Genomic DNA, 144,179 nt, shown 5'->3' on the forward strand with positions numbered 1-144,179 from the left:
GTGCTGTCCTGGTTAAATACCAACAGAGTGACATTACTTATGAACTGTTTTGCAGACAATAACATGAGAAGGGGGGAGGGGGGTTTGTTCTTACATATAATAATAAAGAAGGAGGGAATAACTTTGGGAAGAGAAAGGGAGAAATTATTCTTACATTAGATATCAAAAGATGGAATTTAATGATTTATGAGAAAAGGAGAGAGAGAGATTGATTTCAGTATCCTTATGACCATTTGTGGTCAATATGTCAAGATAATTGACAGGCACTTGCAACCCCCCCCGCTTTGAAAAATCCAAGAAAAGACTGGGAATTGATATATATTTGTTTAAAACTTTATTATTATTTACTATACAGTACAAATGCAAAAAATTGTAATTACAGCATGGAAAATATGAACAAAAAATAAAGTAATGTCATGTTTATCTATAAAACTAAAGTATATTAAACTGTTTTCCATATGCATATGCATAATAAACCTCTCCCTTATCTCAGTGAGAAGAGAATAAAAATACTAGTCATACATGAAAGCAAATTGAAGAACAGAGAGAGAGGTAGGTTTACACGACAGCTGTTTTGTGTTTGCTATAAGGATGTCCCTTGGGTACCATAAAGGGGTCCCTCCTGAATGGGATGAGATTTAGGGAAAGCCTGTTTCTTTCTACTCAAGTTTCTCACAGTTATTATTGCTATAGGTATACAGTGGGGGCCCCTGTATTCTTGTTCTTGGATTTGCAGACTCATGCATTCGCAGATTTCTCTGTGGACCATATCTACCCATTATAAATTCACCTATTCACAGTATTTTTCTATGAGAAATATCCACAAATTCCTGTCTTTTTCAATTTCATCATAAAATGCACTTTGTGATAAAATATTAAAAAAAACCAAGTGTAAAAATTTTTAGTTGCTTTTTCTTGAGTTTTAACTAACAAAATAGTGTCTCCAATATTCATGTTCTCCGAATTCGTGGACTCTCTGATTTGCGGACTCACCGATTCGTTGATTTCTCTCCGGACCATATCTACCCATTACTTGCAAGGGATTCGCCTATTTGCGGGGTTTTCCGATGAAAATAATCACTAATTAGTGTATTTTAATGTTATTTTCATGACTAAATACATTTTTATGATACAAAAATTATTTACTAATTTTCAAATATTAATATTGATTAATACCGTGTTAATAAGTTTAATAAGATTATATGATATTACAAAAACAATAATTCTCTCTCTCTCTTACAGAGATGTATTTTTTTGTATGATAGATAAATGATTTACTATTTTCAAATACTAATGTTAATGTAAACAGCAATATCAATTCATTAAAGAAAATACTATAGTCAATTAGTAAGATTTTAGTTTATAAATTTTAAAAAATTATGTAAGAAGGAAGGAAATCCCAGTGTTCTCTCTCTAACTCTAGGTACTAAAACTGTCAAATATATCAAGTAATGTGATGGGGGAGGAACTGTTGTGTTGTTGCCATTAAGTGTTCATATAATTTCTCTCTCTCTCTCTATATATATATATATATCTTTTACTGAGATGCAAGAATTTGTATAGTACATGTACTATAAATTTATTATTTTCAAATATAATAATATTAACCCTTAAACGCCGACTGGACGTATTTTACGTCGACATTTTTTGTCTCTCGGGTGCCGACTGGACGTATTTTACGTCGACATACAAAAGTTTTTTTAAAAATTCGCGGAAAAATACTTTTAGGCCTACCAGCTGAAAACTTGAATCACGCGCCTTGGGGGATGCTGGGAGTTCACGGATCAAGGTGTTGTTTTGTTTACAATCGTTATGCAGGCGCGCAAGCGCGAATTTCTTTCTTGCCGCACTGAAAAGTATCTGTGACACATCTCAGAAATTATTTCATCACTTTGACATAATTTTTTTACCATTTTAAATTAGCCGTTACATAAAGTTTTATATATGAAAATGTGCGCATTTTTATGTAGAACACAACAAAAAAATACTCATGATTGTAGCTTTTATCAGTTTTGAGATATTTTCATATAAATAACAATAAGTGCCAAAATTTCAACCTTAGGTCAACTTTGACTCTACCGAAATGGTCGAAAAACGCAATTGTAAGCTAAAACTTATATTTTAGTAATATTCAATCATTTACCTTAATTTTGCAACTAATTGGAAGTCTCTAGCACAATATTTCGATTTATGGTGAATTTATGAAAAAACTTTTTCCTTACGTCCGCGCGGTAACTTCTGAAAAAAATCATAAATGCGATTGTGGTAATGTTTGCACCATTTTAAATTAGCCATTACATAAAGTTTTATATATGAAAATGTGCACAATTTCATGCACAATACAACTAAAAACAACCCATGGTTGTAGCTTTTATCAATTTTGAAATATTTTCATATAAAAAATGATGTGACAAATTTTCAAACTTCGGTCAACTTTGACTCTACCGAAATGGTTGAAAAACGCAATTGTAAGCTAAAACGCTTATATTCTAGTAATATTCAAGCATTTACCTTCATTTTGCAACAAATTGGAAGTCTCTAGCACAATATTTTGATTTATGGTGAATTTATGAAAAAAATAACATTTTCTTTACGTCCGCGTGGTAACTCTTCCGAAAATATCATACGTGCAATTGTGGTAATGTTTGCACCATTTTAAATTAGTCGTTACATAAAGTTTTATATATGAAAATGTGCGCAATTTCATGTAGAATACAACAACAAATAATTGTAGGTTGTAGCTTTTCTCATTTTTGAAATATTTGCATATAAATCACAATAAATAGAAAAAAAACCACGTTCGGTCAACTTTGACTCTACCGAAATAGTCGAAAAACGCAATTGTAAGCTAAAACTCTTACAGTCTAGTAATATTCAGTCATTTATCTTCATCTTGAAACAAATTGGAAGTCTCTAGCACAATATTTAAATTTATGGTGAATTTAAAAAAAACTTTCCTTCCCTCCGCGCGCGGATTCTCCGCCATTCTCGGAATATTTGCTCCATTTCATATTAAAAAAATATATATAAAAAAAAATTCGACATTCGGTCAACTTTAACTCGTCAGATATGGTCGAAAACTGCATTTGTAAGCTAATATTCTTATAGTATAGTAATATTCAATCATTTGTCTTCATTCTGAAAGAAATTGGAAGCCTCTAGGACAATATTTAGGTTTATGGTGAATTTTTGAAAAAAATATTTGTTTACGTCAGCGCGTTACAAATTCATGCATTATTTTGTGATAATATTTTCTCTGTGTTGCTTTTATCGTTTTACAATGTGTTATATACCAAAATACTCGCAATTTAGTGTACCTTACAACGAAAAAAAAGTAACTTGTTATCTTTAACCGTTTTGCGCACAGCGCGATTTGAATACAATTATATATGAAATTTTGTTTTTGCGCTATCATATATCGCATTATTTATATATGATAATGATAATTTTTTTTCATTTCTGATGGTTGCATACTAAACTTCAGGCAATGACAAAAAAAGGAGCAAAAAATGAACTCTTAATCTTGAAAACTAAGCGCGCTGTGATTTTTTGAAAAAAAAAATTTTTCCGCTTCCGCGCTCACTCTGAAACACCTCCGGCACACGGGAGACATTTTTTTTTTACCGCTTCGGCGTTTAAGGGTTAATATAATTGTAATTACAAATTTCATATTGTGATAGTATTTTAAAAAAATACAATAATCTACCGTATATACTCGCATATTATGCGACTTTTGAAACCTAATTTTGAAGCTAATTTTAAAGGGGTCGCATCATACACGCGGTATAAAATTAGCGTACCGTCTATGCTTTCTCAAATCGGCAGATCGCGATAGTTACTACCGGAGGAAAACAGCAGATCTTTTAAAAAGTTATGTTTTACTTGTACTTCACTATATCCAATAATATTGTATGCATTCTCATATTACTATTGTATTTTAAAATACAGAAGAGCGATCGTGCGCCATTTGCATTATTTTGGTTTATACATGTTTAACTGTTCTAGACTAACCATCTATAATTTCCAAATCAGTTAAGGCACAACACCGAAGGATTTTTTACTTTTTGTTTTACTCAGTAAAAGAAACATTTGTTACTTGAACTATTATTTTCCTTTTAGGATACGCAGGTAAGTGAAAATTTATTAAAGTAAAAAAAAATTGCATAAAATTAAACTAAAATCCTCCAAAGTCGCTCTCCGTGTCCGTATCATCAAATACTGCTCTGAATTCTTTGCCATCAAGGCAGTCATCATATTCGTCATCTTCCAGATCTTTGATCATTTCATCCTCATCTCCTGCATCTTCGTATAGGACATCGTCAATTCATATGGAAGGTATAGTCTTGTCACCGTGGCGAGCTCTCTGGCGTGGCTTTTAAAGATCTGCCCTTATGCTAATTTTACAAAAACAACAACTGCCCGTGTGTGACAGACCTTTGAATGTCCTTGAGACAAACCCCGAGGCTATACTTATAAGATTATAAGGGTTTTTCCTTCCCAGGTACTTTAATCTCCTTCCTATTCGGCCTCTCTCTCTCTCTCTCTCCTAAATCTTACAGCTGTCCGAGCGAGATCTTTTTTTATGGGACAACATAGGCCCGCATTTCGCATTTTCCATACCTATTTATTTCGTATACGATTGCCCTTTCTCGGCTGTGAAGTTGATGTCTATCTATGGCTGTGAGATGACCAGGAATAACTTGTAAGTCGGTGTCAAAGTCACTCCACCCTTCAGTCAGGCCAAAACTGTCATATCGCATTCAAGCAATATTCAGTCATTGTTTCCTATCTATTATTTTCTCAGAGAGAGAGAGAGAGAGAGAGTGTCTGTATACGAGTGTTTATTTTCTCACTCGTCAAACTTACTGTTATGCTTTATTTCATATTTCCTTGCTCACCAATTTATTCTATACCTACGATATTAAGAAATCAAGATATGTGTAGAAGGAAGAAATGCCTCCAGACTGTACAGTCAGTATGGATTTAAACGCACGTGGAACTGGTTGAAATATTCGCAACAGCACCAAAATGAGATGCCCCGTTTATAGAATATCTGACTCCGTTTCTTGTTATTGCATAAAAAAACTTTATCAATCGTGAACCTACGTAATTTATTTAGAATTCTGCGCAACGGAAAAGATAATATTTGATATCTGTAATGGGAGAAATGGTTTTATCTCTGTTGTTGTTATAAATTTGGCAGTGTTGTTGTTATAAATTTGGCAGATATGCGATCAAACACGTGGGTGGACCAAAACAGCCCAGCCAGAGAGCTCCGCTCATTTTGTAAATACTATTGTTTGGCGTGCTAGGCTTACCCCGATTCATTCGGGTGTGCGCTACTCAATCGCATTTTCTTACTAATCCCAAGAGTTGACCATGGAAAATCCCAAGATTAACCAAAAATCCCAAGATAATAAAATAATTGACATATGCCAAGCTTTGGAGTCCTAAATATTTACTCTGTCTATCAGGAAGATACTGATAAATTGAATTGACGGTATCTTTCCTGAGAGAGAGAGAGAGAGAGAGAGAGAGAGAGAGAGAGAGAGAGAGAGATAGAGATGATTAGAAGGATCATGTAATCAGTAAAATACACTAATAAAAACAAAAACTACGTACTGTATGTAAAGCACACACATCATTGTTAGCTTCCGTGTGTTACGTGTAAACGTTCATTCTAAGAAATTCACAGAGTAGTATAACTAACACCTGATTGGTTGGTTGGTAACCATGGAGATCTGTTATCCAATGACTGCCCTCTGCTTCTGTTCTATTTATAGACATATGCCGTGGATGACACTAGGTTTGAACGTTACCATGTTCGTGATTTTCTGACTGCTGACGGCAAAAATTACTCGATAATTTTCTTTTTATAATTATTTCTTCGTGAAAACAATAATATAATATGATCATTTCAACTTTAATGTTATAGTTGGTATGAAAAATACCAGTGTCGTAGCGATGCGTCATTAATATAGTGGTATGAAAATACCGCATGGTGTTGTAGCGATACGTAATCACAAAGTACAAATCCATTTCCCGGACCATCCTCAAAATTTTACGACTCTTCAACTGCAAGATCGATATGGTGAAATATATTATACAGTCATACTTATTGTTGAAATTCACAAGTTGAACTGCAAAACATTATATTTTGATTGTTATGTACATATATTTTTTGTGTTTTACGGAATGTTTGTTTTGAAAATAATAGCTATTAGTGAACATATGATATTAATTGTCCCACTATTTTATTATAGGTGATCTTAATTATCTCACATTCATGTAACAGTATTATATTAATATTTATTTAAATAAACAGTAATTAATAAATAACAATAATGAAAAACATAAAGGGAAATTTTCTTTCTGCAGTAGTGATGTTTGTTTGATTATGCATCTGACCTCACATTTCCGAAATTGAAAAATTCCAAAAACCGAAACATCGGAATGTGTGTGTACTACACTTTTTTAAACACGCACACAATGTCTACACATTTACTGATACCCGTTGGTGAAAGACTCAAATTACAGTATTTATTTCTGAGAGAGAGAGAGAGAGAATGATTTAGGACTCCAAGGCGTGTTATTTTTACAATTATTTTATTATCTTGGTATTCTTTTTTAATCTTGAGATCTTCTATTCAATTCTCGAGATTAGTAAGAAAATTACCGTAACTTCACTAGCAGCAGCACACATCTGAACGACTCGGCCATTAGCACGCTAAACCACCAACCTTATGAACTGACCTCGGAAAAGGAACTCTCATGATACATGAGATACATGACAAAACCACTGTTTATTGGTGAAAATTTTGGGGTCGCATGATATGCGAGATCGCACGTTACTCGAGTATATACGGTATCCATTTCACTCTTTTAAACAAGGATAACTCTCTCTCCCTTTTGCCACACAAGATATGTATGTCATAGTGGTAACTCTCTCCCGCTGTTTTGCTGGAGGCGTTTGAAGTATTTTCTGAGAACAGAGAGATAAACACTTTCTCTCTCTCTCTTATTGAGATGAAAGAATTTTTATGGTACTAGTATGCAATATGTTTATTGATATTTTCAGTTAATAAATAATGATAATAATAATAATAAAACTGTAATTACAAAATTTGTATGTGGTAGTATTTTAAAGAGATAAAAATAACCTTTCCATTTCACTGACGTAAGGATAACTCCTCTCTCTTACTCAGATGAGAGAATTTTTATGGTAGATGTATGTGTTTATTATTACTTTCAAATAATGATGATAATAATAATATAATAATAATAATAATAATATAACTGTAATTTCAAATGAAAATTATTTTTCCCTCCGTCTTTCTCTGCATCAATTTCCCTACCTTCTCTCAACTCCAGAGGCACTTGGAGCTCGGGAAGCTGTCAAATATGTCAAGTATTGTGACAGGGGTGGGGAACAATGCTGTATAATGGTCACTGAATTTAATGGTTTTTATGCAATTTCTCTCCCTCTCTCTCTTACTGAGATGAGATCATTTTTATGGTACATGTATGTAATAAGTTCATTATTCATATTTTCCAATAATAACACTATATATGTATAACAATAATACTATAACTGTAATGATAAAATTCATATGTGAGTATTTTACATACATTAATAATCTTTCCATTTCACTCTTTTAAATACTGTAAGTATAACTCTCTCTCTCTCTCTCTGCTGCAAGTGTTAGAAGCATGTATGTATGTACGTATACAAGTATACCTTTAAGGGTACTAATGTCTAAGATTACTCTGAAATTATGTTAATACAATCTCTAAGATTAATACAGTGATATTATGGTAATTTAAGGTCAATTTGATGTAGGATGTTACATAAGGTATACATTTGGTGTTTCTATTTCTTCCTTCTTTTATCTCTCTCTCTCTCTCTCTCAGCAAAAGAATTGATAAATAGACAAATATATACTTCTTCAGTCCGCTCTTTCTCTCTTCTCTGGAAAAGATATATGTATTTATGGGAGGGGAAGAAGTGTTGCCTATAGAAGTTCATTTCAATCTTTTGATATCGTAAGGAGTTATTCTCTCTCTCTCTCTGCTATTGGCTGTATATATTTCTAATGGCAAAATGTTTCAGGTGACTCTGAAATGATATTAATAATACCAATTCAATGGAATATTTAATGTAGGATGTTACTTTAAGTATACATACATTTGGTATTTGAACTTTCAAGATAGTCAGATGTAAGCATTTTTAGAGGGGAGTTCTAACTATTCGTGGGTTCGAGCTATTTGCATGGGTGTCTGATACCCATCCCCCGCGAAAACGGGGGAAACACTGTAGGTCTTTTTCAGCATTTTCATAGGGGTTCCAACTATTCACGGTGGGCTTGGTACACATCCCAGACAAATACGGGGGAGCCACTGTAGTACGTATTATTATTATCATTATTATTATATTAATCATATTTAATTGAAAATTTGTACTTAATATTACCTTTAATGTTACAGGTACAGTATTATTATATTTTCAAACTTATTAATCTTAATAATAATACTATTTGGAAATTAGTAAAATACTTTATCATTAAAAATATATTATGTATTCATGAAAATAACATCAAAATACACTAATTGGTGAATATTTCTCTACGAAAAATCCACAAATCGGTGAGTCTGTGAATTACGAGAATTTGAATAGTGGGGATTTACTGTATTTCCACCCTTCTCAAGTACCCCTAACTCTGAGGGAATATTATTAGTTAACAAAATTAAAACTACTATGTTGAAAAGGTTTACCAGTAAATCATACTTTAGCAAGAATATTGTATACAAACTAGAAATTTTGTAGTACTTTTTCTTATAAGTTTCTTTAGAAATTCACACTTCTTACATACTTGATAACAAGGTGCAAAAAATATTTAGATTTTGAAGATAAAAATAATTTTTTCTTGTCTAGTATCTGTACTGTATGGATTTTAATCTGTATTTAATTTTATGTACGTATTTGGAATGCCACATTCATGCTGTGATTTAACAAAGTGTACCTGCAACAAAAATGACAAATTTTTAAAGACAATTTGTACTTTTCATAGCTACAAACCTTTGGTCTTAACAACAGGATAATTTTCTAGTGCCTAGCTGGATCCAGTTAAACAACCAAAGATTGAAAAGCAAGGAATCTGTGGGATCTGGCAACGTGTGTGTATATTTTCTAATATTTCCTATTGCAGCTAATTTTTCCTCTATCTGGTTGACCCTTTTCCTTACTTTGAGTATACGTACTCGTGAAAAGTTCAGAAATACCGGTACTTCTTTTACAAACACAAGAAATTTTCTCATAATCCTACACCCCACCCTATTAAAATCTTAAAACTACTGCACCAGCTGTAACCCCATCCATCTGCACACACTGAGGCATCCTTGCCAGGAGAATTTCTGACACAACATGGCTGAAAGGTAATATTCTGTACAAATTACTTTTTACAAATATTGCTAGTCAATTGGGGTGCGACTGAGATTGTAGTGTCTTCAACGCCAGGAAATAAGGGTTTTCTTATAGTAAGTATAAACCAATTTTATTAATTTAATGGTACACTTTTTTTAGACAAACTCAAATTAGTAATGCATCACCTTAATATGTCACATGACACAATTCCCTTTTTCTTGTATCAAAGTTTGATAAAGATGCTTGACCACTTACATCTAATCACTTTTATTTTTGCTGGCAAATCCAAGCAACATCTTAAGTTACTTAGGTATAGTGGCTCCTCAGTATAGAAATTTAATTCGTTCCAAATTCGAATTTGTATATTGAAATGTTTGTGTATTGATCTGAATATTCCCATGAATTTCCCCCATACCCACCCTTTGCACCCACTTTAATACAATTATTTTAAGTGCAAGCACAATGCATATATAGTTGAATGATAACCATAATCAACAAAATAAATAAAAGAATAAAACATTTCACAATAAAAATCAACATAAAAGATAAACAAAATCATGTGCCACCATGGTGATGCACAGCTGACTTCAGATAGAGGGAGGGAGCTTTCATACTATTGAGGAGAGAACAAGAAGAGACGGTAAAAACATTACTGTATGTATGTAAAAGCAGTAATAATTCACATAAAAAAATATAAGGAGGTTAATTTCTCAAACAAATACAGTACAGTAACAATTTAAAATGGAAAGCGTCTTACTTGAGCGGGTGACGAGTGACACTTGCTTCTTACGATTTTTTAGTACTGTGAAAGTAATTCATCCCCACATCATGAAACACACTAGCACTGCAATCAGCTTCTGCATGCCTTGGATTATTTGTTTAAACAACTTCCTTGTGAAAAGTTATTTAATCTCTATCCTTTTCTTACTTGCATTCTTTAATTATTTGTTTGCAAATTCCTCATGTTTATTGGATTATTTTAATTCTAAATTCTGATGTTTGACAACAGTAAGTTGATGTGTTGTGGCATAATCAATCTTCTTGCACTCAAGATCCAAGTGTAAAAGCCATGTCGACAATCATACACGTGAGAGGGATTGTTTTCACATCTGCCTGACACTGATTCTCTCTCTCTCTCTCTAACATACATGCACACATACTATCTATTTCTTTTATCATCCTTGCAAAATGTGAATAAAATTGATTTTGTTATCAACCTTTGCCTATTGCAACCATTTTGGTTTCCTCGAGGGGATCCTGTCTCCCTCCCTCAATCCCAGTCAGCTGTGTGCCATTTTCTAGTTTGTAAACAGAAACAAATTTTTTCTTAAATTTTACTTCATACAATGAAAATACAAATAATGAATCAATCCTATGACAAGGAACAACTGTACCTACTTTAAAGGTGCTTTATGACTGGACTTTCCAGGTTTTCTCAGAAAAGGGTAAATACAACTTTTATACATTTGCTGGACAAATTAAAACTTCCTTACCACTTACAAACATTCAACAGTGTCCTCAGCTCATACTTTTATTTTGCAGAGGTTTGAAGATGGATGCTTTGTGTTGAATACTGTAATAAGGCAGCATTCTTATCAAAAGATTCTCATTTACTTTGTATACATACATGTAGTCTTTAATAACAAATTCTTGCTTAAAATGAGCCAGTAAAATCTTGAGATAAGACTGGAAAGTCTGATCCCATTTCAAATATCCTTATTTACCTGTACATCCTGTACATTCTTGACTAAATTCACCTTGAGAAATATATCCAGTCATGTTAAGAAAGTCATTCAAGAATTTTGAAGAACTTTATCAAAAGGAAATTTTTCCATTCTTCTATTCTAACAGGTGACTATTGTTCCCAACTTGGCCTTCAGCATATCTCTGGTAGCACTGCTTGATCAGTGTTAACATTCAGATCTTCAGTACTATATAATTCACCACTTGGTACCAGACAGGCCTTTTCTTTTAAAGTTTAATACTACATAGTCTTGTATACGTTTTGTTTTAGCTATCCAATTACAGAATGATCTCCTTGGTCATGAAGTTGAATCTTAGAAACTTTAGAAGTTCCCATGGTTCAAATGTATTTTGATTGAGCTGAATCATATCTCATTTTGCAGTGTTCATCGCTTTACTATATACATGTTTTTCTATTTCATACCTCTTAAACCCATTCTCTCTTTACTTCTCCATTTCTTTCACCATACTGACCTGTTTCGTTTTGAAACCCCCAGGCTTATATATAGCATTCTGCTTTTGCAACTAGGGCCACATGTTGGCTAGTATAACAATAATATTATTAATAATAATTAGCACATACTTTCTTGTCCAATGTAAGAAATATAATAAAAATGTGACATGCTAAATACCATATTAGACTGGTATTCTTAAATATAACTTAAGTTCTCTCAGGTACAAGTGAATTACAGCATTTATCTTTCTTATACAAATTTTGTCAACAATTTACATAAAAGCCAATGCAAAGTAACAGTGTTATGTATAGGAATCTATCTAACAATTTCAGTTGAAGATTTTAAGGATAATGAACTCTATTGATCTTTTGCAGTGAATTGCAAAAACTTCTAGCTTCCACAATAAAACTGTGTAGGAGATAGAAAAAAAGAAGCACCTTTGGCCAAATGGTACACCTGAATTTTACAATCTTTTTATTCTCTTACAATTTTCATTTTAACCAGAAACTTGGTATATGGCGCAACCATTCCAGAACTCGACCTCTCACCAATGGCAATAATTTAATTTGAACTGTTATAAACAGCATATAACATTCTTTTCTACAATAGTACTTTGTAAAGAGGATGAGGAGCACACTAAATACTTTTTAGGGGACTTTCCACATTTTCCATCAATAGCATCACTGAAACCTCATAGTTTGAGAATTGGATGATGCAATTTCACATAATCAGAATCTGAAAGAGTTAGTGAGAGAAATATACACATGGCCACATTTTCCCTTTAGGACAAGATGGATTAGGGCACTCTTGGTGGTTATTTCAGTACCTGTAGAGCACAATGGAAAAGAAATCCATATAAAACATGAGCAACCTAAACTTAAAAGCCAACAATGGGAAGTTTAAATGCCATTACAGATAAAGAACAGCATAATGAGAAATTAATTATACATACAAGCCCAATATAAAGCTTGGCTACACTGGAACTAAAAAAAACACTGTAATTAATCCTAATACTGTAAAATATAACCTGCTTTAACTAGGCTACTGAAAGAAGGATAAACAATTATATCATGACTAAATACTGAATGTAGAGTTAAAGCACAACATTAATAACGATGGAGTTTTTAACTACACAACTTAGCACTAAATTAAATTACAATACTATCATAAGTAAAGAAACACCAACTAAAAATATATTATATAAACTATTTGGCTTCTCATTTTGTAATAACAAAAGCAAGACTAAAATAGTAGCATAACATCACCAAAAGTAATACTGTACTGTACTTTGTCAATCACAAAACACAACCTTTTGGAGAAAAAGTAAGACAATATTGCATACACATCTGCAACAACAATGTATATATTTTTGAGATCATGCTCACAGTTTGATAACTTTCACACAATTCAACGTGCCAAGCTAAAAATATTACCTCTCTGTAGTACCTTACTTTGTATAGAAACTTGCAAATTTTACATTTATTCACACTCATTAGCCAGAGCTTCCATCTATTAATCCTAAAATCATAAAGGCAAGATTATAAAATCCTACTGAAGTCTTATGACATTTAAAATATTGATTCAACACAAGCCTAACAATATTGATAACCTACTGTGCATTTTAGAACGGTGTCTAATAGATTTTCGTCAATAAAATTCCACCAAAGCATCAGATATGGATTGTATTTGAAGCCAAGACCTAACTGGCAAAAATATTCAGTAATGTATAATGCACTTAACCCTTACTAGACAGGTAAATATATTGACATGCAGCTCCTCAGGCTGGGTCAACTTTGGGTGGGCCAATTTATGAAAAAACATATCAATGGAAAGAGGAAGATATGCAAATGTACATGGCGAGAGAAAATTTTTTTTAAAAATGTCCCTACCGTCTAGGAGAAGTTGAAAATGACTATTTACAACCCCTTGTGAGGCTTCTTTTACAAGACAATCGTAAATCTTACCAAATTATGTTTTTCTAATAAATCATTTTATTTTGTAAAATTATAATTACTGCTCAAACAATATAAAAACAGATTAGAAATAAAATAAGAAATAGTCTTAGCATATTTGTTGAAAAATAGTATTTAAATAAATTTACCGAGAACAAATATTCATGAACTATTTTACTTTTACATCTTTTTTCTAATATTTCTTTGCACTTTTCTTTGTAAAATTACATTTACAACTGGCATTCTATCGTAAAAGACAAGAAAAACCAACAGCAACCCCTTGGAATATTTATGAGCAAATTTACAAGATGTCATGTGCGACAGAGACGTAATACATTTCCCTTGAAGTTAGAAGCAGAAGTAAAGTCCTGAGATGCCGATTCATGGTTTATAGCCAGTTTAAAAGTTATCATTAATGAATTTATGTACTATAGAAGTATGTATTGGCACTTCTTTCTCGCCTGATTCTTTCCAAATCAATGGCGCTTAATATTGTTTATCTACAGGATCAATCCGTCTACCACCCCAACCCTGTTATTACTATTCCCTAGGATCAATCCTTCCAAGGTTTAATAAACCCTTACTGGATGGGTAAATATATCAATATGCAGCTCCTCACCCCGGGTAAACTTTAAGGTCGGCCAATTTACAAAAAAAAACACATAAATGGAAAGAGGAAGATATGAAAATGTACATGGTGAAAGAAATGACAAATTTTAAACTGATTTGTATTTTTCATACCCAACAAACCCGAGGTATTAACAATAGGATTATTTCCCACGCAAGCTGGTAACCGGTTGGATCAATCTAAGATTGAAAAGCAAGGAATCTGTGACCTCTGGCAACCCTGATCAATGTGTTGTGAGGCTGGAAGCCACGCATGTACGGTGTGACTGGTCAGTCTTTTCCCCAGCCCGGGATACCTGAGAAGGTAGAGGGGCGGCTAGAGGTAGGCCATTAGCTGTTAAGATCTCAGGTTTGTTAGCTATGAAAAATACAAATTGGTTTAAAATTTGTCATTTATTCATACGCGGAACAAAGCCTCGGTCTTAACAATAGGATAGACTTATACTTGGTGGGAGGGAGGTACAAGTATCCTAACTGGCTGGCGGTTAACCCACCTGCTCACTGTTTCAGAAGATCGGTTCTGACCCATGTGATCCAGTGCCCATGAGAGGTCTGATATTTGATATCTAACCCCTCAGCCATCTAGGTTGGCACACAATGATACATGAGCAGATTCATTGCGTCTTGGGAATCTATAAGAGAATTCTGGCTGTTGCAATAACAGATCGAGGTTCTGTCTGTATCCAGTCTCCCCTCTCTCCCTTGCTAGAGAGGGGAGACAAGTTACTACTGGGTAGCTCTTTAATTGGTTATGATGTAAATAAGCTTACTCACCTGTATCATACCAGACCAGCATCATGATGTGTCTATTCCTCTACCCACCCATAGGAAGAAGAAAGGAATAAAGAGAAAGAAAGAGACCACCCAACTTACTCATTTTCTCTTCCACATAATCATCATAGGTAAGATACAATTGTCCCATAAGGGTATCTGGTGAATTACAAGAGTTGTTGGGGAGCCACCACAGGACCCAAAATGTGTCCAAGAACTTGTGTGCAATGTCTCTAAGGTAAAATGAAGTGAACATGGTCTGGCATCACCAGGTACCAGCGTTCAGAACTCTATGAACTGCCAGATTTTTCTTGAATGTCAGAGAGGAACTTATGCTTCTGACGTTGTGTGCTCTAGCCCGCACAGACTCATGGGTGTGGCCCTCCCTAGAACGGTATGCTTGTCTAATTACCTCCCTAATCCAGAGAGAAAGGGTATTCTTGGATATTTCCCTTCTGACTTGTCCTGTGCTTATGAAAAGTCTACAACATCTAGGTTCTTTTCAGATAGCACCACAGGGATCTTGGGGGTCACTGCCTACAAAGTCTTTCAATGATGGGAAGGAGAGAGACTTGAATCTGTCGTCTTGAACCAAGGGGTTCTGGGTCTTAGCCATGAATTCTGGGACAAACTCAAGGACATGGGCCCCCAATCTCTGGTGTGTGAAACATTATAACTCACCCTGTGGAGTTTTCCCACCCTCTTTGAAGAGGCCACAGCTAACATGAAGACTGTTTTCAGTGTCAAATCCTTGTCCGAAGCCTGACGTAGAGGTTCGAACAGTGCTCTAGTGAGGCTCTTCAAGACCAGTGAGGCATCCCACACTGGGGGTTTGAGTTCTCTTGGCGAACAGGTCTGTTGGAAACCCCTGAACAGCAAGGCGATCTCCCAGGACACCGAAATGTCTACGCCTGTCAAGCGGAACACTAGGCTTAGTGCTGCCCTGTAGCCTCTAATAGCCAAGATTGATAGTCCTTTCTCATTCTTGAGGAGGACTAGAAAATCTGCTATGCGTTGAATAGAGGTTTTGAGTGGAGAAAAACCCCGTCGACGACACTAATCACAGTACACTGTCCACTTTCCCTGATATACTGCTGCTGATGAGGTTCTGAAGTAAGTGGACATCTCTCTCGTTGTCTGCTGAGAAAAGCCCTTCTCTCTGAGGAGATGCTTGATAGTCTCCATCTGTGAAGGGAGAGGGACTCTACCACTTGGTGAAATCTTTCTATGTGAGGCTATCACAGAAGTTGCCGCCACGGTGGGATTCTCCGTGGCGCCTCCAACAGTTGAGTCAGAAGGTCCGGGAACCACTCTGCTTGGGGCGATAGGGGGTGCCAATAATGTCATCCTGAGATTCCGAGAGGCCATTACTCTGTCCAGGACCTGGTGGATTAGGCAGAACGAGGGGAATGCATATACTTCGATCTTCCCAGGGATGTGAAAGGCATCCTTTGCCAGAGCCTGAGGGTCCAGCACCATTGAGCAGTACACCTGTAGCTTCCTGTTCAAGCGTATTGCAGAGAGATCCAGTACTGGTCTCCCACATACCTAAACAGCTCTGCCACATCCTGATGTAAGGACCACCCCGTTCTTCCTTCCTGGAAAGTATCTTGCCGATGTATCTCGCCGATAGTTCCACACGTTGTCTACCGCCCACTGGTGTAGGTCAACTGTCAGTGAATGTACTTGACGTGACATTAGGCCTCCCTGCTTGTTCACGTAAGCAACCACTGTGGTATTGTCCGACAACAGAACTACTGAGTGTCCCTCTACTTTCTCCCAAAACTCTCTCAGTCCCAGAAAGGCTGCTTTCAGCTCCAGAACATTGATATGCAGCCGCTTTTCCTCTGCACTCCAAAGTCCTGAGGCTAACAGTTCTCCTAGGTGGGCACCCCAGCCCGAGCTGGAGGCATCAGAGAACTGCAGGAAGTCTGGTTGGGGGTGGAGAACATAGAAGTACCCCCAGTGTAGTGTTCTGGCCATCCAACCACCACTGAAGATCTTATCTCACTTCCTCTGATAGTGGTACTCTCTCTCCAGCAGAATTTTCCACCAGCGACCAGAATTCTTTCAGCCTCCACTGCAGTGACCGAAGATGTAACCAACCATGAGGGACCAGCTTCTCCAGGGAAGACAGAATCCCCAGTAGTACCTGCCACTGATGAGCTGGTTGGTCTGGTTGCAAAAGGAATTCGCACACTACTATAGACGCAATTTCTCTAACCTCTAGTCCGATGGGAAGACTCTCGACTCCGTTGTGTCTATCACCATCCCCAGATAAATTGTCCTCTGGTTGGGAAACAGGTTTGACTTCTCCAGATTTATCATGATACCCAGCTCTTGACAGAACCGAAGGAGTCGGTCCCTGTCCTGGCGTAGCTTGTCGCTGGAGCTTGGTATCACTAGCCAGTCGTCAAGATATCTCAGAAGTCGGATCCCCTAGGTGTGAGCCCACGATGAGACAAGAATGAAAATCTTTGTGAACACCTGGGGAGATGTGGCTAATCCAAAGCATAGGACCTTGAATTGGTAGATTCGTTCCCCGAGAGCAAAGCGCAGAAACTTCCTGGACAAAGGGTGGATAAGAACCTGGAAGTAGGCATCCAATTTTTCATTCATAAAGTATATGGGCAGGGTGTCTAGCAAAGTACGTCATACTACAGTATCAATAAGTGGGAGGACCTTCAGTATGACATTTTACAAGCCTCTATCTACAAGCTTGCTAGATTTAGCCAAGTTTCCATTTAAATTTCTTTGATTTACTCTGATAAGTGCCTTAATTATTAAACATCATTGCATATTTTTGCCAATTAGGCTATGGCTTCAAATAACTATTTCCAAAATACAATCCATATCCAAATTTTTTAATACAATCCATATCCAAATTTTTGTTAAGATTTTGTTGACAAAAATCAATTAGACACGACCCTGAAGACCCTGAAATGCACAGAAATTACTAAAAAGACAGTGGTAGTAATGCAACTCCTACAACAAAGAAAACATATATTTTCCTCTTTAAGCAAGTAAAATAGTTTTAATAAAAGTACTTGGTTTGCTGTATTTACCGAGACCATACGGGAAACAAATAACCCATTTGTTAAGACCAAAAATTTAAATCTGTGATTTCAGCAAATAATCTGGGAGCAAACAAAAGCTTCAGCGTTCATAAAATCACCAATTTGGAGTACATACTGCCATAAAACAAGTATGTATACATAATGTCATAAAATAAACAAAATTAAGCAAATAATTGCCCTAATTTCATAAAAATATATATATAGTATATTGACATTACCATTCTATTCTAAAAACTTACAGGAATAAGACTCAACTTCCAATAAGCTTTAGTAATCTGTAAGTTCATTAAAAAAAACTTAGACCATTTGTTCCAGAGACTAAATACTACCTCTGATAATGCTGGTACAGTTTGTCTTCTAATGAACTAATGAATATAAAAAATTCCCTTGCCATTTGCATTGTAGCTTGCCCTAAGCAAGTACCTGAAACTTAGAGCCAAACAACAGGTACTGATGCTGAAGAAAAGGGAAAATCCAACACAGAAACCACATACTTTATGTTCCATTACAAGCCATTTCGTTTAATTTAGCATATTTGAATAACCTATACACAAAATCCAGAACAGAAGGTTCATTGCTTGAACTCCAAGTAGATTAGCACATGTATGCAGTCATTCCAGTATACTTTGAAGGAAACTGTCTCACTTTTTGCCAGTTAACTGTGCAGTTTTAAATTGCCTATAACCATCATTACAATCTCTATTTTCAGAGTTTTTTAACAATGCTATTTTATTGCATTATTGGTACTTTGATAATTTTCCATTATTACAGTTACTGAAAGAACTAGCTCTGTACTTCTTTCAGGTTTTCACTTGGTTCCTTCACCATCTGGAAAACTGCTTCAAGGTTTCCAAAGCTGTAAGCCACTCTTATTTGATCTGGGCTGGCTAACCTTTTCTTCTTTGATTATGGTACATAAACTTACATTGCACGTTTCTGTGTACATACTTTATTCTTAAGGATGCAGTAAATCAGTGTTATATTTATTGGTGAAGCATGGCTCACAGGTATCACATATTTGTGGATGGTTTACATACTTTCAAGTATTCTAATTAATTAACGTTTTCATATAATCACCTCATTCACAATTTGATAAATGGTATAGCTACATGATCAGTAAGTCTCTTGAGGTTTTGTTTGCTAATGGTATTGCCCTTATGATTAATTTTACTAATTTGAAAGTAAAATTATATGCTAGATCCTTTATTATAATTTGTATCTGATAGCAATGATGCCCACAGGATCATTTACTTTATTTTAGTATCACTGTCAACAGCATTGATTTCTGACCTGAGGGGTTATAAAACTCTAAGCTGTGTTAATGATCTGTCAAAAGCTGGTCCCAAACCCAGAGCAGTGGGGGAAGAGAAAATATTTAGGATAGCACAGTTGCTAAATACAAAAGGGGCAAGTAAAAAAAGAAAATAAAAATTAGAACGATGGAGGCAGTAATTTGAATGACTTAAAGGCGCCGGCTGGCCAAATATAGGGCGAAAAATGCAAAATCATGAAAAAATTCATGGAGCTTTGAATGGCAATGGAGAAGGCATGTCCAAAATATTTCGTCAAAATTCCTCTTACTTTCATAGTTACAGGGTAATTAGCAAAAGTTACTCAATAAGCCAAAAACATTGATCCGTACAAGGAAATACAGTCTTTCTTCTGTAATCGTAAATTTTGAAAATTATTATAAAAAAAAATTGTGAGCAATGGCACCTGTAGAGATTTCATGAGTCATAAGACAGGAAGACTGAGCTTTACATCATTCAGTGGGAGCAGAAACATGAAAGAGACTACACGTTCGAGTTTCACCTCTGACATTTGCTTGCTTTTAAGTCTGTTTTTCTTTTGTTTCAGCCAGGTTTTCATCATGCCAAAGAGCAAAAGACAAGCAAAACATCTCGCTAACATACAGAAGAAGAAAATTCGCTCTAATAAGATTTCAGATCACAATATATTGGCGATATTAGCGAAGTTAGTGAAGGAGAGAGAGAGAGAGTGTGTCCCAGGCTACAATCTTTGAGCAGAGGTATCTTCATTTATAATTAAATTGTGATAAATAATATAGTTTTAGTTTATTAATGCTCAAAAATGAATAAAAAAAAATTCATAATAATCATGATTTATTAACACACTTTGTAAAAATATGAAGAAAAACTTTGAACGCCTGTATCTCAAAACTATACTTATTGACCCTCAAATTCTATCTTCTTCCTTAGTTTTAAAGCTATAGCATTGAAATTTGGTATACAACTTAGAAAGACATTATAGAACAATCAAATCTAGCCCTTTTATCCAATTTATTTTCTTATATTTTTTTCCGATTAATGTTTCTTTTTTTACCATAATGAAAAAATCTATATCTAGCAAAAAAAAAAAAAAAAAAAAAAAAAAAAAAAAAAAAAAAAAACTTTTAGAAAAAAACTACATCTGATTGGAAGTCTACATCAGGTCTATATATAGTAGTAATCCCAGGTCTTAATATTAAGTATCAAGGAAGAAGATAGAATTTGAAAAATAGTTATTTTCGGGATAAATTGCACTGGCGTCACAAAACCGAAGGTCAGAGGTGAAAACCATATGCGGTTTGGAGATGTCCCAAGTCATCTTATTAAGTAGTATGAATGTCACTTTATTAAGTAATATGAATGTCAAAGTCCTGTCCTTAAAAAATGGCATAAGCCGGCCATCGCCCTTAGGTTTAGAATTTCTATGGCTATTTACTTCTAAGCAGTGGGAAGTGTGCATCTCTTTGTTTTTCATCACCATATAATTCATTCCATTTCTTACTCTCCTATTAGATAATGGAACTATAGTCAATTGCTTTCCTTCTCCTTGTGCTCTGACTTGTTCCTTCTAATTGCATTTTGCAGCCTTAAGGAACAGCGGCTCATTTCCCTCTTCCTAATTTCCTTATCAGTCTCAATAAATAAATTTATGAAACTCTTTCTTTGAAAAACTTTTTTATACACAGCCATTACTTGACTCTTTTCAACCCTCCTCCCATGACGCTGTTCTTTTACAGCTGTCCGTACTACACTAGAAGTTGAAACATTCCCCTCAGAATAGTGAGATAACTTGTTGCACAAGCAATAACTGACTGGGAATTTGTGTAGATGCACAAATAAGCCAAAGTATAAGTAATGGACCTGTATAGGAAAATTTAATACACACTAAGAACCATTATCATTATCAAACTGTCAACATACAAACAGCCTAACTTTTAATGGATCTACATTTAAATAGCACTCAATATCTCATGCTGAGATATTGTAAGTTTGAGCAACTGGATACTCAGCCTAAAACAACCATGTCACCAGTATAAATTGTAAAAAAGCAATGTAGGAAAAATGATACAATTTACTTTACAAAATACATAGTATACTGCCTTTAAAAAACTTTACTAATTCTTGTAAAAAATCTTAAAAATATTTCTTAAAATTTTATTTAAAAAGGTATGAAGTTAAATGGTCTGAAAATTTTCATATCCCACTAGTACTGATCATTCTGAAAAACTTTTGCTTTAAGTTTTTGCTTCTAATTACAATCTGGTACTATGGTCTAATAGGTGCTTATCATAAATCTGGAAATGATTCCCTTATCTATTTCACTACTGACAATGATCTTTTATTAAACATGCATGTTTAAACAGCCTTCTATTTTAGTTTTATCAAGTACAGTACTTGATGACAAAAATAATCATGTTTTAAAATTTCATGCCAAATTTATATATAATACTATATTCACTGAACATTCTCAAGAAGTGTGCATTAACTTAACCAAAGGAACATAACCAAAGGAACATGGCACTTCAATACCAGTGAAAATGGTTTCATTCACTTCTTGGCAATAGTATAGCACTTGAAATCCTTGAGGGCCTTCTAAGTGAATACACTTAGAGTAGCAACATATACAACACCAACATGGACTCGGCATTGACACTTTTCAGCATACAATATTATATTATAATAATGTTTATCCAATTAATTCCTTCTAATTGATTCTGTCCTTTCTTAGAAATGTTATACCTCTACAATATTAGCAGGCTCTCTTACAAAAGCACCTCTAACATGCAATCTTTTGGCCTGTTTCCAAGCAAAATCAATTGTGTTTCATGGAACAATCACTGTCATTGCAAACAATGATAGTTTACAATGACAGTTTCTTGGCTAGGGGCACATGAATCAATTGTACCATCCCTTTCAACCACTAATACTCAACTTTTTTCACCAGTTACCTTTAATTATTAGTATGAATGCATGATTATAAATCCTACAAGTCAGCCTACCACTTGCTCCAGTTCAAACTAAAATTTCCACTAGGGCAGCCATCTTTCAGTAAATCTAAGTAGAGTTCTGGGAAAACATCTCAGTCTAATCAGTAAACCTACTATTTTTGAGCTAATTTGGAACTTCTTACATTCCACAGGTAGTATAAAATAAACTGGTCTTACAAGGAACAGGAACATATCAATTACCTATGAATGACTACCTTATCACAAGGATATCCTGTAATGCACAGAAGAAAAAACAGAAAAACTAATTTAACTTGTATCTTGTGCTCATTTATAACCCTTTTCAATTTTCAATCTTGTTTTATCACAAAAGTCACATCAAGTGCAACCTCAATCCTTTATAACCACTTTTCTATAAAAACTAGTCATGTTGGAAAAAATGTTTGACCCAATTTGGATCTCACGGCAAAATAAAATTATTGTAAATTGTATGTGACCTTAATATTAAACTTTTCAATACTACAGTAACAAGCATGCAATTACAGCTGAACCAAGTGCAACTGAGAGGACATAATAACCACTACAACAGGGTGCATCACATACATTCCCCTAGTGCAGTAATTAGTACTATTAAATTAATCTCTTGGTTATGTGCTTGTCAAAACTAATGACTGAATAAACTAATGAAGGCTTACAACCTTTTTAGTTTGGATTTGTCAGGAAACAAAACTTCTTGACAAGCTGAATAGATTTGCTGGAGACATGCTAATCGCGGCCATGTATTCTGCAAGAAAAATGAAAAAATTAATATGTAATGGTACCAACTGCTGCACACTAGAATTATGGCATCTCTTTGCTAACCTGGACAGGTACTGTTTCATTACAGAATCCAAAGTGACAGGGGAACCCAAAAATCTACAGAAAATGAGATGGACTTAATATATAAGGGTGAAAATTAAACATAAAGGAAGAGACGGACCTGCCAATTATCCATTAAATATATTTCTTGGCAACAACTTACCATGAACAGTGGTAGTAATTTCACACTATCCCTGGATTTTTCAGCTCGCACCAACAATGCTAAATAAAACAGTACCTGTTGCTGTAAAGAAAGAAACTTTTGCAGATTACTTAAAATAATACACAACCAATTACAATCTGCAATACTAACAATTATTATAAAGATATGCCAAAACTAGACCATAAACGTCATAGACTTTTATATTGAAATTTTCAACAGAACACATTATTTAAAAAACTAGGAAAAAATATATGACATCTTTAGATATACTATAGTCTTTTATCAACATTTAGTTCAGCAAAGAACTTCAAAATACAGCATTATGTTACCGTAATAAGTTATTTCCCCAAATGCTCAACAAATACAGTAGAGAAGTTTTTATGCACCCTCATTTAACCTGAAACTCTTTAAATTCAGGGTAATGCATCTAAGAACACAAAGCAAAGCATTTTCAGAAAAAATTCCTATGCACTTGCCCAGCCAACTTCCTTATCTATAAAATATCATCTTCTTCATTCTTTAGTAATAATTTTCATCTGAAGCAACAGGAAGAGGGGAAGGAGGACTAAAAATTATGATTACTAGGCTTGTGCAAAAAATATAATAAAAACATAGATATTATAACAAAGCCATTAATCATATACAGCATGATTTGTCATTTAAGAGGGAGGATACAGCAAATGAAGTTAAGAAAATGAGGATGTAGCTGCTAGAAGTCCAATCCCAGGGAAAAAAATGATGGGGAGATGGCTAAAAACTTCTAGATAAGAAGAGCTTACATCAGTAGTAATGAATTTGCAATTAAAATATGGATGATACTCAAGGAAAAATATTAAATGAGCACATAAGCATGACGGCTGGTACCTGGACAATTAATGTGTGAACCATGAAGAGGATGATGTCAAATCCCTTCCTATTTAAAGTAAATGGTCCAAAGCAATGGTAGATCCAATGAATTTAAATCAAGAGTCTTCTGAGTGACATTCAAGAAGGTGAAACTTTGCAAAGGTGTTCTGATATTGCAAGGCATCTTCCACTAAGAATGGCAAAGTGCTCCAAATTGTACTTAAGGCTATGGGAGATGAAAGTGCAAATTGTCAGAGTCCTAATCTTGAGTAAAGTGATGTCATCTCTAGATGCAGCAAAATGTACTTAACAAATTACTTGTCATAGCCAATTAAGTAGTTATAAACTGGTAGATTCTGATCACTGTTTTACAATATAAGGAGAGATGGATGAAAAGAATCCTTACAACAAAGATAGAAATCAGAACTATAACAGGACACAGAATGCAGTGTAAGAATAGCAAAAGGGCCAAAAAGAGAACCATCCAAGCTAGAAGGCAGTGTAACTATGAACACTAGCACAACCAAGGTACAAGGTACAAACCACAGACCAAAGGCTGGACTGTGAAACTCCTCTGAGAGAGCATGGAACATAATCTTGAGAGTAAAATCTAAAAGAGATGCATCAAACTGAGGCTTGTAAGGCCACTTCGTATGACTAGGCAGCACCATGTCAAGTCCCAACTTGGGGTTTCACTGAAATGCAAGGTACTGACTTGACAATTTGATAGAAAGGGTTGGAAATGCTACCATTATTCTCCAAGTTGAAGCCATTATGAATAAGGGCTGAATACCAGGCAAAGTGACAACCTTTGATACCTTGGAGAGAACTTGACCTTTTCATGTATACATTTAAGTCTGCTGGGACTGGAATAGCGGCCTCACGGGGAAAAGAGCTCTATTTGTCACACCACCACAACACAACACAAACGTAGCCCAATCTGCTTGGTAGAGCTATGGCTGAGAACCTATGAGAAGCGCTGATAACATCCACAGTAAAATCCTTAAGCAAATTCATCTCCTGTGGATATCTTAGAGGTGTTGGAACAGAAGCTGGAGAAGCAGGACTGAAGCAAGAGATGTGAGGCTAGCAGGAATTAACATTGCACCAGTGGCAACACCGGCCAAGGAGAGTTAGTTGATTACTACCTGGTCCAAACATATCCTCCTTGGCCCAAGCAAGGAGAGAACACCCAACCACTGTCCCAGCAGAAGTAGCATGGGTCAACAAAGGCACAAAACAGAAAAGAGGAGGTGAGAAAAGTGTGTTGCCCTCAAAAGACATATATATAGGAACTTCTTCAATGTCTTCCTCCTTAATCTGTATTTTTTCCACTGGTGTGGGGTGGGGGTGGGGGGTGGGGGTGGGGGTGGGGTGGGGGGTGGGGGTGGGGGTGGGGGTGGGGGTGGGGTGGGGGGGGTGGGGGGGGGGGGTGGGGGGCATCCAAGAAACACACTTGATGCAGTTCAAAAACAATATTCATTTTAGATCCCTGCTAGCAGTTCATAAACACTGAGGGTTGGTAGTCACAAGCAACATGGACCGAGCATACTTAGCAAACCCAACACCAGTCAAATCCAAAACAAACAAAGAAGCCATAATATTCAACCATTCAAACCAAAAATTACTCTGGTCAAAAGCTTCAATGATAGTCATCATACACAGTCTTCTTAAATATTTGCATAACAAGGCTGTAAAAGGAAAACATGTCTACTGAGGAACCATCCACTCATCTGCCACTAGTTACCTTCCTTGTAACCAAGCTTCAACAACTGAACCAATCATCATCTTTCGGAAAATTGGCTCAATTATAATTTTGAAAAAATATTAGATCTATTTTTGAGGACAATAAAACTATTGGCTGTTGACTTTTAATTTTGTAAGACATGGGATTTGGCTGTGGTGTGCGTGTGATGGGGAGGGGGGGTTATTACTGGCCTGCCTGCTACTTTCATATAAAATAAAACTTGAATTCCATCATTAAACAGTTACCAAAACCAATTGCATAATAATACTGTATATGGATTTTTTTGCATATTGTACGAAACTACCTCTGTTTCCATCTTCCAACAAAATGTATTGCTCTAACTCCACAAACAATTGGTAGAAATTTTTTTTTTTTGAAAGAGGATGGATTCTGGATAAGATGGGAATATAATACTTGGCCCTAAAGTTACTGGTTACTAATTTTAAAGCAAATTGGCCATGTTCTCATAGAAAAAAATCATTGCTCTACTTAAAAACAATACATTGGACAGGGTTTTGTTTGCATTTTTAAAAAGAGGAATTTTAAATGAGGTGGTGAATTAGGATTAGCCCCTGATTCTAATAATTACCATCATATATTAAATAAACACACTTCCATTTAAAATCAAATCTATCACACTTAAAGTTGAAATAATAATGTAATGGCATATTTCATGCTTTTTAAAAAATGCTTGCACCCATGGGTATGGGGCTGTGGCTTGACTCCTGGTTACCACATTAAAGAAAAGTGACTCAAGTGTTATTTTAAGCAAAAGTAAATACTGTAGAACACCTCAACCTAATATAGACTTCTCTACTTCCAGCGATATTATTATGATCATTTTTTGCTAAGCTACCATTTTAGGTGTGATATAGTTTTACATCAATTATTATTAGTATTATTATCTATTTATTACTACTCTTATTCAGAAAATGAATCCTATTCATTTGGAAAAAGCCCAAAGGAGCCATTGACTTGAAATTCAAGCTTCCAAAGAATATGGTGTTCATTAGAAAGAAGTAACAGAAGATATTGGGCAATATAGAAAGAGATCAGCCATTGGAAATATATATTAATACATTCATAAATAAACAAAAATGTCATGTAAAATTTTACAGTACTAGTTGAATTATATTAGGGTAGTAATGCAATGCATCTTCTCTAGAACTTCTGAAGTTCCAATTGCAAAACATCCTCTGGGAGGCTGTTACACAGCCCAACAGTGCGACGAAAAGAACTTTGGAACTGAGAATTTCTACAACGAGGCACGTTTATTGAATGTTGGTGTTGCTGCTGCCATTTAGCAAATCTGGTTACTCTTGGCAGGAAAAGGTGGTCAGAGATCTCTATTAGAATTTAATTTATGAAAAAGTCACAGAGACCATCCTTTGATGGTCCAAGTCATAACAGAGACCTACCACCACAAACCACTCTACCTAAAAGAATAAATCTCCGGCAGCAGCAGACATCCACACCGGAAAACACTATTCTAGTAAATGAAGGATATATGCCTTAAAACATCTTGAGCTGATTTTATCACTATTATAAATATATGAGGCCTTACAAAAAATACCCAACTTTCGTCTGCCATTTGCCAACTTTCTCAATGGATGTTTCTTGAAAATTATTTGGGAGTCCAAAGTTACACCTAGAATAGTTAAAGCTTCAGAGTCATTCAGCTAAGTTTTCCATCCACCTAAAGGGGAGGATGGGGTGGAAAATATGTTTGTTTGAGATCTGCTAATCAACAACATTTTTGTTAAACTTATTAAATCCAGTAAATTGAATTTTGAATGTAAAGTATGATACTTTATGTTATGAACTATGTGGATAGAAAATATACATGTGCAGGCTTTACTATGGGGTCATTGCTACTTTACAGAGTTTGTTAATTATTAGAAAACTAGACCTCCACAGCTTCTGTTAAGTTGAAGTGCTACTGTACTCTTGCTTAAAAAAACTTAAATAAAAACTGGGTAATATTTATATTTCTTTGTCATGGAGGGGTAGGGGAAGATGCTTGGATAGGCGGGGAGGGGAAGTTTGTATGACTGTGTCCTAATATTACTGGTTGGTGTCTTAAACAATATTGTCTTGGCTTTCTATAAAAATATTTCACTTAACAAAAACATTATTAAAACTTTGAAAACAATAAAACACTTTCCTAATTTCAACAAGGTTCTTTGACCAAAAGGGTTAATGTCTTCGTTACTGGATGGGGATTAAAATCCATGCTTAACATCTTTTAAGTAAACTAGTTCAGCTTTCATTTAAAACAAAATTTACAATTCTAACTTAATTCAATTATTTTTTTTTATTAAAGCCAGATTCTTTCAGCGTGAAAGGGGCTTAAAATGCTAAGTTCCTTATACAACTGCAGATAGGAGCGGCATAAATTGTGCCAGGGAAATTAGCTCTAACTCATCTGGCTGTCAAATAAATCATAAAACACTCCCAGTCGCTCGCCAGCTATGAGAAGGACACCTTAATGTCACCATAAATCAGCTTAGTGTCAAAATATTACACATTTTTTATTAAGATTTTAATTTTTCACAGCTAACAAACCTAAGGTCTTAACAGTTGGATAAACCTTCTGGCACCAGCTGGAAACCAGTTAAAAAGCAATAAAAAAACTGTAAATGCAAGGAATCTGAGGCATCTGGCATCCAATACGTAATTGAGGTGGAAGCGAGTCAGAGACTGCGCTTGAATCCAGTGATGCATCAGTCTTTCTTCCAACCCACGATGAAATATAAGAGAGGAGGCTACAGAGAGCAGAACAAACCTTTGCTCTTGACAGTGGATAGAATCACAATGCTTACTGCATCAAACCAGTTCCAGCGTAAGATGTGTCAATTCTTCAAACCACCCAAAGTTATGAAGAAAGGAGAAAAGGGAAAGAAAAGCGACTAGTCATCTCACTCATTCCTTACTCCATACAATCATCTCAGGCAAGATACAAACTAACCTGCCAGGGGCACTGGATGAGCTTACATTTGTTGCACAGCCACCACTGGACCCAAGGAAAAAGTGTCCAAGGATCTGTGGGCAACATCTTTCAGGTAGAAGAAAGTGAAAGTGGTTTGACACAGTCAGGAACTAGTATTCAAAATCCTATGAACTGATAAGTTCTACTTAATTCCAGGGAGGAACCTATTCCTCAGATGTCATGCGCTTCTGCATGCACTGAATTGGTGACAGAACTTGATGAGGAATACATTTTCCTAATCACCTCATGTAGTTAAACGAAAGGGTATTCTATGACACCTCTTTCTTGGCCTGGCTTGTGTTAACATGAAGTCTATGACGCCTAAACTCTAGGTGACAAGCTCTTCAGATAACAACGCAGTGCTTTGATTGGTCAAAGCAGAAACTCTTGAATGTTGCTGATGGACTCCACGCCATAAAGAATAGAAAAGAGGCAAATCTGTTACCGTGAACTGTGGGATCCTGGGTCTTAGCCACGAATTCCAGGGCAAATTCAAAAGCTACTGACCCCAACTGCTTGAGAGTTTGTCACATGCCTGACCATGGAGCTCTCCAACTCTTCTAAGGAACCCAAAGTCAGAAGGAAACTGTTTCCACGGTCAGTTTCCTGTAAGACAATTGATGCATGGACTCAAAAGGAGCTCAAGTGAGACTATTCAGTACCAGAGTAAGGTCACACGCAGGAGGTCTGAGTTTCCTAAGTGAGACAAGACCACTCAAAGCTCTTGAACTACATAGAATATTCCCAGAGCGAAGTGAAGTTCACATCTTTAGATGAACTAATCACAAGCCAGACCAGAATAAACAGAAAGAATTTCCTCTATTCTGAAAAAGATCCAGAAGATCTTTATCTACTGAAAAGAAATTGAGTTGAGAGAAATCCCTTCGATGAGACACATCACAGCAGCAGACAGCTCATCTTGGATACAGCTGACGAAGATCCTCTGAAATAGCCTTACATCCGAGTCAATGTGCCACAAGATCTCTTGCTTGAAAGAGATACTGGACAGACTCTAGACATGAAGAGATAAAGATCTTACTGATTGGTGGTATCTCTCCAAATAGGACTGGCAGAGAAGGTTGTGCTAGGTGGAATCTCTCCTGGCCACTCAGCTTGGGACCACAAGGAGCTACTAGGGTCATACTAAGAATTTGGAACCCATTACTACTCTGTTCAGGACATGTCGGAACAGGTAGAATGGAGGAGATGCATAACCTGACAGGATGTTCCCAGTAGGCAGAAGGGAGTCCTCTGCCCCGGCAAACAGATCTGGGACGATGAATAATAGACCTCTAGCTTCCTGTTGAACCATGTAGCAAAGAGGTCTAACATGATTCTCCTCCAAGTAGGCAGAGGAGGCAATAGGATAACCCAAGGGGATGTCCCTCTGATAATATGCTCTACACAGAAACTTTCTAAATATCCTACTGTCAACTTGTGCACTGTCAGAGGAACTGCACTTGTAAACACTGGAGATGTTCCTGTGCTGCCAAAGGAACGTGCATTTCTAACAGAGGAGAAGATCGCTCCAAAAATGCCTTCCTTCCACTAGCTCCACTGCCAACCTCACGAACGCAAGCGTGTGGAGAAAAAACATGACCTTGGGGGCAGATGGTAAAGCATTCCTCTCACTTGCATGAACTCGGAGGTGCATGGGAGAGACGGACATGTGGGGGCAGACGGCGATGCACTCCTTCACTCGTAGGTGACGAAACCACAAAGTCCTTGATCCTCCTTTGGATGGATGAATGGATGTATGAGTCTTAGGGCAAAAGCCCAGGCACTAGGGCCAAAGAAGCCATTCAGTGTCGTAATGGAAAGTAAATAAATTACATTATAAATGAGTTAAAAAGTGTATGAAGAAAATGGTTCATAGATAAAATACCATATGACAAATGAATGAATTAATGAAGAAAATGCTTAATAAATAAATATATATATCTATGATGTGATAGATAAAAAATAATTAAATGTTATTAAAAATGTTTATAGACTTTACAAAGGAGATGAGAGCAGAAATATCTGCTTCATCTCCCAAAATATCACGAAGGGATTTACCCCTAAAATATCTCTCTCTCTGGTTAAAATATCTGGGGCAAGCAACCAGAATGTGCTCCACTGTTAGCATCTCGCCACCACAAGCACACTCTGGGAGGCTGCCCCCTTCTAAAATAAACTGATGGGTCAAATAAGTGTGCCCATTCCTCAGTCTGCTTAAAACTATTTCTGTTCGTCTATCAGACTGGATAGACAAAGGCCACGGCAATATATTATTTCTAATATATCTATACTTTCTATTATTGGCAAGATGAGGAGAAGTCTATCTTTCTTGCCATTTGCTTGATGAGACACTAGCAGCTTTCGCTTCCCTATCTGCCATCTTGTTTCCGCAAATCCCCACATGTGAAGGGACCCAACAGAAAGAGACATATTTACGCAAATAATACATATGGAAGAGCGATTCCTGAACTTTTTGAACCAAAGGATGGAAGCTACTGAATTTTTTAATAGCTTCTAAAGTGCTTTTGGAATCCGAGAAAATGACAAAATTAGTGTCGCTACTTTGAAAAACTATATCCAGGGCAGAGAATATGGCTGTTAATTCTGCTGTGAATATGGATACAAAGTCAAGTAGTTTAGCTGCATATGCTGTATCACCAAGGATAACTGCACAGCCAACACCACTATCTGACTCTGATTCATCCATATATATTTTTGTCACATTAGTATGAACAGTTTCGTGCTCCAAGAATTTTCCCTTAATCTCTTCCTCAGGACAGTCTTTTTTGTTATATGCTTTTTTACACACGCATGCTTCTGGAATAAGCCATGGAGGATACACAGGATGTTTTACTTCCATGACTTTCCGGGATTTATGATGATTACCCATAACATCTTCATTTAGTCTAACTTGGAATGGTCTAGAGGCTCTTATACCAGAAAAGACCCGTGAGTCTGCTTCCCTCAGCACCTGGAAGGAGGGATTTTTGGGAGCACTTTTAATTCTAGCCATGTACCTTAATCCTAGTTCTTGCCTTCTCAGATCAACGGGAAGTTGGTTAGTATCAACATACTATATGCTTTCAGCATATTCTCAGCCCCATATTGTGTACAACGTCCAGTTCTTTCAGCCTGGTTTTACAAGCTGAGGAATAAATCTGGCAGCCAAAGTCCAGCTTGGATCGACACGAGTCATACAGTCTCAGCAGGGATTTTTTATCAGCTCCCCAACTAAATGCAGAAACAACCTTTAAAATATTCAAATATTGTTTAACCTTAATCTTTAAGGCATTTATGTTGCTGGCCCATGTCAATTTCTGGTCAATGGTCATTCCCAAAAATATTACTTCATTTTCATAAGGAATGATAGATCCTTTTAAACTAAGTGTGGGAACCTCTTCCACATGCTGGCACCAAGTAAATCTTACAGAAACTGTTTTAGAGGAAGAGAATTTAAAACCATTCTCATCAGCCCACTTTGTAATAGCATTAACAGACCTTGCAAATGTTTACATACTGACAAGATATCATATCCTGTGCAGTATATTGCAAGGTCATCAACAAACAGCGAGCATTTAACAGGTGATGATATTTGTTGGACTATACTGTTTATTGCCACTGAAAAAAGTGTTACACTTAAAACACTTCCTTGTGGAACACCCTCCTCCAGCACAAAAGGTTGGGCGAGTGTTTTGCCCACTCTAACCTTAAAAAATCTCTGTTAAAAAGGGACATAAAAATTTAATAATTCTTCCACATATGCCCATCTTGTGCAATTGTTTTATGATGCAAATTCTCCAAGTAGTGTCATATGCTTTCTCAAGGTCGAAAAATATGCCGATAGTCTGACATTGTTTGGCAAATCCTTGTTGGATTTGATTGGTCAGCCTCAGCAAGGGATCAAGGGTGGAATGATTTTTCCTGAAACCAAATTGAAATAGAGATATTAGTCCTTTGGTTTACAGGTGCCAAACTAATCTGGTGTTTATCATTTTTTCCATCAGCTTACACACATAGCTGGTAAGAGCTATTGGTCTATAGCTGGTGGCTTGGGAAGCGTCTTTATCGGGCTTTTTTATGGGAACAACTATGAATATTTTCCAGTCCTTGGGTAAAATTCCAGTTTCCCATATTTTGTTTATAATCTTGAGTAGATACTTTTTAGCATCATCTGGGAGGTGTTTAAGCATTTCATATAAAATTGAATCACCCCCTGGAGCTGTTGATTCAGTTGAAGAGAGTGCCTCCCAAAATTCTCTTAAGGAAAATTTGTGGTTGTATGGTTCAGATTTTCCCGATTCAAATTTCAGTCATTTCGGCATTCTGAATTCTTTGAAATTCTAGAGAATAATTGTCAGGGCTGGAAACTTGAGAAAAGTGTTTTCCCAGCTCATTGGCAACTTCAGTAGGCTCTGTGATCAGTGTGTTATTGACTTTTAATAAGGGTAATGGTGACGCAACAAATTTTCCACTTAGTTTCCTGATTTTGTGCCACACCACTCTCAATGGAGTTCTGGAATTGATTCCATTAATATAGTAAAGCCAGCTTTCTTATAAAAGCACCGCTGTTAGGCTAACGCACGATTATAGATTTACTTTAGACTGAGGGGAGCCACTAGTTTTGTATCGTCAGTAGCACTTCCTAGTGACTCTCCTCAGAATACCACGTCTTATTCTACCAGGGAACTACAGGTCTACGAGGTTTACCTTTTGTCTTGGGAATCGAGCCCTCAGCACTCTTCAGAGTCAATTCAGTGAAGTAGTCATAGGCATCCAGGTGAGAATGAAATATGACAAACTCCTTATCTAGACTGACTCCTTTACTGAACTTGTCCTAGTCAGCATCCTCTAACTTCCACGGGTAATGTTTCAGATGGAGCATTTACAACATATTTCAGATGGATCGGGTAATGATCACTTCCATTCAAATCTTCATTAACAGACCAGTTAAAGTCATGGTGATATTTTTTGAGGAAATACTAAGGTCCAGTGCAGAGAGATGATTATTATGAATGCTGTGGAAGGTCATTGACCCATTATAATATAGGGCAACATCATTCGTGTCAATAAGGTCCTCAATTATTTTCCCCTTGCTGTCTAAACACCGACTTCCCCAAAGGGGGTTGTGGGCATTAAAATCCCCTAATAAGAGAAAAGGAGTGGGAAGTTGGTTAATCAAGGACTGAAGATTTCCAATGTTAAAAGAAAGATCTGGTGGGAGGTATAATGAACAAACCGTTATCCTCTTGTCTAATACGTATGACAGAGACAGCAACAGCTTGTAGAGTTGCATTTAATTGTATTGTGGAGGGCTGCAGAGATTTATTAACAATAATTGCAACACCTCCATGGACGATCACCAATTGGGAAAAAAAAAAAAAAAAAAAAAAAAAAAAAAAAAAGTGCCCACCAATTGGGAAAAAAAAAAAAAAATTAAAAATAGCATAATCAAGTCCAGGATTATAAGGAGAGTTACCTAACATAGTCTCCTGCAGGCATACAATCCCTGGATTGAATTCATGCATTAAACTTTAAAGTCTTCTGTCCAGGCTCTGAGACCCTTACAGTTCCATTGAAGGACATCGAACTTGAATGTTAAGGTGGTAAAATATACTACTTCCCACTCTTTGGAGGGGAAGTACTGATCCTAGGTTGGAGAGGAAATTTCTCCTTAATAAGAGATTGTTTTCTTGATCCCTTTTCATCTTTATTAGAGATCAGGGTTCTTGGCTGACAAACAGATTTCTGAATTAGAGTCTGATGCTCAGGATTTTTACTGTGATTTCGTGCATCACTATACTACTGGTATTAGTCTTGGGGCAGCAAGACTGATGAGAACTCGCATGTCTTTGAACTGGATTTGCTTTTGGAACTATCTTTCTTGGCGGAGAGATCTCTTTCAGAACACTGTACCCATTTGAAGTTTTTATGATAAAACTTTCATTATTTGGGGACGTGTTTCTTATACGCTTCCTGGTGGATGAAGCTGTAGTTTTATCATGTTTCTTAGTGACTGTGATAATTGATGGATCCGAGCTAGATCTCTCTAGTTTGGACCACTCCTTTGGTTGCTTCTTAGTGAAATTATTATTTGTGGACGTTTGCAAACTTTGCTTAGGGGCTGCATTTGCAACTGTTACATTTGTATCAGCTTGAGAGGATAAATTGTCCATGCTTTTGGAAGAACAATTTTTGTATTGGGCTTCAAAGCACTTGCTGACATAAGTTTCTGATTATTATTTCCAGTGCAAGGAGAAACAGGTTTCCGATGCATACTGTTAGATTCAATTACTGGTGGTGTCTCATTGCCAGAACTCTTCATCAACTTTATTACAGAAGCATACGTAAAGTTGGCACTCGTTAGCCCCCATTACCACACGCTTTGCTGCACTGATGCTGAGATGTTCATTACCAGCCACTGCCAACACGTCTTGCTCAAACCTGTATCTGAGGCAAGTCCTAGTGTTTGGAGAGTGATCACCCCTGCACTGGAAACAATAACGGGCTGCTTCACACTTGTCCAAATTGTCATGCTCAGCGAGCACACAGAACATCTCTTATTGTTTCCACACGAGTCTTGAATGTGGCCATATTCTAAACATTTGCGACATTGTTTAGGCTTTCTTTTATATTTTTTGACTTGCATCCTCTCATGGCCAACATTGATGGTATCAGGCAAGTAATTGGAGGAGAAGGTAAAAGCATAGCTGCATCCCCTCCCAATTTTTTTACATGAGATACACAAGGAGGGCACCTAAGGATAATCTCCTCCTCATTAAAAACATGCAAGTCTCTGGAATAAACTATCCATTTCAGCGTGTTAAAGAATCTGTGTGATGTGATTGCCTCAATATTTCCACTTTTTGGGGGTCTAAACTTTGATAGTAATATAGCCTGCGTCTCATTGCCTGCTTTTATGAGTACATCATAAAAGCAGGCAATGAGACGTTCTTTCCATATCGTTTCAGATTACCGATAGGAATAGAACCTACTTTATTCTCAATACATTCAGCAGATTTAATGAAATTTTCCCTTCCCTTCTTATAACTGGCAACATGCCATATGGGGGAGGAAGCGTCCTGGTATATGTTGCTGGTCCACATTCTTCGTCCTTAGGAACAAAATCGAATGGCTCATCGTTCAAATTCCTCACTGAAAACACCTTGGTGCTTAAAACAGTCATATTTAGAATGTGGCCATTTAATTTCAGTTGTGCCTCACTAGCTTCTTGGGGAGAGGAAAATTTAATGTATGCAGAAAAAGCCTGCTTGTCTTTTTCTAGAAGCATTTTAATCCTCTCCACCTTACCAAACTGTTTTGCACCACTATGCAAGCACTTGTAGTCCAACAAAAGGCTTGCATTAGTGCAATAAAGCACTCTCTTATTTATGTCAAATCCACCAGTTTTAATAGCACCCTGGTGTCTCGATGCATGGTTGTGTGTGATAGCCGAGCTCTCATCCGTGTCCATGCCTGAAGTTGTCGCCAGTGCCATTAAGTCGTCAGATCCAGGGGAGGGCAAACATTAGTCAATATCCATAATTTCAATATGTTTGTAGACTGCTTGGTTATATCAAGAAGGTATCGTGGGTAAGTCAGGTATTCAAATTCTCCACCAATGGCACAAGTGAGAGTCGACTCCCAGTGGTTCAACCCATACTCTACCCTTACGGGATAGCACCAATACGCTTGCAGTGGCCCAGGTATAAGCCTATCCGCCTGCTGGGAGTTCTGCCCCAACTAGTGAGGACCGACTCCCCACTCCAAACGTATTGGTGGGCTTCCGGACAAAAGCCAGGAGTCCCATCTCAAACACCAGCCCCCCTGGATTCCGATGAGCTGGTGTTTGGAGGTGGTTCCGCCCTCAAGGTAGAAATGGGAGGGTCTCATCACTACCTCTTAGTTCCAAACCATATCAGGTGGCAACTCAACCACCACAACTCCCACAATTAGCTTCGAATGCAAACCCCTTCCAAAACACGATCCCTTCTCAGACTCACCTAAGCAATAAAATTTAACAAAAGTGGAAAATTCCACATAATTAATCCGAATGCTAGTAAAAAATATTACTAGAAGGAGAAGGATGTAGTAAGAATGAAAAAATTGCAGAAAGAAGGAAAACTTCTGACTAATTTAGTTGGATCAGCAGCTGGGGCCCCAAGGACCAGTGAGAAAGCAACCCCACCAGGCATAAGGGCCCAGCTGCTGGTTCCTAAGCCCCCTACCCATGCCAAGGGGTCAGCATCTAGGGGGTGATCCTCCTATGTCTGACATGATGGCGAGACGGTGATGGAGAAGAAGTAGATGGAGTGAAACTCCCCTCTCTAAGAAGTCTCTTACTTGCAGGAGTCTGGAAAGAGACCCAGGAGACCCTCTGTTTACGACTCCTCCTCTTCGTAGATCAAGCAGAAATCCTCTCTTGTAAAACAGAGTCCAGCCTCTTAAAGACTGATTGAACCAACACCTTGGATGGTTCAGTGAGAGAAGACGATGATGTCATAACTGTAGGATGCATGGCCACCGCATTTGACGTCACAGGCTGAGAGGATGCTGGGAGTGACGTCACGACATCCTTTAAGACCAGCGCTGGTCCATGGCCTCACTGGCAGAGTGATAAGGAGCAACCCAGTGAGCGTCGACAATGGAAAAAGGGGTCTGCGAGGTGGCAGCACGCTAGAGCCAACGTAGAGTCCCAGGAGAGGCGGAACTGCTATAGGGGCTGGTGAAGGGGTATGTGCCTCCAAGAAATGCGACAACAGCCCATCCAAGGAAGGTGAACCCCGTAGCCCAAGCAATGCCCAAACAACTTCCATCTTGGATGACTCCATATCTGAAATAAAGATATTAGATGCATTACTCCCACGAGCCTCACAAACACAAACATGCCACTGTGGAGAAAACAGTGATGCACTCCTCTAGGTAGTAGAAACTCTGGGACAGCTACTACCAAACACAGAAGTCCATCCAAATAACCAGTTCCAGGAAGATCACACTGATGGCATCATGGACGAAGTTGAAAGTCACATCACTGCTCAACAGGTGTAGGAGAGACGCGACCTAAGCGGACATCACAGGCAGACATGTATAAGAATGATGTCACGACATTGGAATGTAGATCAAGTCAAGGGTCTTGGTAACAGCAAAGATGGCAAAACAGAGCATTCTGTCACCATCTACAGTAAATGGATGGCCTCCCCAGGACACGCATATGTGACAGAAGTGACGAATCTCCATGAAGAAAACCATTGTCAGAGAAATATGGGGAGAAATCAACCTTAAGAGCAGTGACAACTATGCAGTCGGCAGAACCCATGACGTCACCTGCCTATTCACGACGTCACATGCTCATTCACAACATCACAGCCCATTCACAATGTCACACAGCAGATTACTGTCAAAAAGAGCAAGAGATCATTTTAAGATTTTAAGTAGTGCAGAATACGTAAAACAAAATAGTATTACAATTATGCATATCATTATCCACTTGAACACCATAGGAAAACGATGTTCAGCAGGAAGGGGCTCTGAAAACAGCAAGGAACCCACTGCCAACAGTATTGACTGCTCCAAATTCTCACTTCTTCACAGCACAAACACACCAGTCAGAATTAGTGAATTGGAATCTCTGTGAGATGGAAGCGAAGAAGAGAGCTCCCAAGTTCTGGGAGACTGCTGCCGCTGCCAGATTCCAGTAAGAAACAGGGCTGACAACTTCAGAATCTGTAAATAAACGAAAAATCTCTCTCCCTCAGGAAGAAGATTGTATCCTGAGACTAAAACAATTATAATATGCGAGGTGGAGGGAAAGACAGAAGAGAGGTGTACTGCCCATGCCCCAATCCTACTAAAATAACAAAGAGTAAAGACGACAATAAGGACTGGCCCTGCAAGTAGAAGGGAAGATTGCAATCGTCCGCCATTAAAATTTGTCCCGAACATCCCAAAACCCGCATTCTGAAAGACTAAAACATTACAAAGTTCCCAGACGAGTGTGAAAATATACATAAAACAAACGTCAATACACATATTTCCAAATTAAAACACAAAACCAAAGTAAAGGGTCCTGTCTCTCTGAAGGGGCAATACTCTCTTAGGAGACGGACCAGCCTATTACACAATGCAAGCGATGACGGTGCTGAGTTAAAAGATGAATCCACTGCAAAAGCATCTGTCCCAAGGAAGGTCAACACAGCAAACAAGGAAGGCTTGTCTAAAAACTTAGACGTCCATGGAACTTCTGGGATGAATAAAATAAAAAGGAATAACGTGCAGGCTGTGATAAAAAAAAACTGGCTTGGAAAAGGAGAGCGAAGCGAAACTCCATTCTTCAAGACGGTATAAGAAACACTGGCATGTTGTGGGGGTCCGAGCTTGGTCAATGACCGAACATCCACCTTGTATATGCATGAGTTGCCAGATGCCACAGATTCCTTGTTTTACAATCTTTGATTGTTTTTACTGGTTTCCAGCTAACACTAGAAGATTATCCTATTGTTAAGACCGAAGGTTTGTTCCGTGTATGAACAAAACCTCATTGACACCTCCACTCCAGTGGCCGATCCCTCTCAACCCAGCTGTGGTAAGGAAGGAGAAGGAACACTGTTTTCAAGGAGAGGGATGGCTACATCAAATTCCTTGGTTGTGTAGGTGGAGGAATACTATCTAAACCTACCTCTTACAGCAGAGGCTGCATCCTAGCTTGAAACATTAGTATGCATATTTAAATTAAAGGATGACAAATTGAATGACAGTCAAAACGTAGGTGTAGAATGGCAGGCATGAGACCTAAAGCAGCTACAGTCACGGTTTAATGAACGTTTTTCATCAAATAACAGTTTTCTGAAGGTTAGTAATATCACAAAAATGAGGGGTGCCTAATATTTCCTGCCTCAAGAAAGAGCAAATGAAAAAGTAAAGAGAAGAAGAGTATTATCTACCAAACTTTAATGATATCCTAGTCCAGTGAAGGGGAAGAAACTACATGCTGAAATCTAGTGTGACCAAGATTCTGAGGCAGATGAGGGAGGAGGCAAAATGTAAGAGAACAGCAACAGAAAACAGGGTGACACCAAAATGACTTAAATTGAATGTCTAGAAGAGGCAAAACCCCAGGCACTAGTAATAAAAGTGAGGATGGTAGGATGTGCAAGTATTACATACTGAGAGGGAGAAACATGATTTTTCTCAAATGTTCTTCAATCTTGACAAAAAAAATAAAACAAACCTCTAAGACTTTTTATGCTTAGAAGAAAGATCTAAAGAAGCTCCAAATGATAGTAAGGAAGGATGAACCTGAAAACTGGACGGGGAGAGGAAGGGGCTGAGAGGAAAAAAGAGAGGCTACATGGAAATTTCTCTGACTGCAGAATACACATATGCTCCCACATCCTATATTTTTATATATGTAATGAAAAAAGCTAAAAGCAGAAGCAAATATCTTGGAAGAGACAATATTAAAATCTATCATAAATAAAAATGGAGGATATATTACATATAAAAAAAATTGAAACAATAAGATCATTAGGATGAAAACTCACACATAGAAGGTTTATCATGAAAACAAACCAAATGAGAAAAACTAACACTTAAGGCAGAAGAGGTCTATCCACCTCTATCCTACCAAACGGACAGATCTCATATATTATATCATGGGATTTTCTTCAAAGCAAAACCTTGATGGTCTGCCACTCCACATACTGAATAATAAGGCTTGTGAAATTGTATTTTTGTACAACAAGAATATTAAAGCACTAAGATCTTAGCATGAAAAGTTCAACGAACATAAAAATGAGTTTGATGAGAATGTATTTACTCACCATTGTTATCGTCTCTGCAATAATGATATCAATGACATCACTCCACAAAATGAAACGAGTATGTTGGCGACCAGAGTAAAATGTAATGGTAGTTTGTACTCCAAGTCCAGCCACAACAAGTAATGTTTCTGAGTAAAAGAGAGGTAAAAACACCATACATGTTATATAACTGTCTACAAAAATTTCAGTAATATAAAATAGTATAACCAATCTTGCCTGTATATTTGTATTTAAGGATATTTCAAGCAGGATTGGAAAAGAAAAACTGCACATCCCTGATGAAAGAATCCCTTAAAACTGGGTAAAATAATAGTATAGTATTCTACTGTAATGAACACAACTTTTGTTCCTACACCATATACAACCCTTCCGTCCTTTACTTAGGATAGATTGTAGCTTAGCTGAAACTACTGGCTAATACTTTCTTTTATTTACCGAGGTAGTTAATTACCGAGCCGGTAGTTACCTGCCCAGCGGTGGGGAAGCACCACCTCCCCACCAGCTCACTGAGTCATCACTTTGATTACAGCCAGCAGCGAGGAAAGACCTCTCTCTTTCGCTCTCGCTGTCTTGTTGAAATTATTCATAACATTCTTTTTATCTTTCTAGCTGAATGCGAGTATGTCTGACAATATGGTGTCCCGGGCCGTAGGTGTGGGACTTTCGTGAGCATGATTGATAGAGACCCTCACTCCCTTCATCCTTCTTGCAGGGAGCATTCCTGTACATCGGAATCGCTATGAGGAGTGTCGTACCTTGTCACCTGCCAAGTGGGTTGAGTATTGCCAGTGGCAAAGTAAGAAGAAAATGACAATTTGTCGAAAATTGCATTTTTCCTAACTATACAAACCTGAGGTACTTTAACAATAGGAAGTAGCTAGCGGCAGCTGGAACGGTCGTAAGCTTCGAACAAGGGGAGAACGGTAGTTAACTGCTTGTCCGATCGTCGCGCGCCGCGCGACTGGGAGGTAAACAAATCACTTTTGCTTTTGGCCCATGCAAAATACGCAGAGTGAGGGGTGGCATGAGGAGGGAGTATATGTAAAGGACCTCAGGTTTGTATAGTTAGGAAAAATGCAATTTTCGACAAATTGTCATTTGTTCCGATACGTAATACAAACCATCGGTCCTTTAACAATAGGAAGACTCACTTCTTGGTGGGTGGAATCTGAGTCTTTTGATGAACAGACTGGTGTTCGTCCATCCCTGGAATGCCTCCCTGGTCGTAAGAGCGAGGGAGGGATCCAAGCCTCTGTCCGATTGATCGGGGTGTGCACCGCAGGATCAATGGTCAGACCTCTGGGCCAAGTACTAAGAGAGAGGCAAGCGTATCTCTTCGTACCAGCATTGTAAGAACTTTTTCCTGTACATGAGCAAATATAAAGTAATGGGTTTGTCTCATGTAGGCATCCACTTTCTCCCCCTTGTTGGAGAAAGTGGTGGATATACACTCCTATCTCTAGTTAAAGAGATAGGATGGAGCTCGATTGAATAGCTTACCTGCATCTGACTCCCTTCCAGCGTGGTAACGACCGTATCCCTCTGCCCACAGGTAGAGGTAGAGAAAGATGGTGAAGAGAAGCCAGTCACTCTCTCATTCACACATTCATTCTCCCAGTCATACCAGGAATCGATGCTGTTCTGCCTGCTCGGGTGCTGGGTAAGCTTACACAACGTGTTGAGCAGCCACCACAGGTCCCAAGGAAAAAGTATCCAAGGACTTGTGGGCAATATCCCGAAGGTAGAAGGACGTGAAGGTGGTCTGGTTGGCCCAGACACCTGCCTTCAGGACCTGCGCCACGGAGAAGTTCTTACGGAACGCTAAGGAGGGTCCGATACCTCTGACTTCGTGGGCTCTCGGTCGGAGCGTACGGATGTCGTCGCTACCATCAGCCTCGTACGCTCTCCTGATCACCTCACGCAGCCAGAAAGAAAGCGTGTTCTTGGAAACTTCTTTCTTGGTAACCCCAGTGCTAACGAAGAGGCGTCGACACTCAGGCCTGAGGTGTCGAGTTCTCTTCAGATAGCGCCGTAGCGCCCTCACAGGACAAAGCAGCATCTCATCCGCATCGTTATCGGTGAAGTCCAGAAGGGAGGGATCGTGAAAGACTCGAACCTGTCGTCAGGGATCGACGGATTCTGAGTCTTGGCTACGAAGTTCGGGACGAAATCGAGCGTCACAGATCCCCAGCCTCTGGTGTGTTTAACATCATAAGAAAGACCATGTAGTTCCCCTACTCTCTTCGCCGATGCCAGGGCCAGCAAGAAGAGGGTCTTGAGGGTCAGATCCCTGTCTGACGACTCTCGGAGTGGCTCGAAGGGTCTTCGAGTCAAACTCCTAAGGACGAGAGTCACATCCCACGCAGGGGGCCTGAGTTCCCTGGGTGGGCAAGACCTTTCGAAGCTCCTCATTAGCAAGGAGATCTCGAACGAATTCGAGATGTCCAGTCCCCTCAGTTTTAGGACGAGAGCCAGGGCGGCTCTATATCCTTTAACTGTGGGTACTGAGAGGAGCTTCTCTCGGCGAAGAAACACGAGGAAATCCGCTACCTGCGCTGAAGAGTGGCTCTGAGAGGAGACAGACCCTGTCTACGACACCAACCACAGAAGACGGCCCACTTCCCCTGGTACACAGCTGCAGAGGGACTGTCGGACGTGTCCAGCCATCTCTGTTGCTGCGCTACGAGAAAAGCCTCTCGTTCGCAAGAGATGGTGGATAACAGCCAGCCGTGAAGTTGAAGGGACTGGACTGCTTGGTGGTACCGTTCTACGTGTGGCTGGGCTAGAAGGTTGTGCCAACTGGGTAGCTCTCTCGGTGCGTCCGCAAGAAGAGCCAGCAGGTCCGGATACCAAACGGCTTGAGGACGTTTGGGAGCCACCAGGATCATTCTGAGATTGGGAGTGACCAGCGCTCGACTGATCACTTTCCGAATCAGACAGAAGGGAGGAAAGGCGTAGGCGAAGAGGTTGTCCCAGGGGTGTTGGAGAGCGTCCTCTGCAGCTGCCCATGGGTCCGGCACGGCTGAAAAGAAAACGTGAAGTTTTCTGTTGTGCCGGGTGGCGAACAGGTCTACGACCGGTCGCCCCCACAGGTTGAAGAGCCTTTCCTTCCGCCACGTCTTGGGTCTTGGTGAGAGACCATTCGGTCCCTATCACCTGATCCCGACGGCTGAGCTTGTCCGCTACTACATTCCTCTTGCCTGGAATGTAGCGTGCTGACAGCTCTATCGAGTGAGCCGTGGCCCACTCGTGCACCTGCACCGTCAACTGATGGAGCGGAAGAGACACTAGCCCCCCCTGCTTGTTGACATATGCCACTACTGTGGTGTTGTCGCACATCAACACCACTGAGTGTCCCACCAAGCGGTCCTGAAACTCTCGGAGAGCGTTGAACGCCGCCTTGAGTTCCAGGACATTGATGTGAAGGTGCTTTTCATGATGGTCCCACACACCTGCAGTCAGCAACTCCTCCAGGTGTGCGCCCCATCCCTCGGTCGATGCGTCTGAGAACAGAAGCATCTCCGGGGGGGGAGTGCGTATGGGCACTCCTCTTAAGAGGTTCTTGTCGTCGAGCCACCAGGCTAGGTCCTGCCTCACCTTGTCCGTGAGAGCCACGGGAAAGTAAGGAGGATCCTTGGCCTGAGACCAACTCTCCCTTAGCCTCCACTGGAGAGACCGCAGGTGAAGACGCCCGTGAGGGACTAACTTCTCGAGTGACGACAGATGGCCGATCACGACTTGCCATTGCTGTGCTGCCTGTTCCTGCCGAGACAGGAACCGGCCGGCTGCCTCCCTGAATTTGCTGATGCGCAAGTCTGCGGGAAAGACCTGCCCTGCTACCGTGTCTATCAGCATACCCAGGTACTTCATCTTCTGCTTGGGTTCGAGATCGGACTTCTCGTAGTTTATCACGATCCCCAGATCGCGACAAAACTTGAGGAGTCGATCTCTGTCCTGTAGCAACTGCGAGCGGGAGCTCGCCAGGACTAGCCAATCGTCGAGATACCTCAGAAGACGTATCCCGTGCGAATGGGCCCAAGCTGACACCAGAGAGAACACTCGCGTGAACACCTGTGGGGCGGTTGAGAGACCGAAACAAAGTGCCCTGAATTGGTACACCGTCCCGTCGAAGATGAAGCGGAGGTACTTTCTGGAGGACTGATGGATGGGTATTTGAAAATACGCGTCCTTCAAGTCCACTGAAAGCATGAAATCGTTCCCCCTGATCGAGTCGAGCACCGAGCGTGCTGACTCCATCGTGAACCGCGTCGTGCGAACGAAGCGGTTCAGGGGAGAGAGGTCTATCACCGGACGCCAGCCCCCCGATGCCTTCTCCACTAGGAAGAGGCGGCTGTAAAAGCCCGGTGACTGGTCCTCCACGATTTCTACAGCTCGTTTCGCCAGCATGGTCTTGATCTCCTGTCGAAGAGCGTTGTCCTTTGCTGATCCCCGGACATAGGTCTGTAGATGGACCGGTTTGGAGATGAGGGGGGGCCGAGACTCGAAGGGTAGTAGATATCCCTCCCGAAGGACGTCTACTATCCGTTTGCTCGGTCGGCCGTAATAGCGCTGCCGAAGGTCGCCCAACTGGTCTCGCCAGGCACCCCCTACTTCCGGCAGCAGGTGAGGGGGAACGCCGTCCCTAGCGTTTCCCTCCTCGTTTCGACTTCTTCCCACCACCTCCTCGGGGAAAGGAGGGTTGGGAGGAGGGCTGATTACGGCCTCCTCTAGCAGAAGTCGAAACAGCAGGAGTCTTCACACGGGGCTTGGACGGTGCAACCGTCTTCGCCGCCGTGGAAGCGCTAGCCAAGCTCTTTGGCTTGGCCGCAGTCGCTCGAGATTGCCCAGTAACCTTCGAGACTGCCTGGTGAACTAAGCGGTCACTGTCATCAGTGCGCCGCCTTTCCACCGCAGCGTCCACCATCTCTCCGGGAAAGAGAGCTGGGGAACTCCTAATGGGTCCATTGCGAAGCCGAGTGCCGCCTCACGCCCGGCCCCCTTGGTCACTCGGGTAAGGACTGCGTCCCTACGTCGAAGAACCAAGTTGGCCCACAGGTTAGCAGTCTGATGGGCGAGGTAAGAGATCGCTCTTCCTCCAGACTGGCACAGTCTCCTGAAAGAAGCGTCGTCTTCGAGAGCAGAACTCCCGGAGCCGGCCGCTACTTTGGATATTGTGAGGGACCACAAATCCAACCAAGAGACTGCCTGGAACGCTGCCATAGCGGTAGATTCCAGGGCAAGTGCCTCCTGCTGCGAGAACCTCCGACAGGAGCTGCTGCAGGGACACACCTGGAGTCAGCCTCGCTAACTCCGGGTTAACCTGTTTAGGCAGTATCGGGTCTTCCGAAGGCACGTAGAATCGCCTCTGACGCTGTAGAGGGGGAGGAAGCAGCTTAGAAGACCGTCCGGATTTCAGTGAATCCTCCCGTCCTGAGACGAGATTCTCAACTTGATCCAGGACTGAGTCTGCAAGCTCTGATCGCGGTAACCCCACCATCATTTTGGGTTCCCTCTTGGGACCCCAAAATGATTCGAGCCGGGACGTGGACTCTGCCGGTGGTAGCGGCGATCCTTCCGTAAGGTCATTATGCTGACGAATCAGCTTAATGACCTCTGCAAAGTTCCTCTGTATCTCGGGAGTTACTGCGTCTTGTGGAGTAGGACCGTCCAGTCCCTCCAGCAAGAACAGGTCCCGCAATACTCCTCCTTCAGAAGGAGGAACAGCGGCAGACCCCTGACGGTCGCCTCCAACTACTTGCGCGTATGTTCTGGTCGGTCCTAAAACCGTGCCTGAGCCATACGGCGTCATAGCGGGGTCACGAGCGGCGCACCTCTCGTGATCACTCCTCGGTACCTCGCTCCTCCCGGTATAGCCCGAGGAGGTTGAAGGTACGGGAGAGGCAGACCTGACGCTCCCCCCTCGCTCGCTGGCAGGACCAGCGTGCGTGGAGGGCTGCTGCTGATCGTCAACCCGCGGTGGCGATCGAGCAGCAGGCCTAGCCTTGCCGCTCGCCTGGGGCGAGAGGCTCGGCTGAGAACGTCGAGACTGATCTCTAGCGTCAGGCGAGCTGTTGCTGGTCACCGTCTCCGCCCGGTCCCTATGGGAGCGGCGGTCAGGTGACCTGCTAGGCTCTCTGTCGCGGCGAGAGCCGGCCAGTCGTCCTCGGCGCGTCGAGCCGCTGGTACCAGCCGTGGCTGGTACCGACGGCCGCGGGGACCCCTTCCTCGCCTCAACCCGTGGCTGGTCAGCGACCGTCACGTCAACCCGAGCAGCCAGTTGATCGCTGCGAGAGCGTCCACTGGCCTGGCGAGAGTCGTGCGCACGACTCTCGCCAGTCTTCTGCTCCGCGCCGCTGTCTTGACGGCGAGCGAGCTCGGACGTCAAGACTTTGGCTGGACGGTCTCCCGTGGAAGAGCGTCCACTCGGTACTTCTCGCGAACGAGAAGCGGCCGAGACGGAACCTGGTTTAGCGGCAGAACCGCTAACACCAGGTGAGGACGTACCAGCCGAGGCTGGTACACCTCTGGTCCCCGTCGTCTTCTTCTTTGCAGAGGAAGAGACGGGCCCCGTTCCCGAAGGAACAGGAGGACCAGCAGAAGAGCTCCCCGACTCGCCTGAGCGAGCCGGGCCCTTAGAAGATCCCGAAGGAGTCTTCTTAGGGGGGGAGGAGGCAGCCTTCTTCTTCTTCGGCTGTTTAGCCTTAGAAGTCGAAGGGGAAGAGGAGGCAGCAGACGACGAAGAAGACGACGAAGACGACGACGACACCTTCCTCTTCTTCCTCTTCTTCTTCGCCAGGCTCCGCAGGACAGACGTCAGGTCTTCCATCCAGGAGGGAGCCGGGGCAGTTGCCGAAGCAACAGGGCCCGACTGCACCTGTCCGGAAAGACCTGAGACTGTGACAGCACCACCAACAGCAGGAACAACAGGAACAGGTCCAGGAACAGGAACAGCAGGAACAGCATGCAGATTATCTGAAAGGGAAGGAGCAGCAGAGACAGCAACAGGTACGGCAGGCACGGCAGGTACCGCAGGAGAGCCAGGCGTCCTGTCGGCAGCTACCGTCATTCTCGGCACTGGCGGCAGGTCCAGGGGGGTACTCTTGGGGCAGCGGAAGTCCGGGGTCGGCAACACAAAGAACCCAGGTGGCGGTGGCACCGTCCTCTTTGGTACGGCAGTAATCGGTTTGTGTATTGCAGCCGTGGGTGTCACCGTCATTACATGTGGTGTATACACCAAGTGCGGTGGCATATCATAAGCTGGTGTAGATATTGTGGTAGTGGTAGTGGTTACCGTACCATGAGTGACCACTGCCGACCCCGCCAACCGCTGAATCAACCCCTGTATACTAGGCACTCCCTGCAGTCCCAGCGACTCCCACACCTGTCCCAGGTCGTCCTTCGCTGATGGCACACCTGCGGAAGCAACAGTCGGGTTAGTCAGAGGGGTTTCCTCGCGCCTGGGGGGAGAAGAACCCCACCCAGAGCGGACGGAAGACCCCGAATACAACTGGACGTCCGGGTAGCGGGCGCCCTCCTCCACACTCGACGGATCGAGAGAGGAGAAGGACTCCGCTACCCCCCCCCGCAGGGGAAGGCGCGAAACGTGGGGGCTGGCCGGGGGGCAGGAAAGAAGACGAAGTGTCCGTTACCAAAGGAGTCACTGGACTTTCCGATGACTTCTTTGGCGGCCTAAGTCTCTTCCTGCCTTCGTACAGCACCCACTGCGCCTCGGACCAATTCATACATGTTACACATGGCTCGGTGCGGGAGCATTCTCGCCCCCGACACCGAGTACAAACCTCGTGTGGATCCACATCCACAAATGATCTGAATCCGCCGCATTTACGCCCCTCCAGCCCGGGACACACTCTACGGGCGACTGGGGGGCGCGGCGAAATCTCCATTTCTTGATCACTCATTATTAATATGAAAAAAGAAATGTAAATGTACTTACAAGCATACACTCTCAAACACACTAGGAAAAAGAGGGCTGATACTCAAAGCAAACGACAAAGCGGGCAGAGTGATGACGAGCACGTCCTATCCTCACACGGCCGAAAGCAAAAGTGATTTGTTTACCTGCCCAGCCGCGCGACGATCGGACAAGCAGTTAACTACCGTTCTCCCCTTGTTCGAAGCTTACGACCGTTCCAGCTGCCGCTAGCTACTTCCTATTGTTAAAGGACCGATGGTTTGTATTACGTATCGGAACAAAGGGATTGTTCGCCTTTTGAGTTCTTCCTCAAAGACCATATGACCCAGACCTTCTGCTTCCTCGTTGGGGACTCGTCCTTCGGGACCTTCATTGTCTCAATCCTCTGGGAGTGAAGTGCATAAGAGCGACAATTTAACTCCTGGAAAGCCTTTGAAAGGGTGAGACCTGCCCATTTCCCAAGGTGAAACAGGAAGGCCTGGCCCTTCTAAGGATGAGCCTTGTTTTTCAGTGCGTGTTGACGACGCCCTTCGTGTTTTGTGGCCTTCGTCGGGACTTCCTGGCCTGCCGTTGAAGGAGAGACTTTTGTCGGCACTCTCCTCTGGAGCTGCATCTTCTTCCTCAGTCTCCTTGGAGGAGTCAGCCTCATTTTCCTGTGCTGTTAAGGAAGACGCCCTTCCCTCTGCAGCGCAGCTCCCAGAGCCCTCCCCAGCGGAGGCTCTTTTCGATGCTGACCAGGTCCGTCCTGTCTGCCCGCCCTCGAGGATGCAGGTCCAGCACTCGGACTCCTCCTGACACGCCTTCTTCGAGAGCCAACATCGACTCTCAGAGAAGTAGTAAAGACCCCTCTCAGAGACGTGCTGATGCGCGCTCTCCTTTGAGAACTACCAGACCTTCATGCTATGCTCCTCATCTTTGTGCAATGTTACGGCACACACAAAGGAGCCTTCATTGGATTTACTCTCCTCAATGCACAGGAGCCTTCATTGGAGAGGTGTCACAGAGAAACTCTCTCCCTCTTGGGGACAACACGTCAACGCATGCCCCCCTTCTACACCGGTGTGTGCGGCAATACGTACAGTGAGAACTACTTCCTGATGCGCACTGTGTTACTCCTGGACAGCGCGCTCCGACAGCACACATGATTGTGCATGTGTCCTTTAGACAGCATTCACCTATAACATGCGTTACCCAACGCACTGCTTCACTGCTGCCTCAGCAACAGTATAAGCGCTCACCGAGAGGCACTACTGCCCATGCGCGCCAATACGAGTCACCAGAGCGTTTTTCTCAACACTCGAGCAGGCGCTCTCAGAACACTCTTCTTCATCTACACACGCAACAAAACGCGCATTTTCACCTATAGAGCCCCAAAGCTCTCCTGCGCGCTCTAACGCCCGCAGCTCTGGGTGTTCTCCCGCGCGCCATTTGCCTGCATGCACTTACACACATTCTGAACTTGTGTGCGTGCCCGCACTGACACACACTCTTACTCCTGCAGATACACACGCACTTGTAAAACCTTTTTCCTCTGTTTTTTGCAATGATTCAACACGAAAAACAGAGACGTCCTCGGAACTTCCATCGTCTGCTCCTCCTCTGGAGGTCCCATCTCCACCTCAGAATCCTCATAAGGTGCAACCCAGCCTTCCAAAAGGCAGCCATATAGGCTTTCACCACTGATCAGAGGTCATTGTTCCCCGACTCTTCCTTGTGAACAAGGCCGCAAGCGGGCCCTTTCTCCTTCATATGATCTTCCAGGCCCCCTTCCGATTCCTCTTGGGAAGTTGGGAGGGCAGTTAAGGGGATTTACTATCCCTAAACTGCCACGAGTGCTTAATGTCAGGCAAGAGGTGCTCAAGAAGCAAAGGCATCCTGTGACTCCTCCTTACGAGTCCAGACCTTCAAACTCTCGAGGTTCTCGACCTCCAAGGGCTTGTTCCCTTGTAGAGAAGTATCATATCTCACCCATTGAGTTCGAACCCAGCCAAGATCCTCCTGACAGGACTCCAACAGTGCTTGCAAAGAGGGCTCCATCTCCCTTCTCTCCTCCAGCTTCACCAGAAGCAGACAGGTGTCCTCCAACTCCACCTTCCCCCTTCTTGTAAGGGGCTGTAAGAAGGGGGCAAAAGGACCTTTGGAAGGCAGCGAAGAGCCTCCATGGGCTCTTATGGCTCTGAGGGTCTTGGCTCCCGGACCTTCTGCTGCCCTTCATGAACAACTCGGCCTTCTTCTTTAAGACTGGACCCCTCTCATTCATGCCTGGGTGCGTCATTGCAGAGGGAGGATGATTTTCAAGAGGCAACCGATGATTCAGCTAGCTAACTTTCAGAACCAGCTGCTTCAGCTGTTGTTAGATGCAGCAGCTGAAACCACCTTTCACGAGATCATTGGTCTCATCCGGAAGGTAAACGGCCTAGGAGAAGCTCCAACTACTCCAAAAGGCTGTACGTGAGCAGTCGACCTTCTTTGTTGCGCCCCTCGGGGTGCTCGGTCCCGGTTTGAGCTACCATTGTCATCCCTGACAAGGGAGGCTCTGACCAAAGCTGACGGACAAGTTTCAGCGAGGAAGGACTTGCTGCGGGCATCTCGGTCCTCTAAGCTACTCTCCTTTGCTTTCCAAAAGCAGAGGAAGTTCTATGTGGCCCAAAAGGCTGAGCCTTCACCCTTGCCCATAAACCTGATGATAACATCATTAGCACCTGGAGTTTCGCTCCAGACACTGCAACACCAAACCTTGACGCTCTCTTCCCAGGAGGTGTTGCAGCTCGAACAAACCACGATGGCGGTGTTGCAAGCAGCTTCATGGTTGGACTTTTGGGGTGGCACGGTGGGCTTTCTTGCCACCTCTGAGACTCCACAGCAGCCTGACAAGCAAGTGGACATGGCCCATCAGCTCCATGACCTTGTTTTGTCAGGAGGTAAAGCTATGGAGTTCTTAGTCCACCAGCTTGCCAACCTCTGGGCCCTACCTGGTGCTGAAGCGCAGGGATGCCGTCTCATCAAGGCTTGATTGAGCTGTGGACCCGCAGGATGTGACTGGCCTGAGGAATGCCTCGCTTCAGGGATCCACTATCTTTCCATCTTCGGATGTAAACAAGGAGAGCGAGCCAGGATTCTTTGCTGCACCTTCTGTCGGCCCCAACCTCCTGCTCTTTCTGCTCGACATCGCCCTGGCTCTCCACCTAGGAGGGTTTCTTACCCTCTTGCCAGGACTGATCCCTTTCCCACAGCCTCCACTACTCGGTGGCCAAGAGGTCAGCAGCCCTTTTCGACCAGGGGTGGTCGAGGGCAAGGCAAACACGGCAAAAGGAATAGAGTCTGCCACCTGTGGGGGGATGCCTGCAAGCCAGATGGGCGAGGTGGCAGTACCATGAAGCGGAGGATTGGATGCTGACCGTCCTCCAACACGGGTATTGCATCCTGTTCATCAACTCTCCCCCTCCTCTGATTCGACCACCGATTACATCATCATCCTATCGTCAGGGATCGACAAAGGACCTCACCCCTCAGGCAGAAGTCCAGGAATGAATGAATGATTGGAAGTCTTCTGGCATCCTGACAACGAAGGTCATTGACGCCGATATCGTTTATTATAAATAAAGAATAAAATATTCAATTAAAACCATAAAAGTAAATATGTCATTAGAAAGTTAAATAGCTTTCAGAAGACCTGCTTCTGAAATAAATTTAAAAATACCACTAGCATTGTACGACACATGTCCAAGAATCTTGGCAAGGATAAACCTGCCACCCTCACCTCGAGCCTCAAACAGATATCTATTTCTTTTCGTGCTATAAGTGGGGCATTCAGTCAACAAATGCCTCACTATCAAGGGTATCAAACAGTCGTCACAATATGGTTGGTGTTGGCCAGCTAGCAGAAACTCGTGTCATCCGAGTGTGACCAATTCGGAGACAACAAAGAGTAGTCTCCTACTTTCAGGGCATCACGTTATACTTCCAAGGGGATATAACATTCGTTATTTCTCTCATCTTATTATCAACTAAGCTATCCCAATGCTGTTGCCAATTATTATAAATAAATTTCTTAAATGTAGGTAAAAAATCATTACAGGGAATGGGATACTTTCTTGGTAGCAACTCAGCTGCAGCATTCATTGCCAGTGAATCTGCCTCCTCATTTCCACACACACCTATGTGTGCCGGAACCCAACAAAATCGAACTGTTATACCTTTCAGACCAATAATGAAAAGCCACTCTAAAATCTTTAAAACCAAAGGGTTACTAGAATTAAAAACTTCTAAAGTGCACCTCTACAATTAAAAGAGCTACTATATACTCCAAATCCAATGCCGGCATCAGATTTGGAGCCATCTGTATATATAAAAGTCGATTCCCTATGTTCTTCGATATGTTCATGAAAGAGAGACCTGGCTTCTAATTCAGTCATGTTCTTTTTCATACCAATAAAATATTTACAAAAAGATATCTCTGGTAATTTCCATGGAGGGGTTGGTGATATCCTAAATGGAAGAACTCTATTTCTTGCTATACCAAGACTGTTTATTAACTGTTTTACCCGAAAACCATAAGGTTGAGGAGATTTTGGGTGTAACTCAAAATATCTACAATCCCTTACAAAGTTTGCAGTCTGACAGGCTAAAGAATTAGGAAGTCTTTGCAACCTAAACCAATACCGAAGAATAGAAGACTTTCGGTAAAGGTCTAAAGTTAATTCTCCAGCATCAACAAGGAGACTTGGGATAGGCGAAGTTCTAAACGCTCCTGTAGACAATCTAATACCAGCATGATGTATAGAATCTAATACCTTTAATCGGCTTGGGGTGGCTGAGGAGTATATTTCACACCCATAACTAATTTTTGAAAAAATTAAGGTCTTGTATAATTTTAAAATAGTAGTTTTGCGGTCTGACCTCCATGATGTATGGGACAATACTTTTAAAAGATTCAGAGCCTCAAGACATTTAACTTTTAATGCCTTTAAGTGAGGAACCCATGTCAACCTGCAATCAAATATCAAACCTAAAAATCTAGCTTCACTTACACATGGGATCCGTTGACCTTTGATGTATATATCCGGGTCTGGATGTACTCCCCAAATACGACAGAAATGGACAACAACAGTTTTGCTTGTCGAAAATTTAAATCCATTCATATCAGCCCACCAAATAATTTTGTCAATTGAGAGTTGTAGTTTTCTTTCAACCATCGACATTCTAGATCCAGCAAATGATATGGAGAGATCATCTACAAATAATGTTGAGAGAATATCTTGGGGAATGACAGAGGATATCCCATGAATGGCTAGTGCAAATAGGGTTACACTTAGCACACTACCCTGGGGAACTCCTCCTTCCTGACATTTCCTCTCTGATAGAGTTTCCCCCACTCTCACTTGAAAAAATCTACGTGAAACAAATGATTGAATGAACAATGGTAACTCTCCTCGTAATCCCAATTCATGAATGGTTTTAAGTATACCATATCTCCATGCAGTATCATATGCCTTTTCAAGGTAAAAAAAAGACTGTTACATGGTGCTGTTTGGAAGCAAAGGTTTAACAAATAGATGATTCCAGTCGTATTAACACATCAGTCGTTGAATGCATTTTTCTAAACCCACACTGGATAGGTGATCCAGGACATGCTCATGTGGGGAAGGACGCTCTCGAGGAGGTCCTTGACGAGTCTCTAGGCTTCTTCAGTCGACCATTTCTTGTAAAGTAGGCATCTGGAGGCTGGAGACCAGTCATCGACCTCTTAGCCCTGAACGAGTTTGTTCAGCAAACCCCATTCAGGGTGGAGACCCCCAGCACGGTCAGACAGGCCATTCGTCCTCTGGATTACATGGTGACAATCGACCTAAAATACGCATACTTCCAGATCCCAATCCATCTGTTGTCCAGGAAGTATCTTTGTCTTGTTGTAGCGGACAGTGTGTTCCAATTCAAGGTCCTATGTTTTGGTCTCTCCACAGCTCCTCAAGTCTTCACTCAGGTGTTTACCCTAGTGTCGACATGGGCTCATCGCCAGGGCATTTGTCTATTGCGTTACCTAGACGATTGGCTGATACTGACGCCCTCCATGGAACTGCTTCGTCTCCACTGAGACAGGGTTCTGGCATTTTGTCATGTTTTGGGGATCATGGTGAACCACTGGAAGTCCTCTATAAAGCCCTCTCAACGACTGGTGTATCTTGGTAAAATTCTCGACACCGTTGCAGGGAAAGCTTTTCCAACTCCGGAAAGACTGGAACGCTTCCAAAGTATCGCTCTGCCCTTCCTTCGACAGTCCCAGCTGCCAGCACATCACTGGCAACAGTTGCTGGGACATCTGGCCTCGCTGGAACGCCTTATTCCAAATGGTTGGAGACACCTTCAATCCTTTCGGTGGGGTCTGAAGAATTATTGGTTGAAAAGTCACAATTCTCCTCACAATCTAGTCCCAGTGGAGGAGAACATGCGCTCCAATCTAGAGTGATGGCTGGACGACATGAACCTGTTGAGGGGCTCCCCTCTCCGGTCTCATCCACCTGATCTGCTCCTGTTCACAGACACATCCAAGGAAGGATGGGGCGCGCACCTACTGCAACACCTGGCTTCGGGCCTATGGTCCGACCAGGAACGTCAAGATCATATCAATGTGCTGGAACTTTGTGTGGCCTTCCTGGCACTCCAGAACTTTAACTCTCTTCTGACAGGTCACTCGGTGGCGCTGATGAGCGACAACACCACCGTAGTGGCATATGTGAACCGTCAAGGAGGTACTGTCTCTGCAGCTATGCCAACTAGCAGTGCAGATTAACGAATGGGCAGCTCTCAACTCGATAGGGTTGACAGCTTGGTTCATTCCAGGCAAACGGAACATCGTGGCAATAATCTGAGCAGGAGGATACAGATTGTTGGGTCCGAATGGTCTTTGGCGCCTCGGATAGCAAACGAAGTCTTGACTTTGTGGGGTTCCCCAACAATACAACTGTTCACTACCACTCTAAATCGTAAGTTGGCAATTTACTGCTCTCCAGTTCCAGATCCAGTGGCGGCGTTTGAGGACACGTTCCAGCACCCCTGATCAGGCAGTTGTTGAATTGAGTGCGATTCACACCTTCCCTGGCCATGACGCTAGTAGCGCCGAAATGGCCTCAAGTAACATGGTACCTGGACCTTCTACTTCTGCTGGTAGAGACTCCAAGAGTGCTTCCGCCACTCACCGACCTCCCATGCCAATCACATGTGAGGATCTTCCACAACGCGGTGAGCTTTTTACATCTTCACGCGTGGAGGTTAGCCAGCAGCTCCTCACAGTGAAAGGCTTTTTGCAAGAGGCTGTTCAGCAATGCCAGGATACCTCAGGAAGTCCTCAACGTCTGTCTATCGGACCAAGTGGGCCATCTTCTGTGGTTGGTGTCATCGGAGAGGCTGTTCTCCTCTCGGAGCCTCTATCCCTTTGATTGCCGACTTCTTACTCTACCTCAGGAGAAAGAAGCTCCTTTTAGTCTCGGCGGTAAAAGGCTATCGCTCGGCCTTGAGCCAAGTCCTCAGACTGAAGGGAATCGATCTCTCTTCCTCGGAGGAATCTCTATGCTCATACGAAGCTTTGAACAGGGTTGCACCCCAGTAATGGTAATGCCTCCTCCCTGGGAATCGTGGCTGTCCTCAGGTCTTTGAAGAGAGCTCCGTATGAACCATTGTCCCTGGCATCTGATAGGGATCTCACCCTGAAAATGATATTGTAATGATACAATTAAGTTTGTTCATACTTACCTGGCAGATATATATAATCAAGTACCCACCCACCTCCCCTCAGGAGACAGTGGAAATAAAAATTATGAATAGAAAATGGGAATGATTCCTGATACCCGCCTCCCAGCGGCGGGAATGGGTACTAACCACCTGACTCCCACTGCGTGTGTCGTAAGTGTGTAAATTTCTGTCGGATTCGGAAAAATACAGCTATATATATATCTGCCAGGTAAGTATGAACAAACTTAATTGTATCATTACAATATCATTTTGTTCATGAAACTTACCTGTCAGATATATATATAGCTGAATCCCACCTTTGGTGGTGGGAGTAGACAGAATAGAAGATTTTAGGAAACATATATATGCAGATAATTGATATCTTGATTCCTTACCTGTTAGCATAGCTGACTTCGTGGTTACTGCCGCGTAAGTCTGCTTGTGCTACTAGAGTTGCCAGCGAGGTAGAGACCTATATAGCTGGTGCACTCCAGATGATCTGTCAACAGGGGCGAGACCACGACGTGACTAGACCATTGACCATACAAATGAGGGCAACGAAGTAAAACCAAACCACCTGGCGTAGCCTACCAAAAGTATCCCACATAGACTAAGCTAATGGAAGGGAGATCCGCCGCAGGCGGTCAACCCCACAACCATAACACAAGTTAAAAACTCCCCTAACCCATTAAAGGATAGGATGAGCGCTACCTCCTGCCCCCAAAACAGTGTCTGCAGCGACGTATGGTCCGAGCAAGTAACAATTTTCTTATGTTGCTTTCACCTCCCGCAGGTAGTGTGAAGCGAACACCGAATTGCTTCGCCAATAAGTGGCGCCCAAAATATCTTTGATTGCCATATTTTTGTGAAAAGCCACCGAAGTAGCAATAGCCCTCAACTCGTGGGCTTTCACTTTCAGAAGCTCCATGTCACTTTCACTACACTTTTCATGGGCTTCCTTAACCGTACTTCTTAAGAAGAACGCCAGTGCATTCTTCGACATCGGAAGATCTGGTTTTTTCACAGAGCACCACAAGTTCTCCGAAGAACCTCTGCATGCTCTGGTTCTCTGCAAATAAAACTTGAGAGCCCTGACAGGACACAGGACTCTCTCAGCTTCAGGTCCCACTAGCTCCGACAACCCTTTGATCTCGAACGTCCTCGGCCAAGGTTGGAAGGGTTCTCGTTCTTTGCTAAGAACGTAGGACTTAAGGAACAAACTGCACTATGATCCTTGAACCCAATATGCTTGCTTATGACTTGAATTTCGCTAACCCTCTTCGCCGTCGCCAGAGCGGTTAGGAAAATGGTCTTCTTAGTAAGATTCCTAAGCGAGGCTAAATGGAGCGGTTCAAATTGACTCGACATGAGAAACTTCAGTACCACGTCTAAGTTCCACGATGGTACTTTAGGTTGGAGAACTTTCACAGTCTCAAATGATCTAATGAGATCATGAATGTCTCTATCATTCGCTAAGTCGAGTCCTCTATGTCTGAAGACCACAGAAAGCACGCTTCTGTAGCCTTTAATCGTGGGAACGGCTAGTTTCGCTTCTTTCCTAAGGTGAAGAAGGAAATCTGCTATCTGGCTCACAGAGGTTGAGGTGGAGGAAATGCCCTTCCTTCTGCACCAACTTCTAAAGACAGCCCACTTTGATTGGTAAACTGCGATTGAGGAGGGCCTCCTTGCGGTGGCAATCGCCGTTGCCACAGGTCTTGAAAAACCCCTCGCTCTGGCCAACTTCTTGATAGTCTGAACGCAGTCAGACTCAGAGCGGGGAGGTTTTTGTGGTACCTCTCGAAGTGGGGCTGTCTGAGTAGATCTTCTTTCTTAGGGGCAGAGTCCTCGGAAAGTCTACTAGAAGGACATCACTCCGTGAACCAGTCGGCCGCTGGCCAGAAGGGGGCGATGAGGGTCATTCTCGCTCCTTCTGATGCCAGCGAACTTCCTCATTACTTCCCCGAGGATTTTGAATGGGGGAAAAGCGTAAATGTCTAGTCCCGACCAATTCCACAGTAGGGCATCTACTGCCACTGCTCCCGGGTCCAGAACTGGGGAGCAATACAGCGGAAGTCTCTTCGTTCGGGAAGTTGCGAAAACGTCCACATGAGGACGTCCCCACAGCTTCCATAGCGCCTGGCATACTTCCTGATGAAGGGTCCATTCCGTCTGCAGAAGTTGTCCTTGCCGACTGAGAAGGTCCGCTCGCACGTTTTCCACGCCTGACACAAATCTTGTATTCCTCGCGATGACGAACAGAGAAGGAGAGTGAGTTCCCCCCTGTTTCCTGAGGTATGCCAAGGCTGTGGTGTTGTCCGAGTTTATCTGAACCACTTTGCTGGAGACTTCCTCCTCGAAGAACCTTAGAGCAAGGTAAACCGCTGAAAGTTCTTTTAGATTGATGTGCCAGGACACCTGTTCCCCTCTCCAGGTGCCTGACACTTCTCTCCCTCCCAGTGTTGCTCCCCAACCCGTGGAGGACGCGTCGGAGAACAACACTAGGTCGGGGTTCCGAAGCTTGAGAGAAAGTCCTTCCGCAAGCTTCTTTGGATCCAACCACCATTTGAGGTGCTTTTTCACTTCTTCCGTCAAAAACAAGACCTCTTCTAGATCCTGTTTGCGTGACCAATTGCTTGAGAGGAAGAACTGAAGTGGTCGGAGGTGCAACCTTCCCAGAGAAACAAACTTCTCCAGTGAGGAAATGGTCCCCAGCAGACTCATCCATTCCCTCACCGAGCATGTTTCCTCCCCTAGAAAGGCCGACACTTTGTCCAGGCATTGAAGTTGTCGCCCCTGGGACGGAAAAGCCCGAAAAGCCACTGAGTCCATCTGAATCCCCAGATAGACTAAGGATTGAGAAGGAGTCAGATGCGACTTCTCGAGATTCACCAGAAGTCCCAGGGACCTTGCTAACGACAGAGTCGTGTGAAGGTCCTTCAGACACCTGTCTTGCGAAGAGGCTCGAATAAGCCAGTCGTCTAGGTAGAGAGAGATCTTTATTTCCGCAAGATGGAGCCACCTCGCAACGTTCTTCATAAGAACGGTGAACACCATCGGCGCCGTGCTGAGACCGAAGCAGAGTGCCCTGAATTGGAAAATCTTCCCTTTCAGGACAAACCGCAGGTATTTCCTTGATCGGGGATGGATGGGGACGTGAAAGTATGCGTCCTGAAGGTCTAACGAGACCATCCAATCCCCCGGTCTTAAAGCTGCAAGCACGGATTGAGGTGTCTCCATCTTGAACTTCTGCTTGGTAACGAAGCGATTTAGACTGCTGACATCCAGAACGGGGCGCCACCCCCCTGACTGCTTCGGCACTAGGAACAGACGGTTGTAAAACCCCGGAGAACTCCGGTCGAAGACCTGTTCCACTGCCTGCTTCTCGATCATTTGATCTAGTTTAGATCGTGAAGCACTTTCTGCTTTTCTCCCTGATACGACGGAGACAAATCTTTGGTGTCGAAGACAGCGGGGGTAACATCAGGAAAGGAATTCTGTACCCCTTCTTGACGATGTCCAGAGACCAAGCGTCGGCACCTCTCTCTTCCCAAGCTTTCGCGAAATGTAGAAGCCTGGCTCCTACCGGTGTCTGAAGGACTTCCCTCTCACTTCTTGCTCTTGGAAGGAGCGGGAGTCTTGCCTCTGAAAGAGCCTCTTCCTCGAGGGGCTGGCTTCGAGGAAGAAGCGGATCGAAAGGGCTTCGATTTCTTCAAAGCAGAGGACCCAGAAGACGAAGAAGTAGTAGGCTTCCTAGAAGACTGTGCCAGAAGGTCTTGGGTTGCTTTCTCCTGGAGACTGGCAGCTATGTCCTTTACCATAGACTGGGGGAAGAGATGTTCTGAGAAAGGAGCGAAAAGAAGATCCGCTTTTTGCGCTGGTGAGACCGACTTTGCAGTAAAATTGCAAAAAAGTGCTCTTTTCTTAAGCAGTCCCGTGCTGAAATGAGCAGCAAATTCCTCAGAACCATCCCTGACGGCCTTGTCCATGCAAGACAATACACTGGACAGCTCCCCCAGACTGATGGAATCAGAACTCCTGGACCTGGCATCCAATACTCCCAGGCACCAGTCAAGAAAATTAAAGACCTCTAGTGTCCTGAAGAGGCCTTTAAGGTGAAAGTCTAACTCGCTATGTGTCCAAGAGACCTTCGAGGAAGACAGAAAAGATCTTCTGGTGGCGTCTACAATACTACCAAAGTCTCCTTGAGCTGAGGCTGGAAGCTTAACTCCGACGTTTTCTCCCGTCTCATACCACATACCAGCTTTGCCACAAAGTCTTGAAGGTGGTAAAGCGAAAGAAGTCTTGCCTGAAGCTTTCCTCTTTTCCATCCAATCATGGACCTTTCTAAAAGCTTGCTTCGTAGAAAGCGACTTCTTCATTCTCACAAAGCCCGAGATCTTAGTAGCTTTGGAAGACGAAAACTGAGAGGGAGGAGTACGTGGAGCTTCAGGTTGGAAAGTGTCTGCAAAGACTGACTGTAGCAGACGAGTCAAAACCTTGTAGTCCGTCGAAACTGGAGCCAACTGCTGTTCTTCGTCCACTTCGACGAAAGCGTCACTAATTTCCTCTTCAGACACTGGAGAAGTCGGAGGAAGTAAAGAAGAGTCCCGAGCTTTCTCAAAAGAGAAAGAGCAGCGAACAGGAAGAGTTCCCGCCTCCGCTTGTGCTTGCGGAAGTGGAAAACTGAAGTCGTAGGCGCGCGTTTGGCGTCCGAAGCCAATCTACTGGCGCCGACTGAAGCGCGCTCAAACGCCGCAGGTGTACACCTGGCGTCCACTGGTGCGCGCTGAGCGTCCACTGGTGCGCGCCGAGCGTCCACTGGTGCGCGCCGAGCGTCCACTGGTGCGCGACGAGCGATCCACTAAAACTCGCTGAGCGTCCACTGGCGCTCGCGAAACTTGCACCGAGTCACGCTCGGCGTCCACTAAAGCGCGTTTGACTTTCACAGAAGCGCGCTCGGCATCTAAAGAAACGCGCTTCTTATCCACAAGTTTCGTAGCGGCGGAAACAACCGCTTCACGAGAGCGAGAAACGAATTTCTCGCCTCCTCTAGAAAGTTGCTGGGGAGCAGAACGAACTCTAGAGGGAGACTCAAACGGAGAGAGAGACGAGCGAGGAGAGGGAGAGGGAGAACGCCTCGACCTCTTCACAGGAAGATTGTCATCCTTCTTACGGCGACGTGGAACAGTCTCTCTCGAAGGAAAAACATCTCAAGTTGCTGCTGAAGAGACTGGAGAATCTTGCTTGTAGGTGAAGCCTCCTTTTCTGGGGAGGGGCTGATCCTGTGAGCAGGCGAGTGGCGAGGGGACGCCTTCTTGCTACTCCCAGGAACCGCCACTTCACGCACCTTAGAGCGACTGCGGCGCTCGAAAGAAACATCTAGGGAAGACTCCGCCTCCGAATAATCCTTACGCTTCTTCTGCGGAGGAAAAGCAGCAAACGCACTATCAGGCATGAGCAAAGTTCCGGAGAACAACTTGGACGTGAAGCGTCCCGAACGCGAGCCGTCCTTTTCAGCGGACGTGATGCGGTATGAGAGCTCCACCCCTTGCGCGGGGAGGAAGCTTCAGAAGAAGAAAAGCACTCCTTGAGAAGACGTGCACGCGCAACGCTCCTTGGCAGTCTGGGTAGGTTCGTCAGAAGCTGCCGAAGGCACGCCAGATCGGTGGGGGTTCCTCGTAACCCTCCTTCGACTTTCGACATGCTCTCTCCCGTAATCTGGGAGTCAAGCAGAGGTCTAGGTCTAGAGGTGCGGAATGAGGCCGATCTGACGCACCCTCCACTACACAAGGGGCACTTTCACTGCACTTCTCTTCACTTTTGCTCTCCAGAGCTAACACTTTTGATTCTAAGTTACGAATCGATTCAAGAATTAGCGATAATGTATTACCTTCTACCGACACTGTCTCAGGGGCCGGAGGCAACACTACAGGGGTAGGAGCATAATCTACAGAAGGAGGGTTAGCAGGAGAATAATTTAAATCTTGCCTACCTGAAACACTCCTGGAGGAAGACCTCCTTAACCTATCTCGCTCAAGTTTCTTAAGATAGGTTTCATACGCCTTCCATTCCGACTCTGTTAATCTTTCACACTCCTTACAACGACTTTCAAACGTACATTCATTCCCCCTGCAAACTTTACAAACAGAATGTGGGTCTACTGAAGCTTTCAGTAGCCTACCTCTACATTCAGACATGGAACAAAATCTAGCGCTAGCAGAACTAGACCCTGACATCTTGATCAAAGAAAAATCAATACCAAATTCAAATCAAACCAAAGTCAACGTGTGCCAAGCCACCGATCCAATTCAGATACCAAAGAAAAACCAAAAGGGATACTCAAGTAGTTAGTAAGTTTCCAAAATCTGGACGGAGGTGCTGCAAACAGGTGTTTCCAGCACCGGCGACAGAAAAATTATGAATAGAAAATGGGAATGATTCCTGATACCCGCCTCCCAGCGGCGGGAATGGGTACTAACCACCTGACTCCCACTGCGTGTGTCGTAAGTGTTTAAATTTCTGTCGGATTCGGAAAAATACAGCTATATATATATCTGACAGGTAAGTTTCATGAACAAAATGGTTTTTCTTATCGTCCTTGCTTCCTCCAAGCAAGTCAGCGAGCTTCATGGCCTAGCCTATACTGTTGCTCATACTGAGCGCTGGTCCAATGCCTGCTTCAGGTTCTCTCTCTCAATGCCATTTTGCTTGGTGAGACGTTACCGCGCACAGTGTGATTAATCAACAGATATCACACGTTTAACATACGTCTGGAAATCTATAAATATCTAGAAGTGTTAGTGAACTTTCGGTGATAAGATTAGTGTGAAAATAGTAGTATAAAGCGTCATGAATAGAAAATGTTATTAAATCAAGACTGAATGTACAAATAGTTGAGGATGAAGAAGAAGAGGAAGAGGAAGAAGAAGAGGGAAACGGAAGAGAAGTAAACAAAACTGAAATGACAAAAAAAATAAGGAAAACAAAGAACAAGATAAAAGTATGGATGCAGAGATACTCATTGATACTACATATGAGGCAATCAAGCAGCATACATACGAAGAAATAAATTACGACATGAAAACACAAAAGAAAATCCTGAAGAGGCTCTACCCAGATCTGCATAATGATGGGAAAGAGGAAAAAATAGACACAAAGTCTGCAACCTTTTGAAAAGAGGGAATTGCAGATTCGGAGAAAGATGTTACTACAAACATCCCAAGGTATGTCACAACTATGAAATCTATGGTAAATGTGCATACCTAGACGGCTATGAGGATGATTGCAGTGATCTACATCCAAAAATATGCAAAAACCTAAAAGAAGGAAAAGGATGTAAGTTCGACAAAAAATGTAAATATATGCACCCTGTAGCCATGAATCAAAATCAAATAAATAATGAATCAAATAATAAAATGTTATTGTCATGATACAATAAAGTTTGTTCATACTTACCTGGCAGATATATATATAGCTGTATTCTCCGACGTCCGACAGAATTTCAAAACTCCCGGCACACGCAGTGGGCGGCCAGGTGGTTAGTACCCATTCCCGCCGCTGGGAGGCGGATATCAGGAATCATTCCCATTTTCTATTCAGATTTTTCATACCACTGTCCTCTGAGGGGAGGTGGGTGGGTACTTTAATTATATATATCTGCCAGGTAAGTATGAACAAACTTTATTGTATCAAGACAATAACATTTTGTTCATGAAACTTACCTGTCAGATATATATATAGCTGAATCCCACCATTGGAGGTGGGAAGGGACAGAATAGAAGGATTTAGGAAACACCTCAAGTGCAGATGATTGACATCTTGATTCCTTACCTGTTAGCATAGCTGACTTCTTGATTACTGTCACCGAAGTCTGCTTTTTGCTTTACTAGAGTTGCCAACAGGGTAGTGACCTGTGTAGTTGGTGCGCTCTAGATGATCTGTCAACGGGAGCGTGACCACAATGTGACTAGACCATATTGACCATACTGTGAGGGCAACGAAGCTAAAAACCACCACCTGACCTAACCTATCGAAGTTAGTCCCATAACTTCTAGGCTAAAGAAAAGGAAAGCGCCTCAAGCGACTAACCCTTCAACCATAAACCAACACCAAAATTAAAAAGCACACCTACCCCTTTTCTATAGGATAGGATTTGTGCTGCTCCCTGCCCTCAACAACATTTCTGCGGATATGTATGGTCCTAGCGACTCGCAGTTCTCATATGCCATCTTCACATCCCGCAGGTAATGTGAAGCAAACACAGAGTTGCTTCGCCAAAAAGTAGCGCTAATGATATCGTTAAGTGCCATGTTCTTTTGAAATGCCATTGAAGTTACAACAGCTCTCACTTCATGGGCTTTTATTTTCAAAAGTTTCAGATCACCATCCGGGCAGGACGCATGGGCCTCCCTGATGGTGCTTCGTAAAAAGAATGCCAGTGCATTCTTCGACATAGGAAAGTCGGGTCTCTTAACAGAACACCATAGATTTTCAGAAGGACCCCGACAATCCTTGGTCTTTTGCAGATAAAATTTGAGAGCCCTGACAGGGCACAGGACTCTCTCTGGCTCTTGTCCGATGAACTCTGCTAACCCCTTGATTTCAAAGGTTTTTGGCCAGGGGTTAGATGGGTTCTCATTCTTAGCTAAGAAATTAGGATTCAAGGAGCACACTGCACTGTGTCCTCTGAAACCCACATATTTACTAATTGCTTGAATTTCACTAACCCTTTTTGCCGTAGCAAGAGCAGTTAGGAAAATCGCCTTTCTAGTAGTCTCTCTCAATGAGGCAGCATGCAGAGGTTCAAAGGGAGCCGACATCAAGAACCTTAGAACTACATCAAGGTTCCATGATGGGACCTTCGGTTGTAGTACTTTGGTTGTCTCAAACGATCTCAACAGATCGTGAAGGTCTTTATCATTTGTCAGGTCTAATCCTCTGTGACGGAAGACAGCTGACAGCATACTCTTGTATCCTTTTATTGTGGGCACTGCCAGTCTGTCCACATTTCTCAAATGCAGGAGAAACTCAGCGATTTGGTTCACAGAGGTCGTGGAGGAGGAAATACCTTTCTTCCTACACCATCTCCTGAAGACAGCCCACTTCGACTGATAAACTGCTCGAGAGGAAAGCTTCTTCCCTCGCATTGGCAATAGCCTCTGCCACTGATCTTGAAAAACCTCTCGCTCTGGCCAACTTCTTGATAGTCTGAACGCAGTCAGACTCAGAGCGGAGAGGTTTCCGTGGTACCTCTCGAAGTGGGGCTGTTTGAGAAGATCTACTCTCTCTGGCAGGGTTCTCGGGAAGTCTACCAGAAGAGACATGACCTCCGTGAACCAATCGCTTGAGGGCCAAAAGGGGGCGATCAGAGTCATTCTCGCTCCTGGCGACGCCGCAAACTTCCTTGTTACCTCTCATAAGAGTTTGAAACGGGGAAAGGGCGTAAACGTCCATCCCCGTCCATCCCATATGATGGATCTACCGCTATTGCTTCCGGGTCGAGAACTGGAGAGCAATAAATCGGAAGCCTCTTCGTTTTCGATGGTTGCGAAGAGGTCGACTAGCGGCCGTCCCCACAACTTCCATAGCTCTTGACAAACCTCTATATGTAGGGTCCATTCTGTGGGAAGCATCTGATGTTGACGGCTTAAAAGATCCGCTCGAACATTTTGTATTCCTGAAATGAACCTTGTTAGGATCACTATGCTTCGAGCTTTCGCCCATAGAAGGATGTCTCTCGCTATCATGAACAGTGATCGAGAGTGTCTCCCCCCCTGCTTTTTGATGTAAGCGAGAGCCGTAGTGTTGTCCGAGTTGATCTGGACAACTCGGTCCACCAATCGTTTTTCGAAGAATTGCAGAGCCAACCGAATGGCCTCCAACTCTTTTAAGTTTATGTGCCAGGACCTCTGTTCCCCTCTCCAGAGGCCTGACACTTCTCCTTGCCTAGTGTTGCTCCCATCCCACCATGGAGGCTTCTGAGAACAACACTAGGTCGGGGCTCAAAAGGTTGAGGGACAGTCCTTCCGAAAGTTTGATCGGATCTTGCCACCACTTCAGTTGATCCTTGACCGCTTTTGAGATTACCAAAGTCGAGTCTAGATTCTGTTTGTCTTTTCAGTTTTCTGCCATAAAAAACTGGAGTGGCCTGAGGTGCAACCTCCCCAGGGAAACAAACTTCTCCAGCGAAGAAATGGTTCCCAGCAGACTCATCCATTCCTTCGCCAAGCATGTTTCTTTCCCTAAGAAGGCTGACACTTTCTCTAAGCAATTCTGCTGACGTTCCTTTGATGGAAAAGCTTGAAAAGCTGCTGAATCCATCTGAATCCCCAGATACACGATGGACTGCGTGGGGATCAGATGGGACTTCTCGTAATTGACTATAAGGCCCAGGGCCTTCGTCAGCTGCAATGTCGTCTGAAGGTCCTCCAGGCACCTTGACTCCGAAGACGACTTGATTAGCCAGTCGTCCAGGTAAAGCGAGACTCTTATCTTCGATAGGTGAAGCCATTTCGCTACATTCCGCATGAGGAAAGTAAAAACTATCGGCGCCGTACTCAGACCGAAGCAAAGAGCCCTGAACTGGAAGACCTGCCCTTTTAAGACGAACCTCAGGAACTTCCTTGATTGAGGATGGATCGGGACGTGGAAATAAGCGTCTTGTAGGTCCAATGACACCATCCAATCCCCTGGTCTCAAGGCCCCTAACAGACAGAGATGTTTCCATCCTGAATTTTTCTTTCTTTACAAAAAAGGTTCAGTCTGCTGACGTCTAGGACAGGTCTCCATCCCCCAGACTGCTTCGGAACCAGGAATAACCTGTTGTAAAAGCCTGGGGAATCCAGCATCAGGACTTCTTCTATGGCCTTCTTTTCCAACATTTGATCTAGAAGGTCGAGTAAGATCTGTTGCTTCTCTGACTGGTATGCGGGCGACAGGTCTATCGGCTTCGTGCTCAAAGGAGGCGCAGAGAGGAAAGGGATCTTGTATCCTCTCTCGATCACATCTAGGGTGGTTCCAAGGTGTCCGCCCCTATCGTCCTCCATGCCTGAGCAAATAGGTGAGTCTCGCCCCTACAGGTGCCTGAAGGGCAGAAATGTCAATTTTTTCCCTTCTTGATAGAAGAGGTCTTACCTCTAAAGGACCCCCTTCCTCTCGAAGAACCTCTAGAGGAAGGTGCTCCACGAAAGGGCTTAAATTTCTTCTTGGGGGCTGGAGCTGTTGAAGTAGAAGCCTGAGGAGTAGGTCGTCTGGAAGATTGAGTCAAGAGGTCCCTTGTTGCTTTCTCTTGCAAGTTTACCGACAGATCCTTAATCATGGACTGCGGAAATAGATGCGTAGAGAAGGGGGCGAATAATAATTCCGCTTTCTGAGCGGGAGAAACTGCTTTCGCCGCAAAACTACAATAGAGAGCTCTCTTTTTCTTTAGCAGACCTGCTAGCCAAAAATGAGATGCTAACTCATCAGAGCCATCCCTTACTGCTCTATCCATACAACATAATACACTCGAAAGCTCTTCCAACGAAATCGAGTCTTGACTCCTCGATTGTACATCCAAGGCCCCGAGGCACCAATCTAAAAAGTTAAACACTTCTAGCGTCTTAAATAACCCCTTGAGGTGATGATCTGTCTCCGTCATTGTCCAGGAAACCTTAGCCGATGACAAATAAGACCTCCTTAGAGCGTCCACCAAATTGGCGAAATCTCCTCGAGAAGAAGACGGTGCTTTCAATCCTGCCTCTTCTCCTGTTTCGTACCAGATCCCCGCTCTCCCTTTCAGTCTAGATGGAGGAAGTGCAAACGAAGTCTTCCCTTTAACCTTCCTTGAATCCATCCAATCCTGGACTCTCTTAAACGCTCTCTTCGCAGAGAGCGAAGTGGCCATCTTAACGAAGCCAGGAGCCTTCCTGGCCTTCGATGAGGCAAATTGTGAAGGGGGAGAAGGCAAGGACGTCGCTTGAAAATTGTCTGGAAACAAGTTCTTAAGTAAATCCGTCAAAGTCTTATAGTCTGAAGTCGCCGACGCATTTGGTTCGTCATCATCCGTAGGGCAGAGATCACTAGAAGAATCCTTCTCTCGGTCATCAGCGTCCTTCAAAGATCGCGATGACTTCGACACTTTAACATGTGAAATATCCTGACGCTTCGGACTCAACTGTTGAGCGTCCTGGCAAGCGTCCCGATATGTAAGGCGCCGCGCGTTCTGAGAAGCGTCCTGCTGAGCGTCCTTACGAGCGTCCTGATGTGTAGGACGCCGTGCGTCCTGAACAGCGTCGGCTCGAGCGTCCTGGCGAGCGTCCCGATGTATAAGACGCAGCGCGTCTTGAAAAGCGTCTTCTCGAGCGTCCTGGCAAGCGCTTCGCTGCTTAAGACGCCGAGCGTCAAAAGAATCGTCTTCCTGAACGTCCTGAAGCTGATTATCATCATGCAAAGCTTGAACTTCCGTCATGGATCCTTGAGCGTTCTCGGCCTTTTCACAAAGACGCCGGCCGCCTGTGCGGCAACTCACATCTCTGTCAAATTCGTCTCTCCTAGACGCTCTTTCATGAGGAACGTAATCACGTTCTCTAATGCATCGGCTACTAGGAGGAGACTCAAAGGCCGAAAAACGCGGAGAAGGAGCCGGGGACTGCCTAGTCCTCTTAACAGGCAGCCACCGATCCTTCCTCCGATGACTAGGTTCTGCCTCCTTTTTCTCAAAATAGGAAGCTAACGGTTTCTGCATTTCCCAAAGCATTTTCCTTGATGGGGAAAAGTTTCATCGATCAGGGAAGAGGACTCATCCTGTGCGAGGAAGATGGGCGAGGGGATGCCCTTTCCTTCAACTCAGGAACATACTTAGAGCGACTTGGACGCTCAAACGAGTCCTCCCCTGATGAAGTCTTGTTCCTTTTCTGTGGCGGAAAAGCTTCAAAATCTTCAGGTGATGAATCTACGCACTGATCAGAAGGACGTGAAGCGTCCTCTTCTCTGAAACCTCTCTTAAGAGGGCGACAAGGGCGACGGCCGCCTGTGCGGCACCTTGCGCCCCTGCGGCCCCTTCCGCTCCTTCGTCCATGAGAGGTCTTCCGAGAGTCCCAACCTCGGCGAGGAGAGGAAGCCTCGGAAGAAGAGAAGCACTCTTTAAGTATCCGTGCCCGTGCACAAACACCGGCAGCCTGAGATTCGTCCTCAGTTTCTGCCAAAGGGACGTCAGACCGGTCATTAGATCCCGTAACCCTCCTTCGGCTTTCGGCTTGCCCTCTCCCTAAGGCCTGGGAGTCCGGCAGGGGCCTAAGCCTAGAGGCATTATAGGACTGATCTGACGCCCCCTCCACAACACTAGATGCACTAACATTTTTATTGCAATTATTCACATTTGATTGTAGAGCAATCACTTTCGATTCCAAGGCGCGAATCGACTCCATAATCGTAGATAATAAGTTTCCTTCTGCAGACACTTCCTGATTGTTCGGAGGCAATACAACAGGATTAGGTTGAATTACATCTACAGGAGGATTTAATGGAGATACAATTCTACCCTGACTTCTATTCACAGAAGCACTTCTAGAGGAAGACCTCCTGATTCTATCACGCTCAAGCTTTCTCACGTAAGAATCATATGCCTTCCATTCAATTTCAGTCAATTGCTCACACTCGATGCATCTATCATTCAACATACATACATGACTTCGACATTTCGAGCACACCGAATGCGGGTCTACCGAAGCTTTCGGCAACCTCACCTTACATTCCTGTACCTTACACACCCTGAAGCTAGCAGAGCTAGATCCAGACATCGTAATCAAAGAAAAGTCAAAGCCAAATCCAAATCAAATCCACTATCACGTATGCCAAGCCAACAAGCCAAATCAAAACCAAAAGTCAATCAGAATACTCAAGTTAGCACAAGAAGTTTCAAAATCCTAGGCGGAGGTCTGTAAACAGTTGTTTACCGACCGGTGACAGAGAAAAATCTGAGTAGAAAATGGGAATGATTCCTGATATCCGCCTCCCAGCGGCGGGAATGGGTACTAACCACCTGGCCGCCCACTGCGTGTGCCGGGAGTTTTGAAATTCTGTCGGACGTCGGAGAATACAGCTATATATATATCTGACAGGTAAGTTTCATGAACAAAATCCAAAATAAGAAAGAAACAAAGAATATCAGGTGAAGGAAAAAAGCAAGCCATCACCGCGATATGGAGTGTCGGCAAAAAATTTCCAAGCATCAGCTCCAAGATACAGCTCAAGAGATAAGAACTGTATTTATGATGCAAGAGGATATTGCAGATACGGAGAAAATTGCAGATTCAGACACAAAATGAATAATTATGAGGAAGGAAGATCAAATATTATGGAAAAGTTGGATTTTTTAATGTCAGAATTTCTGGAAATGAAGAAAAGAACAACATACCAGAACCGGAAAGAGACGTGGGAAAATCCTTATTATTACCCATATTAAATGAAGGAGAAAACACGCAAACCATCATAGTGATGAATGCGCAGGGTTTAGTTACGAGTAACTCATAAAGAAAAATAGAGTACTTAGAAGAACTAACCCAAATTAATAAGAAAATAGATATAATGAATATAAGCGAAACCTGGTATCCCCAAGAGACTGGGAATGACGATCAAATAAAAGGGTTCAGATAGAAAAAATAGGAATCAAGGGGGAACCGCAATATATGGGAAAGACAAAAAACAAGGAAAAATATATGAGAAATATAGTAACTCAGAATGTGAACTAATAGCGGTAGAATTTGAATCCGAAAAATTAATGAACATAGTAATATATAGACCCCCTAATACTAAAGAGTTTGACATAATAATAGAAAAATTGGATGATATATGTAGAAATCACAAGGACTGGACTATTCTCCTATCTGGAGACTTTAACTTTCCTTTCATGGACTGGAAAGAACAAATAGGAGATTGGGGTTGTATTTATACATATAAAAAAGAGTAATAGTAGTGCAGAAGAGGCAATTTGAAAAGCTATTAGATATGCTACTAGAATCCTGTACAACATTCAACAAATAAATCACCTGCCAACAAGAAAGGAAAATACTTTAGACCTAGTATTTGTGAACGAGGTGAATTATGTTAAAGAAATAATAGTTTATAATGCGAGTATTTCAGACCATAATGTCATAGAATTAACAATCCATTCCAAAGCCAGTGAAAACAGAGATAAGCAAGAAATGAAAAAGTGGGAAGGATATGGAAAATATAACTTCTACAGTAAAAATATAAAATGGTCAGAAATAAATGAAGAATTAAACAAAGATTGGGATAACATTTTCGTTAAGTGATGATATAAGGGTAAATACGGAGATATTATATATAAAATATTAGAGAAAATAGTGTATAAATATATACCGAAGAAGAAAAGTAAACATCAGTCATGCATACCAAGAGACAGAAGGATCTTGTTCCAGAAAATCAGAAAGTGGAAAAAAGGTCTTGCAAAAGAAAAAAATGCATGGAAAGTTATAGAACTAAAAAGTAAGATAGAAAATGCAGAACAAAAGATTATACAATCAAAAGAAAATGAAAAACAGGACTTGGAAGAAAAAACCCTATTAAATATCAAGCAAAACCCCAAACTATTATACTCGTATGCAAAAAAGATGAATAAAAGAAGAATAGAAATAGGCCCTCTAAGAATTGAAAGGAGATTAACGAATGAAAAAAAGGAAATATGCAACATATTGGCAGAACGATATAAGAGAGAATTCACCCCTAGAATTGATAGTGAAGATAATGATATAGAAGAAAGGGACAATAATAGTGAATATTTAGCAGACATAGGTATTAATGAAGCTGATATTGTGCAGGCTATTAATGAAATTAAAAATAGAGCTGCTGCAGGGCCTGATGGTGTCCTTGCTATTTTCTTAAAGAAAGTGGTTCATTCTATCACAAAGCCACTTGCAATATTATTAAGACAAAGTGTAGATAAGGCAAAATTTATGATGAGCACAAATTAGCATATATTACCCCTACTTTCAAAAGTGGATCAAGACTAGAGGCAAGTAATTATAGGCCTGTGAGTCTAACATCACATATTATGAAAGTTATGAAAGGGTAATGAAGAAAAATATTATGAAACATTTAATAAAAAATAATTTGTTTAACCCTTAAACGCCGAAGCGGTAAAAAAAAATTTGTCTCCCGTGTGCCGGAGGGGTTTCGGAGTGAGCGCGGAAGCGGAAAAAATATTTTTTTCAAAAAATCACAGCGCGCTTAGTTTTGAAAATTAAGAGTTCATTTTTGGCTCCTTTTTTTGTCATTGCCTTAAGTTTAGTATGCAACCATCAGAAATGAAAAAAATTATCATTATCATATATAAATAATGCGATATATTGATAGCGCAAAATGACAATTTGTCCAAAATTGCATTTTTCCTAACTATACAAACCTGAGGTCCTTTTACAATAGGAAGATACTAGCGGCAGCTGGATAGGTCGTAAGCTTTCGAACAAGGGGTTCGGTAGTTACTGCTGTCCGACAGGCGCGCTGCAGCGCGACTGGGAGGTAAACAAATCACTTTTGCTTTGGCCCAAGCAAAACTGCAGAGTGAGGGGTGGCATGAGGTGGGCTATGTGTAAAAGGACCTCAGGTTTGTATAGTTAGGAAAAATGCAATTTTGGACAAATTGTCATTGTTCCGACACGGCATACAAACCTTCGTTCCTTTTACAATAGGAAGACTCACTTCTGGTGGGAGGAATCTGAGTCTTTGTGAACAGACTGGTGTTCGCCCAACCTTGGAAGCCTCCCTGGTCGTAAGAGCGAGGGAGGGATCCAAGCCTCTGTCCGATTGTTCGGGGTGTGCACCGCAGGATCAATGGTCAGCCTCTGGACCGAGTACTAAGAGAGGGGGCATGCGCATCTCTTAGTACCAGCAATGCAAGAACTTGTTCCTGTACAGGAGCAAATATAAAGTCATGGGTTTGACTCTTGTAGGCATCACTTCCCCCCCATTGTAGAAGGAAGTGGTGGATATTCTGTTCCTATCCCTAGTGAAAGGGATAGGATGGGGCTCTGTCATATAGCTCACCTGCATCTCGTCCTCATCCAGCGTAGTACCGACGACCGTGGCCCTCTGCCCGCAGGTAGAGGGGAAGGAAGAGAGGGAGAGAGAGCCAGTCACTCACTCACTCACACATCCATCCACACAGTCACACCAGGACTCGATGCTGTTCAGCCTGCGAGGGTCTGGGTTAGCTACACAACTTGTTGAGCAGCCACCACGGGTCCCAAGGAAAAGGTATCCAAGGACCTGTGGGCAATATCCCGAAGGTAGAAGGACGTAAAGGTAGTCTGGTTAGACCAGACCCTGCCTTCAGGACCTGCGCCACGGAGAAGTTCTTGCGAAACGCCAAACGAGGGGCCCATACTTCTGACTTCGTGAGCTCTCGGACGGGACGTACGGATGTCGTCACTACCATCAGCCTCATACGCCCTCCTGATGACCTCACGCAGCCAGAATGAAAGAGTGTTCTTGGATACTTCTTTCTTGGTGACCCCGGTGCTAACGAAGAGGCGTCGACATCAGGCCTGAGGTGACGAGTTCTCTTCAGATAGCGCCGTAGCGCCCTCACAGGACAAAAGCAGCATCTCATCCGCATCATTATCGGTGAAGTCCAATAGGGAGGGAATCGTGAATGACTCGAACCTGTCATCAGGGACTGACGGTTTCTGAGTCTTCGCAACGAAGTTCGGGACGAAATCGAGCGTCACGGATCCCCATCCCCTGGAGTGTCGTACATCATAGGAAAGACCATGAAGTTCCCCTACTCTCTTCGCGATGCCAGGGCCAGCAAGAAGAGGGTCTTGAGGGGTCAGATCCCTGTCTGACGACTCTCGGAGTGGCTCGAACGGTGTTCGAGTCAGACTCCTAAGGACGAGAGTCACGTCCCACGCAGGGGGCCTGAGTTCCCGTGGGTGGGCAAGACCTCTCGAAGCTCCTCATCAGCAAGGAGATCTCGAACGAGTTCGAGATGTCCAACCCCCTCAGTTTCAGGACGAGCGCCAAGGCGGCTCTGTATCCTTCCACTGTGGGGACTGATAGGAGCTTCTCTCGGCGAAGAAACACGAGGAAATCCGCTACCTGCTGAAGAGTGGCTCTGAGAGGATAGACCCCGTCTACGACACCAACCACAGAAGACGGCCCACTTCCCCTGGTACACAGCTGCAGAGGACTGACGGACGTTTCCAGCCATCTCTGTTGCTGCGCTACGAGAAAAGCCTCTCGTTCGCAAGAGATGGTGGATAACAGCCAGCCGTGAAGACGTAGGGACTGGACTGCTCGGTGGTTACCGCTGGACGTGTGGCTGGGCGAGAAGGTTGTGCCAAGGGGGAATCTCTCTCGGTTCTCCTGCGAGAAGAGCCAGCAGGTCCGGATTACCAAATGGCCTGTGGCCATTTGGGAGCCCCACCAGGAATCATCCTGAGATTCGGGGTGACCAGCGCTCGTGACTGATCACCTTGCGAATCAGGCTGAACGGGGGAAAGGCATAGGCGAAGAGGTTGTCCCACGGGTGTTGAAGAGCGTCCTCTGCAGCTGCCCATGGGTCCGGCACGGCGAGAAGAACACCTGGAGCTTCCTGTTGTGCCGGTGGTGAACATGATCCACGACTGGTCGCCCCCACAGGTCGAAGAGCCTTTCCGCCACGTCCTGGTGTAGAGACCATTCGGTCCCTATCACCTGATCCCGACGGCTGACGTGTCTGCTACTACATTCCTCTTCCCTGGAATGTAGCGTGCCGACAGCTCTATTGAGTGTGCCTGAGCCCACTCGTGCACCTGCCGTGTCAACTGGTACAACGGGAGGGACACTAGGCCCCCCTGTTTGTTGACGTAAGCCACCACCGTGGTGTTGTTCGCACATCAAACACCATGAGTGTCCCATCAAGCGGTCCTGAAACTCTTGGAGAGCGAGGAACGCTGCTTGAGTTCCAGTACATTGATGTGAAGGTGCTTGTCGTTTCTCGTCCCACACTCCTGAAGTCAGCAAACTCCTCCAGGTGTGCGCCCCATCCCTCGTCGATGCGTCTGAGAACAGCTGCATGTCCGGGGGGGGAGTGCGCAGAGGCACTCCTCTTAAGAGGTTCCTGTCGTCGAGCCACCAGGCTAGGTCCTGCCTCACCTCCTGTGTCAGTGACACTGGAAAGCTTGGGGGATCCGTGCCTGTGACCAACTCTCCTTTAGTCTCCACTGAAGAGACCGCAGGTGAAGACGCCCGTGAGGGACCAACTCTCGAGTTGACGACAGGTGTCCGATCACGACTTGCCATCGCTGAGCTTACCTGTTCCTGCCGAGACAGGAACTGGTTGGCTGCCTCCCTGAATCTGCTGATCCGCGAGTCTGCGGGGAAAGACTCGCCCTGCTACCGTGTCGATCAGCATACCCAGGTACTTCATCCTCTGCTTGGGCTCGAGATCGGACTTCTCGAAGTTCACAACGATCCCCAGATCGCGACAGAACTCGAGAAGCCGATCCCTGTCCTGTAGCAACTGCGAGCGGGAGCTCGCCCAGGACTAACCAATCGTCGGAGATACTCATCAGACGTTTATCCGTGCGAATGGGCCCAAGCAGACACCAGAGTGAACACTCGCGTGAACACCTGTGGGGCGGTTGAGAGACCGAAGCACAGTGCCCTGAACTGGTTACACCGTCCCGTCGAGGATGAAGCGGAGGTACTTTCTGGAGGACTGATGAATGGGTATTTGGAAATACGCATCCTTCAAGTCCACTGAAAGCATGAAATCGTTCTCCCTGATGGAGTCGAGCACTGAGCGTGCCGTCTCCCATCGTGAACCGGGTCTGGCGAACAAACCGGTTCAGGGGAGAGAGATCTATCACTGGGCGCCAGCCTCCCGTTAGACTTTTCCACCAGGAAGAGTCGACTGTAAAAGCCCGGTGACTGATCCGTGACGATCTCTACAGCTCTCTGCTCAGCATGGTCTTGATCTCCTGTCTGAGTGCTACGTCCTTCGGTGACCCGGGGACGTACGACTGCTGTTGGACCGGGTTGGAGGTGAGGGGTGGCCGAGATTCGAAGGGTAATAGATATCCCTCCCGAAGGACATCTACAATCCAGGTCTCGGCGCCGTAGCGCTGCCAAGTTGCCCATGGCTGGCCAGGACACCCCCCCACTTCCGGCAGCAGGTGAGGGAGGGGGAACGCCGTCCCTAGCGTTTCCCCCCTTTCTTCTTTGACTTCTTCCCAGAGCCTCCACGGGATGAGGAGGGCTGGGAGGAGGGCTGGTTACGGCCCCCCTTGCTAGAAGTCGAAGAAGACAGAGTCATTCCTCGGGGCTTCGGACGCAGCAACCGTCTTAGCAGCCGAGGAAGCGCTAGCCGAGTTCTTAGACTTGGCCGCAGTCCGAGGCTGCCCAGAAGCCTTCGAGACTGCCTGGTGAACCAGACGGTCACTGTCATCAGTGCGCCGTCTGTCCACCGCAGCGTCCACCATCTCTCGTGGGAAGAGAGACGTGGAACTCCGTAAAGGTCCGTTTCGAAGTCCCAATGCCGCTTCACGCCCGGCCGCCTGGAAACCCGAGTAAGACAGCGTCCCTTCGTCGGAGAACCAGGTTGGCCCACAGGTTCACCGTCTGGTGGGCAAGGAAGGAGATGGTGGCTCTCCCCCAGACTGGCAAACTCTCCCTGAAGGCCGAGTCATCTTCGGGAGAAATTCCCCCGGAGTTGGCTGCGACCTTAGATACTGTGAGGGACCACAGATCTAGCCAGGAGGACGGCCTGGAAAGCTGCCATGCGGTAGATTCCAGGCCTAGTGCCTCTTGCTGCGAGAACAGGTTCTCGGACAGGAGCTGTTGCAGAGACACACCCGGAGTCAGCCTCGCTAACTCCGGGTTTACCTGTTTGGGCGGCATCGGATCCTCAGATGGCACGTAAAACCGCCGCGCTGTCGTAGCAGAGGAGGTGGAAGTAGCTTGCTAGACCTGCCAGACTTCAGCGAACCGTCCTGTCCAGAGACAAGCGATTCAACTTGGTCCAGCACTGAGCAAGCCAGCTCTGACCCGCGCAAACCCACCGTCGTCTGGGGCCTCCCTCTTTCGGGCCCCAGAACGACTCGAGCCGGGACGTGGCTCGGATGGTGGGAGCGGCGATCCTTCCCCGAGGTTCGTTGTGCTGACGAATCAGCGCAATAACCCTCGGCAAAGTTCCTCTGGATCTCGGGCGTGATAGCATCCTGTGGAGTCGGACCGTCCAGTCCCTCGAACAGGAGTACCTCCCGAGACCCTACTCCCTCAAGGGGAGGAGCAGCGACGCCCCCTCTCGGTCTCCTCCAGCCACCTGTGCGTAAGACCTGGCTGGTCCGAGAACCGAGCCTGGTACGTACGACGACGTGGCGGGATCCTGAAGGGCGCACCCTTCACGATCACTCCTCAATACCTCGCCCCTCCCGGTGTAACCCGAGGAGGTTGAAGGTATGGGAGAGGCAGACCTGACGCTCCCTCCTCGCTCGCTGGCAGAACCAGCGGGCTTGGAAAGACTGCAGGCGATCGTCAACAAACCCGCGGTGGCGATCGAGCTGCAGGCCTAGTCGAGCCGTCTCGCTGTGGAGAACGGCTGGACCGAGAACAAGCGGCCCCGGTCTCGTGTGTCAGAGGAGCTGGTGCTGGTCGCCGTACCCGATCGCTCTCTGTGAGATGACGGTCAGGCGACCGCGAGCTCCACTGTCACGGTTGACCGGTGCGTATCCTCACGGCGCGTCACGTCGCTGGTACCAGCCGTGGCTGGTGCCGGCGAACGGGGGGACCTCTTCCCAGCCTCAGCCCGTGGCCGGTCATGGACCGTCACGTCCGCCCGGGTAGCCAGCTGCTCGCCGCGAGAGCTGGTCTGGTGAGAGTCGCGTGAGCGCTGTCACCAGTCTTCCGCTCCGTGCCGTGAACCTGACGCTGAGCGGACTCAGAGGTCTGGTTCCTGGCTGCACGGTCGCTGGTAGCGACCGTACACTCGGTACCTCTCGCGAACGAGCGGCCGAGCCGGATCCTCCGCTGCTGTGGCCGAACCACTGACAGCAGGTGAGGAAGTGCCGGTGTTAGCCGGCACCCCTCTGGTCCCCGTAGTCTTCTTCCTTGCGAAGAGACGGGTCCTGCTCCCGAAGGAGCAGGGCGACCAGCGGAAGAAACCCCCCGTCTCACCAGAGCGAGACGGGCCCTTAGAAGCTCCCGAAGGAGACTTCTTAGGGGGGGGGGAGGCGACCTTCTTCTTCTTAGGCGTGGGAGCCTTAGAAGAAGAAGAAGGCGGAGGCGGCCAGACGACGACGACGAAGAAGACGATGAAGACGACGACGACACCTTCCTCCTCTTCTTCTTCTTCTTCGTCAACCTCCTCAGGACCGACGTCAGGTCTGTCATCCAGGACGGAGCCGGGGCTGCTGTTGCCGAAGCAACAGGCCCCGGACGTACCTGTCCGAACAGACCAGCATCGGGAGCAGCGGCGCCAGGAACGGGAACAACATCAGCAGGTGCGAGCATCACAGGAACGGCAGCAGACACGGCAGGAACAGGAACAGGAACAGCAGCGGTGGTCACGGCAGGTACGGCAGATACAGCTGGTCGAACCAACGGCACAGACGTCATCGGTACCGGTGGGAGGTCCAGGGGCGAGCTCTTCGGGCACATGAAGTCCGGTCGCGGCAGCACGGCAAACCCAGGTGGCGGCATCACTACTCCCCCGAGTTACGGCGACTGGCCCCTGCACCGATGTTGTGGGTGTTACAGAGACCGCGTGCTGGTGTACACCAGGTGAGGAGGGTGACGCGTAGCCAGGTGTTGTCAGGGTCGTGGTGGTGGTTGTGACCGTAGCATGCGTAACCGCCACGGAGCCAGCGAGATGATAGAGCAGCCCCTGGACACTCGGCACGCCCTGCAGTCCCAACGATGCCCACACCTGTCCGAGGTCATCCTTCACAGCAACCGCACCTGAGGAGGCAAAAGTCGGGTGATTAGGAGGATCCTCTACCCGCTCGCGCGAAGACGAGCGGATAGAGGACCCAGAGTACAACTCTACGTCGGGGTATCTAGCGCCCTCCTCCACACTCGACACATCGGGAGAGAGAAGGACCTAGACACCCCCCCCCGAAGGGGAAGGCGCGAGACGTGGAAGTTGAGCGGGCGGCAGGAAAGAAGACGAAGTATCCGTCACCAAAGGAGTCGCGGGAGAGCTTTCCGACGACTCCTTTGCAGGCCTTCGCTTCTTCCTGCCCTCATACAATGTCCACTGCGCCTCCGACCAGTCCATACAAATATCACAGGGCTCGGCCCGGGTGCATTCCGCGCCCCCCACCCCCCGGCACCGAGCACAAAACAAAACATGAGGGTCAATCTCGGGGAATGATCTGAACTTCCCGCATTTGCGCCCTTCGGTACCCGGGCAAAGTCTCCTTGGGGTAGCGAGGCGGGGAGAATTCCATCATAATTCAATTGCAGCGTAATTAATATGATAAGAGAGAATAACTGTACTTACAAGCTCTTTCATACACAATTACAAACAAACTAGAAAGCAAACGACGAGCAGCGGGCAGAGAGCGAACACACACGTCCATCCACTGTGAGGCCGAAAGCAAAAGTGATTTGTTTACCTCCCAGTCGCGCGCGCGCGCCTGTCGGACAAGCAGTTAACTACCGAACCCCTTGTTCGAAAGCTTACGACCTATCCAGCTGCCGCTAGTATCTTCCTATTGTAAAAGGACCGAAGGTTTGTATGCCGTGTCGGAACAAACGAAATTTCATATATAATTGTTATTCAAATCGCGCTGTGCGCAAAAACGGTTAAAGGTAAAAAGTTACTTTTTATTTTTTTCGTTGTAATGTACACTAAATTTTGATCATTTTGGTATATAACACATTGTAAAACGATCAAAGCAACACAGAGAAAATATTATCACAAAATAATGCATGAATTCGTAACGAGCGGACGTAAACAAATATTTTTTTCAAAAATTCACCATAATTCTAAATATTGTCCTAGAGATTTCCAATTACTTTCAAAATTAAGACAAATGATTGAATATTACTATACTGTAAGAGTATTAGCTTACAATTGCAGTTTTCGACCATATCTGAAGAGTTAAAGTTAGCCGAATGTCGAATTTTTTATATATATATTTTTTTATATGCAATTATTTCGGAAATAAGAAAAGCTACAACCTTCAAATATTTTTCGTTTTATTCTACATAAAATTGCGCACATTTTCATATATAAAACTCTATGAAATGCCTAATATGAAACGGAGCAAATATTCCGAGAATGGGGCGTACGTATTTCGGAGATTTGTGGCGGAGAATCCGCGCGCAGAGGGAAGGAAGGAGTATTTTTTAAAATTCACCATAAAATCTAAATATTTTGCTAGAGACTTCGAATTTGTTTCAAGATGAAGATAAATGACTGAATATTACTAGAATGTAAGAGTTTTAGCTTACAATTGCGTTTTTCGACCATTTCGGTAGAGTCAAAGTTGACCAAACGTGGTTTTTTTTTCTATTTATCGTGATTTATATGCAAATATTTCAAAAATGAGAGAAGCTACAACCTTCAAATATTTTTAGTTGTATTCTACATGGAATTGCGCACATTTTCATATATAAAACATTATGAAACGGCTAATTTAAAATGGTGCAAACATTACCACAATCGCACGTATGTTTTTTTTCGGTAAGGTTACGCTTTTTCGGAACGTAGTTACCGCGCGGACGTAAAGAAAAGGTTATTTTTTTTCATAAATTCACCATAAATCGAAATATTGTGCTAGAGACTTCCAATTTGTTGCAAATTAAGGTAAATGCTTGAATATTACTAGAATATAAGCGTTTTAGCTTACAATTGCGTTTTTCGACCATTTCGGTAGAGTCAAAGTTGACCGAAGGTTGAAATTTTGGCAATTATCGTTATTTATATGAAAATATCTCAAAACTGATAAAAGCTACAACCATGGGTTGTTTTTAGTTGTATTGTGCATGAAATTGCGCACATTTCCATATATAAAACTTTATATAACGGCTAATTTTAAAATGGTGCAAAATTACCACAATCGCATGTATGATTTTTTTCGGAAGAATTACCGCGCGGACGTAAGGAAAAAGTTTTTTCAAAAATTCACCATAAATCGAAATATTGTGCTAGAGACTTCCAATTAGTTGCAAAATTAAGGTAAATGATTGAATATTACTAGAATATAGCGTTTTAGCTACAATTGCGTTTTTTCGACCATAGAGTCAAAGTTGACCGAAGGTTGAAAATTTTGGCAATTATCGTTATTTATATGATATCTCAAAACTGATAAAAGCTACAATCATGAGTATTTTATTGTTGTATTCTTTTTATACATAAAAATGCGCACATTTTCATATATAATACTTCATGTAACGGCTAATTTACAATGGTACAAAATTATGTCAAAGTGACGAAATAATTTCGCCGATGTGTCACAGATACTTTTTAGTGCGGCAAGAAAGAAATTCGCGCTTGCGCGCCTGCGTATTGATTGTAAACACAACAACCACCTTGATCCGTGAACTCCCAGCATCCCCCAAGGCGCGTGATTCAAGAGTTTTCGGCTGTAGGCCTAAAAGTATTTTTTCCGCACATTTTTAAAAAAACTTTTGTATGTCGACGTAAAATACGTCCAGTCGGCACCCGAGAGACAAAAAATGTCGACATAAAATACGTCCAGTCGGCGTTTAAGGGTTAATATAAGACAACATGGTTTCGTACCCGGAAAAAGTACACAAACCCAACTGTTAGTCCACCATGAGAACATATACAAAAATATGAAAAGCGGAAATGAAACAGATGTGGTTTATCTAAACTTTGCAAAAGCTTTTGACAAGGTAGACCATAATATATTAGCGAAGAAAATTAGAAAACATAATACTATAGTGGATAAAGTAGGAAGATGGTTAAAAGAATTTTTACACAACAGAAAACAGATAGTTATTGCAAACTATGAGAAATCGGATGAAGCTAAGGTAATATCCAGTGTGCCACAAGGTATGGTGTTAGCTGCATTACTGTTTGTTATTATGATTGCAGACATAGACATAGACATAGACATAGAAATTACTTGTGATGAAGATAGGAACGCGCTACAAAGAGACCTTAACAAATTATATGATTGGGCAGAGGTAATTAGGATGGTATTTAACTCTGATAAATTTGAATCAATAAATTATGGAGACAGAGAAGGAAAGCTATATGCATATAGGGGACCTAATAATGAGACACTCACAAATAAGGAAGCAGTTAAAAACCTTGGTGTGATGATGAATAGGAACATGTTATGCAATGATCAAATAGCAATGCTACTGGCAAAATGTAAAGCAAAAATGGGAATGTTGTTACGCCACTTCAAAACAAGAAAAGCTGAACACATGATTTTGCTTTATAAAACATATGTTCGTAGTCCACTTGAATATTGCAATATGATATGGTACTCACACTATCAAAAGGATATTGCATAAATAGAGAGAGTACAAAGGTCCTTTACAGCTAGAATAGAAGTAGTTAAGGACCTTGACTACTGGGAAAGACTACAATCCTTAAAATTATATAGTCTAGAAAGGAGAAGAGAACGCTACATGATAATTCAGGCATGGAAACAGATAGAAGTAGTAGCCGAAAACATCAGGGAGCTAAAAATATCAGAAAGAGCAAGCAGAGGTAGATTAATAGTCCCCAAAACTATACCAGGAAAAATAAGGAAAGCACACAGGACATTAATCCACTACGCACCAGCATCGATAATGCAGCGTCTATTCAATGGGTTGCCAGCTCATCTGAGGAATATATCAGGAGTGAGCGTAGATGTGTTTAAGAATAAGGTCGACAAATATCTAAGCTGCATCCCAGACCATCCAAGATTGGAAGATGCAAAATATACCGGAAGATCTACTAGCAACTCTCTGGTAGACATTAGAGGTGCCTCACACTGAGGGACCTGGGGCAACCCAAACAAGATGTAAGGTATGTAAGGTAAGGTCCCTGAGTTTGTTGCGAAAACCCAGAATCTGGCCCAGGTTGATTCTCGGTTTTCTTCGTTCCAGATTGTGAGGCTGAGCACAGTAACCAAAGACCCAGATGAGCTACTACTCTGTCCTCTGAGAGCATTGAGGCCCTACCTCCAACGAAGCAGCTCTACTTGACCCACCTTACAACATCTCTTTGTAAGTACTGGCATGTCAAAGAAGAGGGTTACGAGGAATACCATTTCACATGGATTCGAGAGGTGATTTGCTGTACCCTCTCCCCTCCCTCTTCTCCACTTGCTGGTACCAGTCGAGTGAAGGCTCACGATGTGCGTGGAATGAGCACATCACTTGCCTTCAAGAAGAACCTCCCTGTTACCCAGGTGATGGAAACTGGCACATGGTCTTGCCCTTCCACCTTTACCAGGTTCTACCTTAGTGACTGTACCCACAACTACCTAGACAAAACTTACCTTGGTCCTGTGGTAGCTGCTCAGAGAGTAGTTTAGCTGCCTCCATGCCCTCAGAGGTAGGAAGTATTGAATCGAGGATGGAGGTTCCGTATCAGGCTGGGGATGAATGTGAGAGTATGACTGGCCAAGTTTCTTTTCACCTTTTCCCCTTACTTGGGGCCACAGCATCGAAACCCATTCTCTGGCACCAATTTCGATACTAGTGGTTTTCCTGTAGACACACACACAAGTCAGTCTCCACACTCCTTTCCGAGGGGGAGTGTGCTGCAACCCAACAAACCTGTTATGATTATATAAACTGGTTTTGGTTGCCAGAGAGAGTTCTACGCTCACGCCTTTGATACCCAGGCTGTCAGCCATCAGGTCGCATTTACCATGGCTCACGGGGTGAAGGATCCATGACCCCGAGCTATAAGCCTGGGTCCTGGCATCCTGGGTTCTATTCTCAGCCAGCGAGACAGGACTTCCATCCATCTTAGGATGAGTCTCCTAAGTAAAGGACGGAAGGTTTGTATGCAGTGTAGGAACAAATGACATTTTTAAAAGTAAAATGTATTTTTACTAACCATACAAACCTGGAGTCCTTTACTTGTATGGTCCCACCAAACACCCACCCCCTTGATTCAGGGGTCATCATCAAAGTCCTGGCTGTAATCAAAGCGACGACTCAGTGAGTTGGTGGGGGGGCAGTGCTTCCCCTCTGCCAGGCAGGTAATTACCTGCCCAGTAGTTAACTGCCTCAGTATATAAAAGAATGTATTAGCCGGTAGTTTCAGCTGGGCTGCAATCTATCCTAAGTAAAGGACTCCAGGTTTGTATGGTTAGGTAAAAGTACATTTTACCTTCAAAAATTTCATATTTTAAAAGTTTTGACATTTTAAGGGCCTTAAAAATACATTTGTACAGCAATGTACAAATCTCTGAAATTTTCAGGGGTAAATAAAACCTGATATACACTGGTGAAAGAATATAGTAGAATAATCCTCTGAGTACAACAACTCCGAGTTGCCAGCTTGAAGAAGCAGGGGGAGAGATTCCCCCTGAAGGGCAACAGCAAGTCGAGGAAGCTTATGAGGAGGGAGAAAGTACGACGAAGGATCAGCAACCATAGGAATTGTTGGGGGCGTGTAACCCTCAAACGAAGCCCTGGAAGTCTTACTCTGAGATCACTTCCTCCCCTCTTACTTTCCCCACTGCTCAGACAAGCAGGAAATACAGGTATTACATGGATTTAATTTACTACATTCACACCCTTGGAATTTTGCCCAAAGGACATGAGGGTCTACCTCCACTGACAAGCAAAAACTACTACATTTTCTCCATCCCACTCCAGAACATATGCGCTGGCAGAATGGGGGGAGTTCAGGCCTATGTAAGTCTTGGGTTTGTATATTGCTCAACAAAAAAGAAAGATCTCACTATAAAGGTGGAGAAACACTTAACGACAGTAGGGGTCAGAGTGAAAGCACATCTGTTCACCATAGTGGCCGAAAACAAAGTAGAATGTTTACGTCCAGTCGGGTGGGACCCCCGACTACTGGACAAGCAGTTACTGCCTAACTACCTTGTTAAATTTTCAATGGCCAAATTCCAGGCTAAGCTGAAGTAATTCCTAATGTAAAGGACTGAAGGTTTGCATAACATGCAGGAACAAATGTACATGATACATAAGAATATAAGAAAAATTTAATTCCTCTATCTTTCTCATCCAGAAAAAAAGAACGAAATTACAGAATAAAAATCTAAACTATCCAATGAAATAAACACACGTTACATTCATATAAATATATCAGATCAGGAACAAGCACTATAAATGATCCATGAATACTTCCCAACATATACTTACTGCTCTGCCAACATCTACAGCCACTTCTAGCAGGTGTTCAGGCCAGTACAGAAATACACAAAAATAAAAAGACTAAAATTACATAAAAATATTTGTATAATGTTTTGTCTACACAGGCAGTCTCCGGTTATCAGCGGGCTTTATTTCTTGGCAGGTGCTGATAAGTGAAAACCGCCATTAACCAAATCTCAGCGATTTGTGGCACCAAGTTTCGGTTAATGGCACCGGTAACTGGTTAATGGTGTGTCTGATAGGTATGTTATGGTACCATAACTCTACTATGATATTCACAGCCAGTGTCCCAGTGTTTTTCCAGACTAATGGTGGGTCGACAAGTTGTTGACAACTTCTCTGATCATCCCTAAGGGGGGAAAAGCATACATCTAGTCCTGTCCAGCCTAGCAGCATGGCATCTACTGCCAATGCTTGTGGGTCTGGTACCGGAGAACAGAAGAGAGAAGTCTGTGGTTCCTCGATGTGGCAAAAAGATCTATGGTCCCTTTCCCCCATAACCTCCATAGATCATTGCAGGCTATCGGGTCCAGGGTCCATTCTGTTGGAAGAGCCTGTCTGGAGTGGCCCAGTTTGTCCACAAGGACATTTATTTTCCCCAAATGAATCTGGTGAACAGGGAAATTCAATTCTCTTCTGCCCATAAAAAAGATCCCTGGCCATCTTGTACAGCAAAAATGAGTGAGTGCCCCCTTGTTTGCAAAAATATAGGAGAGGGCAGTTGTATTGTCTGCGTGGACTATTATGTTCTTACCCCCACTAGGTCCAAGGCGGCTTTAAGACCCAGATTGACTGCTCTCAATACCTTCACATTGGTGTGATCCTTCTGCTGATCTCTTGTCCAAGTTCCGGAGACTTCCTGACCGCTCAGGAGAGCACTCCAACCTAGGTTGGAAGCATCTGAATAAAATTGAAGGTCTGGGTTCACTGGCAGCAGAGACTTCCCCTCCCAAAGTTGTGTCTCGCATGAACACCACTGCAGATCCACTTTGATTTCCTTTGTTATTAGGAAAGTGAAGGAGTCAGATTGAGCCTTTCTGCACCTGCTTTCTCTCAGAAAGAATTGCAGAGGTCTCATTTGCAATCTGCCTAGCATTACAAATTGTTCCACTGACGCTCAAGTTCCTATAAGACTCAGCCATTGGACTGTCGAACAGTAAGGAGAGTCCAGAAAATGACGTACCATCTACAGACAATTTTCTATGCTTTTGGGCAAAAGAAAAACCCAAGTACATCTGAGAGTTGAATCATCCCCAAATAAGGAATCTCCTGGGTCGGTGTCAAAAGTGATTTCTTTTTGTTGATTATGATACCTACCTCCTGGTGTCAGGCGAAGGGTTCTATTTAAGTCATCTGTGCACTCTTCCCTTGATGGAGCTCAGAGAAGCCAATCATCTAGGTATAAGTTGATACTGATTCTAAGAAGATGAAGCCAATTTCCTAAGGGTGCTAAAATTCGGGTAAAAACTTGTGGTGTGATAGTGGATTAGCAGAATCAGTCTGTCGTCCAGAGGCAAATGGTAGGAGCTCAACAGAAGTCTGTGGGCGTTTGGCAGCTGGCGCCGGTTGATCATAGGTAGCAGCAGCCAGGTGTCCAGGTGGTGTGGGGTGCTCAGAGTTAAGCGCCGAACGCTCATAATCGAAAGTCTGGTGTGAGAAGTCGGTCGCTTGACGTTCGTCAGTAGTCAGGCGCTTCGAGCATTCGCGGGATAATCCTGGGCACTCAAGATTGTCTTCTAACCAATGAAAAGGAGGAGACATATACTGCTCCTGCTAAAAGCAACAGGAAGGTTGCGATCTGACCTCTTAGTTGCAACAGGAGAGGACACATCAGGAAGAGAATCTGTACTGGCTCTATTTTCAGCCCTAAGGACTGCTTTCCTCTCTCTCTCTCTCTCTGCAAGTAGCCATCTTGCTTGGTGAGACGTACCCGCGTGAAGTCAGATTAATCAACAGATATCACAAGTTTAACATACGACTAGAATTTGAGAAATATCTAGAAGTGTTCGTGAACTATCGGTGATAAGATTAGTGTGAAAATAGTAGGATAAAGCGTCTTCTAAGTTAGTTTATCAAGTGTAATACTATAAATCAGAACAAGCGGAGTAAGTTCCAACTGCGGGAAGAGGTGGCGTAATTTGGCGTGTTTAGCAGATTCGCAATACGATGAGGTAGCAGGAAGGGAACTGGCATTTCTCATCTATGAAATCAGCAACAGTCCTAACCAAAAAGATACAAAAGCATTCATAGATATATTAGAAGGATATAATCCTTCAAACTGGAACAAATCTAATGAAAACATCTTGAAAATAATTGAAGAAGTTCCAAATAAAATCCAAGTGGTCAAGAGACTCATAAAGAAAATATACATAAACCAACATATTCCGACAAAAAGAAAATGAATAAGGTGAATCTTGTGAATATCCTAAGTTGATGCATTAGAAAAAGAATGCCAAAAGCATGCAAACTGTGTAAGGTTTGGTATAAGCATAGTCAATCCACAAAACCTAATCAGAAAATGTGCTGCATGCAACATTCCGACCCATCCACAGTGTGCTGAGGTAATACAAGATTTGAGAAAAGATACAAGAATTTTTTGTTCAACATGTCTATCATGGATAGACAATGTTATTAAATCAAGATTGAATGTACAAATAGTTGAGGATGAGAAGAAAAGGAAAAGGAGAGGAAGAAGAAGAAAAAGAAAAGAACGAGGAAAACGGAAGATAAGTAAACAAAAATGAAATGACAGAAAAAAATAGGAAACAAAGAACAAGATAAAAGTATGGATGCAGAGATACTCATTGATAACTACATATGAGGCAATAAGCAGCATACCTACGAAGAAATAAATTACGATATGACAACAGAAAAGCAAATCCCGAAGAGGCTCTACCCAGATCTACACAATGACGGGAAAGAGGAAAAAAAATAGACAAGAAAGACAAAAATCTGCAACCTTTTGAAAAGAGGGAATTGCAGATTTGGAGAAAGATGTTACTACAAACATCCTAAGATATGTCAAAACTATGAAATATATGGTAAATGTGCATACTTAGATGGATATGGGGGGATGATTGCAGAGATCTGCGCATCCAAAAAACTATGTAAAAAAACTAAAAGAAGGAAAAGGATGTAAGTTCGACAAAAAATGCAAATATATGCACCCTGTAGCCATGAATCATAATCAAATAAATAACCAACCAAGTAATTAAAATCCAAAATAAGAAAGAAAAAAGCAAATAAAGAGAGAAATCAAGAATATCAGGTAAAAGAGAAAAGCAAACCACCAAGAGATATGCAGAGGGTGTCAGCAAAAAATTTCAAAGCATCAGCTCCGAAATTCTACTCAAGAGATAATACTGTATTTATTATGCAAGAGGATATTGCAGAAAGGACGGAGAAAATTGCAGATTCAGACACAAAATGAATAATTATGATGAAGGAAGACAAATATTATGGAAAAGTTGGATTTTTTAATGTCAGAATTTCTGGAAATGAAAAAAAGAACAACATACCCAGAACAGGAAAGAGACATGGGAAAATCCTTATTACTACCAGTATTAAATGAGGAGAAAACACGCAAACCATCATAGTGATGAATGCGCAGGGTTTAGTTACGAGTAACTCAAAAAGAAAATAGAGTACTTAGAAGAACTAACCCAAACCAAACTGAAAAGAAAATAGATATAATGAATATAAGTGAAACCTGTATTCCCAAGAGACTGGGAATGATGATCAAATAAAAGGGTTCCAAACTTATAGATCAGATAGAAAAAATAGGAATCAAGGGGGAACCGCAATATATGGGAAAGACAAAAAACAAGGAAAAATATATGAGAAATATAGTAACTCAGAATGTGAACTAATAGCGGTAGAATCTGAATCTGAAAAAAATTGATGAACATAGTAATATATAGACTCCTAATACTAAAGTTTGACTTAATAATTGAAAAATTGGATGATATATGTAGAAATCACAAGGACTGGACTATTCTCCTATCTTGGTGACTTCAACTTTCCTTCGTAGATGGAAAAAAACGAATAGGAGATTGTGGTTGTACTTATACATATAAAAAAGAGAGTAATAGTAGTGCAGAAGAGAAGAGGCAATTTGAAAAGCTATTAGATATGCTACTAGAATACAACATTCAACAAATAAATCACCTGCCAACAAGAAAGGAAAATACTTTAGACCTAGTATTTGTGAACGAGATGAATTATGTTAAAGAAATAATAGTTTATAATGCGAGTATTTCAGACCATAATGTCATAGAATTAAACAGTTCATTCCAAAGCAAGTGAAAATAGAGATAAGCAAGAAATGAAAAAGTGGGAAGGATATGGAAAATACAACTTCTACAGTAAAAATATAAAATGGTCAGAAATTAATGAAGAATAAAACAAAGATGGGATAACATTTTCGTAAGTGATGACATAAAGGTAAATACGGAGATATTATATAAAATATTGGAGAAAAATAGTGGAAAAATATATACCGAAGAAAGAAAAGTAAACATCATTCATGCATACCAAGAGACAGAAGGATCTTGTTCCAGAAAATCAGAAAGTGGAAAAAAGGTCTTGCAAAAGAAAAAAATGCATGGAAAGACGTTATAGAACTAAAAAGTAAGATAGAAAATGCAGAACAAAAGATTATACAATCAAAAGAAAATGAAAAAACGGGACTTGGAAGAAAAAACCCTATTAAATATCAAGCAAAACCCCAAAACTATTATCTCATATGCGAAGAAGATGAATAAAAGAGAATAAGAAAATAGGCCCTCTGAGAATTGAAGGGAGATTAACGAATGAAAAAAAGGAAATTTGCAACATACTGGCAGAACATATAAAGAGAGAATTCACCCTAGAATAGATAATGAAGATAATGATATAGAAGTAAGGGAAGAAAATAGTGAATATTTAGACTGACATAGAAATTAATGAAGCTGAATTGTGCAGGCAATTAATGAAATTAAAATGGAGCTGCTGCAGGGCCGGATGGAGTCCCTGCTATTTTGTTAAAGAAAGTAGTTCATTCTATCGCAAAGCCACTTGCAATATTATTAAGACAAAGTGTAGATACAGGCAAGATTTATGATGAGCACAAATTAGCATATATCACCCCTACTTTCAAAAGTGGATCAAGACTAGAGGCAAGTATTATAGGCCTGTGAGTCTAACATCACATATTATGAAAGTGTATGAAAGGGTAATGAAGAAAAATATTATGAAACATTTAATAAAAAAATAATTTGTTTAATATAGGACAACACGGTTTCGTACCCGGAAAAAGTACACAAACCCAACTGTTAGTCCACCGGTAGAACATATTCAAAAATATGAAAAAGCGGAATGAAACAGATGTGGTTTATCTAGACTTTGCAAAAGCCTTTGACAAAGTAGACCATAATATATTAGCAAAGAAAATTAGAAAACACAATATCGTAGATAAAGTAGGAAGATGGTTAAAAGAATTTTTGTTTTACCACAACAGACACATATAGTTATTGCAAACGATGAGAAATCGGATGAAACCAAGGTAATATCCGGTGTGCCACAAGGTACGGTGCTAGCTGCAATATTGTTGTTATTATGATTGAAGACATAGACAGTAATGTTAAGGATTCGGTAGTGAGTAGTTTCGCTGATGACACAAGAATAAGTAGAGAAAGTTACTTGTGTGAAGATAGGAACGCTCTACAAAGAGACCTTAACAAAGTATATGATTGGGGCAGAGGTAAATAGGATGGTATTTAACTCTGATAAATTTGAATCAATAAATTATGGAGACAGAGAAGGAAAGCTATATGCATATAGGGGACCTAATAATGAGACAATCACAAATAAGGAAGCAGTTAACCCTCTTACGCCGATTGGACGTATTAAACGTCGAGTCAAAATGTCTCCCGTATGCCGATTGGACGTATCATACGTCGGCTCAAAAAAGTTTTTTTTTTTAAATTCGCGGAAAAATACTTATGGCCTACCATCCAAAAACTTTTGTATCACGCGCCTTGGGGATGCTGGGAGTTCACGGATCAAGGCGTTGTTTTGTTTACAATCGCTACGCAGGCGCGCAAGCGCGAATTTCTTTCTTATCGCACTAAAAGAGTAAATCAGTGACACATCTCGGAAATTATTTCGTCACTTTGACATAATTATTGCACCATTTTAAATTATCCTTTACATGAAGTATTATATATGAAAATGTGCGCAATTTCATGCACAATACAACTAAAAAATACTCATGATTGTAGCTTTTATCAATTTTGAAATATTTTCATATAAATAACGATAAGTGCAAAAATTTCAACCTTCGGTCCAACTTTGACTCTACAGAAATGGTCGAGAAACGCAATTGTAAGCTAAAATTCTTATATTATAGTAATATTCAATCATTTGCCTTCATTTTGCAACAAATTGGACGTCTCTAGCACAATATTTCGATTTATGGTGAATTTATGAAAAAACTTTTTCCTTACGTTCGGGTGCGATAACTCTTCCGATAAAATTTTTTTCGTGCGATTGTCCTAATGTTTCCGCACCCTTTAAATTTGCCGTTACATAAAGTTTATATATGGAAAAATGTTCGCAATTTCATGCACAATACCAACAAAAAAACAAACCCATGGTTGTAGCTTTTATCAGTTTTGGAATATTTTCATATAAATAACGTTAAGTGCAAAAATTTAAACTTAACTTTCGGTCAACTTTGACTCTACCGAAATGGAAATGGGCGAAAAACGCAATTGTAAAGCTAAAATAAAACTCTTATATTCTAGTAATATTCAATCATTTACCTTCATTTTTGCAACGACTTGGAAGTCTCTAGCACAATATTTCGATTTATGGTGAATTTATGAAAAATAAAATTACGTTCTGCGGTAAGACGGGGTAAAACTTCCGAAAAAATCAGAATTTTTTTTGTTTTTGTGCGATTGTCGAAATGTTTGCACCATTTAAAATTAGCTGTTACATAAAGTTTTATATATGAAAACAATGTGCGCACAATTTCATGTAGAATACAACTAAAAATGATTGAAGGTTGTAGCTTTTCTCTTTTTTCGAAAATATTTGCATATAAATCACGATAAATAGAAAAAAAACCAGGACGTTCGGTCAAATTTGACTCTACCGAAATAGTTGAAAAACGCAATTGTAAGCTAAAACTCTTACGGCCTAGTAATATTCAGTCATTTTTCTTCATTTTGAAAACAAATTTTTAAGAAGTCTCTAAAACAATATTGTGATTTGGTGGTGAATTTTTGAAAAATATATTTACCTTCACTCCGCGCGCCGATTCGCGGCCGCAAGTCTCCGAAATACGTACATGGCATTATCCTAATATTTGCTCCTTTTCATATTAGCCTTTTTATAGAGTTTCATATATGAAAATGTGCGCAAATTCATGAAGAATACCAATATAACATAATTGAAGGTTGTAGCTTTTTCCATCATTCGAAATATGTGCATATGAAAAAATATATATATAAATTAAAAATTTCGACATTCGGTCAAAATTTAAACTCGTCCGAAATAATGGTCGAAATCTGCAATTCTAATCTAAAACTCTTACAGTATCGTAATATTCAATCATTTGTCTTAATTTTTTGAAACAAATTGGAAGTCTCTAGAACATTATTGAGAATTACGGTGAATTTTGAAAATAACATTTTTTTACGTCCGCTCGTTACGAATTCGTACATCATTTTGTGATAATATTTTTCCGGTGTTGCTTTTATTGTTTTACTATGTATTATATATCAAAAGTGATTGCAATTTAGTGTACAATACAACGAAAAAAAAGTAACTCGTTAGCTTTGACCGTTTTTTGCACAGCGTGATTGAATACAATTATCTATGAATTTTTTTTTCGCTACCATATATCGCATTATTTACATATGATAATGATATTATTTTTCATTTCTGATGATTGCATTCTAAACTTCAGGCAATGAAAAAAAAATGAGCAAAAATAACTCTTAATCTTCAAAACTAAGCGCGCTGTGATTTTTTGAAAAATTATTTTTTCCGGTTCCGCGCTCACTCCAAACCGGCGCCGGCATACAGGAGAGGTTTTGATTTTTAGGGGCATCGGCGTAAGAGGGTTAAAGACCTTGGTGTATGATGAATAGGAACATGTTATGCAATGATCAAATAGCAATTGCTATTGGCAAAAATGTAAAGCAAAAATGGGAATGTTGTTACGGCACTTCAAACCAAGAAAAGCTGAACACATGATTATGCTTTATAAAACATATGTCGTAGTCCACTTGAATATTGCAATATGATATGGTACCCACACTATCAAAAGGATATTGCACAAATAGAGAGTGTACAAAGGTCCTTTACAGCTAGAATAGAAGAAGTTAAGGACCTAGACTACTGGGAAAGACTACAATCCTTAAAATTATATAGTCTAGAAAGGGAGAAGAGAACGCTACATGATAATTCAGGCATGGAAACAGATAGAAAGGAATAACAGAAAATATCATGGAAACTAAAAATATCAGAAAGAGCAAGCAGAGGTAGATTAAATAGTGCCCAAAAACTATACCAGGAAAAATAAGGAAAGCACACAGGACATTAATCCACTACGCACCAGCATCGATAATGCAGCGTCTATTCAATGCGTTGCCAGCTTATCTGAAGGAATATATCAGGAGTGAGCGTAGATGTGTTTAAGAAATAAGCTCGACAAATATCTAAACTGCATCCCAGACCATCCAAGATTGGAAGATGCAAAAATATACCGGAAGATGTACTAGCAACTCTCTGGTAGACATTAGAGGCGCCTCACACTGAGGGACCTGGGGCAACCCGAACGAACTGTAAGGTAAGGTAAGGTAAGGTAAGGTCTGTCCTTATCAAGTTTTTCTAAATGAGATTTTTCAGTCTTCCATTTTTTGTCTTCTCAATCTTGACAGTATTGTCTTTACTACACTCCTGTCCTGTACATTGAACACATTTAGTGTGAGAGTCATATGTAAACTTTGTTAGTCTAGTCATACAGCCCTCAGAAGAGAAATGAATGCTAGACAAATGCTAGAATCACTACTTTAACTAACATGATAATTATCGGCTGACGAAAGAAAGAAAGCCACAACAACAAATTTCAAATACTTCAAGTATCAGCCGCCGCCTCCCCGCCCCCCCCCCCCCCCCCCCCAAAAAAAAAAAAAAAAAAAAAAAAACATGAAGTTGCTGCAGAAAACTCCTGATGTTGGTCAGAAGCCAGCAGGAAATGAATGAAGCTCTTTGTTAGTTTGTTTCCCCGAGTCTTTGATAGTGGGTGGGTCCTAGTCACCTACACACAAATGAAAGAAGAGCTGTGGCGCGAATTTTGAATTTTTAAGCTGCCATAGGTAAGGGAACCATAGCTATGTACTTGGTAGGTTACATACACTTGTACGAAATATACAAAATTACTGCCACCAAATTATCAGAGGGAAAATAATGCAAAGAACCATATCTTAGGATAATTAAATGATTAAAGATTACCAAAAGTTTCTGGCAGTGATACTGCAGGTGAGATCCCAATAAGTACCAGAAATGCAGAAAATGGCCAGGTATCGCCACCTTAGGTGCTCAAGGACGTTAATACATACATACTTTGATAAGTGTAAATAGGACGCTTCTTCAGGGATGTGTCTAGACACAGCTAATGTTGCAGATTATGCTAATGTAAAGTAAAAGGCTTGTGTTGAAAAAACTTCACGTTTCCAATATGTCTAATAAAGTAGTATGACTCATAAAAAGAATGCAATACTAAAATGGTAAAAATATCATAATGTTGTCTCAACAGCTGTTAAACATCTTTAAAGGTAAAGAACAAATTCATGCAGACAGCCTTTGACTTAAAGTTGATCTAACTTGAAAATTTAAAAAATAGTATTTACAAGCATTCATGATGTAATGCTTTTGCAGATGAGAAGAAAAACAATTTCAGAAGTCTTTTACCATGACTTAAAAGAAATTCAGCATTCCTAAAAATGGTTATCCTAATAGTTAGCAAAATCCTAGTCTAAAATAATAATGCATACTATACGATAAATAAAGGTGCATCCGATGTGAAATAACTTACCTCGTATAACTTTACGATGTACTCTGTACATTAACATTATTAACTGTATTATCACTGCAATACCAAGCCATACTGGATGCAGGGTGTGAAGTTGTGCAATAAAGGAGAGAATTGTCAGGATACTTGTGTAGCATAGCCAAGGAAGAAACTGTATCCTTCCACTACTCACACTTATCTGTTAATAAAAAACAAAATCTCTTAATATGAAAATCTATAATTTACAAATATGTAACAGTTTCTTAGCTTAAGAATGAAGTATAAGTCTCATTTGAGGTATTCAATCTATTACAGTAACTATTCCTCCCACACAGAAAATACCACTTACAGAATGCTTTTTGTGGTATAGGTACTGTGCATTGGTAGATGGTGCTATAGTTAAAAGCTTTAGCATATTCTTCTCAGTCCAGTCATCCACTACTTTCAACTTCTTCCTCCTTGGGCCTCCAACTTCCTTAACTTTTATCTGGGTCTTACTCTTATCTCTCATTCAAGAACACGTCCTAAAATGAGCCTTATGAGACTACTTTGTTATGTGTTTTTGTGGGTTTGTTAAACTATATTATTATAATAATAATAACAATGGTTCTAGAGCCAATAAATAGTGGTCTGTTGGCTAAAAATTCACTAAAGAATTTCCAAAATATAATTTCATCCCTGAATACCTTTACAAGATTCAGTACTGTGGTTAGTGCACTTGTTTACCTTGCAAAAATACTTCTATAAAAAAAATCACATTTTTTAAAAGTAAATTGTATTTTTCCTAACTCTGCAAACCTGAGGTCCTTTACATTAGGTAATACTTTCAGCATGGGCTGGAATACCCCTGTTAAATTCTTTATGTAAACACTCCACTTTGTCTTTTGGCCCAGGTTTCAGATTGAGGGGTGGCATAAGGTGGGCATTAAAAAAACGACCTCAGGTTTGTATAGTTAGGAAAAATACAATTTACTTTAAAAAACTGTGATTTGTTCCTACACGATATACAAACCCTTGGTCCTTTACATTAGGAAGACCACTGATTGGTGGGAGGAATGTGAGTGAGCCTCTAAAACACCCAAGACTCAGGTTCCCCATCCTTGAACAGGGGAGTGTTAGAGAGAGATCTTCGTACCTCTTCTGTAGAAGAAGACATCGTGAGAAGGTTCATGGGCCTTTTCATGGATTAGTTCCACTGCCCTTCTCCCCTTTGGGTCTGTCTGCCTGATAGGACCCTCAGGATAAAAAGTTGTTTTTTTGTGATCTAGCACCACTGCCTTCTTCCTCTTTGGGTCTGTCCACCTACGGAACCCTCAGAAGTAGGGAAGGAGGCTAGAGCAGATGTCAATGAAGAACAGGGTCTCTTCTTTGATTTCATCTCTCTATGGTACCTTTTCATTAATTCTGCTAGACGACCCTCAGCATCAGGAGACCTCAGAAGGCACATTGATGCTGATGGGATCGGATGGGTAACCGAAGGCATTGTGAAAGTAGTCATGGGGACCAACTGAAACAGTAGTCCCAGTTACTGACGCTGTAGAGACAGGGGGCAGGTTGGTGGCACTAAGACCAGGGAGGGAATGCTGCCCCCTGGAGAAAACAGAAGAAGCCCTTGAGATTGAGACCGGTTCCCTCTCCTCCATGCAAACTCCCCATTGCCGAAGCACCAGGGGAGTGTGGAGTGAATTCTTCCCTGGATGATGAAGCAGCAGACCAGAATCACAAGGGAAAAGACAAGGAGCTACCTGGTGTCCTCAAAGAGGTATATCCCTCCAAGGACAGATCAGCAGTCTTCTAGGATTTCCTCTTCCTAGTGAACCTCATCCATTGCTCCAGGGACCACTCGCAACACTCAGGGTAAGTATCATTTATGGAACACACTTGCCTACAGCATTTGGAGAAAACAGTGTGCAGCTCAACATCAAAGGGTGAAAGAAGGCAATTGCACCATTACTCTTCCATACCTGGGCAAAATCTAGGTTTAGGTTTAAATAATTCTTGGCTTTGCATTCTTCAAAAACAAGAACAGATATACCACAATTATTCATTCAACAATAAGGAAGGAAAAAACCAGGTTGAGATGAAAGTAGAACAACCAGGAAGCAATTGGGCAGAGGAAGGCAATGCTGCATCTGCTCTCAACGAAGGCTATAAGGTAAGTAAGTGGTTACGTCATTCAGCGAAGGGAGGGGTGAGTGTACCCCTCACCTCTCTGACCAGTAGTGCAACTATTGAACAACCTTGTATTGTAGAATAGCCTGCTCCAGTTTGCACTGCTGATAAATTCTATGTAAAGACTTCATCACATGTTGAAACATAGCAAAAAGAAAAAAAATTCACGTCACTACCTCCATTTTAAAGGCTTGAACAGGAAAGAACAGTGAATCTAGATCACAGTATGGTGTATGGAGGCATAAAAAACAGTTACAAATTGCTCAGATCACTGCATTTAAGTGTCTTGTATACTACTATGAGATTCAGGGCCTCTGTAACACGGTTTTTTCGCAATAACTTTTTATCTATGCATTTCATAAATATAACGCTTATATGCATTTCATAAATATAACGCTTATTCAGAATACATATTATATCAACACATAAATTTTGAGTGTATTCTGCACTACGTAGGTTGAATAAATTTGGTACTTATAATGTAAAAGTGACCTTTTTTGAAGACGGGCCAACTTACTCAGAGAAAAGGTTTCGAACGCACTCGTTGCGTAACTTATGACAGCATTTCTTCCCTCTTTCTCGATGGATGATTGGCTATACGTAACGAAGGCTAAACCTCTGGCAACAATGACATACAAATTTAAATAAAAGCAAAGCAGTACACCTTTATGAACTCTGGAACCTCTCCACTGATAATTGTCATAATGAACAAACCAACAAAATATGTTAATAAATACAAAAACACTTCGATTATTAGTCTAACTCCCAAAATAAGTTTCCAAAGAAATTACAGTCTATGTACTTTATAGGTCACAATCAGATTGACAAGATGTAGGGAATAGTTGGTAATTATCAAAAGCATAGTAGACAAGCTTGATTTGATAACTGCTATATCCAATGTCAAGCCATTTTTATTTATTGGCTATCTACCTATTTACTGAAAAAAAATAGCCGTTACCGTATATTGGCTTTAAACCTTCACCAATAATTATCGTCAGAATGGTGACATCATGAGGCTCCACCCACTTTCGCCTCGTTATTATTCAGGATAACACTGAAGGCTACCATGGGCATTGTTGGATTAGAAAATTTAACTTCTGGCTATAAAAACTAATTTCTCGAGTAGTTGTAAGAAGTGCTAAATGATCCTCAAGGATCCCAGCAGTTAGCCTAAACGTTTAATTCATTTATATTACTGCTATACTGTTGCGGCACTACTGCTACAATAGTATTACTACGCTAGCGCTGATACCCCCCCCACATCTATGTATCGTTCCGCCATTCATAAAGTCTTTGGGTTTCAGAGCCGATGGAGTTTCTGTCTGGTGGATGGGCGGGGCAACATTTTCGTCAAAGGTGTTTACCTTGCTTACGTAATGAATGTTTTTCGACTCTTGGCTCGTAATCATTGGCCATGGCGTCGGCTAGATCATTTTTACTCTATAAAAATTAAAACTATCGGGTTTAGGTTATTGATAATGCTGACAAAATTTGTGTGTGGTTGTAAAATAAACATATGTCAACTTTCAGCTACATCCGATGCTTTGACAAGGAGCAAAGTCCAAAAAACCGTGTTACAGAGACCCTGAATCTCATAGTAGTACTTTATTCTACTTAAATGCCACAAGATATTGGACTTTTTATACAGTACAAGCAGTCCACACTTATCAGTGGACTTGGTTAATGGCGATCGGGTTTTATGGCACTTGTCTAACACCATAAAATTGGTGATTTATGGCACCACAATGGGCCGATAATAGAGTTATGGTGCCATAACATACCTAACAGAGGTGACGTTAACCAATGTCGTTACCTACTGGCACTTATTCCAAGATATTTATCTATCTATGTCAATTGTCACGGGAGCAGAGCCAGCCAGATTTCATTTGTCCTAGTATACATTGTTGGTAAGGATGGTTACTGTAGTGTATCTAGAATGTCTTTTGTCATTTTCACAGGTATATATGTGGGTAGAGGAACAAAGCTGAAAGCTAATTACTACTTTTTATGCTTCACAAACAAGGTGGGATTTTGGAATTCCGGTGTTGCTTCAAAGGACTGGCTGTTTATTTGTCTGTTTATTTGGTGCAGATTTGTAACTGTTATTGCATTTTTTTTGGTGTTATATTCATTTTGGGAATGAATGAGTAATTTAAAGAAACTGAAACCTTTTATATCCTACAATTATGGGGGACACAAGAAGTATTCAAAGCCTGTTTTAGTATGCATTTTAATTATATCTGATATTCACCAGCACCAAATTAGTAGGCTGCCCCTAGTTTTTGAGATAACGGCCCTTCCTATATCCTACAGTTATGGGAAACAGTGGAAACTGGGGTTCCTGGATTGGTGAAAATATAAAAAAGTGAAATACAAAGATGCACTTTAAAATGTCCATGATACATTTGCAAGTTCTTGTTGTGATCAAGGTTTATTGAACATTTTTAGTGAGATTATGCACTAAGTATCTAAGGACCGTATAACCTACGTTATGCTAGTGGTGGACCACGTGGGGACCTAGCATCCTTAGTAAGGTGTGGGTATGTTAGGCATAAACACTATTATTTCAATTTATAGTGTCGCAATCAGGTGGGGGATCTTACAGGATGAAGTCTCCCAAGCTAAGTAAGGCCCTGCACCATGTGTTAGGTTAGGATGTAACCTTATTACTTCAATTTACAAAGCCTTCAGCTAGATTGGGTAGGGAGATCCAAGGGGGTAAAGCATAAAGTTAAGTAAGCCCCATCACCTTAGGTCAGGCTAAGTGTGGTGTTGAAAGGGTGGAAAACCTACTAGTACTCACTTGCAGCCTTGACCTCCCTTCTACACTGGATCTCCTAGGGTATTTCTAAGCATCAACTCCGCACGGACTACAAGGAGTGGTCCCAAGAATACGAAAGCCATTAGGGATTTTGGGGGTCAAATGTATTTTGCAGTGTTTAGTACTAGCCGCTGGGGGGTTAATTATAGTCTAACAACAAAATCAGTAAATTTTTAATAATCAACCAAAATACAATAGAAAAAGTAAATTTCCAAGGAAACACCCGACACAGAGCAATTACAGATCAACCATGCATGTGCCTACTATATGTAAGGTTTAAATTTCCCGCAACTGGGAAACAGGGTACTTGGGGTGCCATAGTATACAGCCATTTCAAGAACTCAGAGTTGCTGGATGACACCATTCACATCAACTCGTGACTTGACAAAGAAAAACTGACTTACCTATGCTGGTAAACTTATGGTAAAATAATTGACAGAAAATGACTTGGCGACTTTTTTATTTGAGGGTTTCTGAACACACTGGAAAACTTAAGAGTCTATGGTGCACTACTTTCTATTGTCTACATTCTACCCTAAGTTTATTTATGGGCATTTGTTTGTTTGTTTGTTTGTATGGTGTTTTTATGTTGCATGGAACCAGTAGTTATTCAACAATGGGACCAACGACTTTATATGACTTCTGAACCATGTCGAGAGTGAACTTCTATCACCAGAAATACATGTCTCTGACCCCTCAATGCCCAAGAATTGAACTCACAGCCACCGAGGTGGCAGGCCAAGACCATACCGATCACGCCACTTTTTTAAGGCATTGTTCCTTAACAAAGCATAGGGAAGGGGGGGAGGGGAAAGAGAGACTACATCTTTGTTCTAAATTTTATTTTTATATTTCTGGCGTTTTCTGAGATATTTAGTTTACAGCTCCCAGTTTGCAATCGGCCTAAACAGCCAGTTCCAGCACATAGTCTTGTTACTTTACTCTAAAAGGGCCCCATAGAAGTTACGATCGCCAGATTTGGTCTTCTGAACCAAGTAAATCTCACTGTCTATGGGGTTCTCTTCTGACCAGAAGTGGGTGGAGTCTGTCGGTCGCTTCAACCAACTTGCAACCTTCCTTTTCCAGGTTTGTGGCATCTGTTTTAGTTCAGTTGGCCCGAATCCTATGGCGTGATCTCAAGATTTACCTCAGTTTCAACAAGACGCGGAAGAAGCAACATGGCAGCTACATCAGCAGATGAGTTCAGGCAGGAGTTTATTGAACATCATCGTCAAGTAAAATATCGAACATCGTCGTCAAGTAAAAATGATATTTTTATGATACAATAAAGTTTTATACATACTTACCTGGCAGATATATACAATTAATTGCCCACCCTACCTCCCCTCAGGAGACAGGCAGTAGAGAGAAAATCTGATAGAAAACGGGAATGGTTCCTATTCCTGCCACCCAGCGGCAGGGAGGTAGATCATCTGACCTACCGGTAGCGTGTGCGCGAAATTCGAATTTCTGTCGGGTGACGGAGTCTAATAGCTAAGTATATATCTGCCAGGTAAGTATGTATAAAACTTTATTGTATCATAACAATATCATTTTTATACATTCAACTTACCTGTCAGATATGTACTTAGCTGATTCACACCATTGGAGGAGGGTAAAAGACAGCTAATTACGGATTTAGACAGGAATCACAACATACGTTGTAGGTAATAAATAAATAAAACCTTGGTTCCTACCTGATTAGACTGAAGACTTCATGGTTACTATCCAGGAGTCTGCTTATTCTCAAGAGCCTCAGCGAGATATTGATCTATGGCTAAGAGTTCTTGTAGGTCTGCCAAAGGGGTCTTATCCGCTTACTAGGCAGAGCCTGGAAGGACTATGTCAATGGGTGCTGATCCACTTACTTGACAAGAACCTTATTCAAGGAGCACAACACCGATCCCGATCACCATAACCTAACCACTATGTTAGTTCTAAGATTGCAAGGAGTTATCCCCGAACTCCTTGCAAACAACCACAAACTCAAATCACAAACAAACGTATCACATAAAAGTACAAAAAGATAAAATATATAAAAAAAAATTTTTTGTACAACCCAGCTTGTAAGACGCATTCCTGATTCCTTACTGACAAAAGCAACGGCCGCCTGTGCGACATCAAGCACTCCCACCAGTAGAAAACCAAGAACCCGTCTCAAAAGGCAGGTCTACGTACAAATAAATAAACAAAATATATAAAATTTAAGGATCGGTATGTGTTCCAAGTCCCAGCACTGTATCCGCTGATATGAAAGGACCTAGAGAGAAGCACTTCTCATAGGTAACCTTGACATCTTTAAGGTAGTGAGAAGCGAAGACTGAATTACACCTCCAGTAAGTCGCATCTAAAATGTCTTTCAAAGACATGTTTTTATGAAAAGCTAAAGAAGTGGCTACCGCTCTTACCTCATGAGCCTTCACTCGAAGAGTTGTAAATGAGTCATCAGTGCATTTTTCATGAGCTTCCGTAATAATGCTCCTTACAAAAAAAGCGTTATGGGTCTCTTTGGATCCCGTACCGCACACCATAGACTTTGTTTACATCCTCCTAGTTCATTCTTCTTCTTTAGATAGAACTTCAGAGCTCTTACTGGACATAAAGATCTTTCAATTTCCTCTCCCACCAGGTTCGAAAGACCCTTCACTTCAAAACTCCTGGGCCAGGGTTTTGAGGGATTTTCGTTCTTGGCCAGACACAGGGTCTGGAAAGAACAAATCGCTGAATCTTTTCTTAAATCCCACTCGAGAATCAAGAGCATGGATTTCACTAGTTCTTTTAGCTGTCGCTAGGGATAACAAGAAAATACATTTTCTCGTCAAATCCCTAAACAAAGCTCGGTGAGGAGGTTCAAATCTTTCTGAAGAAAGGAATTTAAGTACTACATCCAGGTTCCAGCTTGGAGAACGAGGAGATATGGCTTTAGAGGTCTCGAACGATCTTATTAGGTCGTGCAGATCCTTGTCCTCTGCTAAATTTAAGCCTCTGTTTCTAAAAACCGCCGAGAGCATACTTCGGTAGCCTTTAATAGTCGAAACCGATAACAAGGATTCCTCCCTAAGGAATATCAGAAAATCGGCAATGTTGGTCACAGAGGTATCGGAGGAGGACAGTTTCTTCTTTTTACACCATCTTCTGAAAACATCCCACTTTGATTGCTATATCCGAATGATTGAAGATCTTCGGGCCCTAGCGATTGCTTTCGAAGCTTTGCTTGAAAAGCCTCTCGCTCTGACAAGTCTTTTGATAGTCGAAAGGCAGTCAGAGCGAGAGCGGGGAGGTTTTGATGATACCTCTCGAAGTGGGGTTGTTTGAGAAGATCTATCCTGTTTGGAAGAGATCTTGGGAAGTCCACTGTCCATTCCTGTACCTCTGTGAACCAATCTTGAGAGGGCCAAAAAGGGGCAATGAGTGTTAGTCTCGTCCCTTTTGAAGCCACAAACTTTTTTAATACTACTCCTATCAGTTTGAAGGGGGGAAAGGCGTAGGCATCTAGGCCTGACCAATTCAGCAGCATGGCATCCACCGCTATCGCTCTCGGATCTTCCACCGAGGAGCAGAAGTTTTCTATCCTCCTGGATAGGAAGGTTGCGAACAGGTCTATCTGTGGTCTGCCCCACAGGGACCACAGGCTCTGACAAACTTGATCGTGGAGAGAGTACTCTGTGGGAAGAACTTGGTTTGACCTGCTGAGTCTGTCCGCCCTCACATATTTCTCTCCTTTTACGAATCTCGTAAGGAGGGTAATGTTTTTCTCTTTCACCCAAGACAACAGATCTCTCGTTATTTCGTACAGGGAAAACGAGTGAGTCCCCCCGTTTCCTGATATAGGCCAACGCCGTGGTATTGTCTGCGTTGACCTGTACCACCTGATCTTTGGCCTCCGGTTCGAAGAATTTTAGAGCCAGGAAAACTGCGTACAGTTCCTTGGCATTTATATGCCCGGCTTCCTGTTCCTTCTTCCATCAGCCTGACACTTCTCTTGCTCCAAGAGTCACTCCCCATCCCTTCTCTGATGCGTCTGAGAATAAGATTAGGTTTGGGTTCCGAACTTCTAGAGACATGCCCTCGTTCTTTTCCAGAGGTATCAGCCACCACTTTAGGTGATTCTTCACCTCTAATGGAATCGCGAAAGTGTCTCATAGTTGCCCGTCCATCCAATTCCACGTTCTTCTTAAGAAGAATTGAAGAGGGCGTAGGTGGAGTCTTCCTAGGGAAATGTACTGTTCCAGGGAGGAAAGGGTCCCCAGAAGGCTTAACCATTCCCTCGCTGAACTTTGTTCTTTCCCTAGGAAGTTCGAGACTTTCTGTAAGCCCCGAACGAGTCTTTCCTGGGAAGGAAAAGCCCGAAAACCCCGAGAATCCATCCGAATCCCCAGATAAACTAAGTTCTGGCTGGGGATCATCTGCGATTTCTCGAGATTCACGAGCAATCCTAAAGATTTCGTTAGGTTCAATGTAGTTTGCAGGTCCTCCAAACATTGTTTCTCTGACTTGGCTCGGATTAGCCAATCGTCGAGATACAGAGAGATGTTGATCCCTTTCAGATGAAGCCATCTGGCCACATTCCTCATCAGGTACGTAAATACCTGAGGAGCAGTGGAGAGGCCGAAGCACAAGGCTCTGAACTGAAAGATCTTTCCTTGTGTCATAAATCTGAGATACTTCCTCGACAATGGGTGAATCGGAACATGAAAGTAAGCATCCTGAAGGTCCAGGGAGACCATCCAATCTCCCTGACGCAGGGCTGAAAGAACCGAAGCTGAAGTCTCCATGGAGAATTTCTTTTTCTCCACATATCGGTTCAGAATGCTTACGTCTAGAACAGGTCTCCATCCCCCCGAAGCCTTCGGGACTAAGAAAAGGCGGTTGTAAAACCCCGGAGAGTGCGGATCCTGCACCACTTCTATTGCTTCCTTGTTCCTCATCGAAACCACCGTCTGAAGAAGCGCCTCCCTCAGAACAGGGTCCTTGTATTTCGCCGAATTCCTTCGGAGATGTTGACAAAGGCGGTCTGTCTAGGAAGGGAATGATGTACCCTTCTCCAGAACAGACAAGTCCAGGGATCGGCTTCCCTCCTGGACCAGGCTTCTACAAAGTTTCGAAGCCTGGCACCTACAGGTGTTTGAAGGACGTAGTTGCTACTTGGATTTCTTAAATGATCGGAAGGAAGACCTTCCTCGTTTAACAAAAGCCTTCCTCTTCGTTGGGGGTCGAGTTGAGGCGCCTCCACGAAAGGGCACAATTGGAGTACGTGTCGTCTTCTTGACAATAGGAACTGCTGGTCTATTCTTTTTGGTAGATTGTACCAAAAGATCCTGCGTTCCCTTCTCAGAAAGTGACCGTGAGATGTCCTTCACCAACTGAGAAGGAAACAGGTGATCCGTTAGGGGTTGCGAACAGAAGCGCTGACCTCTGGGAAGGAGATACCCCTTTGGTTAGAAAAGAACCATACAGCGATCTCTTCTTAAATATTCCAGACCCAAAAAGAGATGCCAGTTCCCCAGAACCATCCTGTACAGCCTTACCCATACACGACAAGATACTGTGCAGCACTTCAGGATCAAGGAAGTCTGGATCTCGGGTCTTTTTCGCCAGCACCCGAAGGGACCAATCCAGGAAATTGAAAACTTCCAAGACGTGGAAAAGTCCCTTTAGGTGCTGATCTAACTCGGACATGCTCCAAGATGCTTTCGCCAAGTTAAGGGAGTGTCTTCTTGAAGACTCTACAAGGCTAGAAAAGTCAGACTCAGCAGAAGAAGGAAGCATCAGGCCCATAGCTTCCTCCGTTCTGTACCAGATACCTCTCCTACCTGCAAGTTTGGAGGGAGGAGAGCAATATACTGTCCTTAAGGACTCCTTCTTGGAGACCATCCAAGCATCCAGGGACTGAAGAGCCTTCTTCATGGATATTGCCGGCTTCATTTTCAAAAACGAAGAGGATTTGGGCGTCTTCGTACTGGAAAAGAGTGATCTAGGAGAAGGAGGAGCTGCAGGGCTTAGTGAATCCCCGAACTCTTGTAGGAGAAGCGAAGCCAACACCTTATAATTGGAAAGGCCTTCGCTGGTAGAAACCTCTTCCTCGGAAATATCTTCGAGTTCCAGGTTATTAGGGGAACGAGTTCTCTTGGAAGACTCTCTATCCGGGGATCTAGTTTCCCTGGGAGAAATACTCCTGGTCGGAGAAGGACTGCAAGACCTAGAAGTTTTCTTCTCTTGCATTTCCACCGAGTACTTCTTAGAGGTAGAGGTGGATACTGTCACCTTCGAAGGTCCAACCGCTTCCTCCGGAGTTCGATTTACTATAAGTGCCTTAGAAGAAGACCTATTTCCAGGAGAATCACCGCCGGAAGACGATCTGCGCCTGACTGGCGCCTGGCTGGTGTTACTAGGGCAGAGAAAGCCTCACTCCTGGCTGGCTCTTCGCGCTTGGCTGGTGCCTCGCGTCTGGCTGGCTCCACGCACCTGGCTGGCGCCTCTCACCTGGCTGGCTCCTCGTTCCTGAATTGTTCTCTCCTTGAAGCAATTTCTCTCTCTTCTGAAATCTCGCGCCTGGCTGGGTCTTCGCGCCTGGCTGGCGCCTCGCGTCCGATAGGAGAACGGATCTTGGCAGGTCTATGAAAAACTGACGAGTCTGAATCGTTGTCCGATGAAGATAGATCTTCCGGAAGAACCTGACATATGGAAGGTCTAGATTTCTTAATAGGAAGAAACGAATCCTTCCTTCTTGGAGGATCTCTAGAGAGAACTCCCACAAGAGAAGCGATTGAATCCTGCATATTTCGTAAGATTCTCGTCGTTTCTCTGTTAGTGTCCGAAGGAGGGGAAGGAGAACGGTCCTTCTCAGGTTCCCACGAATCTGCCGGAGAAAGCAGCAAACTTTTGGCCTTCTTACTTCCCGATGGCAAATCTTCCGGAAAAGGCTCAGGACTCAAGTTCAAACGAGATTCATCCCAGCCTCTTTTCAGGGGGCGAGAAAGATCCGCTGATCTCCAACCTCTCTTGGGAGATAAATTCTCCGACGAAGAGAAACACTCACGGAGAATGCTTTTCCTATAGCGTTCTCTGGCAGTCTGTGGCGTTACAGAATCTGCCGAAGGGACGTCTGACTGGTGGGGATCCTCCACAACCTCCGTACGGCTTTTGACATTCCTTCTCCTCTGGGCTTGGGAGCTTGAAAGAGGTCTAGGCCTGGGAGCGTTGAGGAGCCGATCAGACGCCCCCTCCACTGCACTGGGGACACTTATATCCACTATTTAACTCACTATGCTTTCCTTCTATCGCCGCCATTTTAAGTTCCATTTTCTTAAGGGCGGCCTTGAGATCAGCAATTTCCGATGTAGAATCCGTCGGATCTACAACAGGAGCAAATACTACAAATTTAGAAGGAGCATTAATCAAAGGAGAAGAGGGTACAAAATTGCTAACTACCTCGCTAGATAGAGCTAGGCATGGTTTTGGAAGAAGACTTCCTTACCCTGTCTCTTTCTAACTTCTTCGGTATCCTCACCTTGCAGCCCTCATTCACACACATTCTCACCACACTTCCAGAGTCAGACATCATGTTGAAAAATCCAAACCAAATCCAATAAACGGTCCACAATAGCGTATGCCAGTACAATCGATCCAAATACGTCACCAAAAAGTCCAAACGAAGATCAATTGCAATGCAAAAAACGAAATCCAGCCGGAGGAACTAACAACGTTGTTGCTAGTAGCGCTGACAGAGAAAATCTGATAGAAAACGGGAATGGTTCCTATTCCTGCCACCCAGCGGCAAGGAGGTAGATCACCTGACCTACCGGTAGCGTGTGCGCGAAATTCGAATTTCTGTCGGGCGACGGAGTCTAATAGCTAAGTATATATCTGACAGGTAAGTTGAATGTATAAAATTAGGCTTATTATTAATTAGTTTAAAAATTATATATGGGGATGCAATATATATACAGTGGTACCTCGACATACGAAAGTCCCAGTTTACGAAAAATTCAAGTTACGAAAGCAAATACGAAGATTTTTTTGGCTCTACATACGAAAATAGTTCAGGCTACGAAAGGTTGTTGCTGTAAAGTCCCAAGATTCGCCCGGACCACTGATAACAATTTTAAAACTAGCGCGCCGCCAACTGAGTTGACTCGCCACCATCCTCCCGCTCTCCCATTGGTTCCTGATGCTAGTCACCATCATAAGATCCTGCTCTCCTATTGGTCAGCATCTCTCCCATCGTGCTCTACGTAAAGGCGTCCTTTGCCCACTGCTTCACACCATCGTTTGTGTACGCACGCGGAATTAGTTCGTTCTATACAATTTCGTTTATTAACATAAATTCGTGTTAGTGATTTTGTTGTACTACTTTATCGTGTTGTGTGAGAACTTTAGTACGTATACTACATAACCTAATTACGTACAGTATACCTAGTCATGGGTCCCAAGAAAGTTGCTGAAGTTCACAGAAAGAAGAGGATGCTTTCTATGGAGACGAAGATGGAGGTTATCAAGAAGTATGAAGCTGGCATGCGGTTGAGTGTGATCGCTATGGAATACGGCCAAAATCCGTCGATGATAGGCACCATCCTTGAGCAAAAGGAAGCCATCAAAGCAGCTACACCTTCCAAGGGCTGACTATTTTGTCCAACAAGAGGAGTCATGTGCACGACGAGGCTGCTTCTTGTCCGGATAAAAGACTAAGAAATTGCTGGCGATACGACAACCGAGACAGCAATCTCCCACAAGGCCAGCGCTATTTTCGGCGATTTGATTGCCCAGGCCGAAGACGACGGAGGAGAAGGGACATCGACACCAACCCCAGACTTCAAGGCTTCTCATAGGTGGTTTGAAAAATTCCAGAAACGGACTGGCATCCATTTGGTAGTGCGGCATGGGAAGGCAGCCAGCTCGGACACAAAAGCGGCCGAAGCCTTTATTAAGACGTTCGATGACATGATGATCAACGAAGGCTACAGTTCTCAGCAAGTCTTCAACTGTGATGAGACTGGCCTTTTTTGGAAAAAAATGCCTCGTCAAACGTTCATCACGGGGGAAGAGATGAAGCTACCCGGGCATAAGCCTATGAAAGACAGGCTTACACTCGCACTTTGTTTGAACGCCAGTGGGGATTGCAAGGTGAAGCCCCTACTTGTGTATCATTCGGAGACTCCTCGAGCCTTCAAGGCCCACAAAGTGCTAAAGGAGAAGCTTCCAGTGATGTGGAGGGCTAATGCAAAGCCTGGGTAACAAGACTTTTGTTCACGGAGTGGGTAAATCTGTGTTTTGGCCCGACAGTGAAGAAATTCTTGGAAGAAAAGCGCCTCCCTTTGAAATGTTTGCTGTTGTTGGACAATGCCCCTGCTCACCCTCCTGGCATCGAGGAAGATATCCTAGCGGAGTATTCTTTCATCAAGGTTCTTTATCTTCTGCCTAACACCACCCCTCTCCTCCAGCCCATGGACCAGCAAGTGATATCAAACTTCAAGAAGCTGTATATGAAATATCTTTTCAAGAGATGTTTCAACATCAATTCTTCGTGGAGGAAACTCTGGCCTGATGCCGCATCCGCCCGAAACTTCAGGGGGATTCAACGTGGGCGAAGCTGGTGCAGATTCAGAAACAGTTGACGATTCTGAAACTGTTTCGCAACCAGATCTTGATGAGATCGTTGCACTCGGCAAGTCCATGGGGCTGGTCGTCGATGAGGACGACATCAATGACCTTCTCGAGGAGCACCAAGAGGAGCTTATGACAGATGACCTGAAGGAGTTGGAGGCCATGCAACATAACATCGTTCAAGAAGAGTTCTCTAGCAGCGGCAAGGAGGAGGACAACGACCCTATGACAACGGCAGAAATTAAGGATGCTCTAGCTGCTTTTCATAAGGTGCAATCATTAGTAGAAAAGACACCCCCCGAAAAGGCTTACACAGGTCGTATGCTTGCGCAGTTCGATGACGTTTGCCAGAGTCGTTTCAGGAACATTGTCAAAAGCAGGCAGAAGCAATCTTCCTTGGATAGTTATTTTTTAAAGAGGCCTTTAGTAGGAGTAGTAAGCAAACAGGAAGATCCAAGTGATACTACAAAAAACAGAAAGTTGAAAGTGGTGAAGAAATTTAAATTTTGTTTAAAAAAAAAAAAAAAAAAATTAATTTTAAGTTTCTTGTAAAGTTAAGTGTTAAGGTTAAGTGTATGTACGTACAAGATTTCTGCCGTTTGTCCTCCTCCTCTGTCGCCACTTTCGGAGATAGCCTCACTTTATTTACAGGTAGTACTATGTAGTACATACTAGTAGTACGTATTAAGTTAGGTATTGAATGGTCCAAATTGTTGTAGTATTTCATTGTTTATTGGTCAATTTAGCTTTATTATAAAATTTCCTGGGGGGTTTTTGTAGGGCTTGGAACGAAATAGGCAATTTACATGTAAAATGTGGTTCAAGATACGAAAAGCTCAGGTTACGAAGGCCGCCTCGGAACAGATTAATTTCGTATCCTGAGGTACCACTGTATTCATTTCATCTTGCATAGTCTGGTGAACAGTAGGACTAGGATCCGTTAAAGCAGAATTAGTCCTTAAACCTATGGCTCTGTAGCCAAGTAAGAGTTCAATTTTCAACTCTTTTGTACACAAAATTTTTAGTTTATGCAAGGAAAATTGAAATATTTTAAATATTATTAAAAACATATTTTTTGTATGGAAAATAAAAATGTAATTTAAACAATAGTACTATACAGACTATATAAATGTATTATACATGTGTGTATGTATGTCATGTTTGTATATCTGTATTAGTACAACTATTGTTTATATTACATTGTTATTTGCAGCACCTAAAATAAGTTTATATTTTCAATATTTAAATTTTCCTTGTATAGATTAAAAATTTTGTGTACAAAAAGTTGAAAATTATACTATTAGCTTGGCTACAGAACTGTAGGTTTATAGGCCTATTCTGCTTTAACGGATCACAGACCTACTGTATACTAGTGTGAGGACCAGAGATTAAGACAGGTAGCTGGGTACTGATGATTTATTTACAGACAAACTGGGTTGACATAGACAGGTGTGGACGGATATGTAGTGCAGTCTCGCACCGCAAACAGAAATGACTCTGAGACAGTAAATTTGTGTTTTCTTACAGACATACATTTAGATATAATTAGGCGTACAAATAATGGAATTGCATGTGTTATACATCGGCGAAAAGGCCGCGGAACGCTCTATCAGACGGAAGTAAGAACAACGCGACTTGATGATTGAGTTCGATGAAAGTAGGGAAAAAGCATTGTCCTTACAAATACTCCGCCCCAAGACAATGATTATGGAGTAATTATTGGATGACAATCTTGAGGCAGGGGGCGACCCTGTGTCCTTGTGACACTTGTTGTGGGGCGTCCTCGAGTATAGTCCTTCGGTTTTGCTGATTGACAGGATGCCTCCCCTGGCGGTAGCCTGGGGGGTTCTACTGTATGCCGGGCGACCAAGACTGCGAGAGAGAGAGCTGCATTGTGTGGTGGTGTGGGACGGTCCATGGGGATCCCCAGGTGCGGCAGCGGCGTAGGTTGGGCTGAGGAAGTCCCCAGCGCGGCAGCGGCGTCCCGCGGGCAGAGCGGAACCACAGGTGAGCAGTGGCGTCAGCAGGTCGAGGAAACCCACAGGTAGCGGCGTCGGCAGGCAGGGGAGGCCCACAGGCGTGGCAGCGGTGTCGGTGGGCCGAGGAGATATCTGGCGTCCCCCGGGTAAGGCAAAGGAGGCCACGACGTCGGGTGGATGTTTCTGAACCGCCGCCTGAATTTCCAAAGAAGTAGGGGGAAAAACCAGCGACTACCAACCCTTATCACTGTGGACAGGTCTTATTCACTCGATATTTAAATGGTGAAACAAGAATACAATTACAACTCCAAGCATACCATTCAAAAGACTGAAGTTTCTTCAACATAATGTGATATATGAAAGACCCATACGAACTAAAATAAGCATGTGACGCTCTTCATAAAATATGTTTTCAAGGCAGTTTTGAAATCCAATATGGCAGCTACCGTGGGATGTACAGGTTTTGATCAGTGACGAAAATCATCTTTCCCAGCCTTCCCAGCAATCATTTGAACAATGTTAGTGTATATATGTAATGTTTATTGATCTTACTCAAGATTGCAGTTGTAGTCGGCACAATAAAACAACATTTTGTTGCCTATATTACTGAAAGTATGAAACTTTTTATTCCCGGGGTCATGGTTTGAACTGAATTCATTCTTACCTTGTAATTGGTGGTTTTTATCCTTACTGCCATCACAACTGAAACTCCACAGTGCTTATTTGATTGTTATTATACACATTTTGGTCTCAGTTCACTCCACATTGCACTTTAAACAAGTTGCTGTTCCTGGTTCCTAAGCGCGCGCGCCACAAACACAGTTACGAACAGCAGACGACGAAACTGCAAACTTTTATTCACTAAATTGTTTACTTTACTCGTTATTGAGTTCAAATTTACTTTGTTATTTAAACATTTTAATTTAATTCATGTATATTATCCCTTATTTGCAACCAAATTACCCGAAAAGTTTCTGACGTTTTCGTACATCTGGCTGCCGAAAACCATAGAGGAACGACTACGGATAAGTGAATTATATACATTTTTTTTTTTTTGCTTTTTTGTTTTTGCTAGCACTTTTCATTGATTTCAGTCTATATTAGTATTTTGAATTTCTTTAATAACCGTATGCCAGAAATAAATGTAACCTTTAATGTTTGCATGCTAAGAATGGCAAAATCATCGATGCCACATTAGTGGAGGCTTCACACATACGCCGATTCATTATTATAAACTGTTTCCATGAATTCTAGTTGTCATAGTAATGCAATAATGATAAAATTGCTTTAATATTTATGTATATATATACTTCCAATACATAGCCTAATTTCACCAATTTCAACGTTTTGTGTGTAGTCTTATACCCAGTTTGGAGGGTCAACACATACCGAACGGCAACAGAGAGAGAGAGAGAGAGAGAGAGAGAGAAGAGAGAGAGAGACGAGAGAGAGAGAGAGAGAGAGAGAGAGAGCGAGAGAAAGGGGAAGGAACGAAGAAGGGAATGGGTGGCGGTGGAGGGGGGGGGGGGAGAGGGTAGGTGGAGCTTTATACGCGTGCTCGTATCCATTTCTGCATAATGGAGTTTTTGTCTCTTGGTACAAGGACAAGTGTCGTTATTCTTTATGATTAGTGATTCACGATACCCTTATAAATTACGGCACTGGGTGTAATGCACTACGTATAGCAAAATCTCGTTCTGATACGAGTGTTTGTTACAGAAATAGATATTGCCCAAAAATGTGTTTGCACTGTCTCTGAAACCCATAGTAAGTATGCTGCTTAGTTGTCAATAAAGTTTTTTGTAATCAAGTATTTTTTACAAGCTAGCTATTGAATAAATTTGTATTTTTCTCAATCAAAACATATGCCCCTCAATGCTAACTTTCCTCTTTTAACGACTTTCTGGTCATTGCAAATTCGGCCCCATAATTTCTTATGGTGCGAAAACAGAGGCCCAGGGACTGAAAACGATTGCGTCACACTACAGCGATAATCTGGCAGTAAAACATCTTCATATATCCAAGAAGTAAATAATAAAGATATATATTCGCATTAAGATTCTACCAATTACATGAAGAGCTGATAATCTGCATGAATAACTGGTAAACTGTTCTGCAAGAAAGTTGAGTAAAGCAATTATTTACAATAGGTACGAAAGTCAAGATGTTGTGACGTCATAATACAGGACTTAAAAGAAAGTTCTAATTCCAAAAAATAATTACTTGAATTTGAGTCAGAATCAAGTTACTTTTTCAATAACAAATATTTTCAAATTAATCATCATAAATATGTAAAATATTGATGTTTTACCATTTATTTAAAAAATTATCGAAGTGCACTCTTTGCCGTCTTCTTCTACAAAACAGTTGTTTACTCGGTGAGGGAAAGTTTTGCGATTGTTGTGATGAAAGTGCCCCAGCGTCTGTGGGTACAAGTGGTGTGCGGATTTATCACTGGAAATGGTTAGTTTATTGACACAAGCGACTCCGTAAACATCGAGATGGCGTCAATCTTCTAAATATTTTGAGTTGTAAGTAAAAATGTTGAACGCGTTTTGGTGAGATTTGCACTACGTTTGACACCATTTTCACTACCCTCTGTTTAAATCCTAAAATTTGGCCTTAATTTCCAACTTTGGAGAAAATACTTACTTCGAAAGGAGAGTAGAGGTCTTTAGCTCCGTTTCTCACCAACAAGAAGTCGCGACTGATGCCCATCTCCGATGTCAGGACGCGTTATAATGTACTTTTTTTGGGATTGTCCACGCTGATCGTACATGGTCCACTCTGTACCCTACGGTTTTTTACCCTACCCGACGCGAAGTTATTATTTAGATTTACCGAGTTATTTTTCGGGAAAGTGACCGCACAACCGTACAGACGACCACACAGTGGTGCTTTACCATAGCCTATACTAGAGGCTAGGTTAAATAACGAATACCTAAATAATAAGCAATTACCATTAGCTATTAGACTTCTCACCTCTGCAGACTTCCCGTTACATTCCTTGGGCTTGAGGTGCTCCTCGAAGTATATCTTATCGCCATGAATGTCAGTGAACATCAATTGCATTGTCACCTGTATACAAAATAGACTAGTCTTGCCCAGCGGGTCCACATAGGTTACATCCAATTATTTCAAAAGGTGTTTCACTTACAATATTCTTGATATATAGCTACGCCAACTTTAATTCAACTACATGATCAGTATAAGTAGGGGCACTGTAAGTGTTGCGCCCTAACAAGATTAGTCTTTTTGTTTACCTTTCGTCAGGTCATAGATATTGTATGTAAACTTAGAAAACACTTCACTTCTTCATCTTTCTGCTGAGCCTTATATAATGTCACATTTTCTTAGCTCACATAGGCGTCCTAATACCATAATTTCACTCTTTAAAATAATACATACAGGTACGTCTTCTAATTCCAGAAAGAAGAGAAAAGTTTCTGCAAAGAACTCCCACCACACACCTCTTTCTAGGAACTCTTTAGATCTGTTGGTTCATTTTTTGTTTTAGTAGCTCGTAACAGGGTAGTTGCATCATCGAACATTTAACGTTCTACCAATTTCTAAAATGCCCTTTTAACTACAGTAGACGTAACAAAATCATATTTTCCCTGATGAAAATATGATTTTTCGAAAATCAGATCTACGATTAATGGCAACAATAAGGTACAAAGAAAAGAATTTTTCCTTTTGGAATGTACAACCAATTATTACCAGGTAGCCTACAATATCAAACTAGCTTATTGTCAAGATGAAGACAAAATATTTTAAAATTCAAATAATAATAAAATCTGCATACTTCTAAATAATGGCATTTCCTTGTACGTATTCTTTAGAGGTCCCTTTTCTTAGCTGGAGCCATAAAAGATGCAAAGCTAATGTTGAAGGGGGTATTTATAAAGTAAATTTACATTCAATAATAAGAAGTTACAGGAGAATGTGTTTTACCTTTGTTGACATTTTCATGGGTTTTATAATAAATAAAGTGGTCTGCGACGGGACAGAAGATTTATACTGGAGTAACGGTAGAAACCTGGAACTTCGATTGTGCGGGTGGTGGTGTTTTAATCAGCAAAACACCACAAGATATGCAAGGAGTGCTGAATGAATGCACCTTATATCTAGAAGGACTGGGACTCGAGATAAGTCTATAAAACGTAACTAATAAGCATAGAGTATGCACGTTGTTGGGATGAAATAATATTTGATGAATGAAAGATGAGAAAAATCTGTCAAATATTTAAGAATAATCATATCCAACCCTTGATTTGGAATTTAAGTAAAGATAAAACAATGTCAGTCAAACAACATGCAGATTGAATAAGACTTGGAAATAAAAATAGGTTCAAACTGTGGACAAAAAGAGATTTCTATCTATACCTGTGTTGCTACAAATGTGTGTGTGTATATATATATATATATATATATATATATATATATATATATATACTCAAATAAATGGATGTATGTTCAAATGCTCCCACATAACTCGGAAGTATGTAGTACATTGAGCAATTTCAACCAATCATGGTATACATGACCTACTATCTAGAAAAGAATACTGTAGGGGCAAGACATCACAAACATCTGAGCACCAAAGGGGAGGGAGTAGGGTGGGTTTCCTCTAAATGGGGCTGGTTCTACCAATAGACTTAGTGTCTAAATAAATTCTATTGGTTTATCATACCTCATTTCAATATACATATGCCTTACTATCTGGAAAAGAATACTGTCACCTTAGAGTGCGGGGATGGGAAGGGGGTGACATGTAAAAATTAACAGAAAACGAATGATATTAGTATCTAATTAATAGTTTTCGAGGTCACTAAGATGAATAGTGACACTTCTGATGCCCTTTAAGTCCAAGTTCAGTGCCATTAGGAAGGAGGGGTGAGAAGGGGTGAAAAATAAAATGTAAAAAATGACAGATATTAGTGTCTAATCCATAGTTTTCGAGGCCACCAAGATGAACAGTAACAACCCCAGTACCCTTTAAGTCCAAGTTCAGCCCCGATGGGAATAGGGGTGAGAAAGAGTGAAATATAAAATGTAAAAAATGCTGGGCAATGTAATTGAACCAATTTTCTTAACAGGAAAAAGAGAGAGAGAGAGAGAGAGAGAGAGAGAGGAGAGAGAGAGAGAGAGAGAGAGAGAGAGAGAATTTCATCAGTTGTCATTCAGTTTTCTGGGGCAGTGCCGGGTTGGTGAGCTAGTGAAACTATGAAATATTTTGATGATTATGTAGATGAGCTCATGATGAAAGGGGGCTACAGATGGCTTGAGCATGCCCTAGTACATGAGCGTCAGTTGGGCTGCTGTGGGCACCAAAATAATTGATGGAAACTATAAGAAGGGTCTCTGTAGACGAGTGACGAATCAAGGAAAATAAATTCCATGAAAATCAAAAGTGGAATTTCACAGAAGACCTTTAGGAATGATGACGTCACAGACAGCATCACTTGCCATTAAATTAAATAGCATGTGAATTCAGAACGACTAATGTTTTTTCCTAACACTTTACTCAGACAGAGTATATTAATTCTCTGTAAAACATGATGATAAAATTCACTTTATTACCTTTCTTCTTATTAAACCGTATCAACACAAGTATAGGCTACAATGCTCTAATTCCATTGGTGCACTATGCCTTTGACCAAAATGCTATTTCAAAACAGATAAAGGATTCTGATTTCAAAGTAAGTTTTACTAAAGTTACCTGCCATTTTCCTATATGAGGTAAACACTAAACAGCATTCTTGTAATAACAGAATAAATTCAGAAAATGTGGCAAAATCAGTCTCTCCACTAACATTAAAAATCTATTCTGTGAGTTTAATCTGAAGCCTGAGAAGAGTAGTAGACCTATTCCTCTGTGTGGTTGGCACCTTCTGCTTCTGTCACTGACTGACTGTGTGAAAATTAACATAACATTTTACAGACTTTTAAGCTAATGCCTTAATTTTGCATTATTTACTATTCTGACTTTTAATGTACAATTCAAGTTACGTGCATAATTAGGCAATATCTGCTACTCAGATTCTACTCCAACTAAGAATTTAAACACTGATTTTGTTAAACCAGTGTTATTGGTAGTTTTGAATGTAAATATCATTTGCTTAAAGCTTGTTGCATATGGTATATATATAATAATATATATATATATATAATATAGATATATATATATATAGATATATATTATATATATATAGTATATAGATTAGATAGATAGATAGATCGATAGATAGATAGACTAGATAGATTAGATAAAATTATATTATATATATATAGATATATATATATAATATATAAATATATATATATATATAAATATAATAATATATGATGATATTTTGTTTTGCACTGATAGCATATAAGTTTTATGAAAATATCAACACATTTTAATCCTGAATAAATTCCTTAAAATGCTTGAAATGGGTTCTACATAAGTGATAATCAGGATGATGAAAATTATATGATTATACGATTTGTTCCATTTTATCTAAAGCATTCTGGTTAGTTTAGTTTTTAAATAGTTTATTTTTAATCATAGTAATATATAATTATAATTATTATTATATATATGTTATTTATATAATTATAATTAATATTATAATTTATTGAATTATTTTACTTAACATAAATAATTTATTTAATTATTTTACAAAATTTTAATAATACAAGGTGATAAATTTCGCATTAAAGCTATAAAGTTGAAATGGGAATATTTTAAAAAATTTGTTTAATAACTATTTGCCAAACTTCTTATAACAAATGTGTATAATTTTCATAAGGTGTTTGTATAATTTTGCAGATATGATTTGAAAATTATGACTTTTTTTTATAACGATTTTCATATCAATGGAAAGCTAACTTAAAAATTTAAAGTTTTAAATAGAATTTTATCCAAAAATATATTATACTATTTTGTCTATAATCTAAAAGGATAAATACATTTAGGTTTTAAATATAGTTTTTATATTTTATCATAGTTTTATATATATATATATATATATAATATATATATATATATATTATATATATATGTATATGTAATAATATATATATTATATAATAATATATATATATAATAAATATATATATGAATATATACACTTTTATTAGTAAACGTATCATATATATATTATATATATAGATATATATATATATATATTATATATATGGTGAGTATTTTGCACTTAGCATATAAGTTTATTTGAATTATTTTACAACACTTTTTAATAACTGATCAATTCTTAAATGGGCATGAAATTGGTTATAAAACATAAGTTTGTATTAAGTCAGGATGATGATAATATGATTATACTATTTGTATATCTAAAGCAATCGGGTGGGAAATTTAGTTTTAAATAGTTTATTTATCAATAGTTTATATATATATATATATATAATATATATATATATATATATATATATATAGTATATATATATAGATATATATATATCTATATATATATAATATGGTGGAGTATTTTGCACTTAGCATATAAGTTTATTTGAATTATTTTACAACACATTTTAATAACTGATAAATTCTTAAAATGCATTGAAATGGGTCTAAACATAAGTTTGTATAATTTTCAGGATGATTTGAAAAAAATATGATTATACTATTTGTCATATCTAAAGCAACTGGTAAATTTAGTTTTAAATAGTTTATTTTATCAACTTTTTATTTCTTCCTTTTGGTATTTGGTCAATAACTAACCCTCTCTCTTAAAAACAATATCTGTAACTGATTTACAGTTCACAAATACTGGCAAAACGGTGCAGTGACCTGTATTGAAGGACCCACTTGGAACTTCACAAATGAATAGTTTGCTTTCAGATCTCTTGGGCAATGTGTAATTGAGTAAGAGGTTAAGCTCTGAAACAGTTTGTGAAAGACAAAAAATTAAAACAATACAAACTACAGAAACAAAGGTGGAATACGAAAAACCTGGTGGAAAATGGATTTTTGCTACTCTGAAACCAATGTCTGTTCTACTGCCATTCATCAGATCTGTAATTTTTCTAGGAGAATTACCTCGGCTCTCTCTTCTCTCACGCAAACTTCAAATGACAGGCAGTCCCCATTTATTGGCGATCCGGTTTTATGAGGCTTGTCTAGTGCCATAAAACCGGCAATTTGTGGCACCATAATGGGATGAGTTCCAGTCACCATAAATCACCTGAGTTTCGGTTAAAGGCAGTTTTCGCTTATTGGCACACACCCGGGAACGGAACCCCCGCCCCCCATAACCGGGAACTGCCTGTATCTATCAATGTTAAAAAGGGCATTGTATAAGTGGTTTCAGTAACGAAATTGTCTAATATCATAGCCTGTATGCTAATTCTCACTTGTTAAACGAGAAAAAACAACACAACAATTACACCGTAGCTGAACAATCTATGTACTTCTAACCTTCCACCTCACAAGAGGCCTACTGGCTATCAATTTAAACAAATGTAAGCCTATCCATTACAATTTTAAGAAACTAAAACATTTTACTGGGTCTTAAATCCAAGTACAGTGGGGCCCCCGTAGTCGCAGACTCACGCATTCGCGGATTTCTCTCTGGAACATATCCCCAATTATTTGTGAGAAATTCGCCTATTCGTGGTATTTCTCTATGAGAAATATCCACAAATTCCTGTTTTTTCATAAGTTTCACCATAAAATGCACTTTTTATGATAAAACTATTAAAAAAAAACAGGTATAAAATTTGTTAGTGGGTTTTACTTGAGATGTACAGTCGGCCACATATATTAGTAAACACATTTCAGCCACAAGGGCTGGATGTGATCTGGTAACACTGGAACTGTGCCTCCAGACGTATGATGAAACCCGCCCCTCTCACGTCTTCCCCCAACATTTTTCCCTCCACCCTTTCAAGCACACGTTTATAACTTCTGCTCCCTCCCTCTAATTTCTCCTTTAAGGAAAATAATATGGCTGAATGTATTCTGTGGGTTTATTTTCTGATCATGGAGGCGAGAAAACCCGTCTGTTCAACTTTTGTCGTAATATTATTACTTGCTGTTACCGACAGAAGAATCAACTCGGTTTTCGTGGCGCTCTTGTAATAATGAGATTTAGCTATCTACCAATAAAAGCCTTGTCTATCAAATAACAGCATACCTACTACTCTTTAATTGTAATATCAACAGACGCATTCAAAATTCTTATTATTACAAAGACAACTAGCTTCAGATCGTGTAGGACCTTACGTAACTCAAATTAAGCATGAAGAAATAAAGAAAGCATAAGTTGAGGAGAGAAATACCTCCATAGGCCTAGAAGACACTGAAGGAGGAGAAACAAAGAGACAGTTATAAGAGAGGACAACAGCAAGAAGAAGGCAGATGGAAAGGAGACAGTGTAATAGGGGTTATTATGGGAGTCGATTCTTCCTTATGGTTGGAAGTTTGTTTGGTCACAACCGAAATTCATTGGATCAAATAATCGTATTTTTGTGCATGATTTTAACTGCTCAGCATACGTCTACAGTTATCGATGGCAAGCATGTGCGTTTTTGTTTGTGTTCGTTCTGCAGGTGTGAATTCCAGCGTTAAGAATGTATCAAGTAATAATGAGATCATATCCTTAATATAATATATATATATATATATATATATATATATATATATATATATATATATATATCATTTGATGTCCAAACCCGATATTAGTAACATTTAACGTATAAGTAATTAAGGGACAAATATTACAGCACCATGTTATTAAGGATACACAATAGATTGATAAATAACCATTTATTATAAAATATGTTATCAGTATTTAGTCCATCCACCATCATTGGCAATGACATCCTGTAGTCTACTGGGGACGGAGGCTACATGATTGTAGACGATTTGTTGATGTTTCCTGAAGATCTCCCATTCGGACATGGTGTGCTGAAGGAGCTGCCTTGATGATCGCTCTTGGCCTGGGATCCAAAAGTTGACGATGGTCCCCCAGCAATTTTCCAAGGGATTCATATTACACCCCTTACTTGGCCAGTCCAGCAGGTCAATGTCTCGTTGCTCCTCAAACCATCGCCTAACTATCCTGGCTGTGTGAATGGGAGAGTTGTCGTGCAAAACAAACGTCACATATATAGTATATATTAATTATTTTTTACAAGAGGCGTCAAATTGTGAAGGGTGAGCTGGATATAATCTTTAATTTAAGGTTCTGCCTGTTTCTCCCTGTTTAGATCTCTCCTTTCTCCTGGTTTGAAAAGCTGAGAGATATTCCACATTCGACCCCTCCCAAAGAACTCGAAGCCATAAGCCACGTGAAGTTGAAGTCTATCGGGATTCGTGAGAGGAAGAAGGTGGAATTTCGCTTAGCTTTACAAACCAGGAAGAAGGAGAGATTTGAACTGGGAGACGGAATTAACCTTACGTTAAAGATTATGGCCAGCTCACCCTTCCGACAAATGACACCTCATATGATACTTGCATATCATATCATATCATAAATATATATATAATACTATAATATATATATATATAATATATCTATATATATATATATATTATATATAATTATATATATAAATCATAACGTGACTGGAATATCTTTGAAGTAATAAAAGTCCACACTTAAGTAAAATGTATAATAAAAATACATAAAAGACGGGAGCTTTCGTCTACTTGATCAGTAGACATCATCAGCCGTACTGATTTTTCCTTTTCAAAAAATATACAAAGAAGTTACGAAGGACAGGCAGGACTCTGGAACAGTCTCCAGAAGAGGTAGTTCAACCACGACGATCGGCTAGTCTTTTGGCCAGACATTTGAACGAGGGAATAACATGATCGAGATAGTTTGTTTTGGTTGTTATCTCCCTTGGAGATGGTTCCAGAGTCCTGCCTGTACTTCGTAACTTTTTTGTATATTTTTTGAAAAGGAAAAATCAGTACGGCTGATGAGGTCTACTGATCAAGTAGACGAAAGCTCCCGACTTTTATGTATTTTTAATACACATTTTACATAAGTGTGTACTTTTGTTACTTTATATAATAATAATAATAATAATAATAATAATAATAATAATAATAATAATAATAATAATAATAATAATAATAATAATAATAGCAGCATTACCATTGCCTACTAAATTGATACCAAATGAATGTCAGATGTAGTTACAACACTCAGTGCTGAGTCGTTGCGAGTAAAAAGGAAACAAACGTCGTGAGTACTTTCTTAAAACAAGAAAAAATCACCCTTGAAGTTTGAGGCTAGGAGATGGCGAATACCTCAAGAACCAACAACCACCAACAACCATACAACTGATTCATTCTCACGGAGCTCAAATGTTCTCTTCTGACTCGCAACAACTCATATATTTTTTAATTTTGTAACAAGTTCTGTTTAAATAGAACAAGTTAATAATACAAGTTAATGATACCAGCACTACAACAGAGTTTTCCCTATTACTGCAATTTGCGAGATGAAACTCTACATACTTGCATGACCAGAATGCGCTCTGGGTAGGGAAATGCCATGGCTCGAACAGTTGGGATCATCACGTCTTCCAGTATTTCAAGGTATTGGTCGGCGTTGAATCTTCCCTGTATTTCTGCCAGCTCACCCAGGGTGTATAAGTTAACCCATCCCCACACGTTACAGGTAACGTGGCCGCTTCTGGCTTGTTCGTAGATGTGCTCGCTTGAGTATCTTGTATTATTCGTCGCCAACAGTGCAACTGTCCGTGTGAGGTCGACGAAAATGTTTTCTCATCAGAAAAAACAACTCTTGCCCAGAAACCTAAGTCTTCGTTGACATACTGCCTGGCAAAATGGAGGCGGTTTATCCGATGTCTCCTCTAATTTCTCTTTAACGGCAGGAACTCTGTGGTGCACTCCAGCACTGTGGAGACGACGGTGCATGGTAATAATGGCACAGGAAAAAATGGCACGGTAAAAATGGCACAGGAAAAAATGGCACAAGTTAAAAATTAGGAAAAAATGGCACAGGATATAATTTTTAAAAATTTATTTCAAACATAAAATAAGGTATATGTGCCGTGAAAAAAATGTTTTAAAATTTATTTGAAACATAAAATATGGTATATTTGACGTAAAAAAACATTCTCTAAAATGTATTTGAAACTTAAAATATAGTCTTTAATTAAAATCCAATATTATGTCCCAATCCTCGCAACACTTCGTCCAAATTTTTCCTTCCTTCAATATAGTCTTTGCACAAATTTCTCAAACTTTGTTTCATGTCGGAATAAATTTTCTTTGTTTTTTTCCGGGGGGAGCGGGTTCACCAACTGAATCACGTGCAATCACTGCAGTCACAACAGATTCTTCCTTCTGAATAGTTCTTATCAGTTTCCATATAGATGGGTGCTGGTAACCAAAAAGATGATAGAATTTATTGTTCCAACCTTCACATAAGTTGTTCGCCCTGGGACAGTCGTTCATTGTAGCCTTATGTACGTTCCAAAGTTCTGGAGGAAATCTTGGTGGAATACCAGCTCGTCTCCCTATCTAAACACTTGCACTAGATACATAAGTTTGATCAAAGTACTCTAGCAATGGAGCAGCCTCATCAGGACATCTTGACTAAAGTAACTTCATTCCTGTAAAAACATCTTCGATAGGTAGAAATGCCAGTGAGTCAATCTCTCCACAGAACTGACGAAATTCTTCACTTTCTTTGTAATGGCTGGTAAGGCCAAAGTTCTGTATCTTTCTCCAAGTATTCTGAGTCACATGGTAAAAACAACCTTGTGTGTGTGTTTCGGGTCCAAAAATGGTCTTTATAGCTAGTATGACTGCCTGTTCATAGTCAACTATTATGGTTGTGCGGTGCCTCCACCTTGGTTTAGCTGGCAAGGTCACCAACCACCACATGGTATACATGGGACCAGTGATGCAAAGGCAACTGACAGTGAGGGTGCTGTGTGATTGGCTGGTGACCTGGTTGGCTAAACCATATTGAGTCTATGAAATACAGGCCACAGAGGGGGTGGGACCCTTTGTGGCATGCACTGCAGTGCCTCCACCTTGGTTTAGCTGGCAAGGTCACCAACCACCACATGGTATAAGTGTAATAAATACATTTTAGAATTACATATCTGTAAATAAAAACCCATGACCTGAGGTCATTGGCGAATTAGGAGGGTCCTACGTGACCAAGGCAAATCTAGATCACGCTATGCAATGCCTGCAGTAGCCTGGTTTAAGTTTGTTTGGAAATGTCATCGTTTTGCATTACTGTTAACTTTTCATAACTTCCATGGGAAGCGGTTGACCTGTTAACCTGCGCCGGAAACTTGTAACTTCCGAGCCGGCAGACTATGTATGTTTTTTATGTGAATCGCTGAGATAGCTAATGTTTCGCTATCAACGTGATGCTCTAATACTTCAGTTCATTTCTAGCGATAAAACGGAACGGTCTCACGACCGAACTGTCTCTCTTGTTATGGAGTTCAGTAATAAAGTTGTTCTACTATTATTCAACTTATCCGTTTGAATCATCTCCTTTACTTTAAGAAGAACCACTCTACTAAGATATCACATAGGAGAAAGAAGGAACCAGAATGCTTACGAATGACAGTCGTAAGAAAAGACAAACAGTCTTTCGCAAAAGCGAAACGACTAAGAATGGTGGCAGCGATTAACGAAGAATAACATTAACAAGACCCATATCAGCCGACCGAAGAACTGCAATCACCAACTTCCAGCTATAAGTCAATAATAAAGAGAAGAAACGGGATCTTCAATCAACACAACATTTTATGAAGACGAAGATATGTCCTTCATCGAGAAGAATACAAGCATCAACATCGACGATTGAGTGACTGTTGTCACATATCTCCGAGAATCAACACCGGACGAGAGCAGCATCGAACATCAACAGAAAGAAGAAACACATAAAGGAAACAACACGCGATCACTAGCAAGGACGCGAAGAGTAGGCCAAGAGGAAGCAACGCGAGGAAGGGGGCTGTGACATCATCAATCTTGGACTTCTTCATGCAACGCGAGGAAGAGAGGAGACCGTGACGTCATCACGACTTCCGACACGGGAGAGAGGAAACTGTGACGTCATCCCATGTCAACAATCCTTCCCCATATAACCCAGAGCTAAGTAGAATTTTATCTATTCAGGTTTTTTCTCAGTGAAGTGTTGTTCATCAGGAGTCGATCGTCCAATATTACAGGAGGTGAGTTGTTCGCCATCTTAATCTTCATTCATTACAGAATCAATCTTCAACTACGAGTTCTCGCCCGCAGACTATTTTTTTTCTCGTTGTTGCTAATTGTTTTCTTGCAGGAATTCTCCGAATAATATCTTTATCAAATTATCTGTACTTCTATTATCTTTTTTGTGGGGTTTTCCTATTACTTGCAACACATTTATACAGTATATTGCATATGCGTTTACGTAGTGGTCGAGTGTATTCTTATAGATATTTTGATAGGACCGCAAGGAACAGGAGTGATAAGAAAAAAGTAAAAGTGAACATGGCAACTACTGCGGCAACTACTGCGGCTGGCAACCCGAATGTTGTGACGCTCGTGAGCACGAGGTCAGCAATTGTCCCTTTTCAAGGTCGGGTCAATGGGTTCCTGCCTCAAAATGTTGAGGCATGGATCTCATCTGTAGACGCTCATTTAAATGCAAAAAGCATCACAGACCCAGCTGTACAATTACAGAAAGTCAAAAGCTTCATAGACTTTGCTAAAGGAGACGCAAGTGCATATCTAAGAGGTGTTTCTTTCCAAGAGGCAGCTACATGGGACGAGTTCAAAGTTAGGTTACGTGCCGTGTATGGCGGTGAAGAGGCTCTAGACGTAGTACTAGCTTTAAGAAATATCCTTAACCAAGCCTCTATGACACAGCTTAATGTTGTCGAGCGGGCGGCGCTAATCGCCGACCGGCTAAATGAATATCAAGTAAATTTAAGTAACTCCGGGTGGGTTACAAGTTCCAGGATCGCCGTGAAAGATTTTATCCGTCTAATTTACCTCACGAGCATTACAGCAATGTTGCCAGAAGCTTTAGTGCGGTGTTTTGACAAAAAATTGCAGCCCAACAGTACGGAATTAGATGTGTATAAACAAATAAAAAAACACATGTCTAAATGTACCGACCTTGATCCCTCGCTTACTCAAGTTTTTGCAAAAAATGAGAATAAACCACAACAAGTAAACGTGGTCCATAATAATAATCAAGCTGCAGGGATGGTTTGTTATAACTGTAAACGGCCCGGTCACATGATTTCAGACTGTCGGACGCGTTTTTGTTCAATACATAATAGTTCCACTCATTCATATAATCGCTGCTTCTCGCGGAATCAACAGCAGAATCCTACAAACACGCAAACAGTTGCCAATGCAAACAAAAAGAAGGGTCCTCAGTACTATAAAAAGAAACAAGCAAACGGAAATGCTGCTCAACAGCAGAAACAAACAAATCGTGCTTCAGGTACCTCTGTTCCTGGGCCGTCTAGCCAGAACTTGCAAGGTCAAGCGAATTTTCAAGGAGTGCTAAACAAAGCAAATAACACGTAGTTAGCTCCAAGGGGGGAGAGGACGATGTTGGGTCATCCATATCAACATCTTTTGTATCAAATAATCAGTTTAATCATTTATCAGATCATTGTGAGGCAATCGATTTTCCTATGAAACACACGGCCAAATCCAAAAAATCTGTGCAGGTTTCCGTAGATTTGCAACAAATTCATGCAATTATAAGTCAAGACGAGTTACGACCAACCTTACATGCAGTAAATTTGGACCATAAGTCATTTACTTTGTTCTTTGATTCTGGTAGTCCACGTAATATCATGGATTTAAGGACTCATCATTTACTCTTTTCAAACTTCCCTATAGAGAAGTCCGGAATAAGACTCTCAGGTATAGGAAATAATGAATTAAATGTGGTAGGAGTAACTCATGTTCAGTACAAGGTCGGTAAGCGCACGTTTTCCGATACCTTTATCGTTGTACAAAACATTAATATGTATCCCGCAGTAATTATCGGATACCCGTCTATGGGCACTCAAAATATTACCTTAGCCCCTGCAAAACACGGCGTGTATATCAAAGGAAAATTCTATAAGTCTTCTAATACCCTAAAATCAGTTTTAGATAATAAGGAGACAGAGTAGTAACATATATTGAAGAACCAATCACTTGTCTCATAAACCAAGAAATAATCCATGCGACCCAACAGAATTCTCGCTCGCCCGTAATATCAGCTTGCACGCAAACTCTCGAGCCGAACGTAACTTCGAACTTATTAGTGCGTGTAAAGAAAACCTTGCTGGGATCTGAAATGTTAATCCTTTCCGACACTGAAAACACACGGATTATCCGTCACACAAGCCATTTATACAGTCGGCTCACAACAACAATGTAACATCGAAGTCTGTAATCATTCGAATACCACTTTAGTAATCCACAAAAATCAACATATCTTGCATGTGGAAATTTATAAACATCGCATTCTTACCGTAGCTGAGATCAATCACGCTCAATCAGTTGCGGATGAATCCCTTTTGCAATCTATAAAGAACAAAATCAATAAGGACATTCAAGAAGAAGAAATTCAGCAGAAATTTTTGAATCTTTTAACTGAATATCATGATGTTTTTTCCACTACGGATGGAACCTTAGGAAAAACGGATGTCATCGAGCATCAAATAAGGCTAAAGGACAAACGGAAAGTAATCTATGTACCTTCGTACAGACTTCCTATGAAATTTCAGGATGAGATAACTGAGGAAGTAGGTAAAATGCTAAAAGAAGGAGTCATTAGGAAATCAAACAGCCCTTATCATTTTCCGTTAATAGTAGTACCGAAAAAACATCGAACTTGGCGGATATGCATCGATTTTCGTCGCTTAAATGAGGAAACAATCCCTGACAGATTCCCAGTGCCATGTACTGACGATATTCTATCTCTACTAGGTCAGAACAAATATTTTACCAGCTTGGACCTACTAAAGGGCTTCCATCAGATTCCGTTGGAAGAAGAGAGTATCCCATACACTGCCTTCAGCACAGCCAGGGGACATTATGAATTTTTGCGTATGCCTTTTGGTTTACGTTGTGCTCCTATAACTTTTACTAGAATGATAAACATTGTGTTTGGAGACTTGTTAGGAGATGTCCTACATGCCTATATGGACGACCTGGTAATCTTTTCTAATACCTTAGAAGAACATCTACGTAAATTAGAGTTAGTGCTACAAAGACTAAGGCAGCATAACCTAAGGGTAAAGATAAGTAAGTGTGAATTTTTTAAAACAGAACTAGTCTATTTAGGTTTCACGGTGTCTAGTCAAGGTCTTAAAGTAGTCCATGATAAGGTATCAGCTATCCGTAACTTTCTGATACCTAAAAACGTCAAGGGAATACAGCAATTTTTAGGGTGTAGCGGGTATTACAGGAGGTTCATTAGGAACTACTCCATCATAGCCGCTCCCCTAACCGATCTTATAAAAAAGGGCGTAGATTTCATATGGTCTGAAAATCATCAACAGGCGTTCAATAAATTGAAAGATGAACTGTGTAGTTCTCCTATCTTGAAATTTCCTGACTTCGGTAAGGAATTCTTTATAGCAACAGACGCCTCAGACCTAGGAGTAGGTGGGGTATTGCTTCAACAATATGATAAACAGTTTTTCCCTATAGCTTTTTATTCACGTAAACTGAGACCTTCCGAAAGTAAATATGCAGTAATAGACAAGGAAGGGCTCGCTATTGTCAATTCACTCGTGCATTTTAAATTTATAATATACGGTTATCCCGTCAAGGTTCTCACTGATCATAAGCCCCTAACCGACTTCTTTAAAGGCTTTACTTACAGCCCCAAGCGAACTCGGTGGCACATGATCATCCAAGACTTTGGCGCGAGGATCGGGTATTTACCTGGGAAAGCAAATATCATTGCTGACGCATTATCACGCAACCCCTCTTCATCTTGTACCGAGCCATTAGCTGAATTAATAGATATCTCAACCTCCACGCCCATTGTTAAAACTATATTTGAACAGGAAGATCTGGGCTGGAGTGCTGAACTATTACAGACGGAACAAAGAAAAGATCAACAAATAGAAAAAATCATAATTGCGTTAAACGGAAATCCGAAGGAAAAGGAATATATAAAGTATAAGCAGCAGAATTACATAATCAAAGATAATATCCTGTGTAGATCCGTGACGAGGAAAACCCGCAACACACCACAGTTGAATAACAACCAGGTGGTGGTACCTATCTCACTCATACCCACTGTCTTAAAATGGTTGCATGAAAATCCACTGCATGGACACCCGGGTTTTTCCATTATGTCACAGAAGGCCAAATCTTTATTTTATTGGCATACGATGCTTACAGATATAAAAAAGCACATAGCAAATTGTCGCACTTGTCAAGAATACAAAGGGCACACGAAGACACCTGTCAGCCTTACCCCGTGCCAAATCAACACTTTGAAAGAGTACACTTAGATTTATTAACAGGATTTTACGAGTCAGACAGAGGAAATAAGCACCTCCTAGTAATCATAGATGCCTTGACTCGATATACAGAACTGATAGCGCTCAAAACAAAAACCGCAGTCGAGTGCGCTAGAAAGTTTTACGAGTGCTACATTTGTAAACATGGAATTCCACACACCATTATATCAGACTCGGGCGGGGAGTTCAATAATCATTTCCTTAACTCCTTGTGCGAATTCCTTTGCATAAAGAAAATCAATACCATGATCTATCACCCAGAGTCTAATGGGCTAGTGGAAAGGGCAAATCATAAGGTTTTAAACATTTTAAGGGTCACCTTAGGGGGGGCAGACCCCAACTGGGACATTGCCAGACCTGCGGTATTAAGCACACTTAATCACTCATATCATGTGTCTATTAAAATGACACCGCACGAGGCACTGTACGGTATCCCAGCTAGAACACCTTTCCATGTATTAACGCCTACAATTAATTTATCAAATCCTCTAAAGGATGTTATGGATGCAAGCATAAGTCGATATAATATACTTCGTAAGAATCTAGAAGAAGCACAAATTATAATGAAAAGAAATCATGATAAAATAGCTAAGCCAACTAGAACATATGCCGTGGGCGATCAGGTATACATACAAGTATACGTACGTAAAGGTCTAAATTACAAACTGACACCTAAGTTTGAAGGCCCGTTTAACATTTTAGAAATATTAACGGCCAATAGATTTAGGGTTCAAAATGTATCCAACCCCACTGATATGAGAATAGTTCCATTGGCACATATCAGAATCTAAGGAAGGTAGATGGAGTGAGGGAAAAAATGGTTGTATTTATGAAACTTGTATAATAATTTATATATATATATATATCAATCATATTTGTATGTAAACATATTCTTTAACATGAGTTATTACATATATTTTACTCATTGCAGGTTTCCAAAATGAATCTGTTATTGTTAGGAGTGATATTGTGTGTTCAGACATCTTTGTTGTATGGAAAGAGCACTAAGACGAAAGAAATAGAATTTAATCATGGCTCGATTATCGAAAGAACAGAAGACATTTTTATTGTGTCGAGTAATATAGTCATAGAAGTAGACATGCAAGCTATCTTTTTGCCTGAAGAGGACGTCCTTAACTTAAAGAATGACCTGATGAGGTTTGCCATTTCGCTTAAGGAAATGCACCAACGTCATTTTCATGCTAACTCAGAGATTTCGCTAGCTCAAACCCTAAGCGTCGTGGAAATGTTATCTTACGATGTGCAAAATAAAACCGCTGAGGCAGAGGAACTTGCTCGTGACTTGCTGATGTGGTCTGTGCGGCACAATAATCTCGAACGCCGCAACCCGCTTATTCTTGCTGGACTAAACATCTTGGGATCTGTTGCGAGTCTAGGCTTAGGAATTTCAAATCACCTTAAGATAAATAATCAAAATAAAAGAATTGAGTTTTTGCAACACAAAACCGAATTAGCTTTGTCTGAACTTCGCAGCCAGTTATCTTCAATCAATCAAATAATGAGTTTGGTGAACGAACATTCTAGTAATATCGATCAGATTATGGAAGTTCAACATTTGCTGGCTACGTTAGCTTATTATAGTTCGAAAATAGATCATATCCGTGTCAAAATATCACATTTTATTGAGAAATCAAAGGACTATGTAGAAGCTATTACGTTAGCGACAAAGGGTGTGTTATCTCCACACCTTATGCCTATTAAAGATCTGACGTTAACTTTGGAGAACGGACGGGAGAAACTAGGTTATATTCCTTTATTAGACGCCCATAAAGTAGAGTTCTATTATAGCCTAATATCATTCAGCGTTGAAAATTATAGGATTATGATCACTATACCTTTTGATTCTTCCGATGCTTGGCAATCATAGAAAATAGCCCCGTTTCCAACTTTCATGATGAATAACTCAAGTCCAGTAATATCCAATTTGACGGGACATGTTCTGATTTCTTCTGATAGGAAATCATTTACAGTCATTAAAGACTTAGATAAACTCACTCACTGTTCAGAAGCCATGAATAATAAAGTTTGTACAGCCGACTCTTTTGAATTCTATCCTATATCAATGGATTCATGTGAGTTAGGCATAGTGCTAAACGGCTCTCTCTCATATACACGCGAAGGTTGTCTGAAGAAACTTTATCCCTTTTACAGTAATAAGTTCAATTACAGAATGAATAATGGCTCCTGGATCCGATACGACAAAGACGGTTTTCAAGTCGAATGCCCGGACGGGACCACCGCCCATTCCCCAGTCTTTGTTGCAGCTGATGGTTGTACGGGGACATCTACAAACTACACCGTCAGAGGGGTCAACATGATAATACGTGAGAAGACGTATTTTGCGAACTATCCCTGGGCAACTACAATTATCCCATCACTACCTCTCCCATACAACGCGCGGGTGGCTCATCGTTTGACGCAACTGGCTGGGATGAACCACGCGTCACCGACTTATGCAGGTGGAGAAAATCTTCGTTACTACGTGCTGCTGGCCGTGTTCAGCGTGACGGCCATATTGGTTATCGCCGTCAACATCTTTGCTTGGCGTAGGCTGAGGCGTACACAGAAGGATCTCCGAGGAAACGTGTTGTCACGTCCAGATGACGTACCCGTTGCGCTCAAGGCGTATACGTTCAGGGCCGCCTGAAACTGGCCATTTCATTTGGTGCCTAGGAAAATTGTCTGGAATTGTGTTGTGTGTGAAAAGCGGTCTGTACGCTGGCAAAATGTAGGACAAGAAAGACTCACGCCTTTGCATTTGAACAGTTAAAGTATCTCCTGGGCACCTAATAAACTATTATAGCCCAATATATATATATATTAATATACTCCTAAAAGTATTTTTCGGGCACCTAATAAAATATACCAGCCCTATATATTAATCTGTGCACACTTATACGGTTATACCATTGTACATTTATATTTATCTATTACAAAGAGTGACAAGTACTCTTTAACAATTATCCATGATCATGTTTGTAATCTACCAGTAACCGCTATTCTTAATCAGGTTACCTATTACCATAATCTACCAGTAACCGCTATTCTTTATCAGGTTACCTATTACCATAATCTTCATGTATACATGTTAACCTTTTGATTTTTACCTTTTGATTTTTTTTGGTACCTAATAATTATTATTATCAAACATGGATCTAAATTTTCCATGCATTTATCTTTGTTTATGAATATGTCCAAAAAGTGTATGTAATAGAACCTTTTTATGCATTTAATCACTTGTTATGTTTATATCTAAACTTATGTTACGAGCACACTCCTAAGAAACCATGTTTAATGTAACTTTTGTTATTCAAGGCTTGAATGGTAGCTGTCCGAGCCTAATGTAATAAATACATTTTAGAATTACATATCTGTAAATAAAAACCCATGACCTGAGGTCATTGGCGAATTAGGAGGGTCCTACGTGACCAAGGCAAATCTAGATCACGCTATGCAATGCCTGCAGTAGCCTGGTTTAAGTTTGTTTGGAAATGTCATCGTTTTGCATTACTGTTAACTTTTCATAACTTCCATGGGAAGCGGTTGACCTGTTAACCTGCGCCGGAAACTTGTAACTTCCGAGCCGGCAGACTACGTATGTTTTTTATGTGAATCGCTGAGATAGCTAATGTTTCGCTATCAACGTGATGCTCTAATACTTCAGTTCATTTCTAGCGATAAAACGGAACGGTCTCACGACCGAACTGTCTCTCTTGTTATGGAGTTCAGTAATAAAGTTGTTCTACTATTATTCAACTTATCCGTTTGAATCATCTCCTTTACTTTAAGAAGAACCACTCTACTAAGATATCACATAGGAGAAAGAAGGAACCAGAATGCTTACGAATGACAGTCGTAAGAAAAGACAAACAGTCTTTTGCAAAAGCGAAACGACTAAGATAGGTGGGAGCAGTGATGCAAAGGCAACTGACAGTGAGGATGCTGTGTGATTGGCTGGTGACTTGGTTGGCTAAACCATATTGAGGCTATAAAGTACAGGCCACAGAGGGGGTGGGACCCTTTGTGGCATGCACTGCAGTGCCTCCACCTTCGTTTAGCTGGCAAGGTCACCAACCACCACATGGTATAGGTGGGAGCAGTGATGCAAAGGCAACTGACAGTGAGGATGCTGTGTGATTGGCTTACCATACAGACCTTACATCTTGTTCGGGTTGCCCCAGGTCCCTCAGTGTGAGGCACCTCTAATGTCTACCAGAGAGTTGCTAATGCATCTTCCAGTATATTTTGCATCTTACAATCTTGGATGGTCTGGGATGCAGCTTAGATATTTGTCGAGTTTATTCTTAAACACATCAACTCTCACTCCTGATATATTCCTCAGATGAGCTGGCAACGCATTGAATAGACGCTGCATTATCGATGCTGGTGCGTAGTGCATTAATGTCCTCTGTGCTTTCCTTATTTTCCTAGTATAGTTTTGGGCACTATTAATCTACCTCTGCTTGCTCTTTCTGATATTTTTAGCTCCATGATGTTTTCGACTATTCCTTCTATCTGATTCGATGCCTGAATTATCATGTAGCGTTCTCTTCTCCTTTCTAGACTATATAATTTTAATGATTGTAGTCTTTCCCAGTAGTCAAGGTCCTTAACTTCTTCTATTCTAGCTGTAAAGGACCTTTGTACACTCTCTATTTGTGCAATATCCTTTTGATAGTGTGGGTACCATATCATATTGCAATATTCAAGTGGACTATGAACATATGTTTTATAAAGCATAATCATGTGTTCAGCTTTTCTTGTTTTTAAATGCCATAACAACATTCCCATTTTTGCTTTACATTTTGCCAATAGAATTGCTATTTGATCATTGCATAAGATGTTCCTATTCACCATCACACCAAGGTCTTTAACTGCTTCCTTATTTGTGATTGTCTCATTATTAGGTCCCCTATATGCATATAGCTTTCCTTCTCTGTCTCCATAATTTATTGATTCAAATTTATCAGAGTTAAATACCATCCTATTTACCTCTGCCAAATCATATACTTTGTTAAGGTCTCTTTGTAGCGCGTTCCTATCTTCATCACAAGTAATTTCTCTACTTATTCTTGTGTCATCGGCGAAACTACTCACTACCGAGTCCTTAACATTACTGTCTATGTCTGCAATCATAATAACAAACAGTATTGCAGCTAACACCGTACCTTGTGGCACACCGGATATTACCTTAGCTTCATCCGATTTCTCATCGTTTGCAATAACTATCTGTTTTCTGTTGTGTAAAATTCTTTTAACCATCTTCCTACTTTATCCACGATATTGTGTTTTCTAATTTTCTTTGCTAATATATTATGGTCTACCTTGTCAAAAGCTTTTGCAAAGTCTAGATAAACCACATCTGTTCCATTTCCGCTTTTCATATTTTTGTATATGTTCTCATGGTGGACTAACAGTTGGGTTTGTGTACTTTTTCCGGGTACGAAACCATGTTGTCCTATATTAAACAAATTATTTTTTATTAAATGTTTCATAATATTTTTCTTCATTACCCTTTCATACACTTTCATAATATGTGATGTTAGACTCACAGGCCTATAATTACTTGCCTCTAGTCTTGATCCACTTTTGAAAGTAGGGGTAATATATGCTAATTTGTGCTCATCATAAATCTTGCCTGTATCTACACTTTGTCTTAATAATATGGCAAGTGGCTTTGCGATAGAATGAACTACTTTCTTTAACAAAATAGCAGGAACACCATCAGGACCTGCAGCAGCTCCATTTTTAATTTCATTAATAGCCTGCACAATATCAGCTTCATTAATATCTATGTCTGCTAAATATTAACTATTTTCGTCCCTTTCTTCTTTATCATTATCTTCATTATCAATTCTAGGCATAGACCCCTTAAATAGAAGGACTAGTATCTTGCACTCTCGGGTTGCGAAACTTGGGTCCCACTATTTTATGACGTAATATGTTCACTGTATGTAAACATTGATTTGTATGTATGTAAACAATTATTTGAATGTATGTAAACAATGATTTGAATGTATGTAAACATTTTTTACATTTATTCACTTTTAGTGCCGTATGTTAGTCATAAAATGGGCCTATTTAAGGAGTTTATGTTTTAGTCGAAAAAGGAATGTAATCTAGCAACATATTGATAAACTAATTGCCAAAACTGTCTTAGACCATAATTGATATAATTTATTTAATTTTGTTTCAGGGGTTTCTACTAACAACGCACAATGCCTAAGAAGTGTAATGTCTACGGATGTCGAGGAAATTACAGGGATGAACCATACACCAAAGTAGTATCATTTCCAACTGATGAAGTGGAGCGAAACCGTTGGATCGATGCTATGCCAAATGAGCGTTCCAGTTTGCTACAGCTGAAGCAGATCTATGCCTGTGCTCATCATTTTGACTGTGAATGGATTACAGTTAAAGGAGGGAAAAGACCAAGTCATCCACCATCCATTTTCCCTGGAGTTTCAAAGTCATGCTTAAAGCAGGTCCCCTCAGCACCCAGAATTACAACTGCTTCAGCAGAGACCCGAGCTGAAAACGAAAGACTCCGAAATCCAAGAGCATATCTCAAAGGATTATCGTATTGTTTGTGATAGTGATGATATTTACATTTCTAAAACTGATGCAAAGGGCCGTTCCGTTATCCAATTTCTCCATTTGCAACATGTGAAATCGTCATTTGGGTTTTTGTATCTTAAATGCGTTGAGAAAAATGGAAAGGAAATACCTAAGACATATTTTTTCTAAAGCTGGTTGTCTGCAAAAAGAATAGCCTTCTCAGTAAATGGTCCCAGTTTGATAAAATTATGTCATGCATAACAGAGTACGAGTTCAAAGATGCAGACTATCTGAAAAGTGCAGTACAGGAATTGAGCCATATGAGTTGTTCTGATTCGCCTCATTTTCAGTTTCTTCATTCTCAGTTACAGTTATTACTCACTCATCCAGAAAGGCCGTCGCTTTGACAGAAATCTTTATGTTCTTGGTGCCGAACTCCATAACATTTCACCAGCTGCATATAAAATGCTACGAAAGTCTGGTTCAGTTGTTTTACCTAGAGTGGAACGGTTGTTTAAAAAAACTTCTCTCCTGTAGTCTACATGATAAAAACTTGGAGCAACTTTTTCAAAAACTTCAAAACCTCAGCAGCGTCTTGTCAACATTCTTTTTTGATGAAGTGAAGCTCACAGAAACACTTAGGTACTCAGGTGATCGTGTTGTTGGTTACCGCTCAAATGGTTCTTGTGATACCGAAGTTCTCGCAACACATGCTTTAGTAATTGAAGTTGTCTGCCATTTTGGTGGCCCTAAATATATACTACGCATTTACCCTGTTGCAAAACTTAATTCAGATCAACTCAAGGAAATTCTGGTAGAAGCTCTGGTAGCGGTTAGCGATGCTGGTGGTACTATAATTTCTTGTGTAGGTGATAATTGCAACACAAACGTTGCAGTTTATGGTAAATTAGGTGGTCCTGGTAAAGCTTTCATAAATGCTATAAATTGTCATGCTTTCCTTGTTTTTGACTATGTTCATTCTTTCAAAAATGTAAGAAATAACTGGATAACCGTTCAGGATAAGGAACTTTCTTTCATAAAAGATGGAAAAACTATGTTTGCACGATGGAAGGACATAGAAGCACTGTACGATGAAGACAGGAGAAACAGCATCCGTCTAACCAAGATCACATATACAGCTGTGTACCCAAAGCCTTTGCAGAGACAAAGCGTGCCTTTTGTTTGTCAAATCTTCAATGACAAAACTGTTGCTGCCCTTGTCAACTCTAAAGGATAAACTTGGCATTAGCGAGGGCACCATCATTTTTGTTAAGCTGATCACTGATTGGTTTCCACATAATGAATGTGAAAGATCGGTATTCCGGTATTAACATGCGTGATGATTGTCGTCAACATGGATCAATAATTGCACTACTTTCAAGAAACTTAATGAAAAACTTGTGATGTATATCCTCTTGTGCATGGTCAGGTGGTCGAGGTCGACGCAAAAGCTCACAGCAAACTGCAGAGGCATTGGTGCTGTCTACAAGAGCCAACATTGAGGCTGCAGAGTGGCTATTGATTCAGTACAAGTTCACCTATGTGCTACCTGGTGTGTTTGCTGATGAGGCCCTTGAAAAGTTCTTTGGCCAAGCCAGACAACGCAATGGGGGTAATTTCTACATTGACATTGTAGATATCAAGGCAGCTGCAGCAACCAAGAACCTCCATGCACTTTTGAAATACGAGTCTACGCCGCACCCAGTCTATGATGGTGCCTTGTACCTCTAACATTTGCATTGATGATTATCACTTTGACATCACTATTGCTGACACTGAAGACCTAGTTCAATCTAATGACAGTATCAAACATAAAATTATTTTCTAGCTGGATATCTGGAACACAAATTTCGAGGTAATATTTTGAGTGTTGAAACTGAAGAAGATAACGACGACCATCATATTAATTCAGAGTTTCTCACAAACTTAAGCAGAGGTGGACTAACTGTACCTCTACTCTCAACAGTGCATTTTGTACACTCAGCCTATAAACTTTTTGATGAGTGCAACTTGCATTGCTGCCGAGCTCATCTCAGCCAAACTTTATCTTGTATCGATAGTCCAATGGTTGCAATTCAAGGAGCATGCCTTACTCTGTCAAACATTTTTTTGAAAGCATTTGTGCTAGACAACAGTGATAAAGAAAGACACCTTGGCTGCTTGAGAAGAAAAGAAAAACTATCTGTTAAAAACTAAACATGTACCTAATGTTATTTATATTATGGAATGTTTTTTCAATGATTTTGTTTCTAGAATAACTATATTGTTTGCCTTAGACATGTTCCTGTTGTTTCTCCAGGCTTAACTGTTTATATATGGATTTTAATTCAGTGACAGGGTAACTTAAGGTGTGTTTTCCATTGCTTTAATTGAGAGAATATACAATATTCTGTATGATTTTGTGTTTTTTATGAGATTTGACCTTTAAATGACCTAGATTTGACCTTTAAATGACCTTCAGATGACATCGTAGGAGGTTAAAAGTATGACAAATGAACTCTTCGCCCTTCAAAACCCCTTAAGACACCAGAATGAAGGTTCTATCATGTATTTGACACAAATTGTGGGTGGGACCCAAGTTCCAACTTGGGACCCAGTTCCAGATACCGAGCATAGAGGATACCAGTCCTTCTATTTAAATTTCAACTAGAGACCTTAGGTGGTTACAGTAGTCAGGTCCATAGGGCTAAATACGAAAATTGAATGTAGAGAAAAAAAAACTTCAAGTTGATAGTAATCACAGTAATAATAAAAAAATAAAATATCAGCAATAAATATAATAATGACAAATTCTGCAGATGACATCTTGCCAATACAGAGATTAAGTCCTTTGGGGGACAAAGGCCTCATTTTCCCATCTTTCCCACAATTTAGATCTTCTTCTTGCTTCACTCCTTAGTTGCCGCTGTTTCTCACTCGGGTTACCAGACTGGACAATGTTCGCCTTACAATGATTTTTAAATTGTCCAGGTGGTTTTCTAAGAACATCTGTGTGGCGGAGTGGTAGCGTGGAGTGTTTGTGAGGCGTCTCAGAATGCCATTGTGCATAACAGTGATACGTCTCATGGTCTCTCGGGTATAGTTCGTCCAGAGGGTGGCACCCATAGATACTGTAGCAGTATGAGCGGCAGAGCAGCAGTTTCACATCTCGTGACAGAAGGCAAAACCTCCTTGCAATCATGTTGCCCGCTGCACATAGTTTACGAGGGAACACCTCTGTTTCAATGTCTGCGTATCTTTTAGGTTGTCGGTGATAATGTGACCCAAATACGGAAATTCGCGCACAAATTCCAGCCGATGGTTTCCGAGGAAAATTTGTGGTTCTGCAATATGCTTAAGTGATCTCGGGAGCAGCGACATGCACTGGGTCTTGGTTTCGTTGTAGATTATATCAAATTCCTCTGCATATTGGCGGCAAGTGTCAATGAGTCGTTGGAGGCCATGCACTGATGGGGAAATCAGAACCATATCGTCGGCGTAACAGAGGTGTTTATTGTTGTTTCATTGACAGTGCATCTGATTGGGAGTGAGTTCAGTTTGACATTCAAGGCATCTGTGTACGTATTAAACAGGTATGGAGAGAGAATGCCCCCTTGCCGAAGCCCGTTTAGGGAGCCGAAGGCGTACGATAATATGTTACCCCATTTGACACAGAATTGCTGTGTGGAGAACCAGCAATGTAAAATGCCAATTAGATTAGGGGTGCCCCTTTTATGCAGCTTCAGGAAGAGCTTCAGGTAGTTTACTCTGTCAAATGCTTTTCTCACATCTACAAAACATAGGAAAACAGGAGAGTCTGATGATAGGTAGTAGTTCAGCAATTCTTTCAGTATGTAGATGCAGGTGTCGGTTGAGTGGTTTGCTTTAAACCCGAACTGGTTGTCAGTGGCGTATAGAATGGGGAGAAGTCTCACAAGAAGAACCGACTCAAGTATCTTGGATGCGATCGTTGTGATTGCAATTGGCCGGTAGTTGCCAGGGTCAGATGCATCCTTTAGCTTGTTTTTGAGTAATGGTATCAAGTGAACTAAGAGTAGGGAGTCTGGAAGAAACTGGTGAATTATGCACGCATTGAATAGGGCAGCTAGCAAAATGTAAATTATCAGATGGCAGAATTTTTTCTTTTTTTTTGAAAGCTTCTGCGGGAAGACCCAGGATAGACCAACACAAGACCGGGTGATTTATTATTAGGTATGCTGTTTATGGCATTTGCTGATGTTTACCTGGCGTAATACGGTCTGCAAAATGAAATTGAATGTTGTCATTAAGGAGGTTATCTACATCCCTTCGGAAAGCTTGATCATTTATGCAATTCAGGATATTGTTGAAGTGATCGCCCCACATACTTGCGATAGCTTCGTCTCCGACTGATTCCCCTACTCTCTGTGATAGCTTTTTAGTTTTGGGATTTAAGGACTGGATATCTTTCCAAAGACGAGGCTAATCACCAGATTCTAAGTTTCTAGACTTGCATCGGCTCTTAGTTGTTTTTCATTTAACCTGCAGTGCTTAAGAGCAAGTTTGAATTGCGCTCTCGCCTGCCTCATTAGTAATGCAGTGTGTCCCTTCCTCGGGCTACCATTTTGCCTCCACAGTAAAAACATTTCTCGTGAGTATGTATACAGATCTTTAACCAAGTCATTCCAACCAGGTATATTGCGAGAATTACCTTGACAAAATCTATAGGCAGTCCTGCCCGAAGCAAGCATAGCAGAGATTATGTTCAAATAGAATTTATTCAGATCCATCCTGTGGTGGTCATTTCTACATTTTGTGTTGGTACAAAGTAAGGCGTCAGCCGGTTGAACTATTGACCGCAACCTGGTTTCCGTGGTCGCCCTAAAGTATCTGGTTTTCTGTTGGTTTTTAAACTCCCAGTTAACCGCTGGTGGGCGGTCAGTTAGTGGGTTCACGGTAGGGAGGGATGGGGTACTGAATGACACCTGTAATGGGATGTGATCATAGCCCGTATTGTAGTAACATAAGTGATCAAGTCGATTTTGACATTACAATAATTACATAAAAACATTTGGCAAGGTAGATAGAATAAAATTACGTATTGTTAAAAGTCCCATCTCTTATGAAAGTTACATAACCTTTGGTAAAGCTGAATATGCCTCCAAAGCTCTAGAGAATCTGGATGGTAAAAATGTCTTTGGTTCAGTTTGCCATGCGAAGTTATTTAATATAAACAATTTGGAAGAGGATGAGACAGACTATATACCCAGCAAATTTGAGGTTGATAGCCAAAAACACCTGGCAAAAGATGACCCAAAATTGATTTGGCATGTTGCAAATTACAAACAGGGCAAAGAAAACTTTTTATCAGCATGCAAGTATCTACAGAGGAGGATTGGTGCCATTCCTAAAGGCAATATTAAAAGATACGGTAAAGGAGTCTGATCAAAGTAAAATAATGATATTCAAATTGAGATGCTTTCAAAATTCCAACCAACTAAAGATGGTAATATTTAAGATGTATCTCCTCATCGAATCAATTTAACATTAAACGGGGTATAGTTTATAGCCAAGAGACCTATTATGCAGTTTTGAAGAAGAAGGAAATATTAAAAATCTGTCCTACTAATGGTCAATTAAAATGAGAAAATGAAAGGCACTCAGCATGCCATTGAATTGACTTTCACCTGCTCCTACTTACCGGAATATATTGATATAGACCACTCTCGGGTTTGCAGCTGTGTTACTTTGAAAACCCAGCTAAATAATGACTTGGCTGGGCACAAGAATCACAGTTAAAATTCCAATTTAATATCTTGCAATGGAATTGCAAAGGCCTTAGGACTCATTCTGGAGAGTTAAAATTACTATTGAACCATCATGATCCAGATGTAGTTTGCCTTCAAGAAACTAAGTTAGGCAACTTCGTTATACAATCCAGGATTAAATTATAAAATGTTTGTGATGAACCCCAGAGATGGTGATCGAGCTCATGGGGGTGGGGGGTGGGGTCGGGGTTGCAACTATTGTTTAAAAGTCTGCAACATACAAGTGTTCCTTTGAACACAAACCTACGAGCAGTCGCCATTCGAGCATGCTTTGAAAAAGATATTACTATTTGCTCTATTTACCTCCCACCTAGGTCAGAGATTACTTTGAATGACATTCAGGCACTAGCTAATCAACTACCTCCTCCTTTCTTACTACTGGGAGATTTTAATGCCCATAATGCTGTAAGTAGAACCATCAATGATTTTATCCTAAATAATGATTTATCTCTTTACAATGATGGTTCAATGACGTTTCATAACATCTACACCAATGTCTTTTCAGCTGTAGATTTAAGCATTTGTTCACCTGCAGTCCACTTGGACTTCAGCTGGTCTGTAGATGAACTTTTGCACGGAAGTGATCACTTTCCCATACATTTAAAGTATGCTAGAAACATACCTTCTGAATCTCCTATAAAGTGGAAGGAAAACGAAGCAGATTGGAGGAAGTATGAAGGAAGCTTTCAATTACATCTGGAAGTAGAGTCATTTGAGTCACACTTAGATGCGTATGATTATTGGATCGCAACTATATTGGATAATGCTGAGAAATATATCCCAAAAACTAAGGGTAAACCAAACAGGCCTGCAGTTCCCTGGTGGGACCAAACCTGTGGCAGACTGCGAAGAATAGTGAGAAAATGCTATAGACAATTCAAGGCAAAACCCTCAGGAACAACTAAAACTACATACCAACGGGCCTTAGCCAAACAAAGAAAATATATTAGAAAAGCTAAAAAGGAATCTTGGCTTCACTATATTAATGGTATCAATTCTAAAACG

General features: G+C 41.4%; 1 protein-coding gene across 2 annotated transcripts; it reads right to left on the reverse strand.

The window, feature by feature from the left end:
• Positions 1 to 12,067: 12,067 nt before the first annotated feature.
• LOC135219095 (phosphatidylinositol N-acetylglucosaminyltransferase subunit H-like) lies at positions 12,068 to 115,800 on the reverse strand. 2 transcript variants are annotated; one of them, XM_064255531.1, is made up of 6 exons: positions 115,291 to 115,800; positions 95,758 to 95,932; positions 40,700 to 40,827; positions 23,302 to 23,382; positions 22,979 to 23,064; positions 12,068 to 12,354 (listed from the first exon to the last, which is right to left on the reverse strand). In XM_064255531.1, the coding sequence occupies exons 1-6, from the start codon at positions 115,378 to 115,380 to the stop codon at positions 12,348 to 12,350; spliced, it is 567 nt and encodes a 188-aa protein (XP_064111601.1). In that variant the 5' UTR covers positions 115,381 to 115,800; the 3' UTR covers positions 12,068 to 12,347. The 2 variants fall into 2 exon arrangements, with proteins under 2 accessions (XP_064111601.1, XP_064111600.1); XM_064255530.1 differs by having other exon boundaries at positions 12,068 to 12,445.
• Positions 115,801 to 144,179: the final 28,379 nt, after the last annotated feature.

The sequence above is a fragment of the Macrobrachium nipponense genome, chromosome 1 (genome assembly GCF_015104395.2).
Source record: "Macrobrachium nipponense isolate FS-2020 chromosome 1, ASM1510439v2, whole genome shotgun sequence".
NCBI classification, from domain to species: Eukaryota; Metazoa; Arthropoda; class Malacostraca; order Decapoda; family Palaemonidae; genus Macrobrachium; species Macrobrachium nipponense.

Excerpts from the sequence above, each read along its gene's own strand:
- LOC135219095 (XM_064255531.1), bottom strand. The coding sequence starts at position 115,380 with ATGCAATTGATGTTCACTGACATTCATGGCGATAAGATATACTTCGAG. Across the intron at positions 95,933-115,290 it reads GTAACGGGAAGTCTGCAGAG|ATAAGTGTGAGTAGTGGAAG; the intron begins GTGAGAAGTCTA and ends TTTTATTAACAG. Across the intron at positions 40,828-95,757 it reads ACATCGTAAAGTTATACGAG|AAACATTACTTGTTGTGGCT; the intron begins GTAAGTTATTTC and ends TCTTTTACTCAG.